Source organism: Vidua macroura, chromosome 1, assembly GCF_024509145.1.
Source record: "Vidua macroura isolate BioBank_ID:100142 chromosome 1, ASM2450914v1, whole genome shotgun sequence".
NCBI lineage: Eukaryota > Metazoa > Chordata > Aves > Passeriformes > Viduidae > Vidua > Vidua macroura.
The window spans coordinates 120,904,123-121,048,301 of NC_071571.1; the positions used below are offsets into that span (position 1 = coordinate 120,904,123).

Sequence of the window (144,179 nt, forward strand, 5' to 3'; positions counted from 1 at the left end):
TAGGTTTCATTAAATCATGGGTTATATAACTTTAAAATTACTCTAAGCTCTGATGAGAAATAAATATAAATTTAAAAAAAAAAAAAAAAAAAAAAAAAAAAAGAAAAAACCAGAAACATACAGGAGCCTAAAGTATTCAAAAATACCCAGCATAAACCAATTCTCTTTTTACGACAGCACAGCACCCACACACTCATACCATCAGACATACTCTACAAATTTCCTTAATACTCTACACAGTTGCTTAATAATGAGTTTTTTAAAAACTAAACAGTTACAGGCAGTATGCCCACTCCATGCTCCTACAACACAACCAGACTGTTGCTGTTCTGCACAAATTATTTGGTAGAGGTATGCACAGCAGCCAGGAGCCAAACTCCCATGTGCTCAGCTGGTGAAAAGCCTCCACTCAACTGTGGATCTCACTGACAGAAAATTTTCTTATTTTTTTTACTGAAACTCAGCTTTCAATCATTTTGTACTTTTTTTTTTTTGTTTGTTTTGTTTTGTTTGGAAATTTCCCTCCAGGTTTTCAAATATGGAGTTTGCTACAGAGGCAAATTTTCTGGCCTGTCAGTCAGAAGTGTGATTAGTGCTATTAGTGCTTTCAGTGCTATTTGGAATACAGACACCTGCCCTGCATGAGCAGCCCAGGCACAATAAGACAAAAAAATTATGGTTCAGAATTCAAAAGGGAAATTTTGTCTCCAAGATTTTAAAACCAAACACCCCTTTTGTAAACCACAGCTCACTTTAAAGTCAACCAGATTTGGCCTTTTTCCATTTCTAGAGATAGAATTTGCTCTTATTCTACCCCTCTCTTTCTGGTATTCCATGAAAGAACATTCATATTTCAGACTTCAATCCTCATTTTAATTCAAACGCTTGCTAATATTGCTTGGTTAAGTGGTTCCAGAATTTAGCCCAGTGTTTTTTACCATTACTACAGAATTTATTTTTAGCCCCTGCTTAAGCAAAGCAACTAAATAAAGTAACATGCTACAGCAGGCTGAATACATTCTACACACACGAGACTTCTGTGGTCTATGTAGCTTTTACTTTACCTAATAGTGCTGGGCCAAATCCTACACAGACTCCTGAAATTACTCACCCACAGGACAGCTAGGTAGGAATTGGCCCACCAGGAATTACAAACACTGTCTTTGTCGGAGCAGTCCAGACTTTAGGAACAGAAATACATGCAGTTGCATCATTGACATACCTTGAATATGTTATTTAAGTCATAGTGAATATATCATAAAATACTTCTGTACCTATTAGCACCACAGTGTTGTATAGTCTATTGTCCAGAGATTATCAAGCTGTCTCACCCTTCCTCAAGGTGAACAACATTTGGATGCTTTTTGTAGCCCTTCATTAATTCCACAGCTTTTCAACAATTCTATATAATGAACAAAACACTGTTACAGGATAACATTGTGACAACTGGTTTGAGATTGAAATAAAAAATTTAAAATACAATACACACAATGGATAATGCAGTAATTAGAAGAGTAGAATGGAACCTGGATGAATAAGCATCTATTCTGTAACACTTGAAGTCAAGAAAACTTCGGAGCTACTTTGAAATTGCAAAGCTACCTCTGTGTTTAACATGCTGTATGTATTAACAAAAAAGATAGCTGAGCTGAAGGACTGGAGGGGCAACTGCTAAAATTATTAACTGCAGTTTAATGCAATGAATATGGCCACAGGACATGGGTAGTGCTAACTTTCCTCCTTAATTTACACAATAAATTATGAGGAAAATATAGGAAAAATTTCCTTCCTGAGGATCAGGTAGGCTTTCAAACCTTTGTCCACGAAGTAGCATGTATTAGTGATATTCAGTATAAAGAAGACTAATCATATGAACCAGGCCATCTCCTGTCCTCACACTGAAGGCTCCACATCTCTACTCTGTGACAATGCTTACATGTGGTCTTTTTGAATTGTTATTTGTCAAACAAGATGTTAAAAGAAAAAAGAAGAAAGCCATAATTCCCTACCAAAGAATAAATCTGTCACTGTGATGTTGACTGCCTATTTTCTAAGCACTCTGAAGTGATGAAAATGTCCAAAGAATCAAGTCCAGTATGTGAAGAACCTGAAATGTGTTGATTACAGGTTTAATCTATAAGTAGCCAACACTCTCCACAGCAATGATGATGCAGGTTGCAGTCCTGGTAAATCTCTATTACCAGGTGTTTTAAGCCCCTGGAAAGCAAGCACAGCTGGATGGCTTCAGCTGGGGGAACCCAGATTCTGAAGCATGTAGCATGGCATCTCCTAAGCCATTTTAAAAGATACATTATTGAGAAAACAGAAAAAGATAAACTTGTTTAGGAAGTTTTTTTGTCTTCAATCTCCAAAAATAGTAGTATTAACAAGTGAATAGAGTATAGAAACTAAACAAGCTTGATATTCCCTACTTCACACACACTTGCTAAAGCACCAGCTTGTTAACTTCCAACACAAGGTATTGTCTAGTTCTTCAGCCTCAACATTGGACTAGTGAGGCCAAGAATCTGGCTCCAAAATAGCAGCAAGACACTTTGGACCTATTTATCATCAATTTTATGTCAATATAACACCATGAAGAGTTGTGGTATCACATGCACAGAAAAGTGTAGTAAGGCAGCAATCATTCAGGCATTTTGAGGGAAAACCTGCAAGAACAGTGCAGAAGGTGCTGACCCCTGTCCCAAACATGCTCTCTGAAGTTCCACTGAGCAGGCAATGCTCTGCTCTGTTTGTGCAGGATACTGACAGTTTGTCAGCTGAACTTCTAGGTTCAAATTCTGTGAAAGGGCATAATTTGAGTCTGCAGCATTACTTGAGCAATTTCATTGGCTCCAAGGTCAGAAGGATGCCTTTATTTAATCTATCTCCCCATGTAACACATAGGTTTTCAGACAGAAATTCATAAAATAAGTGAATGGCAGGAAGAGTGAGAATTAATCTTAGCCCATTCCCACAAAATATTTTGAATTTGAATTCTATTTGAAAATAACAGCTTTCCTCCATTGCTGGATATGTAAGTAGCCATACCTGAATGCCACAGGAGAGTACTCAAGTGCTACTTTGTGCTATTCTGGTTACAATTATCATTGAATCCATGGGGAAATGCATAGAAATATTCTTTGGATAAAGGAATTTCTTTTTGAATGCAGACAGGATTCAGTCCCATAGTGTGCATTATTTTAAAGTTCATTACTTAAATATATAAATTTACCCACATATTTAAGTGTTCTGCTGGATCAGAGCCATAATGAATGAATAGCTAATACTACAAATTAATAATCAATACTAAAAAATCCCATATTTTTGAAAACACTATATTAATTTAGGACCTTTCAAATGTACATTTCTAATACTTAGTAGGAGATTTGTACCTCCACTTACATAACAGTAAGTTCTGAAGAACTGCATGTTACTATATGTACTTTTAAAGATATACAGGCTGGCCAAAGAACTGAAAGTTTCCGAATAAATACAAATTGCACCATAATATTCAAAGGTTCTTGCAGCTGCTCACACTGTACTGAAAGGCTATAAAATGTCATTGGTTCTGAATTATACTCTATTTTATCCAGTATGCTCAAGGGGAAGAAGGGGAACGAAAACCAGGGGGCTGCTTTTGACTAAAACTGGAAACATGGATAGTCCCACTCTCCAGATTACTCCAGGCCTGTGAAGATCTACAAACTATCTCCTGAGGGTGCTGAATTCATAAGCACCTAAGGCCATAGCTGATGTTTTCTCCTTTTTGAGGAAACAAGGGTGAATGGGAGGCTAAGTAGGGACAATTAATCTGTTCACTCAAATCCATATATTGGGTTACTCCACCTCTCATGTTCCTCACTCTAAACCAGGACTAAGTGGTGGAAGAGGGATTTAGTCTGTCCCAAGATGGCATGGTGGCACTTTGAGCATCACCAGATGTTGCTCCATATTATCACTGGCTGGTAAGCTGCAGGCAGGTGACTTGGGTTTGCTACCAATAGCAGCCTGTGGTGAGCAGGACACCTGCCTCACCTTTTCTTGTATTCACCGCCAGCAAACCTTTTGTGTTCAGGGACAGAGAGGGAAGGTGGTAAAAATTACAACTTCATGGATTTTTATGTTCTATGGTGAGAAGATCTCACAGTAGGAAGACAGCATGGGCCCCTTCACCAGATGACAGGCAAAGTTCTTTGTTAGTTCCTGTGAAGTCGGTTTAGCACCATGTGTCGACCACAACTACTGCTTGGAGTGTTCTCAATGTCTGGAGATGCTGCTTCCTCCAGCAGTGACAGCCTCAGAACACAGGGTTTGGTCAGCAGGTCTCAGTCCATATACTGGTAAATGACAATGCTGGAATTGACATTTCAATAAAGCCTGCATACCTTTATTGGCTTTGTTTAGATTGTTATATATTACTCATGAGAAGCCCTCCTTCAGGAATCAATCAAAACTAGCCAGTGTTTGGGTTTTCTTTCTTTCAGAGGATACTGACTTAACTGATTTTATAGAAATTTATTTGCATTGCCAAAATTATCTATACCCAAAACCAGGGAAAAATTGTTTGAAAAGTAAGGAATTACATTTTGTTTTGCATGTAATACTTAAAGAAAAATTAAAATTTATTTTCCAATTAAAAATTAAAATTGAAAGTATGCAAAAAAGGCTTTTTCAGTATTTCCAAAGTTAACATCTTTCTTTCTACGGTCAGGATATCCTAAAAAATAGATGGTTTCCATTGCAACAAGCTCTGAAATCCCTTCAATGCTCAGAAACAGCAGCAGCTGCAGAAGTGTCACTTTTATCACTTTCATTCTTTGGCATCAGTGCCATTAGTTCCTGACAATCCTAATCTCTTCCTTGGTTTTTGTATGGAACTGAAGCACACAAGGCATGAAATATAAGAGATCAGGACAGATGATTAATCTTCAGTCTTTTAAAATTCCCTAAATGCTCTGTTCCTGAGGTATTTGAAAAGAATGTCACTCTTCACTTCTCCCTGTGATGATTAAAATGGGGAAGTGATAAAAATGGACGAGGGCTGGGCTGCAATTACACTTTGTCATACTACTTTGCCAATTTTCGCCAGGTAGAAAATTCTTGGTGCAACAAGCATTTGAAACTGAAGCAAAAGGAAACATTTTTATCATCTATTCTATCTCCTATAGCAAATATATACACACACACCACACACACACACACCCATATATATATATATATATATATATATATATATACACCAAACACCTTTGAGCCAAGGAAATTTATTTCTCAGGACAGGAAGTGTAGAAGCCAATTATCTCAGGAAGTGGGTGCTAACTGAGGACACGCTGTATCTGGTGGCTGCATAAAAGGAAAAGACATTCTCGGGCTTAACCCAAAAAATAAAAAGGCTGTTAATATGGACAGAATAGTAGGAAGAGGTCAAAACAATATTCCTCTATGTTTGGGGTAGAAGAATTGGAGTTTTCAGACAGGAAGAGTAAGAATTGTTACAAACTACATAAATGGACTGACACATTCTGAAATAAGCAGCCCCATGGGTAGTCCCATGTGCTGGTCAAGAAGATCCAGGTGATGACAAAAGGCAGTTGGCAAAGGCAGAGAGGGAAATCTACTCTTCCCTGGACAATTCAATGGATACCAAGGAGAGTACTGCCTTTATTTTCAAGGACTTGGTTCCATACAGTGTTTGATCAATATACATGTTCTAAATTGAAAAATTAAATCAGGAATAACTGTTTAAAATATGTAGAAGCTCTGCTCTTTCCTATTTATTTTCACACAAGTTCTCTACTCAGCAAAATCCAAACCTGAGTCCTCTTAAAAGACTGCTTTTTCATTTCCTACACTTCTAAGGCTTCCCCTGCAGGGCACAATACAGCCTTGACTTCCCAGTGTCCAACTGACAGAATTTTCTGCCCTTTGAGACATTATTAGTACCTGATGAGCATGGCACTACAAAGCCTCCAGAGCAAGAAATGAAATGCCAAGCACATTTGATTAGAAAGTTTCAGCATCTCCCAGGCAGAGAACACACTACAGTAATTTGGATAAACAAAGGCCACATCACATCCTGTGAGTCCACTCTTGCTGATAATTTCTATTCTTAGCTCTCTACCCAGAGGGCCAAAGGAGAGAGAAACTCACTCTCTGCCTTCACAGGAGCTTTCAGTGAAGCTGAGAAAAGGAAAGGCAAATATGTGTGGGACACACCACACAACCAGGACCTGCAGGTCTGTCCCACCAGCCTGCCCATCACTGCGTAGCTGGAGAGGCAGAAGTGTGGCAGAAACCAGAGCGGCTGCGCCAGCCCCTGGGTGTCAGGGTGCTCAGTGCCTCGGCAGTGCCAGGAGTGCAGGGAGAGCCTCTGAGCTGGCACCATGGTGGGCAGGTTGCTTGCAGCCCCTAGAGGTGCCCCTCTGCTCACTCCTGCAGCCTGAACTCTGCTGCCACTGCCTGTGAGGGACCTGCCAGGTCTCAGACACCAGACGAGGCCATTACCTCTCCCTCGGGACTTTCCCACTGAAGCTGAGCTACACTGGCATGCAATTCTGAAGGACAGCCAAACTTCCTATCAAGCCATAACCAGCTGTTTTCTTCTTCAGGAAAATATGGATTTGGTGCTAGTAACAGCCACCCAAATAACATTGCAGAAATGTGCACATATCTGCTCTGGTATGTGTGTATGATTCCTACATCTTCATGTTACTATAAACCAATAGTGAAGTTTTTTACTTCAAGCATTACAGTATCCTACCTACTTTGTGAAGAATGACTACATCCCATCAGGTGAAAATTAATGCACATTTTGACAGGATAAAGATGTTACAACTCAACATTTGCAAACATTACCTGATGCGCAACTTTTGTATGGCTTGACATGTTATTAACAGTACTTTGAACCTTATGTTATTTTTTAATTTAATGATTACACCTGAAAATAGCCCCTTTCAAATTCAGTTGCAGTAATGTCTTTAAAAGCAAGCTTTAAACTTAATTTGCTGCACATACAATTATCCAAATAAGTTGCATAGTTTAAATAAGTTCAGTTGTGCTTTGTAGCAGAACTCACAGTAATTACTCATCTCTTAAAAATACAATTTGTGGATATGAAGTTGACAATACATTTAAGCATTTTTTTGAGTCTAGACATCAACAATATGAGTTTTTGTCACTCTTCCACTGACTTCTGCTGTTCATAACACCTCAACTTTACAATGATATTAGATCAGAGCATGGACATTTAATGGACACATCTGAAATAATTACAAACACAATTTTTAAAACTCCATTGTTGGGAGGGGAGAAATAAGAACTCAGGTTGGTTTGAGGTATCCAGCCCTCAGGAACATATTATGGTTGTTTGCATCAAGCTTTGTTGGTTTTATCACATTACATTTAGATTAAAAATAGAAGGCACAGGTGTTTTACAAGGCGCCGTAACTAAGTCAACCAACAAAACTAAATATTACATTACCAAGCCACGGGTCTATAGCTCAACAGTGACTTCTTGCAATGCATTTTTATTTGAGGAATTTATTGCTTCTGAAAAAGGGCCGGGGTATGTCTGTGCTAAGCAGTTCATTCCTTGTGCCACACTGATGTCTCCTTGGGAACTGAAGGTAGGGCAGGATCTAGTTCGTGCATAGTTTTGTTGGGGTCCAGCTTGTCCAATCATCTCACTCACAGTGTTCACCGGCGAAGCCCTCCAACTCTGTCTCTGCAGTTGTTCTTCTTTACACTTTATGGAATACCAGGCCAGGAAAATAAAAAAGAATCCCACGAACTTGAGAGCAGCTGCCAACCCAAAGTAGACAAAACGAAACGAGGTGACATCGTATTCCCAGCAAGATCCTTGTACGCCACAATCCTGTTGCCAAAGCATGCACGTGGTGTCAATAACAGCCCCAAAATAAATTGGAGTGGGAATGTAAGCTGAAACAAAAATAGCAAGAGAAATAGTATGTGTTAGCATATTGTGGAAAACTTCTAAAGAAACTATATGCCCCAGCCAATGAGTGTAGGTTGAATATTTTTGAGATTTCTACACTGCTGTTCTCACAAGAAATGTAAAACATGGAAAGCTGGCCAGTCAATCTTCCCACCAATACTATTTACCCCACACATGAAACCTACCACAAATGGGAGAGAATTGAAAGAAGCCAATGCAGCAGCACCTTACAACAGATACTACAATCTGCTTTCCCCAAACAGCTCTTCTTGAACTACATGTCCCCCACAAAAAAATGCAATTTTGTTCTCAGGTAGTTAGAAGGTGAAATACATTATCTCCATAGCATTACCTGCTGAACATCCTTTGCCCATGAGCTGGGAAAGGTGCTGTTTTTAGATTAAGATGAAAAAGCACTGAAGATAACAAAATATTTTTGAACATAGATGTAAGGGGTAAGACCAGTAAGATTATACATTTCCTTTTGAATAGATCTTCCCAAGAAACAGACTTTAACTTCTAAGGCAGCTAAAAACGCAGCCAGTCCAATGAATGCTCCTGCTTTCTCCAGAAATACAACATCTTTAACATGAGACTGAAACATCCTTCCTCAAACAAAACTTGAAGATGCAGCTTTATGGGCTTCTCTTGTTCGATTAGAATAGACCTTGCTTGCTCTAGTCATGTATTTCATAGTAGCTGAACACCTGGAGTGTTCTTTATGGGCAGGATTTTAGAAATTCAAGAGCTTGAAAGAGAATGCTTTGAAAAATAAAGACTTTAAATATCTATCCATTTTTGTTTTGAAACACTTGAAAGACATTAAATAATATTAGAAGACATTCAGACATTAAGTAACAAATGCTTATATTAAAAATTAGAAAAACTTTGTTATTGCTGAAAGCAACAGAATTCTGTTTTTTGAAAGCTAAAAAAATCCTTCTAAAATAATATTTAGTAACTATTAATTTACTATTAACTATTAACAACTTGCAGGTGTAAAAATTTATCTTTTTGTGAAACAATGTTGTTCTAGAAAGTCAGTAACCTAAAAAAGTAAATTAACTACATTTTCAGATGCAATCTTTTCAGAAGTTATTAATTTTAGGTTCCTAATACAGTTAGCCAAGGAATTAGTTGCATATTTATGGCATTTTAATACTTTTATGGTGCATTTAAGCTGAACATGACCTTTATGGAAATGCTGAGCTACTGTAAGACTTACCAAGAGTTCTTAATAAAACAAACTGCATTCCTAGTGCAAAGGGTCTCTCCCCATCTTCCACAGACCTAGCAGGTGAACAGAAAACTCCGGTGAAGGAACAGTCATAACCCATAATCATCCTGGTATGTTCTGGCTCTACCTCATGGCTTTTTTTCACAGCTATAGAAAATCTTTGTCTAAATTTCCTGTCTTTAGCTTCTACTATCGTTAACTCCTACTGCTAGGAAAAAATACAGCCAGCCCCTCCTGGACCTGTTTAATCAAAATCTCAGTCATGCCTTTTGAACCTTTCTTTACCTGTATAAGGCCTGAGAATTTGATCCAAACAAATTAAAGCAATTTAGAGAATCCACACCAAATGTTTATGGCTTCTCATGATACCTTTTATTTTTCTTAATATTTTTGAGGTAAATTAGAATTAATAATCAGAATTATTAGATAACTGAATTGTTGAAGGCTGGACTCAATTTCTGAATTTAACAAATCTTTGTGTAGCATAAGCACTTTGGAATTACTTTAAAAAAAATACCAGTACAAACATCCAAACAGTCTCTTTAAATACCTTTTCAATTCAATTAATACAAGATTCCTTCCAGCGGTTTCAAAGGAAAAATGTCAAGCTTACAAAGACTAAATACAAAGTAACAAAATTCCACACTGCAACTACAATTTTCATAAACGACAAATTATCTACTGATTTTTAAATATTTTTAATTCTTAATCTAAAGGTCTTAAGATAGCCTCTAATTACATTAATGACCATAAAAACACACAAAAAGTCTGCAGTCAAAGGGATGCAGTTGTAAAATCCAGTTTTGAAGTCAAGAAATTGAGAAATTGGAGAACCAACTTGTGCCACAGACCTTTGACCAATGCACAAAGCACAATATGTGGTCTGGGACAGCAGGTGTCACTGTCCATGTGTGTGGGCCCCCATTTTATGTACTGAGCATTACAAAATCCTGTTGGAGATGTCCCTAACGTACCTCACTGTTGTGAAGTTCACTGCAATATTCATCTTCATTTGCCTTTGCTAATTGCAATGCAAAGGCAATTATTTTTTATTATTACTATTATTTTACATGTGGGAAATCCAGACACAGAAGGAATAAAGTCAGAAGTCTCTGAATTATGAAGGTGCTGTGCACACAATAGTTGAGGTAATGCTGAGCAGCTGGAATTCTGATGTGCCCAGCCCCGAGTGCCTGGCTTCAATGTCCCAACAGTGACCCTTACACCCATTCTGTGGGTTTTTTGAAAACCAAACTGGAAGGCAAAATTCCTCAGTGTGACACAGCACAATCCTCCCTGTGCCAGCAGCGGGCTCCTGCAGAAACCTTAGCCACTTGAGCTGAGAAAATGACAGCAAAAGAGTGTCTTGTCCTTGGAGGGTGTGAGACAAAGATTCCTGCCAGAGGGTTTCTCAGCTGTGCTCACAACTGAGCCTAAGGATACCAAAGCTAAGTCCCAACCTGTCTCATGTTTTCCAAAGTTCCATGACCTATTTCAAAGATTTGCCATTATTATTATTTTTAGAGGGGCCTAAATTTGTCCAGAATATCAGAGTAAAGTTGTAAAGACAGCACTACCAGAAGGAAATCCTACTTGGTTGGGACGACCCTTTCCACAGAAATAAAAAGCATAAGATTGATGTTAAAAAAAAAAAACTTGAAGACAGATTTTACACAAAACCAGGACAAAAGGTGTCTCTATGTTAGCAATTAATGCAGCTAAACAGCTAGTGTTGAGATCAGACATGAACACCACAAGCATTTCAAGCATTTGTAGGGATTTACTTCAGTTTAGCTCTAACCTGGTCTCATGGACAGGATGCCCATTTGCATGTGGATCATTTTGGGTGTGTTTCTCAAAAGTACCTCACACACTGGAAGAGGCTTCCTAGAGAGGTGGTTGATGCCTCCTGCCTGTCAGTGTTTGGACAATGCCCTCACTAACAGGTTTTCATTTCTGCTCAGTCCTGCAGTGGTCAGGCAGTTGGACTGGATGATTAGCAAGAGTATTTACCAGAGCATGTAGGGACAGGACAAGGGGCAGTGGCTTCAAACTGAAAGAGAGTAGGTTTAGATTAGATATTAGGAGAAAATTTTTCACTATGAGGGCAGTGAGGCACTGGAACAGATTGCCCAGAGAAGTGGTGGATGCCCCATCCCTGGAAGAGGTCAAGTTCAGGCTGGACGGAGCTCTGAGCAACCTGGTCTAGGAAAGGTGTCCCTGTCCATGACAGCAGGTTGGAGCTAGGAAATTTTTTATGTCCCTTCAAACCCCTTCAGGTTCCATGATTCTGTGCTCATTGTAGATCCCTTCCAACTGAACTCTTTTGTTCTATTTTTTATTTTCCAACTCATCTTCACCTGAAAAGAACTTACTTCTTCAACTCTGAGCTCTTCAGCTTCAGATCCCAAACCAAACAGACATCTTTAAACCATTCTTTGTCCTCCTGTTACCAGCAGAACCAATGCTTATGGGTATGCTTTGTAAATTCTAGTAAATAATTATATAATTTTCCTCTAATTCCTTCTTCTCTTGAAACAGCAGCAACATAGATTAAACAAATACAAACTTATTTTATCAGTAGACCATATTATTTTTTTTCAGCTCACTTTTCTTTAAAAAAATCAGCAAAATTTCTCTTACAGGAACTATGTTTTAAATGGACAAAAATGTTACAGGGAATGATTATGTTTATCAAACTAGATGGCAGAGATGGGAAAAGCCAATCCAAAAATACAAATTATATTTTCAAATTGACAAATAAATGCTACTGCCTTTTTCCCACAAAGGCTCTGTTGTTCTCTATTCTTAGAGTAGTGGCAATAACACCACTGTTACAGTACGAGTTCAAAGTTCTTGTGAAGATAAAAAAGGAAGACTCAAAACCAGGCTTGTGGCAGGAATGATCAATTTTAAGAATGAGAAAAGGATAATTTTAAATACTTAATTTTTTCATTTGCATTTGAAAATCCAAATCATTGCACTAAGAAGGTTGAAAATTTTCCAAGAGTAATCATTTTCTTCCATGATGCTTTGCTTGTTTTCTCCTTATAGCACCTGGAATTTACTGCACACTCCATGTTTCTTAAAGTGGATTTAGAATATTACATATTCTAAATACAAACAGATTTCACCCTATCCCTGTCAGCTCTTTCCCTTTTTAAGGCTACACAAGGATTCTATTCACTTTTTAAGGATACACAAGCTTCACACGCACTGGTGATAGCGGGCATGGCAAAAATACTTTTTTTTTTCAGAGTTCTCACCTGAGTGTCACTATGACTGCTGATGGCTGGGCACACGCTGTTATAAGGGTTACAATGAAGAGAAATATGAGGAATGGGATGAGCGTGTTGCAGGTTCGATCGCACTTCCCAGACACAGCGTAGCCGTTCTCATTCAGGTAGGTTTTGACAATCACCAGCCGGAGCTGACTGCGCTGGCCCACTGTTGGCGGAGTGATCACCTGGCGACTCTGCACACAGGCACATTCTGTGTAATTTCTGACCTGGGAGAGCAAAAAAGAACATTTCCATGTGAAAAAATATGTGTAAGAAAGACATTGCAAAGAGACATCATACAACAGTCCTGTGGTACTTCTCAGAGAATCTTCTGCCTTGAGCATCATTACCCCAAGCACAAGCAAAGTTACATCTCCAAGTAATTTTGAAGTTGGCCAGGACTCTCTGTGATGAGGTTGCCTTTCCATTGCTTTATTTAGTCTGAGTTTATTTTTAAAAATCTGGAATATATTTGGGAAATATTGATAAAACAATTCAATCACTTCTGACAGGGAGGCTGGAGAAAAATATTGTTTCTATTGTACTACAAAAAATGTGAGGAAACGCTCTTCAGGCAGCAGTGAAAATGCCCTATTCTGAAATTGAGCAAGCTGCTGACTTTCATATTCAGGCAGTGTCTTCTGCCATGTTAATGGAAGGCTGCCCAGATCTGGCCACAGCGCAACAAGCTGCACTTCATGCTTGAAGCTCAAGACCTTGCACCTGGATGTGGGTGTAGATCTAGCCAGGAGCAAAAACAAGAGAATAAAGGGAAAGCAGAGACTAAAAGAGTGGGACTGGAGGACTCACTGAGAGATTCCTGAATGGACAAAGAGAATGAAATTAAGATGAGGAGACTGAATAAAGAAGTAGCATTTCACAGGCAAACAGGACTGTGATTTGAACAAGGGGAGGAAGAGCTAGATCAGAAATAGCCTTCTTTCAACTTCATGCCACTTCTGATGTTTGGCAAAGGGGTGTGCAGCAGATCAGTATATTCCAGTGTTACAGAAGAAACTGGCCAGGACATATGTGATGTTACAGGAACAAGCTTTCTGTTTCAATTTTTGCATTCATCAAACCTTGGACCACACAGGCACAGAAGTTAAGAAATCATCTTAAGATAATGAATTTAAGCACTTAGACATCAAGACATATCCAATTCATGGCAGTTTGTCAATTTTAATGTGTACCTTTATATGCCATCATGTAGCCTCACACTTTTTTCCCCATGGGATTTAGTTGAATAGTGTATCTATTTATCCAATAGTGTATCTATGTATCCAATAATTTATCTCTTATTTTCAAAATGTGACTTCAGGTATTTTTTTTTTTCCTCAGACTAAGAATATTCCACTACAAAGATGGAAGGACTCATATTTCATTTGGATTTTCTGTAACTCACTATTTTAGCTTAACTCTTTCAAAAAGGAGTCATTCATTTATCTTCAAAACAGTTATGAGATATTGATGTTATCTCTATTTTGTAATTAAGTAACTGAAATGGATCAAAGATTTCACTAACATGGGTGACTCATTTGAGACAACTGGAATCGTTTTTTCAGAACATTTTCCATTATACCAAACTAAATACATTCTAAAAGTAAATTTTCACACCTTCAAATACGGATTTAGGCAGCTCATCTACAAGTGACACTTCTGTTTGTTGCTCATGTTCACCATCCAGAATATGAAGAATGCAAAACTAATGATCAACAGGGACAAGTTCTGTTTAACTGACTTGCCCAACATCACTTAGATACAAAGCCAATGACAGATTCTGGTTTTCCAAGGCAGCCTTCCACTCTAACATCACATGAGTACCTGATTTCTTTCTACAGTACCTCACCCTATACTCTTTACTGCTTCCAAATGCAAATGCCAAATAGGAATCCTACAGAAATTAGACCTCTTTACCACACAGTCTTTATTCATCCCTAGTGAAATTAAGTCTGTGTATTAAATGAGACAGACATAGTATGACAGAAATATTAAGACTATAGGAATATATATATATATATATATATATATATATATATATAAAACAGGTATGAACTGTACACTGGTATCCTTTCCTCTTAATTTGAACTTTTAAATGGTTAATTTTGAAAACACTCTACGTTAAATCCAAATATTATATGTTAGCAACATTTTGTGTGTTATACAGTGGCACTAACTTACATTTTTTCTGTTTTTAAAAGCACCAGACAAAAAGGATTATTTAATCCAAAAAAGTTCCTTTTCCAAGCAATGTCAGCCCTGTTATATTCACCACTAGCTACTGAGTTAAAACTTCAGGCCATGAAGCATCTTTTCTTAAACCATAAGGTGCAATAGGATGTTTCAAAATCTGTAGAGCATATACTCCCAGAGTATTTCCCTACTAAATAAATTAATAGTGCCAGTTCAATATCAGATGAAATGCAACAGACCAAGCCTGTCTCAGTCCAGAAAAGCACAAATTAGATTATATAGACACTGAAATTTAACCACAGGCTCATACTGCAGGCTTTTCCAATCAATCAAAACAATTTTCTACTAAAAACCAGCAAGATAATCTAAAAAATACAAAAAAATAAAAACGGGAAACTAATCTGTTCTCAGTGGCATCTATGTATGAACATGCTTTTTCAGACATTATCCAGGTGACCTGAGAAAACACAGTGCTGGACCTAACATCCTCCTGTTTCACAGGCTGGCTCACGACTGCAAATTAGACTGATACTTTTTAAGTAAGTTTTCTGGAAAGCACAATCAAGCCCTAAGAAAATCAATGTTTACATTACTTCTTTTCTTTCTTAATTATCCTTTTTTAAAGGACAGTTCTGTAACAGAAGAATTTAAGAGTTCATTTTTTAAAGAAACTAATATGACCATCATGCTGTGTTGATACTTAAGTCAGATTCTACTTTTCAACTGTCTTCTTGTGCCCATTCCTGGAAACTGCCAAATTTCCATGCTTTGGTTTTACCAGCAGGATGTCCTTCTCCAGTTCAGCATAACTAGAATGCTGGGTTGTATTTCCAAGAAAGAAACTGGATTATTAACATCTTTTAAGTTCTTGTTACTTGAGTTTGATGATAACCTTGATTTAACATGGAAGAGGTTTAGAAAAAGGCCATGGGACTGGTCAAACTGTTTTACAAGAGCAGAATACATGGGCAGTCTTTACCTAGCCAGGCAAACCACAGAACTATCAGTGTACTGGTATGTGTGCAAGAGCTCCTTGGGCAAAATGATGAGGCTGACACAAGCACCAATGACTTTAAACAAAGGATAACTAAATTTAAACATGAATTTAAAACAGTTCTAACTACCGGAAGAGTTAAGTTCTTCCTTCAATTCAGAGAGGGAGTAATGAAAAAACCCGAATTTCTCTAAAAGATAAGACTGAACTTGAAGAAAGAAAGTCTTTCAAATCATGGAAAGGCTCAGAGATGGACAAGTCACCTGCAGAAAACTTCTCTGAAGCTCAGAGGAGGGATGCTTGAGCAAGGAACAGAGAAGTCTCCGATCTGCACCAGTCCCAAGGGGCTACTCAGAGGTTGTGTGTGGACAGTGGGTGAAGCACTTACCCCTGTGCTGTGGTTTCCACCACTGATGCAGCCAGCTAGGCAAGGATTAAAGTATGTTATTCCATCTGATCCACAGACAGGCTCGTACTCATGAATCTTACATCCACAGTTAACATTACAGCTTCCGGTCAGATTCCTGTGGGCCATGGCAAGAGTGGGACTGAAAAAAAGAAAAAGAACATGCTAGTAGAGCACACACAGATATCCATATTCTCCTGTACAGAGGGAGCAAACATCCTACTCATTAACTCTGGAATTGAGAGTTGATTATTAGACAAAGATTGTGTTACCTCTAGGTTATACATATGACTTAAACATATAGAAGAAAAATATAGAAGAACACCCAGGTCATCCTTGCCATCAACTAAAAACACAAAAAAAGAAATAATAACAAAGTTTAAAATTTGTATTATATTTGGCTAGGTGTATTTTTCCCCTGTTTTTTGTTGGTCTTTTTTTATCTATGAAGTAAGACACCACTATTTTATACGTTTATTCTAAGCTCCAGTAATTTCTTGTTGATTACTAATGAAAGATTCAGCGACAAGATGTGAGGATTCTGTGCATTAATGTGAACTAACAGGCATCTTCTCCTACATACCAACAGCTGCTCAGAAAACAATGCTTGTATGACTTATGTATTACAAATATGTGAAATTTACAGGAAGCTCTCTACATCTGAAAGACTGCTGTGCTTTTACTAAATGTCTGTAAATGAATCACCACTCTGCTTCCCTAGACAATTCCCCAAAATATGGCCAAAGACTAAATCCTTTATGGATTTGGACATATTTCAAATTATTCTTGCCCATCTTTGAATGAAGATAGCTTCAACACCTGCACCTACATGGCTCCCTAAAACTGCACAAATCTATGCTTGGTCTTTGAGTGCTCTGGCCAAAATGCAAACAGTAGCTTACTTCAGTTCAGTAATCCTTGAGAATTGGTAACCATACTACTGTCTGAGAATTACACTGGAATGCACAACCGCTCCACACTGGGCACTACAGTGTAATACTGAATTAACTGCTCTGTCTTGTTTGTTCTTTCTCTCAGTATTGCTCAATGGCTACTGCTGTTTAAAACTACCTCAAGTACCTCTACTCTTGAGCAGATCAGTAGATATCCAGGGAATTTCAGCACCTCCACAGCCAGGCAGGAGTTGAACAGAATCTGGATTGAGCTTGTGGCTGCATCCTCAAGATCGTGTACACTTGCTCACAGACTGCCATGGCTGCAGAGCCTCACAGGGGCTGCTGTTGCCTTGTCTTCATGTGTGGGCAAAGGCCAGTGTGAAGATAAACTAGGAGCAGACTGACTGCACCCCAGCTACCCCAGGGACCACAAGTAATGTTCTCCTGTTCCCATCTTCTACCCCTGACTAGACCAGAGGCTTGGCTCAGGAGCCTTTCTGCACACAGCAACTATCAGCTGTGCGTCACCTCACTTCCTGTCGTTAGTGGCACTCAGAGCATGACTGCTGCTCAGAGTCATGACTCAATTTGACTGGTTTTCTTGTATTTATACACCACTATTTGTTTTTGCTGAATATGCTTGTCTTCCCAGCTGTACAGTTCTGCAGACAATTAAATATTACTAAGTAGCTTGCAAATATTTATTGACTGTCTACTGATCACACAAATCAGATTCACAAATTTAGCTCTTGGATATATTTTACACTTTATGGTCTAGTTGGATGCCTTTCTGAGAGTTTTGTTTCTTGCTCCATAAACAAACAAGGCACACTTTTAGAAACAAGTTGCAGCTTGAGCAGGAAGTAAAATATCCAGGACTGGTAGTGGTTCTATCACCTTCTCAGCTATCAGCTGAAATTTGTCATATTATATCCTGCTGGATTTCAGTAAGCAGTATCCAGCAACACATCATATAGCAACAGGCAGATTGTTCCAGTAATTTCTCCAATGGAAAAAAATACCAATCATCAAAACATTCCTCAGGAACATGCAAATTTCAGCAGCACAGTGACAAAAGCTTTTCACACCAACAGAAGAGGCAGCATTTTTGGAGTTTTACGAAATCCTAGTTAGCCTGCTGAGCTGGATGTCCCAGATGGGACAATACTTGGCATAAGAAGAGACTCCACAATCTGCCTGGGAGACCCTTTTACCATGTTCCTGTTGACAACAGGGCTTTGCCACACTGCACAGGACCAGGTCCAGGGACAGCCCAGACTGCTGGGAAAAGCACAGCTCTGGTTCCACTCTCCAACCTCTCTCACCCTGCAGCACAAATTCTTCTGATCTCTTAACCCCCCACCACCTAAAACCCTTCTCAGGAACAGAAAGGTAGGGTTCCACAGGCAGAACAACCCATTCCCCATCTTACTCTGCTTACATAGCTAACTTCAGCTATGTAAGCTTCAGCTGCACTGCTAAACATTACCATGACACAGAGGTTAGGAATCAGATTAAAAAAAAATAAAAAAAGGTGAATGAAATCAGGCATGCGAGAAATGAGAAACATGAAACTGGAAACTGAACTGAGACCACTGTGATAATTTAATCTCAGGCACATTTTTTTTTTGTTTGTTCTGGAAGATGACTTAAGTTTAGAGATACACAAAACAGATACGCTCAAATTAATAACAAGTTACTGCCAGCTCTGTCTCTCTAGCTTTCACCATCTTTTGTCCTCAGCATATCACTGTAAGGCTTATTTGGGGAATTTCTTTTTGTTGCTTAGAGCAAATACCATGCACACAGAGAGATTTGGGTTTTTTTATCCTTTCAAGAACATGTAATACACAAAATCATCTATTAATTGCATTCCCAAAAGTTCATTATCAGACAGTTGTAAGAGGCTCATGCTTTCATCTCCATTACCTTCACTCTTCCCTCCTCTTTCAGTGGTGGGAAACAAATGAAGGATGAAGGAGTTTCAGATGCTGGGGACATGAAATCTCTACTAACATGTGTCTGTGTAATCCCATTTTCATCACTGTAGTATGTTGTAGTATGTGCTGTATGGGATCAACCATACAGCACATACTACAACAGATTTCTTGAACACTTCTTTCAGGAAGGAATAATTTTTTCCTGAAGGTATGCATTTTTCTGAAAGTAAGCTGAACCAAAACATTCTACTAATCCTGACTTCTGGCACTGGAAGGCTGCCTACTCTCCACAAAGGAAAACAAAGCATTTATCCCTGAATTACAGCACAGCACATCATAGATTTACCTGCACCAGCCATTAAGAGCAGGTTCTTAGGGAAATTGCACCAAAGCTAGTACATCCTGTCCATGAGCTGATCTGTGGGAAAAGCAGACTAGTCTCAATGCAGCAGCTGCTGTAGAAACATGGGATGTCTGAGAAAGAGCTGCTCTGCTTGCTTCAGCAGGTGCAGATACTGCCAACATGCAACACTGCTGCACCTGAGCTGCCAAGGACACCAGTCATGCACAAGGCACACAAACAGAAACCAGCCCCAAATGACAGCACTTCCTGAACTATTCTTTTAATTACAAACAATGATGCTGCTCCTTCCATTAATAAGATTCAACTGCAAGTTCACTAAACATGTGCTAGGACAAAATCCAGAATCCCATCTGCCAAACTGCATTTCTTCACTTCTCAGGGAGACTGTTCTGTGTCTCCATGACACAATGCTTGTAAAGATGATTAAGAGAAGACCTTTATTAGATGTGACTAACAATGTAAAGGACTCTAGTTTCTAACATTTTTTTCTATGTCATGTTTTTCTCTCCAACTTTTACTCCAGGGAAGGTTTGTGGTACAGGAGTAAAGTGATTAAAGGGAAAATATAAAATGAGATTTATTGCCTGAATTTTTTGAGCTGTGACCTGTTATTTCACATACTCAGGCTTGGACTGAAACATCACTGTACTGGCAGTCAATGAACATATATTGGGTAAAAAAAAGTGGACCCTCTTCCCACAAGGTTACAGTTTAAATGAAATGCAATTTTAAAAAAAAGGAAGCCAAACTATATTTTAGTAACATCTAAACAAATGATTAATTTCACATATGGTTTTTTATTGATATCACTGTAGTAACCTACAGGACCGAGAAAATACAAAGGGAAGGAGATAACCTCACCACATAGTTTCTATACTATTAATATTGGGCTATATGATAAAAAGTATTATCTTAAATTGATAGCAGTATTTTTGGTTTGGTATTGAAGGACATTCTGGATGGCAGAGATCTGCAGTCTCCTTGTTGGCAAGCAGCTGAAATTGCAGCAATGATGCAATTTTTGCGTAGCTGTCAAACAAGGGACCCTCTCACTGTCCTGAGCTGGATTCCTTCTTTGTTGTTATTGTTCTGATCCAATTAGTCATTGCTTTCAAGTTAAGGGACACCACTGGCTGATTGCACTGAAATAGATACAAGACTAACAGAAACATACATTGGTGATACAAGAGGAAAAATGTAAATATTTTTTTGTGAAATACCTGAGTAAGCCAATTGCACACTATAACTAAACTTTACTTGCACCAAAACACCACAAAGCAATCAAAAAGGGTCTGTGTTGATTCATTACATATCAGAAATCTGAGAGATGGAACTAAACTAATCCAGGAATCTGTCACTATAAGCTCACCATGGAGGCTGTTTTAGCTGCCTTATATGACAATACATGCAAGAGACAGGTCTGAAAAAAAAAACAAATCAGCTGATCTCTGCTATTTCCCTTTTGTTCAGTACTGGTGAGGCCACACCTGCAGTGCTGGGCTCAGTTCTGGGCTCCTCAATAAAAGACAGACATGGATGTACCACAGAGAGACCAGTGAAAGTCCACTAAGATGATGGAAGGACTGGAGCATCTGTTGTCTAAGGAAAAGCTGAGAGAGCTGAGACTGTTCAGCCTGGAAAAGGCTCAGGGGGATTTCATCAATGCCTGAAATTTTGTGAAGGGATGATGCAAAGGAGACAGAGCCAGGCTCTTTTCGGTGCTGCCCAGTGCCAGGATCAGAGGCAATGGGCACACACTGTAACTAACACAAGAGGTTCTCTACAAACACCAGGAAACAGTTTTCACTGTGAAGGTGACTGGGTCGTGACACAAGTTGCCCAGGGAGGCTGTGGAGCTTCCATCCTTAGAAATACTCGAAAGTCATCTGGACTCTTGTCCAGACCATTCACTCATTCAGGACTTCCCCCCTGGATGCTGTTATGGTGCAAGAGAAGGGATGCCATATTGTGGTTTGACCTAAGGTTCCTTACACTGCAATTCAAACATCAAACACACCCTCAGAACAAGGCTGGGGCACAGAGCAATAGGTTCTAAAATGCTGAGAGGTATAATACAGAGGTGCCCTTGACCTTCCTGAGAACAGAAATGCTGATGACATGCCAGCAACAGCAAAACTGCTTGTGCCCAACACAAAACAGCGGAAAATCCTTTCTAATATATTCTAATCTGTGCAGGCCTCGAGGTCCTATTCACTTCTTTGCAGCTGGTACAGTTAGAAAAATACTGAGTTACAAAACATACTGAATTATGAAATGTCACTGCCTACTTTTCTGAGTACTGGTATGCACATAACTTCTATGTTAATTGAAACCTACTTCACCCCTCTCCTTTGTAGTGGTTTAGGGCTCAGTTCACTAAAGAAAAAACTGCATGCTTAAATGTTTAAAAAATAAACAGTAGAAATGAACATATTTGTCCAGAAATTATCCTGCAGGGTAAGTCTACACTGCCCAATGCATCTGAGATGTCTGGGTTGGTGCCAGTGCAGGTAGGTCAGATATCTGACCTGGCATTGCTATGTGAGGGTAGAGCATCATGCAATACATTTATCCCAAACCAGGCAGCTCTGCTGCTTTCCCTATCCAGTCTTGCCCATTGAAATGGCTTTGACATCCCTATGCTGCACTATAGTTGAAGTAGGGAATAAATTATGTGGTTTATTAAACTCAAAAAATAAGCATGCTTTTTTAATTCCATGGCCAGCAACATTTTTTGATGGCTGAGTTAAAGAATTGCCTACTAAGTAAATGATTCGAAATGAAATTTATGTGTAGTGCTGCTTTTTTACTATCATTTTGATAATAAATGTGGATTTTATCTCTGCGTTAAAAAAATCTAGTTGAACCATGCTTTGTAACACGCTGGTAATTCTCAATTTCTGATGACGTTACAGTCAATATGATTTTTATACTGATTTCAAAGTTTATATACATCAGCAAGTTGTGAGAATTTTGCAATCACTATTTCTCACCTCTTTTCTCAATAAGAACAATTACATGAACGTGGAAGGAAGTAATGTGCTGCAGATTTGCACAGCAGCTGTGAATTGACACCTATTTCAATCAATGCCACGTATTTACTGCAAATGTTATTACTTACTAAAAAAAACATTAGATACTCTAACAAATCCAGCATGAAGGCTGTGAGTTACATGACAATAGTACACCTTGTCTTCAGGTTAGAAAAGGATTTAAATCAAATGGGACTTCTTCAAACAGAAAAGTACAGGCTTCTCATTAGTCAGGCAGGGACATTCTGATTTGCCACACAGATTGATTAATTCCTCTCTGAACTTTATGTTTTCATTCCTATTAATTTTCATCCTCTACACCCACAGACTGTTACAAACATTAAGAGCAGGTGGACAATCAAAGCATTCCACCCCCCCTTCCCATCCCTCTTTTCTCCTTCTTCACCCCACTAAGCTCAGATGAGGGTATATCACCATGCCACTTCCTTCTACTGACAGCCCCTCAGCAGCAAGCTTTAACTCTAGGTCTCAGGAATACAAAGAAGCAACAGCTTTTCATCAGCTCTTGATTTTTCAGCTGCTGGTTTTCTTTGCTCTGGCATTAAGGTTTGACAGCAGTGTAGTAACACCCAGCAACAAGCAATGCAAAACATTCTCTGTGTAAACAGTGCCTATTTTCTTCCTCCCTTGCTTCCCATTTTACCTCTTTGTTTTTCACTTGCTATCCCTCTGCCCCACTGTATTTTTTCTCATTTCATCATATCTTTTCCTGCTCCATACTCTACATTCTCTTCAAAATATTAGGAGTCCAGAGCTGAGCCCTAAAAGCAAATATGGATCTGATACCCAGTATCTGGTCATAATTAAAAGGCAGACATGCCTCAGATGTAAAAGCAAAGGGAAAAACATTGCTTTAGATAGGTTCACTCTCTTCAAACACTTACTCTGTTCCTGTGTTTAACCTACATGAAGAATGCAATTTTGAGGAAAATCTCATGCAAAAAGAAAGAAAATAAAAGCTCATGATTAGGCTTCTATGGAATCCCTTTCCAGTGAAAATGTCTCAAGTTTTACCACACTGTCTTCCCTCCAAATATACTTTTTCTTTTTTTCATGCCCTTCCATGCATTTCTTAACACCACAACCTAAATTCCTCACTCCCAAGTCCTTCCTACATCCACACCTTCTTCCTCATTGCAGTCCTCTTCAGTCTCTATAAAACTTTAGGGAACATGGTCTAGTTGATGATGATATGGTCTTGATGACGATCCAGCAAGCACTGGAGAGCATTCACGTAGCTAGTAAGAGGTTCAGAAGCAGTGCACACCACTAATGTCAATAGCACATGCCCAAGTGATTCCTCTCAAACAGGGACTGTAGACCTAAAATACTATTAAGGTGATAATAAAAAAACCCATTTAGAAATAATCTTCATAATCCACTTAGTTTTTTCACAACTGTCATGAGCAGAAAACATTTTGAAACACTAAGTAACCTACAGAGGACATTATTCTTATTCTGCTGCATCACTGAAGGCCATTCTAATGCATTTTCTCACCCCTCAAGAAGGTGAGTTACTACATAAACTGCATTATAAACCAGATGTAAAAAAACAAGGGCCACAAACTGACAGCATGTGTTTATATCACAATACTCACAAAATTCTCATTTGAACATGTGGCTTCCTCAGTACATCAGCTATCAGTATTTTTGTACATTTCTAGATCAGGCTTATTGGAAAAAGCTGGTTTTGCCAGAGATAATCACCCCAAATACTTACCCAGTTGTGTAAGGTATATTTATTCCCCCTAGATTAATGCTTTCACATCCAACAATGAAGAGTGTTGAAAAGCACAGCAGAGACACACCACTGCAGATCATAGCCAACTTTGCAGACTCTCTTGCACCGAGTTTCAGCTTTTTTATAATGTAGCCACCTAGGACAATACCAACACCAGCACTTGGGACAATAATCACACCTGCCAGGAAGAAGTTCAAACAGCATTAAAACAGGACCTACAGAAATGGCATAAAACATAAATATTGGTTTCATTCTGCAATTAGATGACTGCAAATGCTGCACTAAGATCTCCATTGTCTGATTCTCCACTAGCAAATTGAGTCAGACTTTTCAAACCCCTGGAGTGTTGTCAAAGAATTTATAAAAGCCTCCTTATCATATTAGCAGCCAAAGCACCATAAGAGAACTATTGTACTTACAAGCAGAAACATTGTTTGGTATTTATTTTAGAAGGGGGAGATGGGCTTCATATAGGTCCAGTTCATGCAGTGAAATTGGAAGAAATCCAGCTTTGGACACAAATCTTGCTCCTCACATTCTCATGATTAATTCCAGCAAAGCACAAGTGCTAACTTCAAGCAGGACCCCAGAACCCTGCCCACCTGGGAGTGCACACCCAAGCAACTTGCATCAGGACAAGAGGAAATGGCCTCAAGCTGGGCCAGGGGAGGTTCAGGTTGGACATTAGAAAGAGTGGTTAACCATTGCATCGGCTGCTCAGGGAGGTGGTGGAGTCACCATCCCTGGAGGTGCTCAAGAAATGACCAGAAGCGGCACTTGGAGCTATGATTTATTGACATGATGGTGTTTGGTCAAAGGTTGGACTTGATGATCTTGGAGGTCTTTTCCAGCCTTGAGTCTATGATTCCACGACTCCTACCTCAGCATTCCAATTCATCTCTCCACAGAAATGTGGAGTGCAAACTGATCAAACACAATTTAAAAAAATTAAGGTAATAGAATTAGGGTAAGTGTAAGACACAAAGACGTGCCTATGAAACTTCTGCTGCTGCAGTTCAGTAACATATCACCAGGACTTGTCAGGTCCTGAGGTAGCGGTAAAGTCAGCAAATGTCTTGCACTGTTGTTCCCTTGTTTTTGCTTCTTACTGACATGTGAGAAGGTCTTTAATTAAAGACCTTGCCAATAAAGATGCATTCCACATAAACGTGGATTTTGAATTGCTTTTGGCAGCTGCATCTACAGAGATGCTGAACTTTATAATCCAAATTGTTAGAGATGTTGGTCTCTTACAAGAATCCAGTAAGATTATCACTGGCAAATACCTTTACACTATTGCAAAGCATACTTATTCTCTGCTAATATGCCTAAAGGTGAAAGGGACATTATATTTATCAAAATGTTGAGACTGGAAAAGCAAAAAAGAGGGGAAAACAGCTGGCACCTTAATTATCCTGCCATCACCAATGACATTATAGAATAAAATGTCATTTCAGGAGGAAGATTCTAAACAATAAGTCTTCACAGAATCAAAACCAGTCTTTCTTCCAAGAGCAGAAATTAAATGTAGAAGCTGCACCAGTTCAAGACAAGAAATTTGGCACACAGTGTTTTTTGAGGATGATAAATGCCAGGGTTGTTTTAAAACTGAAAGAAATTGAGACTTAATTAAAGAATTGCTGCTCAGAAGACAAAAAATTGCCAGTAAAATCTTTACATGAAAAGATTCAGGAAGCACATGTACTCAGCTGGCAATGTGCATATTAAGCATAGATGTATAATGTAAATAACATAAATTCTCCTTTTACTAACCAGAAAATCTGTGAACTTGACATGTCTTACTTTATTAGCCAGTAGCAATCAAATACAGAATTTCCAAGTTTCCCTTTCCCATCCTTCCTACAAAAAATATTTACAAAATTAACAACTGTTGACTTCAGTGCTAAGTTTAAGAGCTGGGATTATAGAAGCAGCATTCACTTGTCCTTGTGGCACATCCACCTGATATATTTAATCTTCTTCTTCTGGTTCATTTTAATAGTCATTATCAAGTAATTTACAACAGGGGAAACAACAGATGTTAATAACTTCACACTTTAGGCAAGGTCACACTAGTTTTACCTCTGTTAAACTCAACTGCCTGTTGAGTCTTTTCTGGCAAGAATGTTTCTGGTTTATCTTGAGAATGAAGTAAGTTATGGTGCAGCCATCCCATCAAGACTCATTACAGTAAAACCCCTGCATGTGTAAGCTTCAGAAAGCATCACAGTCCCATGAATCACTGTTTCCTCCTTATATGCAGAACACAGGGATTTCATGCCCTGAAGAAAATCTCATCCCAGAAACTCTCAAACAGAAAGCACCACATGGTGCTTCTCTGACTTTTCCCCTCCTCACTCTAGAAATTCCTTGCATTTCTTCCAGCCACTGCAAGTGACAAATTCTTCCTGTGTGAGGTCTATGTGCCTTCCTTCTTCCTTCTGCTACTTTTTGTCCTTTTTTGACAGATGCTCCTGGGCAGCTTCATCCCACACTTCACCTGTGTCCCCACAATTCACTCCACTCCATCATTCCTAGGACACAGTGTCTTGGTAGTATGAGGGAACAAAGAACCTGCCCAGCAACTAGCAGTTATTCTATATGAGAAGCACTATGGAGAATTGTAAAATATTATTATGAAGACAAATGTCTTTGACACAGCTAGAAGAGAAGGAAATTCATCTGCATGACACAGGCCGATTCTGCACAGTATTTTGGCCTCCATTAGTAGCCAAGTTCTCATCTCTCTCAGTCACAGTGTGAAGTTTAAAATTTTGTGGCCTGTAGCTCTGTTAAAAGTTGGACATGGCTGTACATTGGTACAGCAGGGGTCTCCTGAAATGACAAGTAGGAGAGAATTTGGGGAGTTCTGACTAGACTAGATTGTTGTTTCAATGTAAATAAGGAGAAAACCACTACCCTGGAGGAGAGAGATAACTGAAGGATGGGACAGATAAACAACTTTTCACTAAGGAGAAAAAAAAGATAAAGATATTTTAAAGATCAAAGAGGAAGTAAAATTCACAGAATGTAAGAACAGTGAACAGACCTTTTAAAGCACACAAACTGCAGTCATGTCTATGGTTTTTCTAGCTTGCTTTTGTTGGTATTTTTCCTCCTTGGAGACTCTCAACAAATGAGAAAACATCTGTCTAGGACTATGCAAAAAAATAATCTCCAGCCCTTTAACAATATAAAGGGGTTCACATCTTACTAAATACATATAACAAATATCAAAAAATAGTCTGAATATCTAACCAAATGCAGAAAGCTGGATCCAATCACCTGTTTGAATGAACACGTTTTTGGTTCATTCCTAATTGACTCATTTCATTAGCCAAAGCCAACCTTGCAAGGTAACACTACGTGGCAATGCCTTACCAGTGTAGATGCTGGCATTGGAAGCTGGGATGCCAAACTGTGACTCGATGAACTTGGGAATGAAGGTAATAAAAGCTGTGACAATGGCACTCTCAGCTGTGTATGACAAACTCACAAAAAGGAATGTCATGTTGCTTAAGATCCTGACAGCTGCTCTTGGAAGCTCTAAAAAATGACAAAAATGACAAAAAAATGTTATAAACAATGAGTGAGAAACAAAAGCAAACTGAAACAGAACCAACTGATTTTCTTTGAGACAGACTGGCAATAATGGCTTGCTAGCAGCTGGTACATTTGCTAGACAGAAGGGAGAATGCATACTTGGGATTGCAGCCCTTGCTCCCTGCTCTGACCCCATCTCACCGCCTCGCTCAGGGCCACAGTCCCACTTGGCACAAACACAACTGAGGTGTGTATTAAAAAACCACCATGAAAGAACAGATAGTAACACCACAACAGAAAGAAAAACAGCAATAAAATGTAGAGATTCTGGAATTATTCATTAGTTTTGGAATTATTCATTATTCTGATATCTTGAGATTTTTTGTGAGATAAAACATACCACACTGCTGAACTGACAGTACTGAGATTTGCACTCCATAGGAGGAAAAAAGATCCTATACTCCCCCTGTTACTGTCTGCTTCAAAGACCATGCTTGGAAAGCTGGGGTAGTAATAGTACTCTAATTTGAAAGGGGAACCAAAATATTTTTACCTAAATATTTTTCTACATGATTTAAAAGCATTTACAATTATGCAGACAAAAGCATAATGAAAAAATCACATCAATGATATAAAGGAATCTCAACATACATTACATACAACTCAATATTCTCAGAAGGGATAAAGCGATCAATTAAAAACGAGAGTACATCATTAACTTAAATTGAAAAAGTATTCATAGATGTTGCAATTATTCTCAAATCAAATATCAAACCCCCGTGAAATTCATCACTGTAGTTAAGTTAAACATTTACATACTTTTAATTTAGTCCTGCAGTGATGTCAAATTATCATCACCCTATTCAGCACTTAATATTTTTTTTTTATTAGATGCCGTGATTTTAAACACGTCTTCTTTTCCTTGGGGCTTTTTTTACCCCAGATCAAATTTTTTTCAAGTGTTATATCTAACCTACTATAGTTCAGATTTTTTTCACTTGCTTTTCACTTGTTACAGAAATAGAATAGTGCTTGAATCCAAGCCAGTTGAATTCAATGACAAGAGCAACCATTAGAAATACATGTTGAGCAAGAACAACTGAGAATTGTATTGATGTTAAAAGTTGTCAAGACAAAAATCTGTCTCACTTTCTCCACTGACTCCAGTAGGTTATCTGTATAAAACCAAGCAGAATTTCACTTGTCATGTCAAAACTTGTCAAGCTGCAAATTAGCACTTAAGTTGTCTGACTGCATCCAGTATCAGCTTATGCCAGTTGTCAAAATTTATACTGAATTCATTATGACTACTAGGTTTATAATTTTAATGCAGTCAAATGCTCTCCTGCTACATCAATGAAGAAACATATTAAATATTAAATACAAAGATTGGTGGAAATAACTAATAAATAAATCATATTAAGAAGCAATTACATATTTTAAGCTTGATGTTTTTTTACAGATTTTTTTTAATCTGTTTCCTACAGATTTAAAAAATAAAAAAAAAGGTGGTACTGTTTGCAATAGAAACAGCAGGAGCAGTTATGACCATGCTGATGCTGCTGTGAGAAAGGAGTCAAGAAGCACAAAGAAGGATTGGTGCTGCTGGATGGAAACTGAGCTACTTAGTAGCAGCTGCTCATCTGAGTTTAAAATGTGGGAGAAAATAAGGTATCATCACAGAGAGAAAGATAATTTTATTAGGATGAAGAACTGAGTGCTCTTTGTAGAAATGAATTGGTAGTTCTTGGCCGAGAGCTGAACTCAAAGTCTTTGCTAAATTGATTATTTTAAAGAGTCTTGTCCAGACATCATAATACGTGGCAAAGTTTGTCCTTCCTGGTAAAAACTGAGCTTCAGGAAAATGTCTGCTTTAGAATTTTCAGTCAACTAGAGAATTAATTTGGCAAAGAACTGCAAAGCTAATGAACATTTTGCTCCGGCATTTGTATGTAGAGCTGTACTTCTGTTGACTCCTACTTACATCTCATCTGAGCACTCAGGCTAAAGGTCATTATTCATTTCAAAACTAATTAGTATTTTGAAATGGGATTTTTCCTGTTAAGTAGATAAAACTTAATGTCTTAGAATAAGCACAAGTTCCCTTAAACCCATGTGAGGGGCTCTTCAGAGAATAGCTTTGCTGATTACTATAAATTTTGGCATGAAATAAAGAGCTTATTTCTGCATGCCACACTAATGCACACCACCTGGAGCACTTAAAAGTTGATCTTCGTGGTGTATAAACAGCAATTATCTGGCATACAAGGGAAAGTTGCTATATTGTAAGAAACTTGGAAATAAGAACACACATTCAGAGTTAGACTTTCCCTGATTTCCTCCCATGATCACCATCAAACCTGGAGTGACAGCATCTATACTACACTTCTGAATTTAAAAACCTATACTAAAAAAGTACTATTAAGTAACTCATTATCTTTCAACCACAGTAACTGTAGTAAAAAGCAAGAATGCTAAAAACTTTAAGGATCCTTTACACTACATAATCAATCATGCTCTTAAAACATTTCTATGTCAAATTATTTTTGTGTGGCTAGCCATAGGCCTAGGTTTTGATTTCAAAGCCATTATTAAACCTGTCAGGTTTGATTTTTTGGAACGACATCTTCAAAAGACATTGCATGTTTTTGCAAAATTACATCAGAAACAAACCTACAGAAATTGCAATTTCCCTCATTCTGTCATCTAAACTAATAAACCTCTATCAATGACACTCCTAGAACTAAAACAGTATTTTAGCACGGCTGCAAACATGCTTATATTTCTGTGCAGTAACTCAAATTTTAACATACCATCTTTTTTTTCCTTTTTCCTTCAATAACCTAGTAGAGAGCTAAGAGTAAATTGAAACCTGCCTTGCTGAACTGGTTTGCTATACTACTGGCAATTTTCTTCCTTTCATGATCTTTGACAGTATTTTTTCTTGGGTCAGTATTCATTTCTTTCACTCATATGCTGGACCATAGCTTGATTCATGGTAAGGGAAAAGCATAAGAAAAATATGCAAGTAATACAAATATTCATAAATATTTCTCTAAGCAAAGCACTGTAAACAGAATTTCAATAAAAACTCAATTCTGACTTCACCTCCTTTTTCAACATTTAATATAGTTTCTTTTATCCCTGTTCCTGCACACCCAGCCCAGGGCAATGCAATGAATACAATCAGGTAAATAAATCATTCCAGTCTAGAGCACTGTCCTTCTGCAGTCCATCAAAAAAGTCTCTTGTAAGGCTGAGGCAAACACTGGCCAAAGACCTCCCCTCTGCTAGTGCTCCCAGTCTGGACAGCACTACCCAAGCCTGCAGCTTTGGAGAGGGATGGCTCCACACCCAGGTCTCAGGGGCAGCTTCCACTCTTGTGCAGTACAAAGCAGGGCCAAGATTTGAGACAGAATCTCTGGTTTGTTTATCAGAATGGAAACTAGCAAAGTGACACACAACTATGTCAAATACATCCTGCATGGAGCTAATCACTAATCTCCAGAACAGTATTTTGCCATTTCGTTATCTACTCACACACCATTTAAACAACCTCATTCAATTCTCAGGACAGTCCTTAAGCACCTGGGTGGTGGCTGGATCATTGAACAGCCCCTAATATCCCATCAAGAGAGGAGGGGTTCAGAGCCAGTTTGATATGATTATTATTTATTTTAATTTGATTTAGAGCAGGTCCTCGAGACTCCAGTTAGTACTGCTCATCACTGCACGGAGCTATGCCAATCTTTTCTATTCTGAGCTCTCCAGGACAGCCTAAGAAAGGACAAGAGGGAATTGCCTTGCCTTGCTCAAGTGGCACTGCAGGATGTCCTGCATGTCATGGTCTGCTGAACCCTCTGACATACACAGTGCCCACCAAGTGACCCCACACACAGCCCACTGTCTCCTCCTCCTCTTCTGATGCCTGTCAACTGATCTTCAGGTAGCACAGAAACTCCAATCCAGTTCTTTGGCAAAGCACTTCAGTGGGCTTATCCTGCAACCACAAGCCTCTCAGGAGTTTCTTTTATCTCTGCTGATGCCCTGACAATCATTATTATCCTGTCTCTGCCCCTCACAGGAACTCACCCAGAAAGGCATAGGAAAGCTGGTAGATGTGACAAGCCAGACAGGAATATTCTACATTAAAGAAAGGGCTGTACATAGGGCCAAAACAAAAAAACTCCAAAGGCTACAAAATACATGTAATTAATTACATTAATTATTTGATTCAGATTAGATCAGCCTTTTATAAGTAATATATACATTTGCTTTCTTTACACTGCTCCTGTATTCAATTGCACAGTAAGTTTCATTACAGTGGTAAGTGAAAGGGACTGCAGATACAATTTCCATGGTACAAAACCCTCAGGGTATCTAGGTAATAAATGAAAACAGTAGTTTTGTCTGCTCAGATTCATGTGTTATCTGCACATATGGGATTGAACCATGGTTTATTCATTATAAAACTCCTCTAGCTCATTTACACTACCTCTATTTTTCCCAATAAACTACATCCAATTTTCTTCCTCCTGTGACCTACTTACTCTTTTATTTAGTACTTTTGATACCTGACTCAGAAGCATTCTTCAGCTCACATTTTCTACTTGAAACATAAGCAAGCAAAGACTGAATTCCAAGCCCTTGCAACTTGAAACAAATGAAAAAGCAAAGTTCTATCTGTATTTTTATCTGATTTCAGTTCTACCATGGGCCAAAATAAAGGTCAGCTCACTGAATTTTGAGGCTACTTGTGGATGGAACCAGTTTTGGTTTATTTCTTCAGCTTTTACTGGCAGTCAGTGAAGAAAAAGAGATTCATGACTTTCTGATATCTTTTCATTCACCTAGAGAATTAATTAGGAAATTAGGACAAGTTACAACAAGACAAAAATCATTTTGCCAGGCTTCCCAGGTAAGATGATCTCATATTGGAAGAAGAAAACAATTACTTTCCTCACCAAAGCTGCATAGATTTCAGAGATTTGATGGCACTGACCTCTGTCATGGCAGACTATGACATCATTGGTATTTATTAGTATAGAACAGAAGATATGACCTACTAAATCAACAGTCTCCTGTCTACTGCCTAAGTGGAGTTTCTGCCCACAGTGCTATAAAAAGATGAAGCACTGAAATTCAATGGAAAGTATAAAATGTTCACTGCATCTCAGAAGAAGCAATGCTAAATGATTTAGACACATATGATGCCTTTTTTCTTCCCATTATAAACAAAATTACCTCAGCTGAGAAGCTTGAGGCATGATCTTATTCCATAAAGCCCACCTAAACTGGAAAAATAATTAAATGATAGTGCATTCCTGCTGCAGGCCTTCTTTGCTAGAGTAACTGACACTGAATGGGAAAGCTATTATCAGCTTACAGAAAAATACTTTTTCTGCTTATCTCAACTAGCCTGCTATCTTTCTGGCATATTTCTTTTCACTGTTCCACATGGTGAAGTTTCTCCTCTAAAGAAAACTAAAAGTTTTGTGTAGTAAAAGTTCTAATTTGGTAGCTCCATTAATACATTAATATAGAATTTTACAGAATGTATGTTATACATCTAGGCAGATACATACCAAAGAAACACATGCCAAAATGAGACATACAGAAGTTTTTATTTTTTGGAAAAAACAAAACATTCTCCCAAGCAAATACTTGTTTTATCTGTACCTGCTGTGCCTGTAGGGACAGCATGGCCTGGAAGGTGAAACGATGTATCAGAGACCCTGTATCAGCAAACCCACCCAGATGCAGTTCATCTGTACACCTGTATCTTCACCAGGCACACCTAAGGGTGAAGCAGTCCCTCTGCTGTGACATTGCCTGCAATCATTAGGAAGGAGTCCAGCAAAGACTAGACTGCCCCAATTCCCTGTGTTACTGGGAAAATCTTGACAGGGCTAACCCTGAACTACTTCCACTAATCAGAGGCCAGTAGAATTGAAGGCAGATAAAATCCACAACTAGATGTGTGGATTGATGAGAAAATGGACTCACAAATATGGAGACTAGAGTCTTTAAAGGAGGAAGGAACACATTTTTTTGCTTCTCCATCACATTTTCAACCACTTTGCCAACAAAGGGAAAACATGATCTGAAAGATCTGATATTTGAGGTTCACTTTGCTTGCCTTGTACCTTAAAAAGCTGATTTGTAAGCTAATATAATCACACCAAGAAAGTTCTGGTATCCTCTTTTTTCTTTACTTCTGTAGAAATTAACAGTAACTTTAGGTACCCTGAGAGAAACAGTATAAATGTAATACAGAGCAAATCATTATGTAGGTGCACAAACATAACTTTAAATTACACTGGGTTTAGTCTAAAAAAACAGCTGGTTTTGCTAAGCCTTGTCTACTCAGCATAAAGAGTGATCATAAATGTTTCATTTAAAAGTCTGTCAATCATTATAGCCTGAACTTATATCCAAGTAAAGAGTAATACTAATGTCTATTCCAACAAACACTTTAAAGTGTTGAGTTCAAATTATGTCTGATGGTACAATAGATATTTCATGGTTTCTCCCAGTTCCAGCTGCATTTATCAGGCTACCATGAAATGGCACAACCAGCATTTGCATCATAGAATCCAAGGAGGAGACAATAGCACTAACAACACAATGGCAATGAGGCACATTCACTCTCGTCCTATACTATTCAATTTTATGACACTGTTAAATCTCTATTGTCTATTTGAATTCTAGATGCTTCACATTAATCAATTTGCAGCAACACTGCCCTTCTTCCCCAGGCAACTTGTCAATGACTATTACTTACTGTTAAGATTTTACAGTAATGGTTACTCCTTGAAAAAAATTAAAATCTCTACTACTTGTCAATCTTTTGATCTCTTCACATTTCAAAATTAGCACAGATTTTGTCTTAGCCTTCAGAAAATAGTTTACGGTACAAATCAGACAGGAAAGGAATATGAAACAAATCATCTTCCTTTATGAACTTACCCAAATACATGAATGTATTTGAACTCACATACCAGAATTCCTTCTACTTATTTTACTTACACTGTGGAAGAGCACTTTATTCCATGAAGTTAAGCTTATAAAGCAAGTGTGACAATTACAAACTCTAAGATGCATAAATACATGTGGAAGGGGTCCAGTAACTATAGGAAATAGTCTACCTGTTTGTTACAGGTACACAAACACTGACAATTCAAGAAAAAGAATGTCTTACAATCATTGCTGCACCCTGTCATTTTAGAGGATGAGCATCTATTAAAATCTCAATAGCAAAATATAATAGCAAATATAGGATGCCAAAACTGCCTTCAATTGCACCCATACAATCCTGGATGACCCTGCACACAAAATCTAAAGCATTTATAAATTAAAAACAAACTTTACCTTTAACATTTTCTCCAAATCCCATAGAGGCAGAAACTGAACTGTCTGTTTCTGTTTTGCTACTTGTTTTCTCTTTCATCACGTCATCATCACTTGAAACATCATCAGAATTCATCTTCTTTTTCTTTTTTTTATGTCGAGGAGGGAGCTTTTTCGGAAAGGTAAACATGGGAAATATCACAAGGAGCATAGCAATGGCACAAAGGAGAAATCCACTCCACCTAATGCCAGGAAAACAGGAATGGAAACAAAAGCAAATACATTACATGTAACAAAAAAAAAAAAAAAAAAAAAGTTACTGTTAGAGGGTGCACTGGCTGCAAAGGCACATTTGCAAAATATGAAAAACTGACACTAAGAGTAAAGAATTGGAGTGGGGGACAACCTTCACTGCATTAAATACCTTAATCAGAAGATGTTTCTGTTGGCTTATTTACTGGAAGGTATTTATCCAGAACCCACCAAATTTTATTAAATAGTGTCAGCTTTAAGTTACCACAGATTTTCAATTTTGGTAATTTTTCAGTACTGACTGCTGAGAATTAGATATTCTCTTTGACTTAGCCTTTCACAGATAATTCCCTGTAAAGCAATATAATATTTCTCTGGAGAACACAGAAAAAGCTATCCATGTCAGGAGAAGATAAAATGTCCTGATAGATACATCAGGGCTAAATCTCTTCTGCTTTCCAGTGCCTACCTTTCACTGCCCTGACTGTCCAATCCTCTCCTCTCGCAACTGAAGAGTTCCCAAAGCCTAAATGTAAACAACTGATGTGCTACAATTCATGCCAGGGTTTATGCCCAAAACTCTGGGCATAAACCAGTTCTGCGACTGCAACCTGAAATAGCCTTCACAAAGAATTTCTTCTTCTCGCCCTCCGTCTTTTAAATATGGGATATAAAAACAACCCTGAAACGATCCCTTGTCTCTGATGGAATGACCTGGGACATACCCACAGAGGGGACAATGTGTGGGATAAAGAGCAGAGCTCTTCAGCTGCATACAGTTGTCCTCCCTGCAGCCAAAAAAGCTTCATGGACTTCACCACAGCACCACAGATGGGCAAAAGGGCTGCACTAAAAGTTCTGTAGAGTTACCTCAAGTCAGCAGCCAGAACACGGATAGCAGAGTGTCAGATAACATCATTTCTCCTCTAATAGTGAAAGACTAAGGGAAACATAACCTCACATAGCTGGTTCCATAAAGAAGGACAACCTCAGAATCCATCCACAAACTTCTTACATACTGGAAGCACAGTTTTTACTACAGACTCATCTCATTGTACCAGGTTTACATGGCAAGGTTTTGGTAGCACGGTGGAGACTGCAGGGGTGCTTCTGTGAGAAGATGCCATGAGCTGTCCCATGCTGGACAGAGACAGCTCCAGCCAGTTTTAAAACAGATCCACCACTACCCAGTGCTGAGCCTATCAGAATGCTTGTGGCACCTTGGTGTTCACTTACTTAAGAAAGTGAAAAAAAACACTGCACAGCAACTGTGTGAAGTGAAACACTCCTGCAGACCCAAGGTGAGAGAAGAAGGGGAGAAGGGGCTCCTAGCACAGAGATTCACCTGCAGGACAAGACCATGGTATCCACCTCCAGACTGTAGGGAATCCACACTGGAGCAGGCTCGAGCAGGAATTGTGGCCTATGGAGAAGAGCCCCCACTGGAGCTGGTTTTCAGGCAGGACATGTCACCCACAGGGGATGCTGCAGGCTGGAATATTCTGTTCCTGGAGGACTGCACCCCACAGAAAGGACCTGTGCTGGACCAATTAATAAAAGACGGTCTGAAGCAGAGAAGGGGCAACAGAGACAAGGTGTTACAAACTGACCACAACACCTTTTCCACAGCCCACAGCATCACTCCAGTGGAGGATGCAGAAGAGTCAGGAGCAAAGCTGAGCTTTGGCAGAAGGAAGGAGTGGGTCAGAAGTGCTTGTAGGTTTCTCTTTAATTCCTTCTATCCTACTCTGTTATTAATTGGTGATAAATTAATTTCCCTATGTCAAGTCTACTTGGCCATGATAGTAACTAGTGAGGGTTTTCCCTGTCCTCATCTCAATCTATGAGCTTTCCATTGTATTTTTTCCCTGTTCTGCTGAGGAAGGGGAGTGAGATAGCTTGGTGGGCACCTGGCAGCCAGCCAAAGCCAACCCACCACACAAATCTACGCTGGTATTTGGAAGTTCCAGTGAAGTCAATCATGTTACTACAATAGCCAACCACAAGCTATTATGGTTGCCATAATGACAGCTTTTTCATTTCAAATCAAATTTCCAGAATCACAGTGAGTTGACCCTGGCTGGATGCCAGGTGCCCACCAAAGCCATTCTCATCACTCCCCATCCTCAGCAGGACAGGGGAGAGAAATGTAATGAAAGGCTCCCATTAGCTGCAAGGGAATCTCTGCTCTGGCACCAAGAGCATCTCCACCTTCTCCTCCTCCTTCTTCAAAGACATTGGAGTCTGCAGAGCTGTTTCTACCACATATTCTCATTCCACTCTCTCCTGACTGCTGCTGGTGTTGCACATGTCTTTTTGTCTCCCTCTTCTTAAATCTGTTATCCCAAAGGTGCTACCACCACAACTGATGGTGTCAAGCCATCAGTGCCAGCCTCCTCTTGGAGCCAGCTGACATTGCCTCTCTCAGGCAGAGGTGAAGCTTCTGGCAGCTTCTCACAGAAGCCACCCCTGTAGCCCTTCCACTACCAAAACCTTGCCATGCAAATCCAATAAAAGAACAATTTTTACATATTTTTGTACCATCTTTACACTATTAATTATATATTTGTTCAAATTTTAAAACGTTTTAAATTCTGAGCAGATAGGATTTCTTAAACAAGAAACAAAAAGCATTTGGTCTCATATTTGTAATGCAAAGATATTGCAAACTTTATTTTTCAATGAAGACAAATTCATACACAATGCTTTGCATGGTAAATGATTACACACAGGCAAACAACAAATAAACAGCCATGTGTAACACTATTTTTATTAGAAGCTTACAGGAAGCTTTTGCAAGGCAAATATAAGTGACTGAAAGTTTTGACTAATTTTGATATTATGTAAACAGAAAATCCTCTATTCATTCATTTTAGCTGATAACATACATGGATTAGAAAGCAGACTTTTAGGAGGATTAGTCAGCACTGTCAGACAGAATAAATCCGTAGTCTGTATAAAAATGTAGCAACAACCCTTTCAAGATCTCAAAGGCAGAAGCTGCAAAGGCACTGATCAAAGAAACAATCTGTGGCAATAATATGCAGAAATCTGCAGCCACCCACTCAGGAGGAGACAGCAAAGGAGACAGGGCCTGTAATGTAGTACGATATGAAATTCACATCTAAAGGGACCGTTAGGACAGCATACCAAATGCTGGAGGTGTCACATGCAGCACTGGATCTACACTTCACAACTTCCTGCAGAAATATCAAAGAATTGGAAAACAGACAAAAGACTGTATCAAAAATAATAAGGACACCTACAACAGGATATTGGGAGGTCAGAACAAGAGCTTAATTCATTTAAGTAATTTAATTAATTTAAGAAACCCTTGATTTTCTGTCTTCTGAAGTCAAAGAAAATATGCAGAAGAATACCTCAAAGGCATCCGCACAAGCCCTAGGACCTCAAATAAAGCAATTAAAGCTAAGGAAAGACCAGACAATGCTGAAGGAATTCCTTTAAACTTCTTGTGTGGAATGTTGATGAAAGACTATATAGCAAGATCCACGTATTAAACAGATTTTGAACTAGGAAAACACTCAGAAAAGCATCAGCAAAAGAAAATTTGTTTCAAAGCACCTGACAGACCACCAAGGGCTACTCCACAACTAATGAGGTCCCTATACAGCACATTAACAGTTCTCAAAGACAACAACATGATGAATGATTTCTAACAGATACCCCTACAGTTACCACATTTGAATAAAAAACAGTTTCAAACATTTGATGGGCTGGCATAGACAGCTGGCTTGTAATTTGCCCAGAGCACCTACAGAAACCCCAGGTGTGCAAAGCCCAGGAGCAGAAATCCAAGTCCTGTGAAACTCACAGAATAATCAGATCAGACATAACCCTGAAAAATAACCATTTTACTTTACCATGTTGCACGAGAGATAAACCAAATTACATGTCCTGCAACATACCCCCTAGAAAAGAACAGCTTAAGGAAAAAATAGGCTATACTGCTTTTATTTTAGCCATATATCATAGCTGCTATACTCACTATTTTGTCTGCAAGCAATGCCTCCTCTAACAATGGAAATTGTTAAATTGGGTCACACGATAAATTACATTAGGAACCTTACAGCTATAATAAAGAAAAGATAGGAATCAAAGACACTAATTCACTTCAAAGGAAACAAGACTCAGAAATCTCGTATATGACTTCCCATTAAGTTATCTCAATTGAACCATACTTTTAAAGTGTGTCAGCTAAAGTAAGTGTTGGGCTACTTTTACATTTCAAATTGTTAGATTGCATAAATAAAAATAAACTTGACTACGCAGCACTTCCCTGCAAGGACAAAATGTCACAATCCCAGAAAATACATTTCAGTGGAATGAAAGTCAACACTTCCAGAATTCTCTGCAACCAGGCAATTAGTGAGTAGCAAGGAACAAAGGTTTAACCCTCACACCACAGGAGTCTTGCTTTTTTTAAATGGGTAGACATAGCTTCAGAAAGAGAAAAGAGAATGAGACACAAATGCTATGAACGGCAATAAACTTTTATGAGAGGCCACCACAGATTGTGCAACAAATAATCAGAGACCTGATAGCAATTGATACTCCTCAGAAATTTAAGAGAGAAAGAACTGACATGGTCAAAAATGAAAGAAATAAAAAGACCCGGAATACCCTTCAAGGAAAGCCAGACCCTATAGATTAAATCAACAAGATAAAAAAAGAAAACTTTGAATGACTTTTACTGACTTTCTTGGCTATTTTACTTTTGCTGAAGCTGCTTGAGCTAAAACTCAGTTATATCAGTGGCTATATTACAGATGAAGTCAAAAGTTTATCCTACATTCATACAGCCCCCATATTCATACAGCCTCACTGATTTCAATTAATAAATATATTTATGGGTCTGTTTGCAGTTTCTGTCAAAAAGTACTGATCAGATGTTGATTACCAGTTCTGACGTGTCATTAAAAACACATGAAGTGTAATAATTTTAGAAAGAATGTATAATGTTTTGCTTTGATTCCGAATCTTTTATACTAGAATAGTCTGAATTCTGACATTGCTGCACACTCACAGAACAGATCTTTCAGTGAGATAAGTCAGTAGATAAATCAGAGCACAGGGTTTTTAACCCCAAGGCCACACTCAGCACTCAGATTTGCCTTTCTCTTGCTTAAAATTCAACAAAACAGTGCAGCAATGCTCTTGGACTCAGCAAGACCAATAAAGCAGGACTAAATCTTTAAAGGTTTAAGAAGACTCCAAAGACAGAATTTTTCATATCAAACTGTCAGGGAAGATCACTGTAGAATAAACAGAAACAGATACAGACTGACTGCAATGGCACAGTGACAAACACTAACCCAGGGCATGAGAACTGACACTGCACCTCACACCTACAAAGCAAAGGTCTCTTCCTGGGATAACAAACTTCAGGTTTTTTCTGGGATTGCATGAAAACTTCAAGGCAGATTTATGATTTATGTGAGAAAAGGCAGTTAAAGCCTCCTCAAGACCTGATTCCTCAGAGACACATTTCCAAGCAGGCCACATCTCAAAGGCTGCCTGAAGACATCAGCTAACTATTACAGCTGCTACATCTCAATGCTGCTGAAAGCCTACTCCTTACTAGAGAATAATGTGATGGCTTACAGCATCTGCTGCCTAAACACAAGCCATCACCCTGAGAAACAAAGACTGGAAAGGGCATGTTCTGACCCCATCCTATCTCCTTCACCAGGAATCAGATCAGCAAAGTCTAGTGTTTCTCATCTGGGCAGCAGAGTTCAGTGTTTCATGCTGCCTCCTCTGGAAAACCAAAGAGATTAATCCAAGTTCCAGTAGGAAGGGGTCGGCTCTGAGCAGCAGAGATCCTCCACGGCCTCCTGCAAGACCAATATCCTGCCCTGACATCCAATGTGCCAGTCAGTGCCCGCTGTGGTCAGGGACAGTCCTGAACAGCCAAACATAGGGGATTTTCCATGCACTGTTCCTGTGCATTCCTGTGGCAAACTTTTCCTCTCTGTCAGAGGCTAGTGTGTAGTAATCAACAGAAACATCATCTTCCTCGGCCTCCTTCTGCAACCTTAAACAAGTCCTCAAGGGATAAAATCTTCCAACCTGACTTAATTTCCTACAGGCAACTGAGAGAATAGTTTTGAAAAATGCTTGATCCTTACCAGTTTCCAATGAATCGGGGATCGCTCTGGTCAATATACACAGTTGTCCTAGGATCAACATAGAAACCTATAAGAAGTCCTCCTAATAAATATCCAGCTGCAGGTCCAAGTGCTCCCATTACGTACATGATGGCTGAGGAAATAAAAGGTCAGAGACACAGATCAATAAAAATAATGTTTCATTATTTATTTACACATGAAATCACAAAATAAATGACGTTTCTTTAAACAAGAAGTTCTGCACCCTAAAACTTGAAGGAACCTTTTCTGCAACCAAGGCAGCAACTTCTGCCGAAGTCACATATTAGTAAGAAGATTACTGCTTTCTGTACATTTTCAGTCAAATTATGCAAGTATACACTATTTTGGTATTCTGGATGGAAAGCATACGTGACTTGCACAAAATTTTCCTGTTTGGTAACACTTCCTTTAAATCAAATCAAAATTATTTAACACATAAATTTTTAAAAGAGTCTAATTAATGGTAGGGAAATAGAAAAGCAAAGAATAAAACTTGTAATCAAGTGATGTACATTCTAGAGAATGTACATTCTAAATTAGAATGTACAACATTCTAATTTAGTTACCATCAGTCTAATACTGTGCATAAAAGAATGGTCTATTTTAAAAAATCAAATATTCCTATTTCAGAGATTGACAAACCCGGGTTCACAAAAGGAAAGTGCTATTTAACTAACTTGATAGCTTTCTATGGTAAGGTCACCCACCCAGTGGATGAAGGGAAGTTGGTGGACATGGCTTTGCTGGATTTGAGTAATGCTTTTGATACTGTCCCTCACAGCATCCTTCAGGACAACTTGTCCAGCTGTGGGATGAGTGGCTGCAGGCTGTGCTGGGTGAAGAACTGGCTGAAGGGCAGAGCTCAAAGGGGGCCACTGGTCACCAATGGTGTTGCCCAGGGGTCAATTCTAGGGCCAGCTCTGGTCAATACATTTACCAACAACCTGCAGGCAGGAGTTGAATCCACCACTAGCACATTTGCTGATGATCCCAAACTGGGAGGTGCTGCTAACTCTTTAGAGAGACAAGAGGCTCTGCAGAGGGATCTACACAGACTGGATCACTGGACAGTGATTGATGGCATGAAGTTTAACAAATCAAAATACCAGATTCTGCAGCTGGGACAGACTAACATAAAGCAGAAGTATAAACTGGGAGAGGAGTGGCTGGAAAGCCTCTCTGCAGAAATGGATCTGGGGCTGCTGGTTGGCAGCAGGCACAGCAAGAATCAGCAGCGTGTCCTGGAAGCCAACAGGACAAACCCCATCCTGGGGTGCATCAAATACAGAATCACCAGCTGCTCAAGAAAGGTGATTATCCTACTGTGTAGAGCACTGGTGCAGCCTCACCTGGAGCACTTGGGCAGTGCTGGGCATCACAAGTTAAGAAGGACGTGAGGGTCCTTGAATGGATCCATATAAGGGCAACAAAGCTGATGAGAGGGCTGGAAGGAATGACCTGTGAGGGGCAGCCAAGGAATTGAGGCTTCTCTCGTTTGGAGAAAAGGAGGCCTAGGGGCAACCTCATTGCTCTACAGCTTCCTGAGGAGGGGATCGTTACTCGCTGGATCTTTTCTCTCTGGTATCCAGTGACAGGACACATGGCAGTGGTTCAAAGCTTCACCAGAGGAGGTTTACATTAGATCTTAGGAAACATTTCCTTATGGAGAGGGAGGTCAAACACCCATTAAGGTTTCCTAGGGAGGTGCCAGACTTATCAGTGTGTTTAAGAGGCATTTGGACAATGCCCTTAGTAACAGGGTTGTTTCTGATCAGCCCTGAAGCAGTCAGGCATTTGGATGAAATGATCATTGCAGCTCCCTTCCAACTGAAATGTTCTGTTCTATTCCACTCAATTCCATTCCCCTACATTATCTCTTTCCTTCCTTAATACACCCTGCAGTACCCATTCCTTTTTAAGATGCTTCTGCCCTGCTTCCCATATGGTCTGGCTGTCAGTATAAAAGACAAGGGGGTGGAAGGGTTGGTCTCTGCTGTCTGCCCACATATCTTGTACCACCAAAACCCAGGCTCCAGCACAGCAACACCTGATCAGCTGCTGCAGATCCTCTAGCAGCACATGAAAGAACTGATTATCTAATTCTCTGTAATCCTCTCTCTAGGTCCAGATGGTTGCTGGACCAGTCCCTGTCTACAACAGGAATATGCAGACTCCATTATTTTTGGTCCCATCCTCAATCAGACATGCTGAATCCTAGACTGCAGCAGCTGAAGAAGCATAACTGAGTTGTTACAGCTTGAGTCTCCATGTTACCTGTTGCAGTAAATTGTATCTCACAGATAAAATAAGCAAAAAAGGGATCACTAAATCTGCCTGATTAAACCAAAATAACTTGCACATTTTCATCTTATGCTTTGAAGTAAGAGAATGAAGAAAAACAGCATTCTCACAAGTAAAAATAGAACCTTATTGCAGCGAACAAAAACATCACAGAAGCCACCACAAAAGGTAAAACTGCCTACATTAAAACATACTGCCAGACCACAAATTGATTAGTTTTATCACTTTTAAGTCTTTTTTTTTTTTTTTGTAAACACATTTTGGTTTTTATGAAACTGCAATTTTGAATAAATAGATTTTGCTGAAGTCCTTTTCATATAATGGTTTTCAGAACTCTGTTCACTATTTAAATTTATTCCAGCCATGTTCCCTACTGATTGATTGGAAACAATTCTCTCTATGTCTAAAATGCTCCATCAGGCATTGAAACTCTGCTCCTTAGCAGCAAGTGGCTAGACAAATCCCACAGTAACTGTTATTTGCAAAAATTCACATCATGAGGAGGAAAAAAAAAAAAAAAAACAAACCAACAAACAAAAACCTATCTCCACATTCCCACAACCAATAGTATATTTTGTTCTACAAATGTTTGCTTGGAAAATTGTTTCAGACAACTACAGCAAACTCAGATCTCTAAAATCTTTAGAGAGGAAACACAAAGGGAGTAGAAGACTGACCTAACCCATTCACTTCAGTATTCAGAAAAAATACTTATACTGCATTAATTCAGCTTTAGTCCCACCACTGAAAGCAGCAAAATGCAGCAACTGCTTATGTTTCAAATCACTACCCAAACAGTGTATTTTGTACACCTGGAAACTTCAGAAGATTTTCCTTGTAAGCACAAACATTGCACAATAAAGATAAAAGTAACATTGTACACTGTTCTCCTTTAGAGGAAGAAATCCTGTTGACAATTTCAGGAGTATTTTAAAATTACTATATGCTGTTCAGGCTTCAAAATGTATTTGTTTTTAATATAACTTACAAGCAAAATGTCACTTTCTGAGTCTTTCAGAAAACACAGAGTCTCCATGCTCCAGGTCAATGGCAGCAGGTAAGTTCATAAAATTGCCATTTTAAGATACATTGCAGCATCTTTTTCAACATCCAATAATGGTCACTATCAGAAATTGGACACCAAGTGCAAGAAAGTAATTTAGACTTATAAATGGGACTAAACAGAGCATGGCAAGCATAACATTTCAGCATTTCAAAATCAGGTACTTGAAAGAATATGCCCCAAATTTTCAAACCTTGCTGTGGAAGTGAAGGGCAAACCAGCTCCATAAGTTACCCTGGCAGGCTACTCAAGGGTCCTGGACCCTTAAAATTCTGGTCACAGCCCTCACAGCTATATTCAGGAATAAAGAAGTTTTTGATTCCCAAGTAGGCCACCAGAATTACTAGATGATATAGAAAGGAAACTAAACTGGAAACAGATTCAATAACGGTGTCATCAAAATTTTACCTGCTTCACAAATAAAAAATCCTATGGAGAAGAGTTTCAGAACATTTTCCTCTCAGAACACTAGAAGGTCTCCAGCTTTTGGATGAAAAAGGCTCAAAAACATATAGATGATGTATAAGCACCTTCCTTTCAGCCTTCTGCCAAGGATTTCAACTAACTCTTTTTGGTCCTCCCTCTTTAGGCCATGATCAGGGATCTTGATCTAGGGAGTTGCACAGATGTGACAGCCAAGACCTTTCAAATGGAAGTAACATTTTTATCACGGGACATGCTGGAATACTGTGATGTTGAGGCAGAGCACACAGTATCCAGATAATTTTTTTAATTGCACCTAAGGAAATCCAGCATCTGTCTTATAACCTCATAGCCATAAGCTTGCCTGGTGCTTAAATTTGCAAGCTGCCTTACTATTTCTCACAAAAAGCTATGCTGTAAAATAGCAGTAGTATGTCCTTTCCCATGATAAAACAGAGGTGATGTACATTTCATGAGTTAAAAGCTCTATTCCAAACCATAAATCATCCTCAACAGACAAAAGAAGGAAACTATTGTTAATATAGACATATCGGCTGCAACATCAATCTGAATCTCTTCTGGAATGCACTGGAATGCAGGATTGCACCCCTCTGAGCTCCTGCATTAGCCACACATGTTCAATGCTGACAAGTCATATTACAATTCTGTGGGAACATTGGTCTCTCTAGGAAAGCACATCTGCAGGTCACTCACTCCTACCGACTTCACAGAACCACAGAATATTCTGAGCTGGAGGCCACCCACGTTCCCAAGGGAATGACCTGCACAGGGATCAAATCCACAACCTTGGCATTAACAGTACCATGCTCTAACCAACTGAGCTGACCTCAGAGTGACTTAGAACCATCTGAGAACTACTCATGACATTCAACACAACCAGCTTAGACTGGACCTGGCAAAAGCTTTTCCCCAGAAGTCTGTTGTAGCTTACTGCTGCTGTTGCTGTCATATAGGATCCTAAGTCTTCATAGGAAAGCACAAGTTGGTTTACTAAAATTACATGGCCTTTAAACACCACTATTTCAAAGACCAAAGACCTTGTGGATTTTTTAAAGTCCCCCTCTTCTCCAAAGATCTTAGTGTTGTGGTTAAGAGTTTCCATTACCAAGCATATCTCTTCCTCTCGGTGTATTTTCTCTTCAGCCATGAGGGATAGCCTTTCCCAGCCCTCCCAAGCCTGGTCTTTCAGATCATAGCTCTATCTCTGACACAGACTGTAGATAAGTAAAAATAGCCTGATTCAGAGAGAGTTAGTTAAGTGTCCATTTTCACCCAAGATATCTAGCCATGGCAATTTTAACTCCTTGAAGCTTTGTACTGGAAGAACTTCACTGCCTCACTGAGTATATCCTCAGCATGGCATATCTCGGGCTCTACACCATACTAGCAAGGTGGTCTAGTTTCAAAACTGCAGCTGACTGTGGCTAGCCAGGCTGAGCCATAAACTGCCATCACAGCTATGATGCTGGATGGGAGAGAAAAGGGGAGTCAGAGAATGAGTAACCTACTTACAAAAGGAATTTACCTATCCATGTGAAGTAAGATTAAAAAGTGTCATTCTTCACCACAGAAAAGTTATGAATGCTGCCATTCTGACAGCGTTTGACAAAACTGTAATATTGTCTATTGCTTTCTTCATAGAGATTCTTCTTCAACGGGAGAAGCTTTACATACTGCATATTGCATATTGCAGCAGTCTTTGTGACTACAGTAAGATGAGCTGAATCCTCTACAGGTCTGAAAAAACTTTGTTGCCAAAGAATTTAAAAATCTACCTACACTACCAAATTTAATGAGACAGAGGTTATTTTGTGTTGTGAATGTCCTTTTCCTCTTTTAATCACACCAAAAGACATCTTCAGTAGGCTCTGTATAAGGGAGTATATAACATATGCCTCTGTGGCACTCTCAAATGCTTATGTGAACCCCCTGACTGTGCCTCTTTATATGAGTCATGCTAGCATCAATTAAAGTCTCAAGTCACATTTTGTGCCCAGATGAACAGAAACAACACATTAGTGAGCTACAACAGGTTAGCTTCTGGGTTCTAAAAACACACTTGGCTTAAAAAAGTAAAAACAAAGGCATATATTGCTCAGTCCCTGTCATCTCCTCTGTGTGCACACACATGTCACCACACAGAGTTTACCACTGGAGGAGGAGGAACATTTCTGAAAGACCCCATTGTCCAAATCTTGGCAGCACATCACCATAGTACAGCTATTCATTTCATACATGTGTAAGACAAGCAGAATTTGACCTTTATTCTTTTTTCAAAGGAAGTTTAGAATTTGCAAAATCCTGCAAAAGCTACAGGGTGCATTCTGAAGATATATTTTATATATGCATACAAGTATGTGTATGAATGTTTGCTACTGTCAGAATAGTAGAGCAATTTTAATATATTTTGTATGATACTTTTTAGGGATATAGAATCATAATCCTTTTATATCTGTAGATTTCAAGTTTTTACTCCAAAATCTTAACTGTCATTACCATGAGGGTATTGACTGGAAGACAGAAAGACAAAAGATAACATCAATCCCCTAGAGTTGTGAAGTAGACTAATAAGTCCAGAAGTGTAATTTACTTAATTGATGCAATAATTCAGTGTCCTACTGGCTGAACAATACTCTCGTTAAAGAACAGCACAAAGAAGAATAAAAACAACACCAAAAGAAAACATTCATGTGAATTTGCAAGGAAAGCCATGTGTTTACAGATTACTTGTTTACAATCTGAGGACAGAGCTTTAACCAAAATGCATGATGAACTTTACATAATCTTGAATATTTATGTGCCAAGGAATTTAAAGGGCTACAGGTTAAAAAAAAATAGTCGCAGGGTTACCACCTGGAATTTTGCAAGCAAGAGAAGCACCACCATGCTATAGTACCATAGCATCCTCTCCAGCGCTACCAGCAGACATTTCCTTGGACAGCTGTGCTGTGCTGTCACTGGAGAATGAGCAGCACTGTTATTTCTCTGGGGTATAGGGCAGATTTTGATTTCTACACAGAGCAAAGCTGATAGACAGAGGTTTCAAAGGGGAACAGGTCCCAGCTCTCCACTGTTCCTCTCATGTCACAGCATTGTGATGGGACAGCAAGGAGCAAGCATAAAGGAGCTTTCAAAGAAACATTGCTCCCGTTCATAAAGGCGTATTTACCTCATTCTGTCTAATCTCACCACACAGAAGCTACCCCAAAAAACATAAGGTTTAACCACTCTTTTAAGCCTGAGGACACAAAACTGAGTTGTAAGCAGAAGCCAGGCAGACTTCTCAAAAGCTTTTAAGTCAGGAAACTGGTTCACTTCCTTCTTTTCATCACAAGCACACAATCAAACGTATCTATACATGCTTTAGGATTTTTTCTTTAATGTGGTTATTTGCTCAGGAAAAAACAATGCTTTGAGCACTACTGCAGTTCAGATAATAATGTCCAGTTCACATCTTTAAATCACTTCCTTTCAAAATGTATTAGTGTTACATGACTTTAATAGTCTCTCAGATCCAGTGTTCCACTCAAAACAATAAACAGAGCAACAAAACTACTTCAGTAGCCTCTCTTGATCTTTGTATAGAATATATTTGTCACTATTTTAACAAGCAGATTCCACAGACCTGGAAGACAAATTTATAGAGAAACATAATTAAAGCATAATTTTACATGCCTGCCAAGGAAAATAAAATTAATGGTCCAGCTTATCTCTCTATTAAAAAATGCTGGAAGTTAAATTAAATAAAATATGTTTTAAATAAAATATGATGATGATGGTATTCCAAAAGCACATACAACTAACTTCAAGCATATGGATAGTCCCATGTGAATTGTTTGCATGACCAAAGATATACACATCTATACTTGCATGATCAGAACCTAAACTGAAAACAAAGATGTTCTGATATTCTTCCCATGAAGTCAAAGGCATTGGTAACCTAAATAGGTGTTTGGGATTTTTTTAAAATAGAAGTGTCAACAACTGCTTAAATGCATGAGTAACAGTGATCTTTCTTAAAATTTCCAATTTTTTTTTTCCATATGTAGGAAATTTTGATATGGAAAAGTACTATTATTGAATTTTTGGTCTCAGACAGATACACACACTACTTGTGCTGAACAGAGTCAGAATGTCAGAGAGATGCAACAGAAGGCACAGCTCTGCTCTTGGCTGGAACTGTCTGGAAATCAGCTCTCAAAAACGCTCCACATCTTCAAGAAGTTTATGTTGGTATCTTGAGTTATTAACACAAGGTAACATATCACAAGAAGTTGACTAGGCATGAATTCCCAAAGTGTGAGTTTTCAAAACAGCATGCTTCTTAAAAATGTTTCCTTTTGTGAATAGTAAGGCAACTAGACAGAGACATTGACCATTTGTGTTAATGCCTACTTCTTGGTCCTTTCCGAATTCTTGGTCTGTCAGCATCCCAAAGTTCTGATTACTCCAAAGAATGAAACAATGAAATGTCATAGAAGTAGTGTCCATTTCCATACAGCAAATTATCTACTGAATATAACTATTATTAACTAAATCACAAGCAAGCTACTACTCCAAATAATTTTTAAAACCTTTAACTACTAATTGGTTAGATAATTTCACTGTATTATTTCCCAAATACAGTTAATTCAAACACTGGGAGCTAAATCCACAGTTGTGAATTTAACATTCACATTAAGAGTATTCTTGAAGCCACTGTGACTTCTCTCTTGAAGCAGGCAGGATTTGGCACTTCTGCAGTAATACTCAGGGGTGCTCCTACTCAAAGGACACTGAAGCTGTTGGCTATCTTTAAGATACTAAAGCAGCCTCTTGACTCATTGGCATTCTTTCCATAAGGTCATGTCAAATGGGAATATCTGATCTCTGCCTTTTTAATTGCTTGGCTTTGGGAGGTTTTAATGGTTTGACAGTTGAGGTTACATACACACATTTAATTTTCTCTAGGGATTATCCCCAGGCACATGCTTATAGACTCTGTTGATCTCAGCTTCTTAAAACATATTTTCATGTCTTTAGTATTACTTCTAACTGCACTCGAGTGGGCAGGGTTGTTCACTTGCTTGTCATCCCCTTTTCTTCAAATATCAAACAGTGAAAAATATCAAAATACAAAAGCTGAGATTTGGCCTTCAAGTGGACCTCAACAGGCAATTCCCAAAGAAAATGGAAAAAAAGAGATCAAATTTAAAATCACAGCTGGAAAGGTCCATAGCTACAAGACCACCAGAACCTAGCCCAGAAGAGTATTTCAAAGTTTTTGTATTATGATTTATTTTTACTTTGTTTTACATAATGTTCAGGTAGTCTAAGAGCACAAGCCAACAGGAATATATTACTCAAGTTTTCTCATCTCTCTGAGCTGGGAGAATGCACCCAACTCCCAGAGGAAAAGCAAAGAAGAACCCAGTGAAATTTATCAGGCACGGAACCAGATGTTAAGAGTGTGTCATCACAAACCATCAGAAGAACCAGTAATAAGTACCAATTCCTTAGCAAAATCTATATACACTAAATACCCAATGTCTATGGATGTGGGCTTTTATTGTGCACAAACCAGCCAATGGCACACAAATACCTGTTTTTCAGAGGCAGATTTGACATGCATTCTTTTATACTTCATCATAATTCAAAGCCAGGTCCTTTGTGCCTAGAAAAGAAAATGTGAGGAAGGAGTGGAAATAGACCAAATATCTACTGAAAGGACAGGTGAGGTGCTGATAGTAAGCACACATGTATTTCTATATATTCATTTTTGCTTTGTCCCGCCAGCAAGACAACAGAACAAAGAAGTAAAGGGGTAAATTACTTCAATCATATTCCCTCAGACTTAATTTCCTTTCAAAAATTGGTTTCTGCCTGGGAGGCATAGGTTAATTATTGAAAATGTTGGTGATCATTTTTCCCTTCACTACCTCTCGCTAACAGACTGTAAAGAAGGGCAAGCCACACAGCATTTCTTCTTATTTTCTTTGTAAATTGCACTTACATTTTCATCTTTCAACCGAAACAACAGTAATTACACTTCATTACTCATATCTGACGCAAAATCTGCCTGTAAGCAAAAGCCCATTATTCCAGCAATTTGCAGATGACCCTGTGAGTTTTAACATCTCTTGTATTGCTAAAAAATTATTTTGCTACATTCAGAAAGGCTGAAAGTTGCAACAGCTTCAATAAAAATATATTAAACAACAATTGGAAAAGTGAATTGTAGAGCTGTATAGTCATATTTGAAACAATAGTGAAAATATTATTACAGGTCAAAGAGTCTGAAAAACATTTCCATCCATGTGTAACAGTTATAAATAGAGGAGACCATTTATTTTAGCTAAAGGACAACACCACTATTTTATGAAAACCTCCAAAGCTTCAAAATACGATCTTTATCTTCATAGGAACAACAATGTTTGGGCACTTTCATGAAGCTGAAATTATGGTGAAATGTTTGATTCTGGAAATAAAACTTGAGCTTTGGGTTCTGGGTAAGGATCTCTCCTCTGTTTTCCACAGAGGGATTGTAAGATAGACACGAGAGCTCATTCAACTCCATGTTCTGCTTGGGGACAAAAGAGTTTCTTGCTGTAGCACCAAACAGAATCTCTTCATCCCAGCTATGGAAAAATGTCATCAAGCAGTGCCCCAGCAAATCCTTCCTTCCCCATGGTAAAGGAGCTAATGGGTGCCCCACCAGGGAGAAACAAATTGTCCTCAACAACCCTAACGCTCCTGACACAGCCCCATGAAATAGGATACAGAAGCACCAAGCTGCTGCTGCAGATCCCTGAAAAGATACTCCCAAATCTGATAAAGGGACATGAATTGTTAGAGATATTCAAGAAAATCAGAGAAAATGGAGATCACAGAGTCACGGAAAAAAGAGGTGAATACTGTTTTGTAAGAAACCAAAAGGCAGGAAATTAATTTATATTTTTGTTTTGGTTTTTTGTTTTTGTACAGAACATCACCACAGACACCATTTGTTAGTAACAAACTGATTCTATAAATAAATATAATTCTGTATTTCCTTAGACCATTTTAGTCAAGTCCTGAAAGAAACAAACGTATGCCTCATGAGGAAAGGTAGATACTGACATGCAAAACCAATAATAAAATAAAAATTGTAAAAATATTTTAGTTTGACATTTTAAGTAATGTGTTTTACATGGCTTGCTTTGATTTGGTTTTGTCTCTAAGTCAAGCAAAAAAGATTATTTTTTAAATGTTAATCTGTAGTCCTTCATAAAGATCAAAATAATTCAATGTAAGTTAAATATTTCAACATGACCAAAACCAAATAATTTTCTCTATATAAAAAACTTTAAATCACTATACCTCTATAATAGAGATTTAATTGTATCATAATTTGTCAGAGCAAGACCATCACAATATTTTATCAGTGTTATTAAAATGAATAATTTAAACACCATGTGTAGCTTTAAAAAATCACTCTAACAAAAGGTTCTCCTATTACAAATGGTAATATCATAGCTACATTTGTCTTTCTTTTTAAGATATAAATTATCATTGTGATTTACAGTTCCATTTGCAGCTCATTCCCAGTTCCAATAAGATATGTTAATAAAATACAGAAGTATTACTAACTTGCAGTTTTGGCATTTCCAAGAGATAACTATTTATATTACAGGGATCTTTCCAAGATTATTTCAAAACACCATATATGGCTGACTTACGAAATCTGAAAAATTTCTAATCAGCTAAACTTACTTTCACTAATTAGGTAATCTAATTATTCAGCTGACATATTTTAGAGAAAAATGCCAATATCCTTTCATTTAGTCTGCAATTAAAAAAAATATTGTTCATTCTGGCTTTTTCTTTCTTCTGTGAGTAGAATTAGACATGACAGCTTTGTTTTTCAACTACTTAGATTAACAGATTATTAAGCATATTTTTATTCTTCAATAGTAAAAGATGCTTTCACAGACATAAAAAATGTGGTGGCTAGAGGCTACATAGAAATTACTTTCTGCCAACTTTAGACACATTTTAATGGCAGTAATGTTTTAAACAAAATAGTTAACTCTATTATATTCCTAGGGACATGGCAGATTCTAACTGAGTGCTTTGTTTTAAGCTATATGGTTTTATATAAATAGAGCTTTGGATAGGGATAACACTGTAATTAAATCTGATTGAACACAGATGTCAGAGTAAATGAATATAACAGTCCTTTCTGGTCCAATAAAGCATGAAATTATCCCACCAATTCTCTTTTTGTCTCTAACACAGTAGATTATGCAGCCCCCATCCTTTGCAAAGAAGGATGCCAAAAGACAAGAAGCCTCTTCACCTTCCCTCCTGGCTATGCTGCCTTGAGACATCTCCAAAGGCCTTACATTGGCAAGGGAAGGGCCAGAGCTGGGTCTGCACTTTGCCATTTCACAGATGTATCAGCTGAGCATTTAGCAGAGACTGTCCCAGCATGGGTGGTGGCATCAGTACTGGCTGCAGCAGCCAAGGAACCTCGACGCTGTCCTGAGCCACCCCTGGGCATCCTTCTCTGCCATGGTGATTTTGAAAGCACCAAAGAGCAAGGACATACCAGAAAAACTGACCTGGAGCTGGTACTGAACACACAGACACTGCTCAGGCAGGCTCAGGAAACAACCTATGAAGTACCAATGAAAATCAAATGTATTTCCTGATGTAGATTTTTCTCACTCAAGCAACTCAGTGACCTTTCTTTCTAGTATCTTTGTCCATTTGCATCCATTCTCACAGAGAACATGTGTTCAGTTATTTACACTAAGAAGATTTAATTGGAAGATTACATTTATGCACACAATCTGCAAACTATCACAGCTTTCAATCAATTTATCACAAAAAAGCAATTTGTTGAAACTCTTATCTTATGTTTCCAAAGAAAATTCAATTTGAGCCCTAAATCCCACTGAAATTCACTGAAAGTTAGGTCCCTTGACTTCCTTAATCTCCTTGGGAAATTTTAACCTCAGTTATTAAATTATTCTGAGAGAGAGACAGGAGAGATTGACAGGAAGATCCTCAAGGAATGATACTGGAGTTGCTTGGAATAACCATGATTGCAAGTGTTACCAGTGGTCTCTGCTGCTGTCAGAGCTTTTCCAAGTCTAATGAAAATTGATCTGGCATCTTCCCACTCTTTGGGAGTTTTCTACAATGTGTGACAGAAGAGACATGCCTTCACACACTGTTGGATCCTTAACTACAGTTCAGATTCATACTGATGAATTTGCCAACATAACATGTGGAAGCCCACAGCTCATAGACAAAGAATAAAAGCGTCCATCAGTAAAACCTGAAACACCTAGTACTCTTCCAAAGAGCAAATATAAAGCATGTACTACATTTCTGTACTGCATGTTGTACCTAACTGCAATTGTTATCCACTGCAGTGACCATTTTAAGAAACTATATTGTCATGAGATTAATTTATGCCAGTGCAGATGGAGTTTCAACAGAGCACTCACAAATATTTATTACACATATTCATTTGAAGGTGCAGCACAAGCCTTCGTTTGTCTCTCATAAAGTGACTGCTTGTCATTGTAGAAGAGACACAATGTGAAAGTTAAAAGAATCAAATGCAACACTAGCAAGAAGGCTCTTAAATTTACAATCACACTTGCTTTCTAACAAACTCTGTAAATAAAAACATGAGCTACAATAAAAAATTGCCTCAAGAACAAACATCTATCACATTGCCTTAAACTAAAACTGTTGTATAAACTATTTATATATGCTAACAGAACATACTTGGATCTATATGATCCATATCCATACACAGATAATTGTATCTGACACATGCCTATCTCTAATAAATTTTAAAAAACATCCCAAGATTACAAGTTTACTTCTGACATCAGTGTTGACACTACATTCAGACCACAAATGGCTCAAACAAAACAAAACAAGTTAAAAAAGGGTCTTAGCAGAACTTTTGACAAACACAGACCTTCATCACCTGTAGCCTCTCATGCAGGTGAAATTCTTCAGCTGCTTTTATGAAGTATATCATGGTAACACTCATACACAGAATACAGGGCTCAAAACACTGAAAACATGGCACAGTAAATTCAGCTTTGAGATCTCTCAGGTTCCTTTTCCACCAAGCTGCATGCCTAAGGTCACCCCATGTTACACCAGAGTAACATGTCCTTGCCTGGAGGCCAATTCTAACCCCCAAAACTGTGTAAACCCTTCTCAAACACATCATGGCTGCTCCATTTGTGCTCCCAAACACCATAGCTACTTTGCTCATCTCTTTGTGAGTGCTTTGTGGAGATTTTCTGAACCAGAGACATGCTTACAGAACCAAGGCTCTTGCTGGTTCAAGCGCATTTAAATCACCATCTGCTAACTCATAAAATAAACCACTCAGGCAAATGTTTCTTTCAGAACACACAAATGATGGTAACACAGCATTATGCTTTTCAAACACTAAAACTGTTGGGAAAAGATTAGCAACTGAAACATCAAAACATGCAGTGACAACACCAGCAGAGATGCAGCAGCAGAATCAGACACTTGTTTCTAGCTAAAACAGCTGAATAATCAAACTGAAATGCTACTTCTCAGTTTCATACCTGTGAAACTGTGTAGGTATAACAGCATGTATCTCCTTTTCCAGTGGAGGAACAATTCAGAGGTACCACCCCACACTTTTCTCTTCAGGATATTTAGCACACAGCTGATGGACACTGCCTTTCCTAGCCATTTTTTGTGAATACATCCATTCATTTCTGTTGTACCTTTACAAATGTCCATAGAGAAAATATTTTGACACAGTAATTTTGTTTGTTTCCATAAAATCACAGAAAATATGTAATATTTCAATTATAGAACTGACTCAGAAGATGCAATAAAAAAAAACTATTTGCATAGTTTTAAGAGAAAAGTAAAAAGCTTAGTTCACACCATGTTCTCTTTTACAGTGATGTGATACAGGAAAAAAAACCCACAGAAACCAATGAAATGTCTTCAGATTGTCACAGGAAGAAACAAAATTAGAAAACAGCCTTCTCCTCCTTATTTCCCAGTTTCAGGAATATCCTGAAGGCTCTCAGATGGAAAATAGGAACACTGATTAGTGGAATAGTAATTAGCTATTTAGCACTTTGCTTTTCAGTAAGCTCACCTGAGTCACACGTCTTATGTACTTTTTACTGTTGCTACTTTATTTGACTCAAAAGAAAAAGAAAAACTAGGCAGAAAAAGAAAAGAAAAAATAGGCAGCTTTCATTTCTGTAGAAATCTTCTCCTAGGGAAAAAAAAACATTTGCAACAATTCTAAATTATTTTAGCTATTACTATTGACTGGTTTGTCTAATTTTCTTTCCAAAGTCTTCCACTGGCATGGCACCACTGCACAGCTTCCCAGAGGTCCTCAGGCCAAGGATGTCATCACTCAGATAATACAACCTCAGGTATCTGTGGCCAGGGAGGAGCTAAAGGAAGGCCAAACAATCAAGTCTTAAAGAATTGAGCTATTCCCCCTCCTGCAATTTTAATATATAAAATAAAACCCATCTAAAAGGTAGCCCCGTGACAGTGGAGATATGATTTCTGCAGAGACTCATCAGCTTTATTTCTCAGCGGAAGGAAAAGCCAGGCTTGAAAACAAGCCCTTCCCCACTGGTGGGGTTCAACAGTGGTTTCCCTTAGCACTGATATGTGGTGGTATTCTGCCCTGTGCCTTCACAGAGCTTTTTCAGCTAACATTTCTGCATCTCTTCCATTTATTGCCATTTCTAAAAAATAGAATGCATTACTCTGTCTTCCTATTCTATTCATCTCTAAATTAAAATTCTTTGACCTTTCATTATAAGAATAATGTATTTGGAGTCAGAAAAAATACCTTATTGGATTGAAACATCCATCTCCCAATGTGCTACTCAGTGAAACAACAGCACTTAATCTCAAAGGCTATTCTACAATATTTTTTTTAAGATCAGATTCATCATTGCAGTACCCAAAAGCAGATTACAAACAATTTAGCATGAATATAATTTCTCCTGGTTTTAAGAAAAGAAAATGTAATGTTTGAGGCAAGGAAGAACAAGGTGAGTTCGGCAGCATCCTAGGGAGATCTGTTCAAAATGCAGGGAGAGAAACTTCTGCAAAGGAAAGAAAGGGAGCATGTCTATTATCAGGGGTGACCAATTCCTATTACATTTTCTTAATTTATCACTTTATCATTCATTTTCAATACTTAACACTGTGTAAGACCAAATGGCTTTTATATTTGGCTTCTATTCTACACAAGCACCACATTTATGAATAATGTATTACAATTCATTACAACATAACCCTGAAAATTTGTATTTACAAGTGTGTAAGAAGCTTATCAATGCATAATGTAACTGTTAGCTACAGTGTGGGAGTTTCAAACAGACACAATAATAGAGAGGGAAAAAAACTCTAGAGAAAATATTCCACTGAAAAATGTGCAATGAGGAAGTCATTGTTCCAAATATGAACATTGAAGAAAAAGCCTCTCTTCCAAAATACTAAAAATACATGAGCTGAATTCAGCTAAACACCTCTCATTTCAAGAAAGTGTCTGACTAAAGGAATGAAAGTGTCAGGCCGATGTTAACAATCCAGATGTTCGGGGCAGCTGCCTCTTCTGTGGCTCAGATGCTGGGAGGGATCTGACCCCCACGTGTGCAGGCTGCTGCCCCGGGTGGTTCCAAGAGCCACCCGCTCCCCGGCCTGGCTGTCCCAGTCCATCCCATGAACGCCGGCACACACAGACGAGCTGCAGACCTGGCACAAACCTGCCCTGGCAGCCGTGTCAGAGCAGCTGGAGGTGTGCTCGGTGCCAGTCACAAAACCCTCGAAGCCAGCAGCAGGGAAGGGCAGCAGCAGGCACCCACAGCACAGGGAAAGGGGCGGTGTGGTCAGAGACCGCCCTCCAGGCAGCACATCACACCAAAACACATCTGGGCTGACAAAGGCTAAGGGACAGCCCTCAGGAAAAACAGCCTCCAATTCAAGTTAACGCCGAACTAGCACTGCTAGCAATGCTCACTTAAGGTTGGACTCAATGATCTTAAAGGTCTTTCTTTTCCAATCTAAATGATTCTACGTACCATGTAAACTATTACCTCAGCAGTAACAATGTTCAGCTGGAGAGTCCCAGAAGACTAAGGAGACAAAACGCTATGCACTTAAAAATCCCTCAAAATGGGAAAATCCAAGCATTTCTGTTCAGCTTTCTTCTTGTAACATACATAATTATCAGAGGCTGTGACCCTCATCCAGTACTTTTATTTATTCCTTGGAGATAGTATAGATTAATTATCTTGTTATGCAAGTCTTGGGCGATACAGTAATGTACAATAAGAATACCTTAATCACACAAAAACTGCACTAACAGGCAATTAGTGTGATAAAACACTATATTAACTGCAATGTGATATGGAAGTTTGCTCCCAAAATGGAATAATAAAGCTGTTTAAACAGAAGAGCTGACACAGGGATATTTAAACACAGGCAACATCTAACTAAAACTAAAGTGTGTCGATTACAACTCAAACTGGATTATATTGGTGCTCCTGCACAAAGAATAAATCATCATAGAGATCATCCTTTCATTAACACACACTGCTGAAACCCATCAGGGAAACATTTATAAATATAAAAACACGTAAGCCTGAAGCCACAGTGCTGGTATTCTCATGAGGAGCAAACGGAAAAAGTAATCCTCTCCAGCATACTGGAATCTAGGTATGTCTTGAACGATGTACTAGAAGAAAACAGAAGCAAGAGTTACATAGAAAGTGACCTTCAACCAAATGGGATTTTACTTGTATTTTCCACCCAAGAATGAATGGAAGTTAAAATTATTAGAAATTGAGAATTAAATAGCAAATTGCATCTCAAAATGTCAAACTATGCAAATAAGTATACACTGGTGTCTAAACACTTTTCCATCAAAAGTAGTTTTGCCATCAAACTCAAATTAATAAAAATGATACTTGCCCAAAACTGCTTTCACAATGGGAAAAAAAAAAGGTTTGTTGCTCTCTCTACTTGGTTTGGTGACTTGAAAAATATTTAATAAATGACATGCTTTTCCATTATTTCAGATTACTTTAAAAAGTGTAGTACAAAAATCCCAAAAGCCTTGTTATCTGTTTAAAAATGAAAAAGCTTTACATATCACACCCTGCTCCCATTCAGTATCAGGTGTACCTCATTACCTTCAGGGGGAATGTCTCACAGTTAGCTGTAATTTATTAACTTTTCTGGAAAGCTTTACTAAATCTGATGTTCATTAGATACCAGGTTTGAGAACCACAAGAGGCAGCAGTAAGCTGCTGGTCCTTGTAAGCACAAAAGCATTAGTATTAATTTAACGCCTCTAGACCTCCCTTTCTGCTCTGACTGTGCTTGCTGTCGAGCTAATTGCTTCTCTCCTCCAGCACAACTTATCGTGTCTGCCCTGCTGCAGAGCAGCCAACTTCATGTTTTCTAAATGGGATGAACAGCCTGCAGACAGTAACTCTGATTGCTTCATATCTTTTCAGAGCTCCTCATAAGACAATTGAAATGTTTTATGCAGACAAAATGATCTTCACATTTTTCTTCATCTGAGGTTTTCACATTAGGTAATGAGTTGAATTATAAAACTCAAAATCTCTGTGGCCTTTTTAAAGCAAGAGCATCAATTAGAAAGATGAATAGGAAAGTCTTGATAGCGGCTGACATCACTATTGTAAAACATAACATTTGCAGGACTTAGAAGAAGGACTTAATATAAAGATTAAGAAGTACTAAAGAATCTAGGAGATATGAATAACAACTTTGTTTATAAAAAAAAAAATCTCGGAACTGGTGGCACTGACTTGTGCTCTATTATTACTTGCTTGACAATCCCACATAAGAGGATTACTGTCTATTTTGGCACGATGTATAACAAGAGTATACAGCACATCACCAAGGGGTTTTATCACACCCACACATATTCTTCAAGTCAAATCTCCCACATCAGAAAACCACCAGCTGTCAGTTCCCTCAGCTCCACACCATTTTGTTACGCAAGAAAATCAGGGGAAAAAACTAAAAAGTAAGCATTTTTAACAGGTGTGCAACACAGACTAAATTAAGGGCAGAATTCTTGTATCATTCTTTGGCCCCCTGCACATAAAAACAACCATGTTGCTCCTCACACTCTCTATCCTGATTCAACAGAAAAGCAGCAGAGAACAGTCCTAAAAGCATCCAGCGACCCTCTGACACAATCACAAGGGTTATATCAACCCTTCTTTTCTAATGCTATGCTACTAATTCTCTTAGTATCTTCAAAAACACCATGAAAACGGCAACAAATCCAGCACTAGAAGAGTTGCTTAGCCCTACAATTGTATTTTGGAGAAATCCTACTGCTCAGACCACAAAATAATTGATCTGAGCATCCTGTTAAACTAGACAAGGGAAATGTACTACATTCCTGAAATACTGCACCATTTTTTCCTGTCAGGCACAATCCAAACAAAAAGCAGTTGGCTCATAGTATAGGATGCCTACCTGCTAATATAAACCTTATGGCTATCAAACTCTTCTACCACAAGCACTCATCAGTCCTCCCACTGTCTCTAGAAGTTAAATCTACTCTTCCTAGAGGAACATGGTCAACCTTGGCCCAGCAGTTAGCAAAAGATTTCAGTATGCCAACTTGGGCAAACCATGTTATTTCTCACATATCCTGAAACTGCAACACATGATAGATCCCTTCCTCAGTCTCTGTAACACTCAAGGTATTTATAAAACCACAATATAAATCTGACAATAATAACATGGAGTTTTCTTGAAAGCATGGCACTGCATCAGACACATGATAAGCTCTTCTTTCAGTAGGATTTAAATTTGGAATGTGGGGATGCAGGGGATGATGAAGAGGGGAATAAGCATGAAAGGAAGTTAATTATAGATCTATCTGATGATACACAGTTCTCTTTCACCTTATCCAAATACTTAAAATTTATTATTAGTTACAGAAAGGAGCAATAGCTGCTCTAATGACAGTGTAGGAACTCTTAAAATGATGTTAGTTCATACATTACTCTATTTTTCTCTGGTTAATTGAATCTCTTCTCCTTAAAGAAGATGAGAAGGCATATGTCTACCCAAGGCTTCTGACTCACCAGGCTTAAAAGCTCTTTTCAAGTTCTTCCCCATTAGCTGGCCTGGCCAATATTAGTCCATCAGTTTTACCTCATTTCTCATAGAAGGCTGATCTTCTTTTAATTATCACAAATGCATGGGGGCAGTAGCCCTAACCACTCTTTTTATTTTACTTTTCAAGGCCACATGCATCCCCTAATGTTGTCTGTCCTACCTACTTGTGAGTGTCCAAAGCTAGTGCAATTAACCACAAACTCAGTAAGAACAACAAATTACCCCATCTAAGCAAAAATCAGTTGCTAACAAAATCAAGACAAGAAGCAAAAGCTAATGAGGAGAGGTCTTTTTTTGTACTTCTCCATAGGGTGAGTCACAGAGGTACTCCTAAATGCACAGGACATTCTGAGTATTGCTCATCTTCCTCCTCCCAGAGGCTCTGGGGAAGCCATGGATAGGAATAAACACACGGATACTATTGCCTACTTTGCTTCTGCAGTCAAAGAAATTCAGACCAGTCAGCTCTATCCTTGACATTATAATCACAATGTCATTAAACTATTCAGTCACTGAGGTCAATGACTATATACAACTTCTATGTATCAAAATAGTGCAATAGCTACTTAGGGACTATAATTTAGAATACAGCTCTTCCTTCAAGCATCACTTCAGTCCCCAGCTATGCTTTTAAAAAATTTTTCACAGTATGACATTTTATTACGACAATGCAGTGCTGAGTTCAGAGTTTTTTTACTCTCATTGTGTAACAATACTAATAGTCCTCCAGTAACACATTGCAGGTGTGGTAACAAACTAACAGTGACTTGTTTCAGATGACCCCAAAATCCCACTTCTTTCCCTAGGTCATGGTATTAGCAGAAGAAACAGGTTTTTTTAAATTCTTATTTTAGGCCAATTATATAACTTATCAGATAAATGCCTACATTGATGTGCATCAGCACTACTATTCTGCAGACTCAAAAAGCTCAGGTGCTATTTTCTCCTATGACTGTAAAAATTCCCTAGGGATATACCTTCACTATTTCTGTCACGAGACAGCTGTATTAAATCAAGTTGATACACACTGCCCATCATATTTACAACAATTACAGACTCTATTATTATGTAACTTTTTTTTTTACATTTTTTTAAAGAGGAGGATTATTACTGAAGCTATTTGCACCCTAGAAGGTTACGCTCATCATTAAATCTCTTTTTCCCCTCACTGGGATGAATTAAAAAGCAGAAACATAAATTTAGATTAAGAACTCACAAAATGAAAAACTATTTTGGTACTACTTTTTAAACTCCAGCTACTGAAATGCCAGGCACCAATGGCATGGAGAGGCACTTTGAGCAAAAGTGGAAAATGCTGTTCTGTGAGAAAGAAAAGCACAGCAGAAACAGAAGCAATGCTTCTCTGTTCTCTGCATTGCCAAAACTTACCAGCCTGGTCAGGGATTTTCCTGTACTCCACAGACACAGCAGCATCTTCAGTCCTTCCCATGGGCTCCAGGTACTGTCCCTGGCAGGTGCCTCCTGACCAGAGTCCAATCTGGCTTGCAACACACAAAAGAGGCACTAACATCCCATGCTGCTAACACTCAACCTCCTCTTCTCCTTCACTTTTCCTGGGGCTTTTTCAGCTGAAAGTTCCCACCTAACCAGCATACACAGGTTATTCTGCTCATAAATTTCACATGGATTTGACCTCTGAGCCTATCAGTTGATTCCTTTGGAACCTTTGATGGAAAAGATAGTGTTTTCAGTTGTTACATAAAGCAAAATCTACTGAGTTAACAGCTCAGCTGAATACAGCAATTTCTCTTCAAGTACAAGGAGAGTTTAACACACAGCAATGTCAGGTAACATCTTCCAGAGTATTTCCTTTAGATATTTGTAGATGCAAGTGAGGCTTGCTTGACACATTCTGTTTAAGTAATCACAGGTTAGCAGCCACCACAGCAGAGCTCACAGCTATTTCCCTGTCTACTTTGGATTATCTACAAAAATGGATTACTTGAAATTACTTCTGGGGAGGTCGAGTATTCAGATTTTAATCTAATCAGAGAATGAAAAAAGGAGAAGCAGGAACCAAGGTGTGATTGAAAGCACTTGTCTTCAGAAGCACACCAGCACCTTTCAGTGCCTACATGACACCTTAAGTCAATAGCTGTGAAGAAACCCAGGACAAACACTGGAGTAAACTACAACTTAAGTATAAAATAGCAAATCACAAGGTATCAGAAGATATACTCAGCTAATATATGCATTACCTGAAATATTCTGACTCTAGAGGATAGCTTAATTAATATAGAAAGAAAATGGTACTATCACAGGGGAACCCTGCCAGGATTTCATCTTTGTCACTTCAAAGAAGTCGACTGAAAACAGGTAAATATGGAAAGGCACCCCTAATTTAGAAACACTTGCTAAATTCAAAAAATGGAAGAGCTGGTAGCTGATTTCAGAGCAGTGGATTTTAAGAAAATCACTGCTGAGACACTCTTGAGGATTTCATTCTAATCCAGTAAACATCAAAGATAAAAGGTGCAGAGGGCAACCACCAGATTGAAGTCCTACTGTGCATGGTGCAATGTAAGCAAAGTGTTAATGTCAATATAAGTAAGGAAAGAAGTGGAAGCACTAAAAAAATATCCTGGGAAGCTGATGAACAGGAAGCAAGCCGCTGAAAAGAAACCTGTACTAAAAATGGGGGAAAAAATCAAAGATGAACAGCACAGGAGTATGCAATTAGTGGACCTGCAGTACTGCTTTGCAAGCACTTCATGTAACACAATTCATCTACCTGCTTGTTCAAATTACAAGGAAAAATATAATTTTTTTTTCTGACTGCATCTCCTTCAAACTCACCACAAAATATAATTCATACCGCAGTATGATGTTTTTCACTGGTGTAATTTGTCTTTGCTGCCAAGTAAACTGTTTACTTACATAAGAGTTAATATTTTCTGATTAGATTATCAGGTCTAATGGCAGCATAAAATAACACTTGAATTTCTGTGTCTGCACTTCCTGATTTCTCAGGTAAGAACAAATTCCTTGTGGCAGAAAACAAGAGCAGTTATAAGTCCCAGGTTCGTTAGCTCTCTCGTTAATGCTGGCAGTGTCTAAATTTCTGGCCTTGTGACAGCACAACAGATGCCCAAACAGCTCAGCAGCAGAGCAGGACAGAGCCCATACATCTCCACTGCTCACAGCCGAGCCATGATGTATTTGTTCCCATCACAGGAAATGTCCTATTTTTTTCTGGGCACTTGGAAGGATTTGGCTGACTCAGGTGAAATCAACCTGCATGCACACTGCAGAGCTGTCTCTGTCATAAATTTGCTAGCTCCAGCCCATGTGCCCAGATTGTCCAACTGAGTTGAGGCAAAAGGACCATGGTGCTTGAATAAAAGCATGGACACCAGCAATCAGAACGTCAACAGTTTGCTCCCTCTTCCCACTGTGCCATTTCAGAGCTTTCCCATTACAGCCCTAGTACATCCCAGCATCCCTGTAGCTGCTGAGGGGGTTGCAGAGACACCCTTGGACTTGTGAGCTGAAATTCTGACAGCTCTGGTGACAATTCACAGGAAGACAGGTGACCAGGTTGCCCTGCCCTCAGAGTTCATGTGGCACTGCCCCATCCATCAGCAGCCAAGTCAGAGCTAGTGCTTACTTTGACCTTTCAGTCAAGAGTAGCAAAAACTGCCAGAGGGAACCAGCTGAAATACGAGCCATTTTTGCATGGTGGCTTCTCAACTGTTTTCAAAATAAATGCGAAAGGTGAGTAAAAACAACAAAAAAGGAAATCTGAGGTCATTCTTCACAAGAAACAATGGGTTTTAAAAGTGCTATCAGGGTAAAAAAGACTTCATAGGATTAAAATGAGAGCATGAAAGTTTAACTGATTTAGTTTTCTGTTCTTTTAAAAACCATGGAAAAATTCCATTCATCTACTTTAAAAACCTCAATTTTTAGATGCTGGCCTTCAGGATGAAACAGAAGGCTGAGACTCATTTATAAAATTGCCTGTATTTCCTACACAACCAAGACAGAAATCCATATGTCTCTGAATGACAGTACAGAGAAATCCAGCCTCCTCTCTTTTGACTGCATCGGCACTTTCACAGCAATTAAGTCCTCCCTGGTGAGGCGGCCACTGAATGAGAGTTAAGGGAAAATGGATGAAACACAAAGCATCTCTAATCCACTTGCAACAGGAGTAGTTACACTGACCTTTTAGAAAACAGTGGGGGTATCCAGCAGACAGCTAAAGTTTCCAGACCCCAGGTAATCAGACACTAGATCCCAAGCCTTCAGTTCCTGGCAAAAGCTACAAACAAGCTGTTACTTAAAGGCCACTTTCATGTCTAGGTTTCCAAGCTGCTCTGGGACCACGGCAGGTGGAGACACTTGTCTGCACAAACCAGCCCTGCAGCAGAGCTTGACAGAGAAGGGAGCCGCTCTCCAAGAAAACACTATTCCCAAGCTCAAGAGGGTGAAAAGGGCACTGTCAACCTCAGAAACAAAATGCTAACCATTTAGACAAATGCTAAGCAAGGGAAACAACTGGGCCTGGGAATTCAGTGAGTTTCAGAACCCTGGATCCAACCCAGTTTTTGTCCTTTAATACAAAGAGAATCAGGGAAGCATGTGCCTAAGCCTCTTCTTGCTCCTAAGAAGGACAAAGTGCATTTTGCCAGTTACTGGAAGTGATGCTTTGTCAATACAGCTGCTTGTGAACAATGCCATAGCTCATGGCAAGGACACAACTGGAGAGATGCAAACAGCATCCCTAAGGGACACAACACTGGCACAGCAAGTGAAGATATATCACCCACGACATTAAATCCTGCAGGCAGAAAACTTCAGAGCAAAGGCTGCCCCCACTCTTTACTGAACTCACTGTTATGTACACATTGCTTAGAAGGACAAAAAAAAATCAGCTTCATTAAATGCTTAAGAAAATTATATCTAGGATATGAAGTATGAAAAAGAATTATCAGGCTACCTATGAAATACAAGACTAAAGTGAAGAAGAAAAGTAAAATCTATTTCCTCAGTTCTAGGAAAGGACAATAAAACTGCACAGTACTACTGTAAGCAATTATTAGGAACTGTGCCAGCTGCCTGATCAGCATTTTAACAAAAAAAAAAAAAAAAAAAAAAAGGGATGTTACAGTGTGCCAGAGAAGCATAATACTGCATCCTCTGAGTGTTAAATCAACTGTGGGAGAAAGCAGTATAATCCATATACACAAAAAGAGCTGCAGTCACTTCACCTGCATCCCAAAATGCTCCCTACTCCCAGCCAAGAGCACAGTGAGTTCAGTCTTCTTCTAGTGCTGCCCAGCTGAGTGTGCAAACAAAACAAGCGTGTGTTTCACACACGCATTTCATGGAATCACAGAATACACTGAGTTGGAAGGGACCCACAAGGGTCATCAAGTCCAGCTCGTAGCCCTGCACAGGACCATCCCCAAGAGTCACACCATGTGCCCAAGAGCACTGTCCAAACACTTCTTGAACTCTTTCAGGCTGGAGCTGTGACCACTTCCCTGGGGAGCCTGTTCCACTGCCCAACCACACTCTGGGAGAAGACCTTTTTTTGTTTAATATCCAACCTAAACCTCCCCTGACACAGTAGCAGGCCATCTCCTCAGGTCCTGTCACTGGTCACCACTGAGAAAAGATCAGTGCCTGCTCCTTCTCTTCCCCTCACAAGGAAGTTGTAGACTGCAATGTCTCCCCTCAGCCTCTCCTTCTCCAGGCTTAACAGACACACTGACTTCATCCACTTCTCATACAGCTTCCCCTCAAGGCCCTTCACCATTTTCATCACCCTCCTTTGGATGCTCTCTAATAGTTTAATGTCTTTTTTATATTGTGGTACCCAACACTGCACACAGTGTTGAAGGTGAGTCCGCCCCACTGCAGAGCAGAGGGGGACAAATACTCTCCCTTGCCTGGCTGTGCCTGATGGTTTGCACAAAAACACACTGCTGATGGATCAAGTCTTAGTGCTTGCCTCTGCATAAAATAAGATGTGGCCTTCTCTCAGTTAAAATAAAATCATGTATTTGAGAAATAAGCTCTGCACACCTCCCCTTTACAAGGAAAACAGAGCAAGCAATAAAAAGAACTGGTGAACACACCCTTTTGCCTCAGTTTTTGATTCAAAAAAATCTTCCTTCTCACAGGCATGCTGTAAAAATAAATGCACTATTTCTGTAGGGTTTATCAACTATAGGGATCAATGCTGAGAAAACCCTGTAGGAAACTATCCTTTTTGGATATCAGAGGCATATTCCAAAAGTAAACCAAAAGTGGTCATAAGCTGAATGATGAGAATAAAATTAAATGCTGGTCAGCTGTTCCCCTACTTCTAGATGGTCCCTGCTGCTCAGCTAGAAAGTTGATACTGTCTCAGAAAACCTCAATGACCTTGTAGCATCCACATAAAGGACTTGATGCCCCTAGTGGGCTCCAGTTCCTGTCTCCCAGGGACATCCATAAGCCGAGAAGCAGCCAGACCAAAATGGATCAAAGTGGCACAAAAATCCAGTGCTTCCTGTGCCTACATCCAAGCAATGGCATGCTACAGAGATCTAGCTTGTTTGGCAGCTGGGCTATGTCCTGCAACCCAGCAGGCAGAGGTGGTGGGTTTCTGATGTGAAGCTACCCCTCCTGCCCTCTCCTTTCAAGTGGGATGCGGATATAGGTGTATATTTATACTTATATCTATATATTTTTATATATCTATATATCTATATAGATATTTAACTAAAAATATAATAAATAAAATTATCATACATACATATATAAAGATTTTGGGGAAGTCTTTCTTTGGGGAAGTAACAAAGACATGAAGGGTACGTATACAGAACATCCATTGGTAAAACACTGGTAAGGAGGTATTTTCCAGACAGAATACAGTCACAGTGAAATGGTTTACCTAATGCTAGAAACAGCAACCCACAAACAATCCTCATGAAAACAAATCATGATTCCAAAATATTTTTGCAACTTGTCTAAATTTTTTTCCAGGTTATGAAATGACTTTACTTCCCTAGCTTTCAGCCATTATCTGTACCAAGCCCATTTGCACAGGTTTATCCAATTTCTCAGCCATTATCCCCTAAAACCTTTATCTTTGCATTTTGTAATTAGAGTTTGTTCCAAAACCTAGGGACGGTCTGCATGAAATTAAACTGAGACACTTTCCTCATATCATATCCTAGCCAGCCTACAGTATTCTGGAAACTGAAATAAAACATCCTTAGCATAATGACCAATTTGTTCACAAGTCATTCTGGGGGGTACTGGTAAAAGCTACTCCTGAATACTAGAATGTTTTCATTAGTGCAATATTTCTGTAAAACCTAATACTGCCTCTCTATGTGTGAATTTTTAGGGTAAATTCATTTTTTATAACAATATCCACTTGAAAAAGAAGAAAATATTTTAAAGTTTTCAGCCACTATTAAAACTTCTAAGTGCCACACTTAATTTTAAAGAACTGCTTTTTAAAATCCTGATAAAATACAAGGGAAACTCACATTCAAGACAAACTGTTGGATCCCTACAAAAAAAAAACCCCACAGTGTTTTTTAAAAAAAATCACAGTGCTTTAAGTGCTAGAATTTGACAAGTAGCAGAAACACCATCAAGAGTACAAAACAAGACTCAGGAAGTCCAATTCAACTTCAAATTGAATTGCAATTAATTTAATTGGATAAATACTTAAAAGAAGAACCTGCACACATCAGGCAGCTGACAACAGACACATCACAGTACAGCTGAGCACAGAAGGGAGAGACTTTGGAGAAGATAAAGACCACTTAGTGACTGCCCAGTTTTAACACAGTGTGCAACTTCCCTTTTGGATTATCTGTGATTAAGGGAACCAGTTCTTACATTTCCTAGGCACCTGTTACAATCATTACTTGTTTTGAAGCCTGATGTCACACAATTCTCAAAGTTAGCATCAGGGCACCAAAGTATCGTCAAGTTTAAGGGCGGAGGACCCGGAGGTGACACTGCTTCACAAGGAAGAAACATCCCACACAAGAGCTCACACGCTGCATTGCGGGCAGCCCAAATACACATCCCTGCTTGGCACCTTTGTCCTACTAAAAACGACATAGCACCTTGTAAACTGGCACTGTGCCATTCTGACAGATGGACTTAAGTGTGGGCAGCCAAGAGACTATGTATAAGCATCAAATATGTTTTTTGCGAGGAGGACTTCCAGCCAGGAATGTTAAAACAGCTGTCCACATTGAGCTTGCATGCCTACACTTAAGAGGATATGCTATCGCCACTCGAGCCCTGAGCTGGATTAACTTGGAAAATAAATAAGATAGCTTCCACAGCCACATAAGGTGAGTTTTTGCAGAATCAGGATTAGTGATATTCAAGGGGGGCTTTACTGACCTACTATTAGTGGGCACATTTGCAGGGTCAAGAAGCTAATCAGTTCTGAAGCTCAGTGAACCTTTTATCGGGTGCACACATATATATTTATCTTCCTTTGGAAGAAAAACATAGAATGTAATGCCAGCATGATTATGAACAAACATGTTAGTGACCTTCCAATCTGTGTTGGAGGATACTTTTTTATGAATTAGCTGTCCTCACTCAAACACATGTATCTGTGTGACTGGGACGTGTTTCCCTGGGCTTTCATGTATTTTTAAAACTTCAACTGCCACAGCCTACTCCAAGACTTTTTGTTAGCTCATGCGTACACACAGACATACATTCTACATTTTGACATCACTTGCATAGTTTTCCCCAGTAATAGAATCACACCACCTGGAGAACCAGGCATTGCATAACACAGGATATGAGGTGGCAGGCCTGTAGAGCCATGCCCAAGCCACTTCTATCCCATCCCTGCACCTGGCTGGACTGTCTGCTGCCTCTCCTCAAGGACATGCAACATTCCAAACCACTGAGAAGATCCAACAAAAACATGTTTGCTCACATCAATGTGCCAAGCAGTGCTCTTTTTCTTTCTCCCCTAAAAACTCAAATTTTACTCCTGCCCCTCAAAAAGGCACTGGCCTATATCTGAAGTGAGGCAAATATTTAAATGTTAAAAGTTTCCTCAGAACTCCACACTATTTAAAAAAGATAATACCAAGATTTCCAACAGCAGACAGCATTGCTTCTAGCCCTGAGTGGCTTCAAGACTGAATGGAGGTGATAGTACATTTTATTCAATATTTAAACACACTCTGTGTTCATTTTAATTCTCCCTGTGGTCACAATCAAATCACAGGCATAAATTTTTCACATACACTGTAGCTGGGTGTACTCATCTTTGTTCTCTTGAATCACTAAAAATGAACTTCGACTCTACAAGGGTCCTCCCAGTATAGATCAAAGCTGCCTTAAGTGTCTGGCAGGCACAGAGTCACATGGAGTCTACCCAGCTGCCGGTGCCTTTTACCTTTGTTAACTTCGCTGCAATTAAAGTTACCCGAGTCATTTCATTACTATTTCCTGTGCTAGAAGCGCATCAGAGGTAGGCATAATTTCTCCTGCACAGTGAGGATTTCCCCCCATTGACCTTGCCTTCCCCTTTGCTGAAGAAAGATTTCCGCCTCTCTCATCGTTCACCTCTTTTACCCTTCATTCCTCACCTACAGTATTTCCTTTTCTTTTTCCGTTTTTGAGGACTGTGTGAGATCACCTACTTGCAAAAGTTCCAAACTACAATTTAGCAACCTCAGTAACGAGATGCTTTGTTTTTTCATGCTGCCAATAAAGTCAATGCTAGGTTAGTCTTCATTTCCATACCACTTAACCTTTCTCAGACAGGAGAAGAGAGGGGAAAAAACACTTTGTCAAATACTTCATCATGCAGATTAGCAGTGCAGTGAATACCTCTCCCTCCTTCCAAAAACCTGCAGTGCCCCCGGCTTTTTCAAGACACTGCACACAGACTGTGCATGGCGTTAAAACAGTTCAGGGAACAGTCAAATTGCCAAGAACAGGTCAAAAGGAATAAAAACACTGATCCAGATCACTACTTTTGCTCGGTAAAGTAGTTACACACACACTCCACAAGTGTATAATTTCCATAAATGTGTGTTTTACACGCAATTATTATCTCCGTGGCTATTGTAAAGCCAAAGAAAATTGAACTGCTAGTGGTAATGCTAAGTATCCAAAACCCTTTCACAGCTCTCTCAGCCCACTAAGTGCCTCTCCTTATTTGAAAAGAATTTGAAGGGGTACATGAGGTTCATTTCTTACAGAAGCATGTACGGTGCTAATGCAAAGCCAGGGAGCAGTTAACCTTCTTACACATTACACAAACTATCACGATCAAACTCCAATAAAGTTTAGTACCCAGTTATCTGAGATACCCCTTCTTCCCACCATCGCACAACTATCAAGAAGGCTTGTCTGTACCTGCTGAAAAACGTATGCCAGATCGGACTCTCATTTTGTTGTGCTCCTTGAACTGCCCTAACCAAACACGACTCTGAAGGTTTTACATGCTGGTTTATCAATGGATTTTTAACTCTGAGATGCCAGCTGATGTATCAATGCCAGTCAAAATTCATTGCTAGTTCAAGGCAAATGAATGATGGAAAAGTAAAACGAAGCATGCCAAAAATCTCTCGAAGTGCTTATCAAGCATTAACATTATAGAGGCTTTAGGCTAAAGGTACAGCAACCAGAATTTAGAAATACAAAGCTTCTGTGTTAGCAAAAAGAAACTTGAAAGAGTGCAGCAAATTTTAACGCTGCTTTCTGAAAAAGTCACCGGCTACTGCCAAGTGCTGAAACGCATTAGAGAAGACAACTTTCTCTGCTGTTCTATGAACTGTGCAAGAGGGTGTGAGTACAACTGGTTTTAGGCACGCTGCGTTAGCTTCACCCATTACTACTGTTCACCATGCTACAGAACATTTTAAAACAGGAGAGAATGGCAATTTTACTTCACAAGGTCATTTGAAAAGGAAAACTTAGCACAGATGTTGTTCAGCAGGACTAAGGCAGAAGTACCTGTAACTGGTCCCTCAGAGAGATCTGGGGTTTAGCAAAGTACCCAGGTACTTAAGTTGCCTTACCTAGGTAAAGCGAGGCGTTTTCTTTCTTGACATTGTCATCTAAGTAGGTTGGTCCCAAGGTATAGATGGGTGTCGAGCCTATGCCAATGAGGATTTGGGCACAAATGAATAAAGCTACATAGAGAGAGTGATCGTTTCCACCGGTGTCCTTGATGCAGGCCGACGAGTCCCACTGCTCTTTGGCAGTGCCATTGCCAGCCACGCACAAGCCCTCGTTACTGACGGAGGAGTTCAGTTCCTGGATCTGGTACGGCGGAGAGATGAAGTGAGGTAAGGAGAAGATCGCAGCGCCCAGGGCTATGAAAAGCCCCCCTACGGCCAGCCAGAGCGGCCTCCGCCCGCGACCCCCGAAGTAGCTGATGAAGACCACCACCACCAGGCTCCCGATGTCGAAGCAGCTGACCAGCAGCCCCGACTCCGAGCTCTTGAGGCTGTATCTCCGCTCGATGGTGGTGATGACGCTGCTCAAGTAGCCGGAGACCATGAGGGACTGGATGAAGGTCAGGAAGCACATGCACACCAGGAAGAAGCGCGAGTCCGCCAGCACTGCCCGCAGGCACGCTCTGCCCGGGGGTCCCGCCAGCAGCAGCGCCGGCGGCGGCGGCGGCAACAGCAGCGGGGGGCCCAGGGATACCCCTCGGCCGCGCGCCGCCGGCTGGCCGCCCTCCGTCTTCCAGGGGAAGCTCCCGCTGGCGCTGGCGGCAGCGGGGGGCCGGCCAGCCTCGGCGACGGCAGAGGCGCCCTGGCCCCGCTCGGCCGCGGGAGCCGGTCTTGCTGCGGGGCTCGGCGGGCCGCCGCCGCCCCCCCCGGCCGCCAGGGGGGAGCCGAGCGCGGGCAGACTGCGGCACCGCGGCGCCTCCGCCCGGCCCCCCGCCGCCGCCGCCGGCCGCTCCGCCCCGGGGAGCCGCTGCTCCGGGGTCCCCGCCGAGGCCATGCTGGGTCCTTCGGCGGCCTCAGAGGAGCCCGGCCGGCTCCATCGCTGCCGTGCGTCGAGCGCGCTCAGGGGCCCGGCGAGAGCGCAGCATAGCGAGGAGGGGAGGAGGGAGGGGAGGGGGGTGGCCCTAGCCGCGGCCGCCGGCCGCCCCGCCGCACGTGTCAGCCAAACTCCTTTGTGGCTCCATCCACCCTCAGCCTCGCTCGAGGGGCCGCCCGCCCGCCGGGGCGCCCGCGCTGCCGGCGGCTCCCGCTCCCCGTCGCCGCATGCCCGCGGCGCGGCGATCAGCAGCCGCCCGCCGGGGGCCCGCGGACAGCCTGCCCGCCGCGGGGCAGCGCCGCCCGCTCCGCCGCCCGCATTCTCCTCTGTCCTCGCCGCCGACGCCGCTGACGGAGCTCCGGGGGGTTGCTGCCGATCTGCGGGGCGGAGAGCAAGCACGGGAGGTCAGCCGCGCCGGCCCCAGCGGCCCCGTCCCTCCCCGCCGCCCCGGCCTCTGCCCGCCCGACCCCGCGGTGTGCGCTGAGCTCCGCGGAGCGCCGCTATTCCCGTCCCCGCGAGGGCTGGATCACGGCAGCGCCCCGGGGACCGCGCGTCCTTGGGGACGGCACATGAATTTACATAAGAGCTGGGGCGGCCTCGGCCAGAGCGCGACCCTTTTATTTGGCGCCGGATGCGACAGCCAAAGGTCGCCGTGCCAAGCCTTTTATTTTCCAGCCTAAAAATAAATGCGCTGAAATAAATACACCGCTACAACTCAGCGGCCCGGGGAGCGGCGGCAGGCGGAGGGAAGGGGAACAAAGCAGGAGCCGGGCAGCGGCGGCGGGCACCCCGGGACCCGGCAACCTGGGGCCGACCTCGACGCCCCAGCTCGCTCGGGTGCCCCCCGGGACCGCCGGGTGCAGAGCGGTGCCCAGACATCCCTACCCCGGCAGCAGAACACGCCTTTTGCCTCCTTTGTCCGCTTTTGTCTCCCCGCCGCCTCCTGCTCGCTGCGGCCCCGCGGAGGGCTGGGCGGGGGAGACAACGGCACCCGGGCAACCGCGCCCCGGCAGCGGATCTCCCCCACCCCCAGAGGGTGGCCAGCGGGCAGGGCGGCGGAGCCGGCGGGGCGCACCGGGCTCTCCTCCCGGCCGCTGCGAAGCAAAACGACGGGGTTACTCACCGAGCGTGCGGCGCCGGGGGCGGCCGGCCCGGGCCCTGCGCCCCCGCCCCGCCTGTCACCCAGCGCCGGGTCCCCCTCGGCCGCCTCCGCCTCCCCGGGCGCCGGAGCGCAGGCGCGCCCGCCGCAGCCGCCGGGCCGGGCGATGCCGCCAGGCACTCGCGTGCCCTCCGAGCTGCCCTACCGGGCCGCGGTTACCCGGCTACACCCCCTCGCCAGAGAGGCCGGAGCCCCCGCGGGACGGTGAGCACGGCGGCGGGGCACGCCTTGGCGTCTGCCCGGTCCGTGCCCTTGCTCACCCGTGGAACTGCTGAGGGCTGCAACTCCAACTCGGCGCTCGTGGCTGAGAAAGTCCGCGGAGTGCCACGGCTGGCAGCCCCGGGCGGCGTTTAGGATGCTTAGGATGGTGTTGCATCGCCTTGTGTAAAAGGCGGAAGTATTCAGAAGACGGGACCGAATCGTCTGCTGAAAAGCGAGAAGAACCAAGGAATGATTTTAAAAATTTTTATGTTAAGGAAAATAGATCACCTGATGATCCTTTTTTTCCCAGATTTTATCTCCAATGCAAACCATCTCCAAAACTGGGAAGCACATGCAAAATATGGGAAAGGTAGTTTGGACATTAGTCCTCATAGAGTTTTCTCCTAATCTCCTTTTTTCGTTTTGTGTAGTGTCTTGAATTGCGCTGGTTTGTTTTGCTCTCAAGTCCCTGTATTTAAAGCCCTAGTAGCAGGATAAGGCTAAATAGTCCTGCAAATTATTATATTTGTTGTGGTGTGATAGAGTGTGAACTATTGAGATATTTGTCTTTTCTTTTCCATAAAGTAATGTGAAGGAATGCACCAAAGAAGCATAATGGCATACACATTTCTGAATAGTTAGTGCTTTTCTGACAGGATGGAAGATTTACGATTGATTTGTTTCTCCTCCTTTAAAAAAAATATTTAAGACTGACTCACCACTTTTTTTTTTTTACTTATTTATCGTCTGGATCAATAAGATCATTTCATGTCATATTCACGAAAGATACCGTCTTCAAGTTTTATGAAGATGCTATCCAGAGATATTTTGATACCTCTTTGTACTCACTTAACACTCCAACTGCTCAAACTCAACACAGACAAAACAATATCTTCTTTTTTGTTTGGTTGGTTTTCAACCACATTTTTCCTGTTGAGAAGGTGTCCCCAGTTTAGTGCTTGTTTAGGCCTTAGTTTTATTATTGCCTTTGATTCAGTTAGGTTTTCAAGGATTCTTTAAAAACTCATACTAATGATTATTTATTGATGCATAAGGTCCTTACAACAATTTGTTTTATTTCATTATCTCACAGCTAGTTGCTATCACTGCAGCTTCTCTCTCCTGCCTCTTCCACTTCAGCTTCCCATGGCCACAGTTTCTGTCACTGCAGCTCTGGCACTCACTTCAGTGCACAGTAAGATGAATAAACTCACTGAGGCAGCAGAAAACCAATCCAAGGGAAAAAAAAAGTGTTTTGCTGGTTTTATGAGCTGAATCACTTCACCAAGGATGGGAGCACAAGAACTTGAAAAAAAAGTATAAACAGGAAAAAAAAGTCCATGAAGATAGAGGAAAGAGGATAACCTATTTCAACAAGAACAAGCTCTTAATTCAACTCCATCTTCTAACTCAGCCATCCCTGAGGGCATACATGTAATTCACCTGCTAGGCAGTATCCCTTCAGTCACTCCTTTGCACTTGAACTAGTACATGAACCAGTAACTGCAGTTTGTGAGTCTGATGGATCATATATATGGCACATCAGTGCTGGGTTCTGTCCTTGGTTCATAACAACCCCATGCGGCACCACAGGCTGGGGGAAGAGTGGCTGGAAAGCTGCCTGGAAGAAAAGGACCTGGGGGTGCTGGTCAACAGCCTGTTGAACATGAGCCAGTGTGTGCCCAGATGGCCAAGCAGGCCAATGGCATCCTGGCTTGTATCAGCAATAGTGTGGCCAGCAGGACCAGGGCAGTGACTGTCCCCCTGTACTCGCCCTGGTGAGGCTGCACCTTGACTTCTGTGTTCAGTTTTGGGCCTTTCACTGCAAGAATGACATTGAGGTGCTGGAGAGTGTCCAGAGAAGGGCAAGAGAGCTGGGGAAGGGTCTGGAGCACAGGTCTCATGAGGAGCAGCTGAGACAGTTGTGATTGTTCAGCCTGAAGAAAAGGAGGCTGAGGGGAGACCTTATCATTCTCTACAACTACATGAAAGAAGGTTGTATCCAGGTGGGGGTCAGTCTCTTCTCCCAAGTAACAAGTGATAGGATGAGAGAAAATGGTGTAAAGTTGCATCAGGGGAGGTTTAGATTGGATATTACAAAAAATTCTTCACCAAAAGGATTGTGAGGTATTGAAAAAGACTGCTTAGGGAAGTAGTGGAGTCACCATTCTTGGAGGTATTTAAAAGACATGTAGATATGGCACTTTGGAACATGTTTTCATGGTGGACTTGGCAGTGCTGAGTAACAGTTAGACTCAATGATCTTAAAAGTCTTTTCCAACCTAAACAATCCCATGATTTTTACATCAGCTTTGGGATCTTGTTCTATGACTAGGATTCCTAGCCACTGTTGTGTAAAATCAACAATAACTTTTGTGAGATTGCAGAAGAACAATAAATACACAAAAGTGTTCTCCGATCCCGTGGGAAAATAAAAGGCACAGCATTCCCAGTTTCACAGCATTTGCAAACATTTTCAGGTACAATTCTTTCCACAGTGGCAAACCTGTCAGGAGAGAAACTTGTTCATAGGACTATGTGAAGATGTTTGTTTTGGGAAGTTATTCCACCAGACTACAGGTTCTAAAATGTTTGACTTCCCTGCTTACTTTAGGGCCTGAATACTTAAATAACGAGTTGGCAGTTGGGTATGAGCATCCAGCACCAAGTGATGAATGGGAAATCAGTATTACTCTCTTCACTTAACAGGTTAATTACAGAAGGTGCAACAGTGGTACCCAAATTCACAATAAAATACTACTGTATAAAACTTATCATGCAAAATTTCTCCTTTTTAAGTTTTACCATAGTGAATTTAAAATACACAATGTCTCTCAAGCACAAAGCAATCAATTGGTATTGCAGACCAGCCTTTTTACGTCTAGTTCCCATAGTTCCCATATGTTCCTCAACATAATTCCCATTTTGCTAGATTAAGGACATGGGCTGACATCCTATTTTGATTTATCTGTGTTAACGAAAGACATAAAGTCAGGACTAGTGAAAGGCAGGCCAAGCATCCTAAGAGTTTCTAAGTTCCCAGCTGACAACCTCCTTTCGTTGTGGGCTGCCCTGCTGTGGTGGCAAGCGCTCACACAGTGCTCTCAGCTGCTGTTCTTTGAGGGACAGGACCTTAAATCCCAGCTTGGTCTCATGAGCTGATGAGTTCCAAAAGAGGGGGTACCAGAGCTACCAAGGCACCATCTTTTTATGGTCACACTTTAGTTGCTGTCAGTTTTGAGGCTTTACATGTCCTTGATGTTTCAGGAAGCTGGTGATGCCCAAGAGTTACCTCAGCCTAGTCTATTTCAGGCCACAAAGAGGGAAAAACTCAGCTGAAGGGTGGCGTGAGTTGATGGCTCTGCTTCTCCTTCAGTGTTTCAGATTTCCAGGCAGGTTTTCTATTCGATGAAATGTCACAAATATAATAAATGAACACACTTGCCTTTCTTCTCCTTTTCCTTCACACTGCTACCACTTTTGGGCAACATCTTCTCTTCATTCCCAGCCCAGTATTAGTAAAAGAATAAGCAAAACAGCAGGTGCATTAGGAGGCTAAAGGACTTTAGATTGTCCTGGAGCATGAGCATTGGGAAGCATAAAGCAAAAGGACAAGAAGTGTCACTCCTCGGGGACACTCACCAAGCTAGTGTCCTAATGAACTCCCGAGGGCAGCTCACTGCTGGGAGAGAACAGCTCATTATTTTTATTTCAGATGTTAGAGAGAGCACTTGTAACAGCAGATCCTGTACTAAAGAGCTCATTTAGTACAAGAAATGAGCTTAACCACAGTCAGATACTGTTGGGAGACATCTACATTAATGTTTGTTGGTCTCCAGAGAAGAACTAGCTGCAGTCTCATGAATGAAATAAAGAAACTATGAATGACAAGGAGGTGCAAAGTGATAGGGGAAAGGGAAAGTAAGAAAATCTCAGAAATAATGGTTGAACTTAGAGGTGACAGCCATCAGTATTAACATTGTACATGTCACAGAAGAAAGTACTATGTTTTCTTATAGTCTGCCTCTGCCATGCACTCCCATCCAGGCAGCAGCCCCAAGAAGCACAGTGGGGCCAGAGCAGTGGGAACAATGGATTCAGTTGGCCATCCAGGGATCATCAGGCATGGAGAGGTGTTGAAGTGGTTTACATCAGGGTGGGGCCCAGTCAGAAGCAGCAGGTGATAAGGACACCTGCGAAGGGAAGGCTCTGGCATGCCTTGCTGTTGCAGGGCTGAATCCAGCACCATGCCAATAACATGGGCTCTCCTTTGAGGGCCTAGCAGCAAGGTAGCTCATGCCACCTATATTAGTCATAATGATGGTTTTATAATGCTTACTGTTTTATTTTAGAAGATGTCCAGTCTCAAAAAGTTACAGTGAATCTGCTTGAGATAATTTTAATAGCTGTGTTCAAAATTAGACTTTCCTTCTCAAGCGAAAGCCCAATGTGTGTGTCTAAAAAAGCTAGGCAAGCATCTTAAAAGTGAGACTGACTCAGTTATTTATGTCTGTCTCCTATGCAAACATACAGAGAAAACCTCTTCTTTTGAAAAATAAACTGAAATGTAATAGGTGTCAGGCTTTATTCGTAAGGAGTGTAAAAAATATAATAAAATTTTAAAATTATAAAGCATAAAAGACATGAGAAGAAGCTGAAACATACTTTCTTTTTATACTTATACCATTAACTTGAGATCATATTGATAAATGCTAAGTAACAAAATAGGAGGCAGGGGCAAGAAAAGACTCTAAGTTCCAGTCTTGCAACATGTCAGACTGTGCTAGGAATTTATCTGGTGGGTCAGAGGTAAGGCGGGTGATGCAGTAAGGTTTCAGAGTCAGCACAGAACCTTAATCTGGGTAGTATCTTAGGTCTGAGGAAAGCAACGAGGACTTCATCCATTGAAGGAGAGGAGCCAGCCTTTTCCTCCCCTCTGGAGCCAGCCAGGCTGGAACCCCTCACTCAAGCACCACAGGCTCTGGGCAGCTTTGAGCCACCACTCATTCTGCAGCACAGTGCTGCACTCTAGCCCCAAGCAAGATAATCCAGCAGCTAATCATCAAAGATATCTTTTTTTCCAAGTTATTTACAAGCAAGACACACCAGGTCATTGAACACATGCTTTGTTAGGAATGTATACAGGGCCATGGTAGCCTAGCAGCAATAAGATGAGAGATGATATATGCAAAGACACATTTGATGCCTGTAATTGTTTCCTAAGCCCTATACCTCTGGTTTTAAGCCCTTTTTTTTTTCCTACTGCCTTACTTACTTTCCTACTTGTAAAATCAGGCATTAAGGAGACATGAGATACTCAGACAATTTACATGGGAGAGGAAGAAGGGAGCTGTACTGTGCCTTTCGATGTGATGTCACTCTTTGTGTTCACACCTTTTCCCTGAACGTCCCAGTCTCTCTACTACATCCTGCTTTGAAAATGATATAAACATTCATCTGAAACTGTGAAAGCATTGTTTGAACCCAGGATCAAAGCCATGAGCAAAGACTAAACCAGACTTCCCTCTCACTCATTCACAAAGATCTCATTTCTCAGCATCTGCCGCTTTATTCCAATGTCACCTTTCAGCGGCCCTTTGGCAAGAGTTCTGTATTTATTTATAAGCTAGTGCACTTATGTTTGGCTAATATATGCTTATGACATTAACCAACTTTAAACATTATTCTTCTCTCTAAACTTACATGTTTTTACATGTGCTGGTTTTAAATGTTAAGTTACAAAATCAAAATACTTGGAATCAAACTGCTTGAATTCTTTGCGCATATGCACATTCAAAATTCCATATTAGAATAGAACATTTGCTCATTGTTTTTCCCCCCCCACCTGATCATTAGTTTCTCTCAGGGGAAACACACTGGCAACATCACAAAATAGCAGTGCCACAATAGAAGAAACATGGAAGAATGCCAGTGAGTAAAAATATCCTCCCCAAAAGCTCGTACACAGAACATAAATATATCTGGGAGCTCCTGGGTCATCATCCCCCAAGGCCAGTCACCAGGACAGGCTTTTAGTGGGGCACAGTGTAGCCTGACCACAAACATCAGTAACTTCAAAATGTAGGGGGTTTAGTACAAAGTACCAAAAAAACTCACAAAATCTATATTGCACCATTAAACAGCAAACAAGAAAAAAACCTGTTTCATTGCCAGCTTCTTAGTAAATCTACTGTGTGTCTAGAGGTAGACACATCAAAAACATTTTCTTGGCCCCTGCCAGTGTCCGAATTGGTGCTCCAAGGTGTCACCCAGCAAGTCACCTTGAATGGGAATCAGCAATGTGCCACTTAGAATCAGCACTTCTGCCTTCACACAAAGAGAAAGAGCATTTGTCCAGATAAAGTACATGCCATTCAGAATCAATATCTTTAAATAAAATCGTGAGCAAGTTTAATTAGAGAGTAGCAATAAAGTAATTGAACATTGATGAATATAGAGCAAGGCAGCACAAAATAAGAGTAACACAAGATGGAGTGATGAGGATAGACTCTCATGAAACACTGGCATCTAAAATGTGATTTAATATAATCAGTTCAATAAATCTGAGAATATTAAAAATATTCTTCAATGGTATGTACAGAAGCTAGCTCCTTCTTCTTTCAGTAGACCTGAAAAGGGAGAAAACTGCCGAAATGAAGGTAATTATACTCTGAGATATAAGACTTCTCCTACCTACCTCTGGAATGGTAAAGTCATTTCAAAGCCCTTAGGCCCTTAGTGCACCCCCACACTTAAACCAAATTCTCTACCTAGACTATGAAAACCAGAATGGAGTGTAGCAAGCTCTTTACAATTACCTGGTCTGAAGCAATACAGTGTAAAAGGAGTTACAAAAAGCTAGCCAGGAAAGCAGCTGGTAAATAGGTACCAATGTTCAAAACAAATTCAGGCCAGATATGAGAGCAGAGTTTTGTTGGGTTATAGGAAAAATAATTTGCCCAGTAAGGCATATTTTATAGCCTTAGGGTCCCTATACAAATAAAACAAGCAGATCTCTTAGAGGAATGCAAGCAAAATTATTCTGAAGTTATTTGTTTATTATTATAAGAATGAAAAAAGAACTGAAGGAAATGCTTTAAGAGGAACCATATGCTGAAGCATTATTCACCTTTTATCCTCAAAAACATGTTTTTAATGTGGACACACTGCAGGCTCATTTCAACAAGCAGTAGTCACTGAAGCTGCTGACCGAAGAAAGCTTTTAGGCATGGCAGTCATGGAGGCTTATTTATGAAATCCAGCAGTAAATTTAAACTATTGCAGCCTCCCATTCCATGTTAAAGACTACCCTACTATTGTCCTGAGCTCTGATCTCTGTAGCCTGAATTGTCTTCTGAGTTAAAGGAAAAAATTATTCCCTGTGGCTCAGGAAAATACTCTCTCTCATTGCTGTCAAGAAGAGGAAAGTGATTGTTCCAGTGCTTCTTTAAATGATAATTACCTTTAAATGCTAACCTAAGTCACCAGCCTGTGCAGTTCTTCAGCTTAGGATCACAGACACTTGTAAAATATTTATTGTCGTGACATTTTGGGGAAGACCTATTCTAATTTTAGCTTTAGCTAGCAAGTTAAATCCTATCAGGAAAGTGGGAAATACTGTCTGGAGTAGTGAGGCATTGCCAGACCTCAGCACTTCTGCAAATACAGTTTCCATGCAGTTGTGAAGGGAGGAGGCTTTATCTGCTCCCTTTCTCCACTCACCCCAGCTGGCAATATAGTCCTGGCCTGGATACTAAGTACATGATATTTTTTTCTCTGTTATATCTGTGGCCAATAATACAACTTGCAAAAAAGTTAGGGACCAAGCAGTATATGAAGGATTTTGACCCAAGTTTGCTTCTGAGCATGAATCCTCTCAGCCAAATCAAGATACTACAGCCTTGCTTTCACCCAGATGGCAATCTTTCATTTTCTTAGTTGCAAAGAAGTGTTTTGTCTGACTTTTTATGTTATTATGAGATGTCTGTAGGGACCGTTAAGACCTGGGTGTTGTGCAGTGCTCAAGGACACACTGCAGAGTGTGACCTCACTGCAGAGTGAGGCTCTCATGCTAGGCTTGATGTCATATAGGACATCTCTGGGACTGCTGCTGCCACTGTCAGCAGGAGAAAACATTGAGTTTTTGTCTTTACTAGTCCTCAGAAACCCTTTGGTGCCACAAGGACAGAGCTTGTGTTTGTACAAGAAATGCTGAAGTGTGTTCACTTTCAATATGCAACATTACCCGTTGTGAATGAAATTAAATTATTTTGCATATAAAATGGCTATGTAAAATTAATCATAAATAGTTTTAAAATAAAATCCTGCCTATAATGTAGCTCATAGACCAGATTTTCACTCTGATGTTTTTCGTTTGTCATGGTTGCCCCTGCAGCTATTATTGCTGGATTTGAAATGTCAGAAAATGGGCTTCATATCCATCACCTAAAGGAACAGTTGCTCCCAGCATAAGGACAAGAGAGAATAAGTAAAGCTTCAAAGGCAGTTTTAGCACGTTTCTTTAGGTATTAAAAATATTGACAGGAAATAATACTCCACGAAATGAAAGAGAATACTAGTAAAAACTATTATTATTTACATCCATATGCATCTACACAGGCATACAGACTACTCTCATACTAGTAACAAATAAAAGGAAAGAGTTAGACTGAAAAAAACTGCAAGAAAGGGTGTGGATTCAATGAACCTTTATGAAATAAAGTGCTAGCTCTTGTACTTGCACTGTGCAAGCAGAAATTCCCACTGATGTGTTGATTTGTGTTCTGTGAATTAGATGTGGGCAGTGGTGAATTCAACAAGGGCTATTTTTAGGTGTTAGCTACACCCTAGAGTGTGACATGCTGTCTAAAGTCAAATGGTCCCACAAGATTCAGTGGTAAAATTTCCTTTGCCATACACCTATTGTCCAGGTTATTGCTGCCTTTAACCCATTATATTGTCTTTTGAGAAACAAAGACCTGGTGTGCATCTGAAACCTCTTTATGTAGTGTCTTTGACTCTCATCTATGTGTTCCTGTAGAACCCTGTTAGGAGGGGTCCTCTTCTCAGAAGTTTGACCATTCTTTCCTTCGCCTTGCATCAGCAGTTACATTTCAGCAACAAGCATTTCATCCAAACAGGAAGAGAAACATGGCTCCTAGAGGGATGATTTGATAGCAAAAATCAAAAATAATGTTTGCAATTTTCAATTGTTGAAAGATGGTAGCAGTTTGAAAGTTATGCAGGAGTTGTAGACTAAGAAATCACATCGTCCAGCAATCCTTGAGAAGATTAAATCTGTAAATTCAGCAGTATTTTAAAATGTTTAGCATTGTTTAGGCATGCAAGATAGAAAAATTCTGTCTCGACACATAGCTATTTACACTCAGCTGCCTCAGGGGAGACATTTTCCCTGTTGTGCCTTCAGAGAATTAAAACTGCAGTCCTCAGGAGCAAATGATTTCCTCAGAGTGCTGCCCTCTCAAGCTCATTTACAATTTGTCTTGTGTTTCTGCATATTTCTGACTTTTCTACCTAGTCTCCATAAAAAAATGCCCATAAAAGAGGTGTTGAGGAAACATCCTTGTCTGACTATCCAGGAGCCACGCTGGCACCACCTAAGCTGGGACTATGGCCCCTTCATAGCTACACATCCCCCCAACATCCCACACTCACGGAGCCAGACCGGGTTTCCTCACCATCTCTACCCCAGGTTTCCTACAGCAGAGTTTCAGACATCTCCATCCTTAAAAGAATGTAATTGTGGTGAAATAACAAAATAACAGCTCAAAATGGGTGCCTCCAAGGAGGGACCTGGAACAAGGGAAACCCTGGGCTTTTATTCCAGCACAGTCTAAGTGCTCAGTAGTCTGGAGGTCATCTGGAGGTCATAAGGAGGTCACTCCTGCTGTGTCTCTGAGTGTCCCTCACCTGGCTGAACCACAGGTCCATGAGCCCTTTGTTTTGCAAAGGGTGAGAAGTTCATGGGTTCTTTTCTGGGCTTCCATCAACCAGAGCTCAACCTGCAGCTGCACACTGAGCTACCTGCACCAAACGTCTTCCTCAACACAGGGGACCTCTTGCACCCATGCAAGAGGAGTCCCCAGCTTTCAGATGCTCTTTCTTGGAATACCAATAACAATTTTGGAACAGAGGACATGATAATATGCCCATTGTTCACAATCTAAATAACAATGCACAGCATCAGCTTCCAAATGTCAAGGTCATTTGTGATTATTTCTATTTTGAGTAAAATGGTTCCTTACAGTTTCCATGGTTTCACCTGAAATTCATACTGAGCCTCATTGTTAAGAACCTTGAAACCCAACCATTCTAATAAGAAAAAAGAGATCCTCTTCTGTAGGTAGTCAGTTTGACTTTTAAATGTAAAGCAGTCTGTATTTATCCTGGATAGGTTTATGGATCTTTACACCTCATTTGTGAACAAAACCAGATGTTTGAATTTTCCAGTTTGCCCTTCTTTTGGCATATTGCACAGTAATGCATTTAATTATTTCTACAGCATAGATTTTTTTTTCTACAGGCAAAAGATTGGCTTTATTGTTTACTTCGCATAGGAAATATCAGCTTTATTAATAGAAACTATTGAGAAAACATTGTAGGTCACAGTCAATCAAAATGCAAAAGAAACACAAAATGCTTTAGAGATATATTTTAACAGTGTAGCATTGCTTCAGATTGTATTCCTTATGTCACATTCATCTGTAGAAATAGTAACAGCTATTAGAAATGCCAAGTTTTACAGGATAAGATAGTAGTTTTTCTATTATTGTTGTTACTTAGTAAGTATTAATCAGAAACAGAATGCTGGAAGGAGATTGAAGAATGACTCAGATAAACAAGGCGAGGAAGTTTAATGAATTTTAAAACCTCAAAATGCAAAATTAAAACTGTGGATACTAAAAGACAGAAGATTTCCATATTAAGTCCTCCAGTACTGTTCTTGTTGAGTTGCCAGGTTCAGAATAATCTTCATTGCAATATTACTGGCATAAACATTGTGTTCTGTCACCAAAGTGGGGTGATGCATTACAGAGATGTAGCTCCACTGGTAGAGATAGGATTGGAGCAGACACTGCGTAGCAAGGAAGTCCATTATCTTATTAAATGTACACATTTGCAGCCCAATTTTAAGCAGAATATGGAACCAGGTCATTATTTAAATCTGTCCTTTCTTCTTTTCTTTCTTTCTTTCTTCTGAAGCCTATCTAGTAGTAGACTGTCATCAGCTGAAGCTCTCATAATTCACATGACATCAGTCTGTGGTATTTTTCTCATTTGCTAGTTACTCTTTTTACAGCTGTAGAAGACACAGAAAATGTAAGAACGTAAAGGAAAATTGCCATTTTATCTCTGATAAATTGCAGTTTCATGTTGTTAAAAGTCTGTTCATTTTCCCCTTATCAGGCCAAGAAATTTTTAAAAGCAGTAAATGAGATCCAACTCACTCAACTGTAGTTGTCTTAGATGTGGCCATTCATGTTGAGATCATGGACTAGACTCTATATTCAGCAATGCAGAGAGAATTCAGTGGTTGATCTCTAGATATCTTTTGTTCTTTACTTTATATATATACAACAAATAGTCTGTGGAAATGCTTAGAATATCTGTACACTGACATAGCTCTGAACAGTTTTGCTTAGTGTCAATTTTATACAAAATTATAGAATTTTATACAGAATTAGATGTCAGAATTTCATAAAAACTAAAATGTGTGAGGACTTAAGACTCCAGCTACCTATTTTGTATTATTTAAAGAGTTTACATATATTTCTGTATCCTTTGGTGTTATTTCTCAGTTGATACATTTCTCATATGTGGGATTTTATACTCCTTATGGTTTTAGTTATTAGAGAGGAAGAAAAAAAAGAAAATAAAAACATACCCTGTATGTTTTCCTACTCTTATTTCATTTGAAATTCTAAAGAAATCTGTAAAAAACTAGAATAATTAGCGTCCAGTTTGCTTGCATCCTCCATTCTTCCTATCCATTCCTAGGTCTGTCCCACTGTTCTGCCAGCTATGCCAGAAGTCACCTCATAGGTGTGCAGAAGGACATCCAGCTCCTAGAGCGTGTGGTCTCTGCACCACAAGGGAGTGGGTGCAGACCACAGAAGGATGAATTGTTCCTGTCAGCCTCACTTCAGTATGATGGCATAGTTCTGTACTCCCCTCATCTTGTTCAGCCAAACCAGCTGGCCTGAATCTGGCTTTTATAGCAAAACTAAATTGGTCAAGCAGAGCTTGAGGCATCATGATGTAACAAAGTGTTGCATCTGATACAACAAATGTGTTAATAAACAGTTTTGTTTTGTTTTGTTTTTTAAATACAGAGTGAACTTATAAATATGCAAGATCTGTTATATCCTTTTTATACCTCAAAACACAAGAGAAATGCACGTGTTAGAAAGCATTCCCAGCACTGAGACACTTCAAATTCCTTCATGGCTTTAATACCTAGGGGATTAACAGGTGAAAAACACTGTCTACAAGGCTCTAAAGGAACAGAAATTACTGCAGGCTGAAACATCCTAGCACATCCAAATAAAAGCATAAGATGTTACAACCAGTAAAGACTATGAGAACAATATGAATGTTTCACAGACTGATCTATCTTAGGCAAGCTTACACTTGGGGCAAGGTGCTTTGAAAACTTTACCTTTTCTGGTTTTTTCCCCAGCTTTCTTTTTTCCTTCACTTGCAAAAAACCTCCTTCAGCTCTTTCTTAAAGCTCAGAATATGCATGGTACATCAGTGTTGGAACTGCATAGCTTTTGCTAGTTTTGCAAAAGGCCACATGTTGGGTTCTTTTGAGTAGAATTGCCAGCCCTGGGAGAAAGAAATTTTCTACAGTCACTTGGCTATCTTGACTGCAAAATAAAATCTGTGCATTCAATAGTTTCAGTCAAGAATTTATAGGGAAAGCTTCAAAGCACTGTAGACAGAGAAGAATTTCAAGTATCTCTTAGCTGTATAGAGCCCTTACTCTTCCCTGGAAGACCATACGGTTGGTGCTGTGCTGCCAATTCAGTGAGTGATAAGAAAGCACAGATTTTTAATCAACTGTGTTAAAACCCAAGCAATGTTCTGTTTCTGCTTTTAGCATTAAAGAACGTAAATATTTTTGAATGGGTTTTGCATGAATAACATGAAAATACTTTTTTTAAAAGCTGATGCATTTTCGTGTCTAAAGCATAGAATCACAGAATTATTTGGGTTGGAAGGGACCTAAAAGATCATCTGGTTCTAATCCACAGTGACAGCATCTACATATTACCTAAGTTTAGAATTCCTTCTAGTCACTGAAGATGAACTTCTTGACTCACTTCCCAAATGTGGATACCGAGTGCCATTGGAGATGTCACAGGACACCTGGGAGCACTGCACAAAGGTGACAGATGTTGCACACATTACAGAGGAGACCCATGACTTCCCAAGCTTCAGCAGGACATCAGGCAGAACACTCAAAGGGCATTAGGCAAACTCAGTAGAGTTTGGAGTTCCTCATGCAGGCTGCTGTTGGAGGGTGACTTGAAGAGCTCAGAGCAGCGGGCAGTCTGTCAGCTGCCTCGGGTAGGTTTCCATTGAGTGTAACAAAGTTCAGACAGTTTGTCCCCACATAGTTAGCTGCATCTAGGTACCTAAATCTTAATGTCTGTGACCTGCTGCTGAGTCTCACCACGGATATGCAAGTAAGAACACAAAGTTGTTGGGATTTGCAGAGAGATCAAGTAAAATGTGCTGTGCATCAGGTAATACTGATATTCTAGGGAACAGCAATTTCCAGAATTAAACAATACCAGGAATAAGTTGATGGATAAGGTCCCTCTCCAGAAAAGCATTTACTATTAAACATGCAAGAAGCTTTGTCTTTATTCAATGAAGCATTGCAGCATACTCTGGGAATTAAGGATGTGCTTAACAGGTCTGCTAGTTCAGGACTCTAGCCCCACCTGCATACACATATTGTAGACTAAATCTTGTGCTTGTGCAGCAACAAGATTTAGTGTAGAATCTTTGCAATCCCTGCCCACTGTGCATAACCTTAGTGGAAATGGGGAAAAAATTAAAGTCAAATAAGTGGATTTCTGAGCACAGCCATAAGATAACTAGAAAATCACATCCTCATCATGTTCAAGCACTCATGGTAGCTGCCAGTTTGCTGACATACAGCAGCTGATGAAATTGCCTTTGCCTGAGCATCACAGGGGTTTGCCTTCAGTTGCATGGCCTTAGTTCTGCAGTACACATGCAATTCAGAAACATGCTTTTCAGTAAGGAGTATTTGAAGTAGAATTCAGTTTTAGGAAACTTGCAGGCTGCAATTGATCGGCAAAAGAGATAGGAAACTTCTCTTACCAAGAGATATTTTGTACGTTTTGGAGGCTATGAAATCAGCTTCTACAAAAATATATATTATGGATATAAAAAACATTTGACTGTGGGATGCTTCTATAGTCAATGGGAACTTTGTAACAAAAATGTTCATTTATTCTTAGTTCACCCAGGATTTCACTGATGTGAACTTAAATAGAACTCAGATCTCTTCACTCCCAGGACTGAACTGAAAGATTACAAAAATAAATGGTCATATTCACATAGAACAACCAGTTTCTAGTATAAAATATATGGTAAAGAAGAAAATACTAGTAATTTAACCTAATTTTATAAAATAAACTAGTCTTATAATCTAACTTACGTATGGCTCCTTATCAGAGCTGGAAAGATCCATGTCTTGAGTAGGTTCTCTAGACCTGTCTGAGCTCTTAGACCTGATTTACTTTTTCAGGATCTGTGTAATTGGCTTAAAATTGATAGAGGAAGAGGGAATGAGACACAAGGGAGGACACATGATAGATACACATGACACTGGAAAACTTCATGTAATATTATTTTATTTTATTTTATTTTATTTTATTTTATTTTATTTTATTTTATTTTATTTTGCTTTGCTTTGCTTTGTTTTGTTGTCCATTCCACAGCAAAACATCTTAACAAAAATATTCATCCTCCCAAACCAAAAACATGGTCTGTTTTTAAACTTGCTTTTTAAACCAAAGCCAAGCTTTGCCTTATTTGGTCTCCACCAATGTTCTTTCTACCTTGAACTGAACTGCCAAATGCATTTTCAATTAATAAATTATCCAGAAGCTTTGCTGATAATTCTGCTGAAATAACAGGAGGATGCTGAGCTGCTCACTTTGTCACTATACTCCACAGACAGCTTTTGCCCAACCTCTCTTTAAAAGACTGTTTCTTTAATTTACCTGTTACAGTGAAATATCTGGTTGCTTCTCAGATATTATTGTTATCTTAAGCTATGAACTCCATAAACATAAGAACAACCATCCATACAATTTCACATTACATAATTATGTTAAATCAGTAAAACACTGTTAATACAACTCCAAAATGCATTCTCAATTGAAGTGCAAAAGTCCAAAATCACCTGGTGAAAGGCAAAGCTAGAAGGACTCAAACACTGGTACTATCCACTAAGCTTCAAATACCTAAAGGCACATTGTTACTTGTGATGTGTGGTCTACTCTGTTTCATTAAATCCTGCTCCTGTAGCTGTGGCTCAGGCATTTTTAAGACAAATCTGTCATCAGTGTTATAAAATTGGGTTAAATTGGCAGACAGTCTGATCTGAACTAATCCTACAGAAACGTTAACGAGTCCCAAAAGCAGTTGCTATTAGTAGCTGATCTGTTTGAAGAAAGATGGACAAAGTATGTTCAACAACCTGCGTGCTTGGCCATGCAGATTTCTGTCTCTGTTATCTAACATGCTCACCTAGAAGAAATCTCTGATTTAATTAGAAGTACCAATCTGGGATTCATGAACTTACATAACAAATCACCTTGGGAAAGAATTTTTAAAAAGGACCTTTCCACCAGGAATACTATCCTCAAATATTAATTATTTATGCTTGTAATAATTACAGCATGGTACTGCACAACTAGCCAGCTCACAGTTTTGCATATGCTGAATTACAATAGTTGCAGATAATTAAGGCTAGAACTTGAGTGATAATGATCATAATGCAGAAATATTATGTGTTTCCTCTATCTTTCATTATTCACTGCTTTAATGAAACTCCTTCTGTTTTCTAAAATATATATTGCCCATTGTATTTTTATTCTTTTTTTCTCACTAGATGATCTGCCATCTAGCCAGAAATCTGAAACTGGTTTAGCTTTTATTTTTAAATCTCTGTATTTGAATTACGCTTTCTTGGTTTATTTGGTTGGTTGCTTTTTTTTTTTTTTTTTTAACTCACATCTGCCACTAAAAAAAAAAAAAAGAAGAAGAAGAAAAAAAAAAAAAAAAAAAAAAAAAAGAAAAGGCCACAGTTCAGTTCAGTTCTGTGGATTTATCTCAAATCCTGGCAGGTTAGCTTGACACATTTTTGCAGAACACACAGGACATTTGGGATTAAAGTTACTCCTTGTAACTGTGTCATTAGCATTGTAGCAGCGTGCAGGCACTGATTACGTTCTCTCTGCCTCGCCTCCACACCTCTAATCTCAGAGCTGACCTGATTTATATCACTAGCTTTGCACGGGCCTGTACATACTGAAATCCCGGAAAGGGAAAAGGGCTCAGACTCCCTGAAAATAAACTCAGCTGGCAAAGAGATTAACCCATTTATAAATGCATTTTTGCCTGTTGCTGAGTGTGCAGAGTTTCATCCATTTAAGGAGCATAGGCCTGAACCCAGATATTAACACTGCTTGGAAAGGGAGAAGAAAGAAATAGATGAAGTGGTATTTTAAATGGATCTGTTGCCAGCACACCAATTCAAATGATTTTGGGAATTTTGGGAGGGAGGGAAGGGAGGAGAACAGTGAATTTGGAGTCAACATCTCAGAGAAATCATGGGCAGTGGCTGGTGTAAGAAAATATTCTTTTCCTTTTTAAGTGCCACTCATCATTGGTATCTTTGGAAAACCTGATGTCCTCTTAAAAGCATTCCCATGTAGGTGCAATCAGTCATCAATGGCAGAGGTTTATGTAATCCCACATTTAGAGTGAGGAAAGCAATTTAGATGAGCATAAACATGAGACACAGTGGACCTCAGTCCTTTGTCAAAGGATTCCCAGAAAACTACTTAGCTGACACAGAAATTGCCAGTACACCTCACAAGTGTCCCCTTCTGAGCACAGAGTCTTCCCCATTTGAGGATCCCAGTTCTAAATCCAGGTTCTTTTCAGATTCAAAACACCAAACACCATTATTTTTATGAAGATCATTTTCCACCCTTCTATAAATGTCTTCTACTGAAGCATTAAATACACAGGACAAGGTTTAAAAACAGTGCTTTGAGAATTACATTCACACATAGTACCTGGAAACAGTGAGACATGCAAGGTATTCCCTGGGCAGTTTATGCCAGATGTGAGTGGATGAGATGTGCAAATGCCAGATGTGTGCATATGACCTCTTTGCACATGGGGAGACCTTAATGAGTGGGGATCCATGGCTGGACAGACAAAGCACCCATGGAGTTCAGCTGGGCTTCTGGAGTTCCAGCTCATTCACACCTCTGACACTGCGTCCCTCTTCTGATTGAAGGCAAGTCCAGAATATTTAAACAAGTCCAGAATATCTAAACTGTATTTTAGGCACTATATATCATCATCCCCAAGAGCACATGTGGCTGTGGAACTTCAACACTCTGCTTGATAAGCCAAGGTGCATCTTCCAAGACTGTGAGTGAGAGCAGGGATGAGAGCTTGTGGATGAGAGCAATTCTTTCTGTGGGCCCTGGGACCAAGGCAGCAGCTGTGCCTGGAGCAAGCACACTTATTTGGTGATTTCTTACAGTGACAGGGCAGTACAGGTCATTGCACCAAAAATACTGGGATTATTCTCATTTTTTACCTAAAAATATCTAGCAGTAAAATCTTAAATTCACAGTATTCCAAAGCAGGAGAAAGATTTTTCCAAGAGGCAATTCAGATAGACCCCTAACATAGGTACTTAGAATAATTTCCAGCACTTCTAAGTAAGATCAAAATCAGAATAAAATTAGTGTAGAGTTACGAAAAATTGAGTGTGACCAAAACTCTTATCAAAATCAACTATCCTGAGACTGTGGGAGGAGTTATCCTGCCCTTATCAGCCAGAAAAATGTAAGATTGTATTGCTGTCAAATCTTTCTCTAAGTTAAGAGTGTCAAGTTTATTTTTGTACCTGTTACTATTGCATGACTGGTGTGTTTTAAATATGTGCAAAATTCCATCTCAAGAGAAATTTTGATTTTGAAAGGAAGAAAAAGGTAAGATAAGTTTAAATGTGGTAAAAAGAATAAGCAAAAAAAGGAATTGAGTAGGAGACAAAGTAACAATCTCATTCAGATCCTTTGTCTTGTGTCCATAGCCAAGGGCTTTTTTCAGACACTTCCTTCATATAAAAACATAAATATTCAATAAATATAAATACTATATTGTCTCTGAAGGGTAATAGAAGAGACACACAAGACAGCATAATGATCAGTTCAGAAATCTATTCTACATTTAAGTGGATTTAAGGTTGAAAGTACTTGTCAATAATTCAAGGGTAAAATACATTAAGGGACTACTGTAATTATCCAAAGCTCAGGCAATATAAGCTGGGAAACTGAGAATCAGGGAAGTGATTATAGAACATCCAGCCATGCAATCATCAGGATTTTGTGGTTACTGTGTAGTATTATGACTGAGCAGAGTTAAGGATAGTTGCCTGCCTCTGTTGTGCTTCCTTTGTCTACGTGTACGTTGATTATTTTTGGTGTAAAGTAGGTATGTATTTAAATGTAGTTGTTTGCTACAGAGACCCTGGTGCCTCTACTAAGAAGCCGTCAGCACGTCCAGTGACTGTCAGAATACTAATAAGGTTATTCTCCTATCCATGTAAACATAAACAACATACTTCAGTGAATTAGAGCAAGAAAGATTAAATTAAAAGACAACCCCTGGTCTCTGACAGCTGTGTCTCCTCTCCCTCACAAAGCCCAGAACATAACCTAGAAGAAAGTGTTCTGTGTGTAAAATCACAGAAAACAGGCTGAAAGGGATCTAGGGAGTCCTGCCTAACATGTTGCTACACCCTAACCCCATGCAATGACTCTTCAGTAGGTCACTGTCATAGATAGCAGCAAAATGAAATTACCCTTTCTTAATGCTTTGCCTTCTTAGCTATGGCTATTTAGGAAAAAAATACCCGTTAAATATAAACAAGCAAAGTTCTCTTGGGAAAGTGCTGAAACTACAAATGACATAATCAAATTAAATAAAGTCTGTGTTATGGGCATTAGTCATCCATTCTGCAAGTGTCCAGTTTGTTCAAAATGACAGCGAATGCCTTTGGCTCGCTTTGGCATTAGAAAAGAATTATGATTCCACTTGTTTTCTTAATCAGATGGTCAGATGGTCTACATACGCTCAAACAAATTAAAGCAGCTGAAAAAAAAAAGGCAAAATAATAAGCATCTTTTTGCTTTCTTCACCACCACTCACAGTGCATCTCAAATCGAGGCTAATTAATTCTTACAATTCGTGTTTTCTTCCTGGAGATTGTGCTGCCAGATCAGATCAAAACAAAGAAACAAAAAACCTCCACCTGGAATGCAGCCTCATTCAAACAACACCGACACAGATTGTCCCTGCTCAGTGCCACAACAGCTGTGCTCCTTATGCAGAGCACACAGCTGATGGCTAAACAGAAACAGGAGTGGCACGAACAGGAAACCATCCACTCTGTTTAGTCTGTGGCTATGTGGTTATCAGTGGCAGAAGAATATTCTGGATGATTCCCTCCCTGCTCTCTTCACCCAGGACCTTTCAATGACTGCTCTGAAGCAGATTGTCACAATAATGAGCTGTCAGCTCTATCTGCCTTCCAGCTGCTGGCTGCTTACTGCAGAGCTTGTCCCTGACATTTGCCAAGGGAAGGTTCCCCTCCATTCTACTGGCAGTGAGTACCTGACCTCACCAGTCTCCAAGTCATCCTAGAAGCCTGACAAAGAGTGTTTCCACTTTGTCCTTCTCTCTGCCCCAGGCTAGGTGGTAGGAAGTTTAGGACAGGCCAGCTCAGCTGTAGATTTGTTATTCCTATGATGTTTGTTGCATAACTTTGAGAACACCTTTATTGCTAGATGTTCTACAAACAGACTAAATCAAACTTACTCTATTAAAGTACTGGGCTAAGGGCTGGGCTACAAAACTAAATGATGAGTTATAAAGAGATCAAGTGATCAAATGGATTATTAATTTCTTATAATCCATTGGCTTCATCTCTCACCCTTGACAAGGCACAGACACAACAGTGAACAAGTCCCTGGCCAGCATTTCCTTGATTTTGGTAATTTATTTTGTACTCCTCCTAACTTAGGAACACAATGAATTCAAAGAAGCATGAAAATAAATCTCGTCATTCTCCTGGTCCTTAGGGGGTAACTTCATATGTGTCTTCTTCTGTTCTTGCTATTCTGTTCACAGAGTTTGTTGTGTGTTAATAGGAATGGAAATGGAGCAATTTTTTTCTCCTAGATCAGCCAGTCTGAGTAATGATTTACTTCTAATTTAAGTGCTGGGAATGGATTCTTGATACTTCATTCTGCTTAAATTAGTTCATTAGCCAGACTTCTTTATTTTGTTATAGAACACCAAAAAACATATAAGGTTTTCCTGAGCTTCACCCACTGGGCTTTAACATCCCAGTGGCATTCCACTTTGAGTCTCAGAAAAATGCCAAGCAGGATAGTGGAAACTATGTCTATCATAAAACCTCTTAAACAAAAACAAAAGTTGAACCATTTTTGTAAGTAATTAGGCTGGGCAGAAAGGAGTCATTGTACCCCCTTCTATTACAACTGTGTAGCATGATATATGCAAAGTTCTGGGCAGACTACCACAGCTGAGCACCTCCACAGTCACTACTGAGGCTGAATCCTGTCCTATCTGTACGTACGTTACACACTTGTACCGATAGCATCAATATAGAAACCTTCTATCTAAGGCTGACCAAAATATTCTGTTCAAAGACCCATGTGCAAGCGCTCATGAATTTACATAAAACATATTTGTATGGGACTTCACACTTCATTCAGAACAAAAAAAAAAAAAAAAAAAAAAATCCAGTGTCATTGGCAATGCAGAAAAATATTCAAACAGTGACTGAATATATGGAACAAGATGTAAGTTACCTCAAGGATAAACTTGGGTGGTTGGCTTCAAAGATGGGTTCATTTGATTGAAAGAATGGTATTGCTGATTTGGACAATATCCAGCAAAGCTGCCTGCCAATTTAACCTCCCAGAGAAGACAGCTTGATGAACATTACAGGCAGGAAGTGAGGAGAGTGGTACAGCTTTGCTCCTGAGCACCTATTACAGCTGCAGTCACAGTGCAGGGCAGCCTGAGGCTGTTCCTCCCCCCAAAACAGGAGTTCAGGGACTAGGCAGGAATAGTAGAATTGGGGCTGAGTCTGACTGCTGCCCCTCAGGTGTAACAATGTCACTGAGAGACACAGCAGAATTTACTCTATGCTCAAAGCAGTAACAATCTTCCCATTAAGTTTAGTGTATTGATTGCAGGTGGTGATCAAAATTATACCTCAAATATATTCCTTAGAGTTTGACTCTCTGGCAGTACAAACTTGACTGATATTATAGGAGTTCTGTCAATCAATGAAGCTATAAATCTGGCCTTTCAACTATCAGTGCCCAAATATTGAGTAAACTGAGAAACTCTATTAATACACAGTAATAACATTCAGAAACACCTGATGAGTCCAGCTGCAGCCAGTTTTGTCCTCTGTAACCTCTCTTCAGTTCTGCCACACATCATTTTCAAAGTTGACCCCGTGCCCCTGGCTCTTGCTCCACTTGTTTAATCCTACAGTTTTATCTCCAGAAACAAAGAAAAAGAGTTAAGAAGAGATCCCCTCTAATGTAACTATGAAGGGTGTTAGCCATACATTGTTTGTTGGGCAATACATTTTACCAATGCCACAGATATGCTGCTAGAAAATCAACAGAGCTGTTCTCCTTTCCAAGAACAGCATTTGAGATAAGCTGTTCCTTCAGCAGCCAGAAAGTGTTCAGTAGCTGTGAATACTCTTTGTGCTTGGCTGCAAGTATATTACAAGAGCTCACAAGACTGATTCAGTGAGTGATATCCTCAGGGATGATGCCTTCCAGAAGATATTCACTTAAGCTGTGATAATAAAGGACACAAATAAACCATAACTCTGAACCTGCTCTAAAGACACAGAGGAACAAAGTAGAAAGGAATTCACAGCTGAAAATAAGACATACAACTGGGAAGTTTCAAATTGGGAATTTTCTCTGTAACTGTTTGTCCTGATAATAGATCAGGCCAGATAGTCCACTGGCCAGAAGCTACACAGGTAAAGTCAAACCACCTAGAGCTCTGAGACAGGTTTGATTGATTAAATCTGCCCTCTTTTCTGTCTATGATTAAACCCTGAGAAAATGGGATTTACCTGCTGTGGCCACAAGACTTCATGCACTGCGAGGCCCATGTTTGCCTCCCTTGCTTACTGTTTTGCATCCCTGCTCTGCCAGTTACTCATTTAGCTTTTCTCCATGCAGATTCCAGTTTCATATCTGCAGATACACAGCCAGTGCTCCTCTCTAACACACCCTGGGCTCAGGGACTCACAGATGCTTTTATGGGGGAGATGGGGACTTTTTCTGCATTTTTTTTATCCCCTTTATCTCCACTGGAAGAAAGTAACAGTTCTGCATTTTTAACTCACTGCTAATATAGGAATCTACCAGTTCTATGCCAGTGAAAGTTGCTCCTCGGGCATCTGAGCAGAGTTAGTCCTAATGTTTACCCCAGGTCATGAAGCAGCCTGTTGTGGTGCTCTGTCGTGTTTCATCAGCCATACAACACAGGTTGTCTAACCATAATGGATAGAGCAGGCTGAAATGTGGCACATTAATAGATCTGCTACAAGCCCAAAATTCATAAGTCTGTCCTGTGTGATATGATGCTGCCTGGAGGCGCTCAAACAAGATTTGGTATCAAATGTCATCTAGATCTGTAGCAAGACTTTTTACCTGTACTTTTCTATCCTAGTTCCCAGATGACAAACAGTACCCAAATTCCTTCCCAAATACATGAGGAGGAAACAGATTCCGAATGTATTTGTTGAAGCTTCAGGAGGCCAGCATGGTACAATACTTACACAGTCGATGCTCCTAGCACAGACTCCCTAAGGATCACCTGTACGAAATAAGATGGTGAAGGATCCAGACCTTTGGGCCAGATCCAGCATTACCAGTTCTAACAGAAAACTCCTACTCATCTCAATGGATTCTAAATTAAGCCCTCAAGCCCTGAAAGGCAGCTGTTCAGAAAATTATGCTAGGTCATGGCTAGAGACCAGGCGCTGCAGTCCCAGGGATTACTGAATATTTTATCATTCAGTTATTAAAAAACATGTGTATCAGACATCTATCAAGTTGGGCATCCATAACCCTGGCTGCTTCTGGGGAATTGAGGGAGGATATTAGCAGAAGAGCTATTTCAGGACTGCAGGAGCCTGCCTCCAATAAGCCAATACTTTCGTGCAACGAGGGACTTTGGTGGATATTCTTGTCTCTTCAGTAGGTGTGGGGCTGACTCACTCTCTGCTGCATTAAATAGCCATAGCAGATAATTCAGGGGTGAGCTGCCCTGTGCACGTCCCTGGCCTCCTGGAGACAGATCAGGGCAAGGCCAGACACCTGAGAATAACCACCTCCCCCCAGTTTGTGTGCACATGGTGTCAAAGCCTTCTGGGTCTGAAGCAGAAGGAAAAAGCTTCTGGAAGGAGAATGGCTGCAGGGAGCCGTGCACAGAGAGGGCAGGTTTTAACAGGCATCTCAGGGTGCAGCTGTGATTTCAGCAGTCAGTTCATCCAAACTGAATCAAGCTGTTCCCAGCATAACCTTAGAGGCATTGCCATTGAAGAACAGCTGGATAACAATCTACTTGAAAAGTGGCATCAGCAATAGCACAGTTACATAGGTTTTCTTCAATGCAATATGTAAACAAGATAAACTGTTAGTTACTTTTTAATGATTGCTAAATCCTGCTATGATATGAAATGCCAGTCACTTTTCTGTTTCTTAGATTCTTGAGGAGAATAGCAATGCTTAATTGATTAATTCTAGTTCTAACCTAGCTGATCCAAGATGAATAGCAAAGGAGATGTGAGAAATGAAGTCTGTATTTTAAAAAAAAGCACTGTTTTAGTCCTTGTGCCTCATATCAATGTTTTCTAAGACAATGAAAGATTTTACAAGTAGATGCATGTATTCAAAGAAAGAACTGAAAGTACACCAGAGCAGTAAAGCATCTCTGATTTCTTTCTCAGTCTGACTCACTGAAAATAAAAATTTTTGGGATAAATCTCACAAGAGCTACTACGAACTCCACCTTGAGGCAGTCTGTAGGGAAACCCCATGTTCCTGAGAAAAGTGATTTAGATTGTAATATGCCAATCTGCAATGTTCACTATACCAAAAGTGGCAGTGACAGTGTTAAACAGACTTTAATATCTGGTAACATTTGTCTGTCCTCTGATTTTCACTTCTGCACTTCTGTTTGCAGTTACTGCAAACACTGATACTTTGGAAATTGTGGCTAGAATGAGTGGATCAGACTGAAGAGCACCATACCAAGAGAAGCAGACATCATTTTCTTCAAGTAGTGCTACAAAAGAAAGGAACATGGCCCAGTATCTTTATTATAAGTAGTAGTAATGCTATGTACTCTGGTTCAAATGTATCACCACAGCATTGCAGGCATCCTTACAACAGCATTGTACTTTCTGCCTGAAAGACAAAGGGCAGAGAAAGCAAATGGGGTAGGATACTCCTGCCAAGTGCTCTACTTTGAAACATGCTTTGGTTCGTGACATTTATTCAGCTCCAGACCTGTGAGGGATGGGTGCTGTTATCAACAAAAGAAAGTGTTCAGACAAGCTGTATGGTGCCACTGCAGTTAGTGGCCCTGTTGCCCTCCCATGTCACAGGGCAAAATAACCTGAACAGAAGCAGTGGCACTTGTGATAAATTGAGGCGAATAATTTGATTCAGCCTTTTTAAGGTCAATTAGAATTTTATTAATTACAGCAAGCAGTAGCAAGCAAAACAGCGCTGGGTGGGTAGGGGTCTCCTAACCGCCCCTCCTGCAGTGTCCCACACTGCAGTGCCCCACGCCCCACCCCCCTTACTCAGTCTCTTTTATAGTTTCTTGGAGGTTTCTTCATTCGCGTCTCTTGCGATAGCGGTGGGCATAGCTTGAGCATCTCTCTGCATCGTGTCTGCATTGTGTCGAGGCAGGTGATTGCTGATTTCACAATCGGCTCCGGACAGTGATGGGCGTACCCGGAGCACTCCTATGTTGTCTAGTCCGGTGGCCGTTGCCTGGTGGTCGCTGATTTCATAATCAGCTCCGGCCATCCCCCAACATCCTTAGCCTGTGTCTGCGAGAGAAGCTAAGAAAGGCTCCCTAAATGGTGATTAATCATACTTGTGGTCTTGCGTTTTGCAATATGTCTATAGCCTTGCAATATGCCTGTAGCCTTGCGATTTGTAGCAGTTGCTTCCTGTTTCCCAACTTCACAGATGCTTCCCCTATCTCCTAACAAGCAAGCTAGTCCCTCATACTTTAATTTTATATTTCCTCCTTTAATATTCCAATTCTTTTGATGAACAAACAAGTTACTACAGTTTATCACAGCACTCACCTCTCTCTAGGCACCAGTGTGTATGTGGAAGGGGAAAAAAAATGTACTGATGTGGGAATACAGGGCATCCCTGTGGCTGCCCTGGAAGGTCTGGGATCCTGGCAGGGGGTCAGGAACCCCCCTGTACAGAGCCCCGAGAGACACTGTCTCTGATCTCTATCCATGGAAAAGAGTTTTCAATCTTACAGGATGAATTACAAGCTCTGAGTGTTTGATATAAGTAGTAATTAGTGTGGCACAGGTGCAAAAGTAGAATTTTAGGATTCTAGATAAGGGGTTCAAAGGAGGCAAGATGGAGGAAACTGGGTGTGCCTTGAACTTTTTCTTCTTCTTCATGCCCTCCATGTTTCACTGTGGTGTTGGCATTTTTCTGTTGGTTTAGGCTGGGGACACACTGTTCAACATGGGTGATGGATATTGGCACGTTATTGTAAATGTAGCACATGTAGTTTCTAGTATATAATGTTTGTAACATCCCATTGAGGGGCAGAGCCCTGCACACTGTCCTGTGAGACAGACCTGCTGCAGGTCAGAGAGAAAATATTTTAGATAAGAAGAAATAAACAACTTTGAAAACCAGCACAGATGAATTACGACTCCTTCTTTGGCAGCAGGGCTGAGAAACAGAGACTTTCTACAATCGGGAGCATTTAAATATCACAGATCCCGACATGCTTCCTGTGCACTGATGAAACAAAACTGTCCTGCACTGCCACCAGACTCCATGCCACCTTCAGATAAGGGACACCCTGGATATGCTGCCCAATATGGCTAGAGCACACTCAGGACAGTGGTCCTCTGCCACACAGCACAGAGGGAGCTGAGAGCCTCTCTAAGAGCCACCCAACACACAAGAAGAGGCCTGTCCCACCCCAGCAAGGGCAGGCAAACCAAAGCCAGGATTCTGTGACCCCCAGAGGAGAGAGTGCTGTGGGTACCCAAGGGCTGGCTTCACCCCACTGAAGCAGGGTGAGATGTGATACAGCCAGGGTTGGATGGTGCTGTGTCACAGTAACTAAACCTCTGGACACAAGAGTGTTCATCTTAACTAAACTGTTTTAAAGTCAGACACTCCAGTTCCTATGTGCAACGCCTGGATGTCAGAGCTCCTCCTGTAGCAATCAATCCCTTAATGACCTCCCTGAGCACCGGCGCTGCCCTCACGCAAGTTGCCTGGCTGCTCAGGCTGGCTGGGATGCGACAGACAGCTCATCCATCTGGACACCATCTGCCTCTCAGGGACACCGAGTCATGCTGCTGAGGGCTGAGGCCACCCCTCGCAAGCTGTGGTGTGGAGAACGCACACAGGCAAAGAAAATCTTTCTGCAATCCCTGCTAGGACACCACAGATTTTGTCCTAAATCTCTGCTGTAACAGGTGGTTATGCTGACCCAGGACATACACAGAGTCTTGCCTCCTGTTTGCAATGATAGAAGGAGCTCTGCATTTTTTGTGTGGCTCAGTGTGTGCATCTCTTCTGGATGAGAGGCTGGTGTCTGCCTCACAGCTGACAGACAGAAAGGAGATTTGATTATCTGTCAGATGGAAAAAGCACCGGTGATCCTCTCTTGCAGTCTCTGGAGAGGTGAAGAGGGAATGTCTGCTCTTAATTATAGCCTTCAGACTGGATCATGTCCTGAGAAGCTGAGAGGAGGATGATACATATACATATACATATACATATACATATACATATACTTGTAAGTCACTCTACAAGTGACTCTGTGCTGGCATTTGTGGAGACTAAAAAAAAAAAACTCAACTGAAAAAAAAACAAAACAAAAAAAACAAAACAAAACAAAAAAAAAAAAAAAAAAAAAAAAAAAAAAAAAAAAAAAAAAAAAAACCCTAACATGGCAACACTACTTTATTCACTGTAGCCTATATTATTCCACTGTGCATCAAATGTGCAGGAACATTGTAGGAAGGATTTCCAGAAAAACACCTCTCTCTCAACTGGCATTTTGTATCTCATTGCTGCAATGCCTCTCAGCATGTCTTACACAGGTAGAGAATCCTGACCACCCTGCACAACACAAGTGTCAACCTGATCCAGAGAAGCCAAGAGAAGAAAATCAGAAAGCAATGCATTTAGGAAGTCTGGATATTTTCAGATGGTTGCATTAAGGAAAATGAAATGTTTTCAAAGGATATTTTTAAAGCTTGTTTTCATTAAAAATAAAAACCTCTGTGATCTTTTAAAGGGCAGTGGTAGTGTGATAGACATAACTGGTCAATAATTGCAATGGCAAAGCAAAGTCTTTCTAAATGCTATGAATCATTTAAATCATCATTTAAAACAAGCATTATAACCACACTTGCTACTTCTGGAAATATTAATGAGGAAGGAACTTAAAGTGCAGTTAACTGTTTGCTGGATTATAGTCAGGAACCTGGTTCTCCTGACACAGGAACTGATCAAACTTCTGTCTATATTTTCTGCAAGCTTTGCAATCCCTGCAAGAAGGGTCTGTGCCCCAGAGTCACTCCCTGACTTTCTTGGACAATCTAAAAGAGGATCCAGCTCAGCTAATTCAATCAGTTTATAAGCCAGGGCTGCAGTCTAAGACAGCTTTGTGAGCTTCTTTGTCAGTCAGAGAAAGAAACAGACATTTGGGGAAGGCAGTTCATCTTACTGTAGGCACTCTGTTTAAGGTAGGATGACACTTCTTGTGGGGATGTTTACCTGCTGCTGACAGTGGGACCTAGACACTCCTAGTCACTTTTAAGGGAAGAGGTGAACTAACTAAGATGAGAACCTTCCCTTCATAACCTTGCAAAATGGAAGGAATCACAGGCACAAATAGCAGCAGTGCCCAGCTGGACAAGTCATACTTCAGTACCTTCTGCCTTGCTCTGGTTTCTCCTGCCAGCCCTGGGGTAAGCCCAAAAACTGAGTCACCAATGGAGTTATTCCATGCTGCCTGCAGAGCCTGCTCTCCTATGGTTCTGGTTGTCTAGTCTGACCTCTGAGCTTTGTGTAAGGGCAATTGTTTTGACAGTCCCACACTGAAATACAGTACCTTGCACAAGGAGCACTGAGCACAGCTGATTTACTAGTTCCCTTGCCTAAGTCAGAATTTAAATTATTTTTTTGATGTTAAAAAATTTTTGGTATCTTTTTCTTAGTGAATTGATTTTCTTAGAATTTGGATCTTACATGTGAAAAACTTTAAATATCAAAAGTATGGGTGCTGAGGGTTCTCATCTTCAACTGTCCCTTGTTTTTTTTCTCTTATGGGTTCCTCATGTGAGTGAAGAGTACAGCCTTCTTATGTTCAGACTTCCCTAGACAGCACCTGTCTTCATAACATCTGAGATTACTACCTGGTCAAAAGTTTCTAGGGAAGCTTGAGGGAAACATGAATACAAACTTTCATATGATTATATCATTGCTAAAGCTTTGTTTGGTCTATTGTAGAACAGGGGGAAGGTAATTTCATGAGGAATAAATGAAATTTTGTCTCAACAGAAAAAATCTGAAATGTTGCTCTGTAAACATGCAGTTCTATTTCTTTATGAGACCTTTGCCCAATGTAAATGTAAATCAAAAATGTAAATCATCTGACATGATTTTGTGAATTAAAATACTTGTTTTCCAGAATGAAAGGAAAGGGAAACATCTGAGTAGTCCAACTACAGCTCTACTTTATATCCTAGTTTTTTGTCTGAATTACTTTTTTAGATTGAATGCACAAGCAAATCCACTGCAAGTAAAAAGGCTATATTCTACACAACCATCTCTACAATTATTCTATATTTGGTCTTAGTCAAATGCCAGCATGGCACAACAGTGACACAGAAACACCTAGAATTTGATATCCAGATTTACAGCAGAGCAGATTTATGTTCATGACCAGAGACAGCAAGTCAGAAAAGAGATCTTGAACATGCCCCAAGGAGTTATGTCTCTTGACAGTGTATTGATTGCTTATATACTCTATCTGATCTCAGAACTGAACATACAGATCTTCTTCACAATTCTCATTCTTTGCCTGCTCATAAATATGTCCAGAACCCATCTATATTTTTATTTTGCATATATTACATAAGACTGATCAAATTATTCAGTATAATTGTTGTTTATGCATAAAGTTTACAGCTAAATTGGAAAAATATTTTATTCATCATAAAACTTTCCCCTCCCTGTACTTAATTGGTGGGTGATTTTCATTATTCTGATCTATAACCAAGTCTTAATTACTTTGACAGCTCTTTTCTATCAACATGTTATATTATTGTGCCATTATTTCATTTGTTTGAAATCTTTACTTTGCTGGGCTCCAGAAACATGAACACTTCTGCATGTTTGAATGTGCACTGTTGATCAGAGCAGAATAAGAAGAGAACAATGCCAATTTTCTGCTCTATTTTAGAAAGAGCTGGTGTCCTTTCATCCCCTCTTCCTGTTGACTGATAAGAAAAAATTATGACTGATAAGAAAAAATTATGACCCTCTTTAAAAGGATTGGAAAGTTGATTGCATTGCATTAAATACACCTTTCCTACCCCAGCTGCAGTTGTACCTGCAGCTAAATACTTGAACAATCTGTCCTGCTTTGACTAAGAAACTGAAGACATGAAAAGACATGTTGACAAAAATCAGCAGCTGTTCTAATTGGGACTGTTTCTCTGCAGTTACTGATTTCCTTGAAAGATGTGTAAATCACGGTGTTTTCACTAACACCATTCAGGAATGTATGAGACACAACTATAATATTTTTCCATTTATTAGATCTAGAGTGTTGGGCATCTGGTGCAGAAGTCTGAAATGTGGGGGTGTGAGCTGCTAAGTGTTATCTTCACAGCCTTCCACACAGTAGTTACAGTGCTCTCAGCAAACCATTTAGACAGCAGATTTCCTCTCTGTTACCTGGAATGCTGGAATGTTTGTTGTATACAATTCACCTGGAAGGACTGCACTCAGAACATGGTATTTGCAGGGAGGATGTCACAAATACCAGCAAACAGAAATAGTTACTTGAGAAATTGCTTCCAAAATAATTTCTCTGATTTACCAAAAAAAAAAAAGCATCTTCTTTAGGAGAGATGCTGGAAATAATTCATCAAGGGAGATTTTAGAGTAACAATTCATAATCATAATAGCTACATTTTGCTCTGGTCTTTGAAGAATATGAACATTTTTTTCTCTAGATCTGCTGTCCTCTGTTACACATGCCAGTGGGTCAACCCAAGTTCCTGTTGAAATCATGCAAAGTTATCCTTGGAATCACACCATGTTGATCAGCTGGAGAGAAAAAAATCTTCACTGTTTCTGGGAAGAGAGGGGGTTAGACCCCTAATGTTCACCAAGAGAAAAAAAAGATTATATAGAGATATGCAGTGACCCTATTTCACCTGCATAGAAAGTAGACCATCTGTGAATAATGAATTCCACATTCAGCAATAGTTACTTGGAAGCACTCAGATTTTGGGACTTTATTGAAACAGATACTGCAAGTAAAACACTTTACATTAGACTAAACAGGCCAGCTAAAGCTGAAATATTTTTTAAAGATGAAAATTCCAAGAGTGTGGTATGTTCAGTTCCTTACTTAGAGACTGTACACCCTTTACAATAAATTGCCATATAACCAGTTCAAACAGAGCTGCCAGGCTCACATCCATCTCAAAAACAGTAGGGTTACAACAAATGTGCCATGGTGTCAGGATAAAATGAAACTTTTGAAGAATCAAGGTATTACATATACAGAAGCCTTTTGGCTATGAGAGGAAAGCTCACACAATAAGAGAATAGCTGAGGTGGGAAGGGATCTCTGGAGACAATCTGGTCCAAACCACCTGCTCAAGCAGAACCATCTACAGTGAATTGCTCAGGATCATCTCCAGATGGCCTTTGAGTTTCTCCAAGGATGGAGACTCCACAACCTCTCTGGGCAGTCTGGGCCAGTTCTTGCTCATCTTGACACTGAAAAGTGTTTCCTTGATGTTCAGAGGGAACCTCCTATGTTTTAGTGTGTGCCCATTGTCTCTGATCCCTGGGTACCAGTAAAAACAGCCTGGCTCTCTCTTCTTTGCTCCTTCCCTTCAGGTATTTATATACATTGATGAGATCCCCTGAGCCTTCTCTTCCCCAGACTGGACAGGTCCCAGCTATCTCAGTATTTCTTACAGCTCCAGTCCTTAAATCTCTTTAGCTGTCCTTCACTGGACTCTCTTCAGTATGTCCATGCCTCTCTTGTGCTGAGAAAGGCCTTGGTAACAGCAGGGCAATAGCCCACTCTGAGTCAGAAACCTCAGCAGCTCCTTCAGCATCTTGCTGGCACTGCCTGTCTGACTGCAGTACTGGAAGAAATCCTAGTCCCTCACTAGGAGAGGACTTCCTTCTTCAGCTCATTGCAGAATGGCTCCAGTCCAAAAGAAACTTTCATTGCACCTGAGTTCCGTTTCTTGCTGCTGTAGGGGTAAAAAGTAGCCTTTTGTAGCCAAACATTTGAATTATGCTATATATTCCAAAAGTGAGACACATACCAGAAATTCATCTTCATTCATCCAGGCTGGCATGTTCTGCAGCATGCAATTCTATTTCCATATAATATTTCCCCATAAAATTAAAAAAAAAAAAAAAACAAAACAAAAAAACAAAAAAAAACAACAAACAAACAAACAAAAAAAAAAACCAAAAACAAAAACAAAAACAAAAAAAAAAAAAAAAAAAAAAAAAAAAAAAACCACCCCAAAACCCACAACAAACCCAAAGAAATTAGGGGGAATTTGTTTACAACTATAATGGACTTCACTGCATTTCAGGAATAACCTCTGTGTAGGTTGTGCATGTTAAATGTAATCATAGTCTTGAAAAAGGAGCGTGCATTCAGCATTCAGCAGTCCAAGAATAGAGGACAGGCAAGGGACAGGGACAAACTGAACTCAAGTGTAAATTACTTGCCTGGGAATTTTAATAATGTAGATGATACTGTTTATTTTCCCAGGTTTAATGCAAGTCTCAAGATTTAATTTTATTCATAAAGACTCCTCTTGAAAAAAAGCAAATATGCAGCATTCTGACCTTTTTTTCTTCTTTTGAAAGTACAAGACCTTTTTTCCATTTAAAGTTTAAGATTTTTTTAAATTATTACTAATAGGATAGTACCTTTGAAAATTAACTTAAAGAGCAGAAGACAGAGGAAGGAAAAAACCTTCTCAGTTTGTGTCACTGCGCTGATTTTTTGGCTCTTAACTTAAGACTTCCCAGCAGTTGCCGTATGTCCAGCAACATTAATTTGTGGTTATTTGCAACGCGTGCTTGCATTCGTGCCTAGGAAAAGCCCCTCGTGACCTAATCCCTGGATTGGCGAGGCTGAGGAAAATCAGTGCCCCAGCTGAAGAGGCACCAGCGCTTGGTGCTTCCAGCCGCGGGAGATGGATGGGGAAGCGCCCGCAGTGGTGCACGCACGCAGCGCTGCGACACGGGGGACGCGGAGCCGTGGCTGCTGCTGCCGGCGCCGTGCGGCTGTGCCGGAGCTCTCCCCGGGCTGAGTGACCGTGACTGGCGCTCGGCAGCTGCTCCCGGCCCAGCCATCCCCGCGCTTGCCCGCCCGGGCCGGGCTCGGCTGCGCTCCTGCAGCGGAACCAGAAGAAGCCATTTCCATCCGTGGCCAGCAGAGGGCAATATGACGTCACTAAAGCGCCCAGAGGCCGCGCTGCCGCCGCGGAGAGCGGAGATCCTTGGTGCCGGTGATAGATAGCGAGGGAGAGCGAGCCGCAGAATCACAGAGTGCAGAATCCTAGAGTGGTCTCTGTTGCAAGGGACCTCTAAAGACCAACTAGTCCAACCCCCCTGCAATGAGCAGGGATGTTCTCAGCTCAGTCAGGGTGCTGAGAGCCCTATCCAAGCCGGCCTCGAATGCTTCCAGGGATGGAGCATCTCCAGGCAACCTGTGCCAGTGTTTCAGCACCCTCATTGTAAAGAATTTCTTCCTTCTATCTAGTAAAAATCTACCCTCTTTCAGTTTAAAACGTTTACCCATTGTCCTATTCCAACCGGCTCTGCTAAAATGTCTGTCTTCATCTTTCTCACAAGTCCCTTTAGATATAGAAAAGTCGCAATGAGGTCTCCCTGGAGTCTTCTCTTCTCTAGCTAGGCTGAGCAACCCCAACTGTCTCAGCCTAGGTGCTCCATAACCTTTTATACCAATATAATACAGCTTTTCTACTCCTCTTTGCAACTCTGTTGTATTTCACTGCTTTATAAGGTTCAGGAGCAGGTCCCCTGAGACCCCCACTCATCATAAGACCCTTCAGCCTCCCAACCCCAAGCTACCTGAGGGTGTGAAGCTCAGTGATTTATCTTCAGAGAACAGAGGATATTGTAAAGCATATGTGCAAATACACTTGAAGAAAGGCAAAAACAAGCAAAAAAATATTTCGAAGTTCAGAAAAGGGAGAGCAGTGGTCTCTGTAGAGGAGTTCAGCTCTCACACTGCTGTACTGGCAGTGCAGACCTACATGTGTGTGAGAGGCAGTGATCACAGACGTGAACACAGCCGGCTCATCAATCCCTTCATCCCCCATCTCTGTTTTCTGCCTCTGGCTTTCTCCTCCATTTCCAACGTAGGTGTCCTGCTGGTCTTCCTGTCACAGACTTGTGCACGCTCTGGGTGCCCCTGTGTTCCCCTCTGCATCCAGTTTAAGCACTTTCAGCAGTGTCACTTCCTGCTTCAGCACTCTCCCTGTGAACTTGAAACCTGTGGACATCGGGGGAGTGTGCTGCTTCCTGACGCTTCTTCTGCTTCCCTGCTTCAAAATTTTAGGGCAAATATCTCTCCTACTGACCCTGAGGAACAGTCTCTGAGCCATAAAACCACTGCGGGGGGGGGGGGGGGGGGGGAATCCTCTTAAAGGTTTTTTTCAAACCCTTTGGGTGTTATTAATGCACCATTTTGTGAGAACTTTAGTAGCTCAGAAAATCTTCAACCACTGGAATTAAGGAAGTGAGTTAAGTAATTTCAATTCATGTTCTCAGTGCTTTTCTACTGCAATGAGGGCCAAGGGGGTCTGCTTTGTGGATCCAGTGGTCAGGAAAGCAGACAAACGGCACAGATGAGCACACACACTTCACAACTAAATGTTTCTTTGGAAGCACCTCATAGTCAAACAATTTTTACCAAATCTGGGGTAAGTTTCCTGGCAGACTGTGCCAGCGCTTAGATCTAGCACTCACTCACCGCAGATGATCTTTATCAAGATTAGCCCAGGGCAGAGCAGACAGAATCCTCTGAACAATTTACTGGTTTCCATCTAATATTTTTTCATATCAAAAAGTCAAATCTCACACAATTTCCTACAGAAATGTTGCTTGCTGACTAACTGTAAGCAAAACACCATGCCTAGATTCTTTTAACATTTTTTCATGTGACCTTTACTTGTTCGGAATAACAAGAAACCAACTAACCTACTCCTGTAGAAACACTGTACACCATTAACAGCTGTGGCTTGAGTGATTTGCATCTTGTGTGCTTCAAAGAGTTGACAAGAGTTTTATAAACACTAAGTAATGAAGTACATCAGCTCTACTTGTTAATATAACCAAGGAAAAAGAAGGCTCAGCTGACATACCACAGAAATCCATCTCCCCCTTAAAAATTAAAAGGGATTTTACTTAGTCCAAATACATGTAGCTTGACCTAGATGCTTCTATGAATAGCTCCCTAGTCTTTCAACTACAGTAAACCAAGAACCTATTCACTTTCATCCATCAGAGTGATCAAAGAAGCCATTGTGGGATAGTAGCTTACACGGAGGAGAGCTGCCTGTTGTGTCACCAGCTGCCCCAGCATCTCAGCAAACACACGGAGTCTAACTAGGATCAGCTTGGCTAATCCAAGTGCTCTCATGAGGTCACAGCACAGGCAATAAGGCTGCTGTCCAGAACCTGGGAGAGTGAAGATATCAGCAAACGGTACCTTGACCATGGTACTCATCAGGAAACAATGCAACAGAGTTTAAACTGCAAGCAAAGTCAGGTCACACCGTGACCAGCTGCTCCACTGTCCCTTCAGCAAAAAAAAACAGCAAAATTGCTTTATTGGTGCATAAAGAAGACTCAGCCAGTGTGAGCTAGTTATGGACCACACTAATAGAAACCATGGCATATCCTTGGCAAGGTCTGCACTACCCAAAAATTCAAAGTCATCTCAACAAAGCCTAGTCTTGCCACCTACATATGAGGAGGGCATGAAATCTCTCCATAGGAGCTTGACACCATTCTCATGACAGCACATCTGGAGCAAACAGTCCTAGAAGGAGAGAACTTCTAGAAATGGTGCTGTCAGCAGCAACAATGCTGTGTCCTGGGCTGGAGATAGCTATGGAAGGTTGAAGAGTCTGCTGGTCATTCTGGCAGACCACCCTACACATCTTACATGTTTAATCATTTTCCATGTACCAAGAGCTGCAGTTTCCTGAATTTGTGCTGTCGTTACACAGACGTATAAGAAGGTTCAGTCTGTTGGTGGGAACAAAAACATGCTCCCTAGTCAGAGCTAGCAAGTTGTTCTCTTATTTATATTTCCATTTTTCTTAAAAGCAGGAGGTATAATACAGCTGCAGTGTCTTTCCTTCTGATAGTCCTCTCACTTCTAGTAATGTCTGAACTTCTTGATCAATTGTCCTCATAGACTGAAAGAAATAAAGGCCTCAAAGACCTTATGTTGATGCAGTTTGCCCAATAACTGCAGTGTGGCTGGAGAGGAAAGAGCCCAAAGCTTCCCACAGAGGCAAGGCAGCACCCAGCAGCTCCTGCCCAGGCAAAGGCCCTGCTCTCACCCAGCAATCATGGCCTCAGTGCAGCAACAGCGTGGCAGCTGGACAGTACTGGATGTGGAAGATTGGACAACCCACACCCTTCCACTGGAAAGCAAGCTTAGAGTTATTTATAAAATTCACTATCCTTGGATACACTGTCCTTTTTGCCTTGGACTGACACAATTTACACATTTTTATTGGTTTCTTGCATTTTGCTATCCTTATCCTGACATCCAGCACCTGAAATCTACTTAACTGTGTTTTTTATCTCCTAGCGCAATAAACCTCTATTAAATTTACTGAAATCATGAAAGTTAAGTTTGCCTAAAATATCTCAACTCCATTTTTTACTACTTTGAGGCTGGTTTGTGCCTTTATATGTATAATGAGCTAGCCAGCTATATAACTTGGACTTGTACGATTCAGTGTGTATTTTCAGGGCTCTGAAAGACAAAGCTAACATTTTGTATACAGTGCAAATGATTCCTTAGCACTGCAGTTGCTCTTCTTGTTGGAGACACCTACATGTTCCTATCTATAAATTTAGAAGCAGAAAATAATTAGTTTTCCTCAAATAGTTCAATGATTTTGGGTCACCCAAACCAAACAACATAAAAACCAGTATCCTGGCCATGGCTCACTGGAATGCATAGGACCTTGTCTGCAGTTTATTGCCATGAAATGTGTGGCAATAGGGAGCTCATGTGACTCCCTGTTCTGTACGTCATGATTGCTCCTAAAGACTGTGCAGTGAACACTTGAGGGACCTGCTAAAGATAAAATTATAACTTCTTTGCACCTGAGAGAGGGAAGATATCATTGGCATCTCCATGTGGGGTGTAGTTGGAAGCAAAGTGGTTGACTAATAGCAGAATTATACTATAAAACATAAAGGACAAAAAAAAAGGCAAGAAAAAAAATTTAAGTAGTCCTCTGCAAAGCTGAGATAATATTGCAACTTGTGTAATTATAGGATGAAATCTTCAAATCCAACTGGATAAAATCAATTAAAGTTAAATCATTGGGTTTTTCCTTTTTTTAAATTTTTTGCTTATGTATCAATACAAGTTGCTGGTTTATCATGGCATTGCTTATGTATCAATACAAGTTGCTGGTTTATCTAAGCCATGTCAGCTTATAAATTATTTCACAGAGTGAAAAAAAATTATTTATAAGAGGTACTGGTGTAGTGGTTTGTGGGAGCCAGGAAAGTGTTACTTCTGATCACACAGAGCCATTGACCAATGTCTGTGGTCAGATAACTTGACTTCTTCCCTCAGTCATCCCAGCTAGAAAGTGTGTTAAATGCATTGCCCCTGGAAAATGAGTGTGCATTCATGCTTTAATGTGTGTAAAGGGACCTGCATATAGGATGCTGCACTTCTCCTTCCCCTTCAGCTTGTAGTTTCTGGTTTCCTTAAGTGTTATGCAGAATCCTGTGCAAGTGATGTTTTACATTTCCTAAACCTTTTATATCCTTGAAGTTTAAGAAATTAGATAGCACTAGCTTTCCTCTCTTGGATTTCTAAAGACATTTCAGGCTTGTCCTTTATCTAAATCATTTTATGGCCCATTAATTGAATAGATAATGTTTCTCAGCAAAGTCTGAAGAGTCATTTAGCATTTTCAGCATGACACAGTATATTTTCAGCCAGGGATGAATTTTTTTTTTTTTTTATAGTTTCAACACCAACAAGTGAGCCAGCCTTTGATATCAACTGTTCTTTGTACATGTAAATCTTTGCGCTGAAATTTAAGCAGAAGAAATAGTATTTTGGTTGAAATGTCATGTCATCTAATGCCATAATTGAAAATCTGAAAAGGCAAGGGAGACATTAACTACTGCTTGTAACAAGGCAGGATAAAATCCCCCAGAGGTCTAGCCTTAAGTTCTCATAGAATTCAGAGAAAGCTGTTAGGTAGTAAAATAGGTGTTTTCAAAGAAAAATCTAGTTATACTACACATGTCAACTCCAAGTCAGTTTTGTAAACCAGTTTAATCTCTGTTACAGACCTGTGCTAATCATCCAGTTTGAAGTGCTGCCGGCAGTGGCCTGGTGGCACGAGAAGCCCTGCTGCCCTATGGCACAGTCATAGAAAGTCAAAACAGAAAAGTCCAACTTCTTACAGTTATTGACATTATTCTGAACATTGGGCAGTATCCAAAACAGACAGCCCAAGCTATATTTAGGCTACTGGGCCATTAAGTTGTTGTACATAGCAAGAAAATGGGAATGTGCATCCTCCTTGGTGTTCTTTTGCCACTGCCAAGTGGGACCCAGTCCTGTAATGTGGTGCTTTGTTGTTTTATAATTGTTTTTTTGTAAATCAGCTTGTAATGGTTTGTTCCATGTACCCCGTTCTGTTCCCCTAATGGTTTAGCCCTAATTTTTTTCCTTCACTATTTTCCCACCAAGTGCCTGTCAGTCCCTATGTCAGTCTCCCCAGTTCCTGCCTTGTACCTCCCTTGCTTCCAGATAAATCCCTGTCAATCCCCAGTTCACTGCCCCTACCCTGCCTGTCAAGTTAGACACACCCAGTTTGTTCTGGAAAGTTCCCTGCCTGTTGCCCTTTCCCCAGCACGCCATTGGGCTGTTTAGCCTGCTCCCTCCCCCGTGCTGCCCTCATTGGATTACGCCACCTGTGTTCTCCTCCCCCAGTGCTTCCCCAGTGGATGTGAGTTGCTTCCACCCTCTCTTTAAAATGTGCTGCTCCCCTCATTCCTGCGCTTACTTGTCCCTTACCCTTCTTGGTGAGTAAAGAACCTTGGCATTCGTACAAGTGGTCCCTTCCTGTTTCTTCGCCTCAGTCCTTGGTTCTGCTTCGGAGCTGTGCTGCCCACGCCACAGCCAGCCAGAGGGAGCAGCGACTCCCTGTGAGCGCTGCCGCCCGGGAGGTCTCGGGAGAGATCTGGGGCAGCCCCTCCTGTTGTGCCCTCCGGCCGCAGGGAGCGTGCTAGCCGGGAGAGCTCCGTGCTGTGGCCGCAACCGGACAGCAACACTGTAAGGCCTTGCAGACATGTTAAGCTGCACACACCTTTTCCAGACAGACACGGACAGGAATATAAAATTCCAGTGATCAACTAGTTGGACATTTTATGTTTGGAGTCTGTAAGACTTCTTGGTTTTTGGGAAAATAAAAGGAAACCACTAATCTTAGTGGTTCAAAAAGGTGTGCAAGTCTGTATCGTACCTTTGGTTAATAATAGAATTCTCCTTATGGTACAGTTGCTCCAGGGACAACTTACGAATCCACATTCAGTGTTTATTAAGGGGATCACTCAGAGCTTGCAATTTCTGTTTCAGTTCCTGCCATATCACAAAGTAACAACAGGGCAAAAGAGGGAAGAAGCGTCATAACACCTAATGTCATTTTCTCTTTCCTGACTGAGGTGCTAAGGTAGGGCTGAGATTCTCTGAAATGAGAACAATAGATCACAAAGTTGTGCCAAGAGGTGTCAGGGGCGCCAAAAGAAAATTCTGTACGCTTATGATCTTGTAGAGAGAACGAGTGCACTCAGAACTAATCAGCTTTTAAAGTAATCTCTGATCTCCAAATTACTGCAGGCCCTGAATTATTTTTAAAAGGGTGTCCCCTGCACATGTCTTTCTGATGAACACCAATGCAAAAAGAGAGCCTCAAAGGAGCATTTGCCCCGCATGGTCAGAAATCCTTAAGGTAGTAAAAGTACCCAGAGGGCTCATGTGAATAAGGCCTTAGTGTGTGTGGTACCTTTTATTCTGAAAATATTACTTGCCTCTCAAGGGACAGGAAAGACTCATATTTTTTCAATGCTAGTGATATGACTGCATGCTCAAGTTGGAAGATGAGCAGTCCATTCTCAAACCATGAGCCCACCAAAATAGGCATCAATATCACCTCCAATCATGACAGACAAGAAATAAGAAGTTATAGAAGGACAATTTGGGTTGTTGTAGCCAACAACTGCCTGAGCACAACATGGGGCAGATTCTTTAGGAATTAGTGTTTCTGCTTCCATATGAATGAATGACGTCTGATTTCATGTAGGATTTAATGCCCAGGCAATAAAGGAACTTGGCCTCTGACACAAATAAGTTAGTATCTATGCTAGTCCTTCTAGAAATGTGATTACAGCAATGTAACTATTGAAAGAAAGGAAAGACTGAATATGTTTTAGTTTTGTAAATCTACCAAGTAATACATTTTTAATGTTTTTAACAAAAAACTTCATATATAATACAGCTTAATAGAAAAAGAAGCAATAGTAACAAAGGTATTACGCAGACTACACGAAGTGCTGCCATGTGAGCAGGCATGACTTCCTGAACAAGGGCTGTGGCCTAATACCAACAGATTGATACTTCCTGGGGAGAACATAAATAGTCAAAGAAAGGGCTAATGGGCGAAGGAGGGTAAAAAAGAGCATGCATGAACTCATACACCCATTTTACAAGCAGTAGAAAATAAGATGCATTTTACTCATATTGCATGATTCAGGCAGCAGAAGGAATCACAAAAGCAGCCAAAGCATGGGTCACTAAGCATCCAGAGACATATGGATGTGCATATTTTCAACAGTGTGCCTATTTTTACCTCATTGAGCTCATTGGCTCTTTGTTCTAATCCTCTTTCTTTCACTCCCTCATTTGCTTTCCCACTGCTTTGCTCCCTCCAAGCCACTGTACCTAACAATGTTTGCTGTCATCCTGCAGCTAACTATGCTGTCTCATGATTTCCTTTTTCTCCCTGTGCACTTATCTCATCCATTTGCATTGAAAGATCTCTGGGACAGGAGACACTCAAGCATTGTGTTTTCCCAATACCTTTAGGCCAACTCTGGTTCCTGTACTGATTTATAAGGTGCTAATCTACTCACTATAAGAAGACACACAGAGTATCTTAACTGATAGCACATTTAAAATAGATTATTGCCAATCACTGCTGAGTTTGAGACCAAAACAACACAGTATACCTTCTTCTCTGTGTTGTTGTTGTTGTTGTTTTGGTTGGTTGGTTGGTTTTTTTTTTTTTTTTTTTTTTGCAATGTGCATAGAGGACTGAAGTCCTTTAAGGGAAACATTTCTACTGTGAAATGAAACTCTTCTCTGTTTTTGATCAGGTGTATTAGTAATGTGTCCATGTGCATTTTTTCAAAAATCAAGATGATTTCTTGGTGGTGGGGTAAAGGCTTGCAACCCCACATTAAATGTTTTGATGGGAAAAAGGCTATAAGACAAGTCAGACTGAAACTCCTCAGAACTTGGAGGGAGCTTGTGGCCTCCTGGTGAGCACCCAGTGAGGTCCTGCTCTCAGTGGAAGCAGGAAGATCTTAGAGTAGGTAGAATTAAATTAGAGATGAGCAGTAGATAAATTAGATGGGAGCGACACAATCTGAGATAAATGATTAAAGAAGCAAACCCATTCATTAAAAATGCAAAACTAAAAAATACGAGCTCAAATACACTTCCTTTCTAAGGATAAGTCTGTACTTCAGTCAGAATTGTGGCTTCAACTGCATGCATAGACCTTCACCTTTGAACTAGCCAGTGCAGATAGCCATGGAATCCAGCAGGAGCCACCAAATACCCAGGACAACCTTGAGTTTACCATCTGTTGATTACACAGTGGTCTAAGCTAACACAACACTGAGTTCTCATTCATTTGTTACAAGAGTGTTCTAAGCTAAGGCTGTTATCTATAGCTCAGGGATTTGACAAACCATGGTGTTGTCCTGGAGATTTTTCAGGTTCTTCCACATTGGAACTCCTGCGCCTGAAGGCGAAGGATGACAGCAGAAGGAATGGATACCGAGAGCAGTTGCACAATTTATATGAAACTGTGAATGCAGTTATACTGCCATTTTCTCCAGAAGCAAAAGGGTCTTGAAAGGTTCTGGTTCTCATTTTTTTACCCCTCTTGACTTCACACGATTTGCTTCCAGTGCTGCAGGTTAGAGCCTGCCATAGAGTATCACAGCAGCTGGGTGGGGCAATGCTGTGAACAAAATCACCATGAGGAGGAATTCCAAAATCATACAAGGCAGAAACCTCCAAAACTGGCTTTGTCAGCGAGTTCCTATACAAAGAAAGCAGAGTATCTATAACCTGTGTATAATTTCTCCTACCAGAATTGTTGCATTCATATGAGTGGATTTTAAATCAGCTTTTGTCTTATTGTAGGAGCCAGGGTAGGAAAACTTGATCCCTAAATTAGACCACTGCTGTAGATGAACTTGAAGTTTCTGTGGTCTTATATCTGGAGTAAGCCTGCAAGTTCAGGCTTGCCTGTCTTTGTTTCCCAAATTTGAGGATGGTAATGCAAGCATTCACCAGAGAGCAGGGCATCAGATAACTTGAATTAAGACCTTGTGAAGTGCAGCATTCTACCGCAGGACTTAGCATCTTTTGATTCATCAGAAAAATTTTAAATAAACAAGATTTCTGTATGTACTCGTCCCTCCTCTATATTTATAATATAGTCCTGTCATTTATAATTGTATTTCTGTATTATTGTTCGACGATTATTATTGTGTTCGAATAATATCATTGTTATATCTTCCATATCTTAGAAGCGATAGCTTGTAAAAGCCTGTGGGACCAAAAATTTGTCTCACTAATATTTATATTAAAATACCGGATAAATTTGGGCTGTACACAATCTTTATGATGAAATGATTTCTGTCGTGTCCTTATTTGAATTTCCGTATTTACTTAACAAAAGGTTTCACTGAGGCTTTTCAGTCCTTATTTACATAGATCCATCAAAGATGGCATAGTTAGACACAGGATGTAGTTGAAAATAGACAATAGCACAGCAGGGTTAAGGTATTGGGCTGCAGCTAAAGTGTTTTGTTAGGAAGATCTGATAAGTGCTTAGACTTTTTGCTAAAATAAAGACCCTAACAACAGTGGGAATTCAACAGGGTAATCACACTTAATGCAGACTGTTTAGAGCAATTAGAGGTGATTGGCAGTGTCTTAAAGCCCTTAAAGAGAAACAACATAAAAAAAGAACTGACCTCCATTGGATTTCAGCTTCGTTGCCAGTTTCAGACTACTGCATTATATCTATCGTTAATGCATATAAGGGTAAAGAATATTTTATTGATACTGTGAAGTATCGGTACTGAGACTTCCTCTGCCATGGAAATACTAAAACGCTGCACGTGGTATGCAGCTCGATCAGTAGACAGTGTAAATAAAGGGTTCATACTTGCCAAGGGATAAATCTCTCTTCCCTGATGTCCATGGGCTGTTTATCAATGAACGGATCAGGAATGCCGCGGGGAAGGCAGGCAGACAGTGACAGATGATCCAAAGGCAGAATGGACTGCAAAGTGTGTTTTTAATGCAAAACCAAACTTTGCAAAGACTCATTTACAAACAACAGTGTATTTGTGCTTATAAATAACACACAGATATTTAATCTGAAGTGGGTGCTATACTCTGGTTTAAATCTCTGCAGACATAATGAAGTCACTGAAATTAGGCTGACTTTTCATTTCCCAATGATTTAGTTCATAACTCTTAAGTGGAACTAGCTCATATAATTAGTCACCAAAGCCGTTACATCTTGGGAGCCTTAGCAGGATTTCTGTGACTGCATCTTTAGGAAAAAACTTGCTAAGGCATAGCACCACTGACATTGCCAAATGTTGAATACTAGGCTGGCCTTGGTAGAAGACATGTTTGAAATTAAAAAGTCACACTTATCCAGAGAGAGGGTGTGGCCAGAAAGACAAAACATCTGTCTGGGGCAATTTAAATTATGTCGGCCTAGGTGAGAATTGTCATGTTTTCAGTTGAAATACACAGCTAGAATAGTCATGTGCTCCTATGTTGTAGTGCAGAAGTTTGGTATCTTAAAAATTAAAACCTTCATTTAGGAGGCAGCAGCTTTTTAAAACATGCTGTCCTGATAACTTTTGAATGTCTAATACCACCCAAGTTTTTCATATGTTTTTTATATTTTTATTATTTATAGTCATAGAGTGATTGTGTGCATAAGATCTCTTATGTTCATCTAACCTAATCTGTTCTGAAAATATATGTATTACTATATTGCCACCATTGTAACAATATATCTGTGATTAGGACGTTGGACTGGCTGTGGAGTGATGTGCTGAGGGAACAACCATTCAGTCATGACAGTCACCCCAGCCAGTACTTTTTGGTCTCTAAGGGGAAGGGCCAATGCTGAAATCCACAGCTGGGTACACTGCTTTAGCAACAGAATTTATGCAATGTAATTTGTGTATTTTCACAAGTGCAAAATAATGACCCAAGGGAGCAGTAATCCTCTGCCAGTTCGAATGAACAGTGAGATGAGTATAGATCAAGAGCCTTTCTCTGGACAAAATCTACAGAGAATGAAGATTTGTCTCACATACTTTGCATTATGACAGACAGCAAAGAAAGCTGCTGGTTTCTCTTTCTTAATCAGAGCCTTAGGTTTAATCAATAGTCCCAGTAATCCCATCTACACAAGGCTGGGAATTGCCTTGGTCTAGCCACCCTAGAGATAAGCCTTCCTTTAAGTCTGACCCACTCACCTGGGCTCCCTCCACAGCCAGTGGAGACAGAATAGGCACCTTCATCGAGATATTCCTCCCACTCCAAGAAGGTGTACAAACCAGGTGGGACAAGAGGATGTGCACAGTGCCTACCTGCAGGAAGGACATACACAATTAACTCATTGCAGGTACTTAGCTTGCAGTGATTAAAGTTTAGGTGAATGTTTGCACAGGGTGTCTAGCACAGTCAGATACAGAGACAGATCGCTCATCCTGCACCTAGAGATAATAAAAAGCTTTTCCTCTGCTTTCTGATCCAGTTGGAGCAGAGTTTTCTCTTGCAGTCATACCCAAAGCTACCTGCAACCGTGTGTATTTCCTGAGCCATTTGCTTGTTTCACTTTGTTCCTTACTGGTTATAAGCCAGATGTCTGAAATTTCTGCTTGTGTACACATTTTACTCATAACAGAACAGGTAATAAACTTTTCATATGGTTTCTACATTAGGATAAATAATGTCCCATTATTTTATTACATAAAAGGGGGGGGGGAAGTGAACTTAAAATAATCACCCAAAGGCAAGCTCTCAAATATAGAGAAACATCATAATTTTATTGCTTGGCTAGTAGCATAATTTTTAAGTTTTTTCTTTATGAACAACTTCAAGTTTTGTTTTCATTTTAATACATTAACTGGAGGCACAAGCTTATGGCTACTTAGAATGTTAGTTAATTAAAACAACGTTAAATTACCATCCTTTCCCTTGCCATGGGGAGCAAACAGCCAGAGGATAATGAGTTTTATTAACTCCCATAATGTCAGCGTTGATTGCATCCAAATATTGGATCCATTATTTGTCAGTCCCCAAAGAACCACCTAGAGAAGCAAATGGGTCAAGGATTAATTGATTGGTGCAAGGTTCTCTCTTTCCAGTACAGTTTTGCTACTGTGCAAAGGAGAAGAAAGTCAAGGTGTTTTGAGGCTGGGCTATCTCTACTCGGCACCAATTACCCTCCTTTTGCCTGGCGCCGCCAGTTGATGCAGCTGTCAAATATCTTTACAAAATATACTGGTCTCAACTGGCAACCACTGGGGAATTTTCTAGCCAAACTTTTGGATTTCTTGTTTTGCTTTGTTTCTTAAACCTCATGCTAATTTGTGGAGTTGGAGTCATTACCTGGGAATGTACCCCCCTCCAGGAAATTCTCACCAGGAAAGGACTCTCTAGCACAGAAATTTGGAGAGACATCTGCAGCCCAGACTAAGGAATAGATCAGTGATTAGGACACTTGAGTGGGATGTTGAAGACCTATTCTTCCTCTGTCCCAGCTTTGCACTTGCCTTGGGCTACTGTAAGAGGAAGGGAATAGTCTTAATCTCCTCCAAGGGCTTTCCCCTTTGAATAAATAAACCGTTTATTGCTGGGTGATACAAACTGTGTTATTTCATAATACAAATAGATTTGTCAAACATCTGGTTGCTATTCATGTAGGTTCTGAGCAGATTTTTTCACAAAATTCTCTCTTATCTGCTCCATCAGGGACATTTTCTTGGCTCCATGTTTATGGATGAATAAGTCTACAAAAATTTCTGCTCTCTAAATTTTTTCTGTAAGGAATCCAAGAATTATCAGTACCAGCACAAAGAAAGCAGAGAATGACCAGGAATGAAGGGGCAAAACTGTTTTTGTTTTTTTTGTTTTTTTTTTGGTAGCAAGTAACCCTTAAGTTCAGTTAATGTGCATTAAATGATCATATCATCTTGTCATCTCTCTTGACTGTATTTGCTTCTTTTTTGAGGGGAAGAAAATTGGATTTTAATTTCTTTTGTTCTTTTAAAAATACTTGGTTTCACCTCATTGAGGAAAAGAAGTCTGGGAAGAAACATTGCTTAGCAATTTTCCATAGTACATATTTTTTGGGAATTTATCCAGCCTTTATTACAGATATCCCTGATCTGGAAAGCCAAGTGACATATCCCCATGAAGATCACATTGTTTTGGTGTCAGAGATATTTTCTAACCTATAAAGAGCAAGTAACCCTGCAAAGTCCAAAACTTCCACAAATTTAGAAGAAGCAGGTAAAAGCAATTGATTCCACTGTGCATTTTTGTTCAATGTGGGTGAATTTTCAGAAATTTTCTTCATTCCCCATACTGGGTCCAACCATTTTTGTTATTTACATCCTGACTTACCCTCTGACTCAACTCTTGTGAGCCAGCCAGCTCACAAGGCATGTAAGTTCGAGGAGGGCCTGTCTCATCCTTCTGAAATTAAACAGAAATGCGGTATTTTCTACCCTTTAAACTGTCCATAAAGTGGATTTCAGATCATATTTAAAGGAAACTTGAGAAGCAAAGTACATCATGATACTAAAAATAAGCAGTGAAACATATGAATATAAGTATATATAGATATACATATATATATTTAAATTATGCACAAAATCCTTCAGAATATGTTAAAATGGGAAACACTGGAAAACACTTTGCACTATGTTTCAACAAAATTAAAGTTCCAGTTCCTGCAACCTCTGGTTTTCAAGAAAGATGTCTTTTAGTGGTACATCCTCCCATGATACTAAGAACTGAACAAAAAATTTATGAAGTTCCCAAGGTATCCTCAACACAACCTTTTAGGAACTCATTTCCAAATATCATTGCTGCCATTTCCACAAACAGCTGTAGCTGAACGTTGGCAATGTGAATGGAATGTGCTCTGTGCTAGCTTTGAAATCCAGCTTGTTCAGTTCCTAGGTCTGATAAAGAAAATCCCCAGCAGCAATGGTAAAGTGGGACCCAGTAAGAACTGGCGCAAGCACCCACGGCTCCACATCACTGGAAGGGAAGTGATGTGACCATATAAGATATCCCCCTCTTCTCCACTCATTCCTGTTCCTACTCAGTGTTACACTGCTCCCTCAGCTGATCTAATGTGGACACATCCATCTGCATGGCACTGAAGAACTGACCAGAATTTTTAAGCATTAAGCAAATTAAAAATTGCTTTAAAAACCAATGAAAAAGCACCCATAAGCTAGCATGTGACTTATATCAGCAGCAGGAATACTGTAGAAGGAAAGACAAAGGGGTTTAATGCAGTCAGTGTTATGCTTGCCTATCCTCAAGAGGGTCAGCAAAACTTCCACTTAATACAAACCAGCCTCTCTCAGAAATAGGAGATACTGCTGGATATTAACACTCAAAGCCATCTTCTGCAACTTGGAAAGTTGCATGTATTTTAGACCAAGAAAATCCTCCAGAGTGGCCTTGGTTTTTTTTTTGGTTTTTTGTTTTTTTTTTTTTTTTTTTTTTTTTGTTTGTTTTTTTTTAATGGATAGAGAAGCAGGTTAAAGGGTCTGAAGATAAATAATAAATGAGTGACAGCTTAAGATCACAATTAGGCCAACATGAATAAGCATCAATTCCAAAAGATAAAGGATTTACCTTCAGAAGTGACCACCACGTTATATATGTCCTACTACATCTTAATGGATAAACTCAGTTAGTATTATAATTGAATACAAAACAGGAAAAAGGTTATGCAGAGGAAAAGTCTAAACACTTTTTCTCTCTTTATTTTTCCCTTCTATTGCCTTGGCAACAGCCTTAGTCATTCCCACAGGGGAAAAAGATCTCTGAGTGTAATGTCCATCCTCTGTTACACAATACTAACCTTCAAGAAGGGATCTTTCAGACATAGCTAGCTTTGCCCTGCACAACATTCTCAACCCTGAGGGGATCCCCTTTCCATGGCACTTTAAAATTTGCTAACTCTTAAGACCTGTTCCAAATACTAAATGTTCCAGACAGACTGGTAGGTCTTCTCAATGCAGTTGAAACAACCTGTAGCAAATGACATTCCAAAGGAAAAATGGTGAGTTAAATTAAATCTTTTTTGTTTATTTGTTGGCTTGTTTCCCTTCCTCTCTTCTATTCTTACTGTTTATTTGATCAAAATACACTGAATGGCAAAACATCCCTCTGATAAGTCTGGCTCCTGCTGAGCATATTAGCTTATCTGTCCCTTCATCCATCTTTTACAAAATTGAATGTTGTGACAAATCACAGCATTTCAAACTGTTCTAAGTTTCTCAGCTTGAAGTGATTTACTGTTAACCTTTGTTAAAAAACACAGTTCTTAGAGATGAGATATTGACAATGTGCAAGTTTATTACATGATATCAACATGCAATAAATAATGACTGGTAGGAAACAGAATTTTAATACCTGATAATAATGATGAAGATATAAATCCCATAGTTAGTCAGGATCGACTTTATGCCTTGTCCAGCCAACAGCAGTGAAAGTTTAACTTCTAACTTGGAGCACGTGAGCCTAGTACAAGTTTTCATTGTACTTACTCCAAAAAAGGCAGTTCCATGGTCCTGCCACAACCCTGGTTTACTGCAAGGCAGTGGAGTGATCCTTCAAACCTACACTCTGAGTCTAGGAGACATGAGCTCAATTTTTTAACGTGAAGCATTGGTGTTGGGAAGAACGACCCATGACCAGTAAGGTACAACATTACAACATTTACCCGGGCATCTAGGAGCACAAGGACCTTCTTTTACTGATGGACAATAGCACTGCTTAAGTAATACGGATCTTCTTCTACCTAACAGATAGCCAGGAAGGGAGTTGCTCTCTAGTCACTAAGGTATGTTTGCCTAAAGAGACCAAATAAGAGACAATATCATTGTTCCCTTAAGGAAAAGTAATGCGAGTGTGATTAGATGCTTTAACAAAATTATATTCTCCAACTTTCAAGAATTTGGGAGATGAAAATTTTTCTTATTAAAAAAAATGAAGTTTCTGTATGAGACTGCAAAGTCCATATCAGCTCTGGAATATAATACTAACAGTAATACTAATACTTCTATTAAAATGAAAAATAGCTACTCTCCTGAAGGTCATTCAAGCAACCACTGTTACTGCAGTCATTGTTTCTGTTGCTTGAAGCAATGGAAGAGACAGTAGAGGAGCTAATACACTTCTTTAAGTGAAAACCTTCTTGTCAAGGACCCAGCATAAAGCTGTTATGCTACTGGCACCTCCAGAGAAATATCAGGTGGTATCAGATCAGATAACTGAAATATCTCAGACAAAAGATTAAATTGATTATGTCCTCATTTCACAAACAAGAGGATTATTTACCCAACTCTCAGTGACTCAGTGAAAGATTTCAGTTCCCACTCTGTTAGAAGCCCAGTGATTCTAAAAAGAAAATTAACACTGATGATAACAGACCTATTTTCTTCCATATTTAAGTATAAAAGTCTTTCCAAACAATAAATTATTACTTCATTTGCAACTTCTCTATTAAAACTGGGTATGGTCTTTCACAAACCACTTAGACAATAGCTCTCTCTATGAAGGAAACTGGGAGGAAGAAGCAAATACCATCATTAAACTAGGCATGAGCAGGAAAAAAAAAATAGACCATTAACCCCATGCTATGAGCACTGGATATTTCCAAAGGAACAAAGAAATAAGTAACTAGTTATAATTTTGAAAGGCTAACTCTCAAACTACTTTTGTAATGAATGATTAACATGGTCTAATGTCCCTGCTCATTGCAGGGGGATTGGAACTAGATGACCTTTAAAGGTCCCTTCCAACACAAACCATTCTGTGATTCTATTGTTCTGTGATTCTATGATCCTACTAGAAGCTAGAAAGTCTGCTTGATGTCAAATATCTCTACTTCTCACTGCTGCAAGTTTCCCATTCTTTTAGCTCACACCACTGAGCCCTGTCTGCCTGAGACAGAAGGCTGCAGCAATTATTGGTGTTACTGTGATAAACTCAGCATTAATGATGTACAATGGTGTCAGCGCTTGTGTTCGTGCATCAGCTGCCTATAGACCCTGCACACTTCCAACAATAGCAATCATGTTCCTGATTGATGCATTTGCTTTGTATGCCTTTAGATCAATTCAAACTGCAAATGCCTATTGGTCATCTTTACTGTAAACCTGGATAATGCAAATCTTGCAGGTGTTCTCAGAATTTAATGTTTCCTCATATTCTGGTTTTCTTTTCTCCAAGTCCCTGAGCAATGGTTTTGCATTAGGACATATGTCTCTCATACCAGGTAGAATGAACATATGGGCATTACTCTCTCTATAATGAAATTGATTGAAATTGGTTGAATTGGTTGAAATTCAAAACACCTTCACTCTGCCTCTAGTCTTTGTACTGCTGAAATTCTCATTAAATTGGTTGGAATTTTCCCTCAGATGAGCACGTGAAAGTGCATGCAGAGGGAGTTCTACAGTACTTGAGAGGTTGTTTGGGTGAGGATTATGTACGTTTGGGTTGCCCACCAACTGGTGAAATAACTGGATTATTCAGAGACTGCTAATGTTTGTTGAGGTTTTCAGTTCTGTATTACTGCTGTCTGGAATATAACTCACGGTGGCACCAGGTGCCAGCTGTTCAGTGACCCAGGAAAGATGGGCAAGTAGTAGGTGTCAAGTCCTTGGGAACCTGACATCCAAGCAGGACAGGTGAGTGGTTATGTGGCCAAACCCATCAGAGTCCTGATGAATTAATCCTGAGTGTGAACTCGCGCAGTTATGGCTTTGTAAAACCAGGAGGGCGCAAAGGAATTACCGTACTTGCAATTGCAACATTTTATTTCCCAGTGCTGGTGGAAACCTGTGCTGTTAATTGCTCTCTCATTTACAGCTGATAAACAGCTACTTTGTTGCTGTGGAGACACAGATATGGGGACACTGTCCCTTGGTGATGTGAAATATGATGAAGTGAAATTTGGTTAAGTTTAAAGCCAGTCACATAAACCTTGGGATTACCTCCCTGTAGCACCTGTGGTCTGAAGTATATTATTCTGTTTATTTTAAAATTAAATTGTTAAGGAGCAACTTTAAAAAGCAGTAAAAAGAACCCTGCCCACATTTATTGCTACGGTGGGCTTTTTGGGGCAGTAGTAAAAGTTGCTCCAAAAACGACTTGATAAACTGACACTAGAAATATTCCTTCAAGGAGTGTGTTAACAAAAAAGCTGAATGCAAACTCACCTCATGAAATCCTTAAAATGCAGGTGGCAGGAAACTTGAAGAAGTTTCAGAAGAAGTAGTTTTCTATGTCTGCTTTCATATTTTTCACTAATGATCATCCAGAGATATAATTTCTTTTACCTTAGATCTCAATCAGTACTACTATTAATTTATTAGTTCCCAAAAAAGACGAAAATGATCTTATGGCCTTGTTCTGCTTATATGTGAAGGAAACATCAAATTTTTCTGGACATCACCTTTGTTTGAACTTATAAAAATACAGGCTTTTCTTCCTTTTTTTGTACCATTGAAGCTTGTCAAGGATGCTGCATGAAAGATGTAGCATTTCATATGAAATAGATATTAATATATTTCCTATATTCCCACCAAAATGTTATCCAGTAGACTTTATAAATTTCTTACAGCCTTTTTTCAAAATATTGACCAGCAGAGATGATGCTATTTTCTACAGACTTTCTCCAAAGTGTTAGTCAGCAATGTATATTAAGATGTCTTCATTTATAGTCATATTTTCAAATATGCATCTCTCTAAAACCACTGTTTCTCTGTGGTTCTTACTTTGGTTTTCCAAGGCAAATAGGATTAGAAATGCTATCACATCTGTACATCTGTAGAACAGAAGGAAGTCTTTAAAAGCAGTATCTTCTACAGACAGACATTAAAGATAACTGGATTTTCTTTTTTGGTTTCAGTATAATTTTATTCCTAGTATGTGATTTTACATTAACAGGTTCATTTTATTTTAAAGGCCTGTGCTCCTGACTGTCAACTGCTTATTAAAACACAGCTTAAATCCAAAACTTGACACATGCACCACAGCTCTGGCATTTTCCCCTTTCAATTCCATCTAAAAACATAGGAAAATTACCTGAATTCTTTTCCTTAATACACAAAATACTGCAGTCTGAATTTATAAATCAGTATTATTTAAACATATGGATTTATTCCCCTACTACAGAAGAAGGTTCAGTCTGATTTCATCTCTCTCTAAAGCTGAAAATAAAATAGACAAAAAAACTTAACATCTGAATCCCATATGTCAGGCCCTAATTATTAAACATCTATGTATATAGAGCTACACAAAAGAACTTAATTTATTAAACTGTTCTATTCCAAAATACATATTTAAAGGTCATTACTTCATTATTGAAGCATACTTAGTCTATCTGTAGTTTCTATCTCACTAATCTTAATTATTTTTCTATGTTATAAATGGTTTACTACAGTGTTTTGAGGGTTTCTGGTTTTTGTTTCTTTGGTGGTTTTTTGCTAGGCACTTGTAAATCAAAGTCCCCTCAGGTAAGAACATAGGATAAGAATGTCAGCTCATGAAAATTCATCTATTCCTTTTTAACATTCAATTCTTTAGTGTCAGTTTCTTTAAATACTTATCTGAATCTTCCTCCAAAATGTTATTTTATTTATTTTTATATCAAAAACTTTAAAATGTGAGGTATTTTAGTTTTGAAAAGAGAATGAAACTAATCATAAGTTACAGAAACATTTTTTTCTGAAATTTCCAGTAAAATAACACATAAATTGTCACTGGATGTTAGTGACCTGCTACTTCATCTCACTGTGACAAGTTGTCACAAAACATTAGACCATCAGTGACTATAAATGTGCTATTTTTAGGCCATTAGTAGTTATTTCTTGTATGGCCTTTAAAAAAACCCCAAACCTTTGCCTGAATTATTGTTAATGTGAGATGAGCTGCAAAATACAACCAGAAAGGCTATAAAACCTGCTTCTTTATGAAATCACTAAGGTTTTTGGTGGTGCTTAAATTACTTTCAGCAAAGCAATTCAGTAAAGAAAGTTTGAGATCTGGCCTTCTATAGTAAGCACTCAATAGATCACAAAATAATGCTTTTACAATAATCGATTTTGCCTTAACAGATTTTTTTTTTTAATAGGTTTATAAACTATGTTGCTTCATTCCACATCCAGCAACCTTGAGATAACAGTGCCAGGCAGTAAGAGATTTTGAGGTAGGCCTTGATATTGTAAAAAGCCCCAGTTTCTACAAGGAAACATAGTTTTCTTGGCAATTGGACTAGCTGGACTAAATTTCTCTCTGACATGATTTATAAATTCATCCAACTTAATTTGCTGATAGGAAGCTGAGCACTGTACCCAGGTCATTTGGTCTGATTTATATCAGAAAAGTGCACAAAAGAAAATGGAGCTTCTCTATCTTGCTCTCGTCCTCTCCTAGATTCCTGTTACTATATAACAGGCATTCTTTTCCTTTAATTACCTTCTTCACGGCTTGAGAGCTTTGATGACTTGATTAAGCCTTGCAGTGCAGTTCCAGTCCCTACCCATCTGATTAATTAGACCAAACCTTATTAACTTCCTAATTCCAATCAATAATGCACTGATGCTGAACTGTGGAAGGGCAAAGTAAGGATAGCAATTTTGTCTGAAGACATAGAGCCATGTACAGTCTGTTCTTTTACTTCTTCATAGTTGCAAAATTAAAACTACCCATCAAGTATGCATTTGCTCAGGGAGGCATTTTGTCACCACCTGTCTTACCTGAACCATGTCAGCACTAAAACTTACACTGATGGAAGTCCATTGGTGGCACCTTTGTGCTGGGCTGCCTTCTTCCAAGTATTTAGCTGTTTCTTGTGGAAAATGGTACCCACTGTCTTGGAGTTACAGCTTCCTGCACAAAATGCTAATGGCACTGGAAGGGCATGGCTGACCCATGCTCTCTCCTGTACAGCTTTCCCTGAACCTGTCCAGAAGTGAGGAGAGCCAGCAGGGACTTTCACTGTATTTTGAGGATGCCAGTGGATATATTTCAGTGCTGAAGGATTATCTCAGCAGCTGCCAGCACGGTCAAACAGCACACAGATAAGGCTGAGCAAGTGTAACTATGGGTGGCTAAAACACAGCCGGGACGTGGTGATAGCACTTGTGTGTCTCAGCTCCTCTGTCCTGAACTCTTGTCACTGGTGCTGGAGATCTAAACACTTACAAAGGCTTGGCAAAAGGAAGTCAGGCTTTTTATTTTTTCTTCTCAGAATGATCTGAATGTGCAAGCAGAGAATTTTGCATGGTTGGAGCAGGCAACTCCATTTCTCAGGCTGCCACTTTTCCACTCAGTGATTGACCAATGCCACTATTTCACATAATTTTATTACAACTATATGTTAGACCTAATTTGTACAGTCCGTAGCTGTTGTGTGTTTTTAAAAAAATATTATTATTTTCTTGCAGCAGCATTGACAGTGAAAATGGGATCCAAAAGTCTCCAAAAGTCTGTTCAGCTAAGATTTCACATTAAAGTAGCTCTGATCGTTATTATGAAAAGTACTGCTCTTGTCTGTGTTATTTGGCTTGGTCTAGCTTTCTTCAACTATTGGGTTGGGTGTGGGGGTGGAAATTATAGAATCAGAGGATATCCTGAGTTGGAAGGGACCCACAGCAATCACTGAGTCCAATTCCTGTCTCTACACAGGACAATCCAAAAAACACACCTTGGTTTTGAGAGCAAAGTACAAGAAAAAGTAGGGGGAAAGTATGACAAAAAGACCTCTCTAATATTCTTTCATCAGTAGTAGATAGTCCTGGCAATAGCAAAGATAGTAAAAGGTATAGCTCACATAACACTTCTCAGCAATGCACAACTGGTTTGCATTCAGGATAAGAATGAGTGATTGATGGTGGATGCTAACTATCCACCATTTATTCTCCAGATAGAAACACGCGGTTTCCAGACCAAACACATCTGAATAACAAACGTTTAAAGCACTGTATTGTGCTAAGAATGTCTGCAAGAGGGGAGCTGGACAGGTAGGATGTGTGGGAGGACCCAAGGGCTTCTCATTAAATGCCATTGTTATTCTTGTTTTCACGGGGTTTTCATTTTCTGATCACATAAGCAGCTCTTTTGTTCTCATTAATGTTTGCCTTTCTAAACAATCCATAGTAACAAGTACCTCCATTATGCTTTCCACAGGCCACTGACAACAAACCACAATTCTCTGTACAATACATTTTCTTGGAGGTAGTGGGTATCAAGGACTCTTAATAGTGCTATGTCGAGGATCAATTGTTCATCTCTATAGTGCAGGAGTGTCTCCTGAGCCTCTCAGTGCCTGCTTTTGTGTACAGTATCACTGATGGGGAGTGACATTTCTTTCTTAGGGAACCTTTCCATTAGAGAGGCTGCTTACAGGCAAATCCAGTTTTGGAGCATTTGAAAATCAAAACATGGTAGAAGTGGGCTTTTATCACATTTGTGTGTGATTGGTAAGAAATTAGACAATTTTCCTGCTACTCAGTAGGAAACTCTAGAAAAGCACTTTCATTCCTGAACTGTTCTTTTTTCTCTGAACTTTTAAGTATAAATACATGGCATCTCACTATCAGGGTAAATTTCCTAAAGCAGAATTTAAGAAAAAAAAATTAAATTCCTTCATCTCTGTATTGCCTAGGTTTACATGAGCCACTAGTTTTTGGGGACAATGGCTTCAAACCTTCAGTTTCTTAAAGATATGAAATCACATTTTTCATGTGTCTGTGCTGAGTTCAGCCAGAGGAGTAATTATGCAAGGGTTATAGTGAAGCAAAGCTGTACATGAGTTTCTATCCCATGAAAACAATAGGTACGCTGCAGGTAGATCTGGCTTTGAACAACTCCAGTCATAACTATGTAAAATCCTTCTGCATGTGTGCTAGTGAGTTTTGAGCCCAGCATCATGCTGGGAGTGCCAAGTAAGTCATGAAGGTTTCATTTTTACTGATTGTGTCCTTTACTAAAGAAGCAGAATTGGTGTTTTTCCTTGCATTAACAGCCCTCCAAATCGAATCCTACAAACCCCTGATTCCTAGCTTCTCCTGAGATATTAGGAGAAATCAAGCTGTAGCTGAGGTCAGCAATTGATAGATATGGGACTGCTTATTTGTTAGAATTTGGAGTCACATTGCCCCAGAAGAAATTTATGAGGAGCTTAACATCCTAGCCTCCATGGCTAAACACCAGGAGTCAGGAAGATGCATTTGCATGAAAGAGGCTGTACAGCCCCACTATGCCTCAGCTTCCTCCTACCTGCAAGCCAGAAAGGAGCAGCGTGATGATAAATCCCAACAGAGTTTGAGAACTCCAAGAAAGAGGTGAGCAACATAATGTGGCTTCACTAGCAGGTGGTTCTGCACAGCTAGAGAAGGTGTGAGGTACTTACACTGTGGCAGAATTAAGGTGCAAGTAGAATTCCACATTAGCCCAAACCAAGAACACTTCCTCCAAGCTGCTAAATTTTCCTGAACATGTGAGTCAAAGCAGGACAATTTTAAGCCAATTTTGTTACTGGCAACTGAGCTTTGCAGAGGAATCTCATGCCCAGCCACTGCCAGCAGAAGATCCCAAGGGTCTGCCAGGCTGGATGCACTACCCAACCTGGCTGCTGTCCCAGGGCTGGCACAGGACCGGGGCAGGCATACATCACTGGTCAAGATAAACATTTAAGCAGCTTCCAATAATCCTTTCATTCATTAACTACACTAAGCAGATTTGCTTGGTCTTCAAAACGAAATCAAACACGTGAAGAAAGGAAAGTGCACCTAAACTGATCGTACAAAGTCAGCATGGGCATTTGGCACCAGGGGCCACCTGCCTGGGACAACACGAGGCTGGCTGCGGCAGTCAGTGCATGCGTGCTAGAACAGGTCACATAGGCTTAATGAACATCCACTCTTCCCTGTCACCAGGGGTGTTGGGAAGCAGTGTGATTGCAGGGGTCTTGGCACTCACAGCTTATAGAGAAGTGCACAGGTCTCCAGACACTTTTGGCTTGTGTTTCTCAGGACCAGTCAAGAAATTCAGGCAGCTAAGGCTGAACACCTGTCAAGATTCTAATTCACCTTGCCCAATTATTCCCACCACCCCAACTCCCTTCTGTTCCCTGAAACTTCTCTCCTCTCCTCTCCTCTCCTCTCCTCTCCTCTCCTCTCCTCTCCTCTCCTCTCCTCTCCTCTCCTCTCCTCTCCTCTCCTCTCCTCTCCTCTCCTCTCCTCTCCTCTCCTCTCCTCTCCTCTCCTCTCCTCTCCTCTCCTCTCCTCTCCTCTCCTCTCCTCTCCTCTCCTCTCCTCTCCTCTCCTCTCCTCTCCTCTCCTCTCCTCTCCTCTCCTCTCCTCTCCTCTCCTCTCCTCTCCTCTCCTCTCCTCTCCTCTCCTCTCCTCTCCTGTCCTTTCCTACCCTCCATTATCTCCTTGACATTTACTAAGGACGTAATACTCGGATAAGATCCCTAAAAAAATCCAGCCTTGTTTTTACAAATATTCAGATAGCAACTGACACCTGCTGCTTGTCCTTGTTTACCATTACCTGTTCTCCCCTTGTTCCAGCTGCCCCTCACCCCACTCATAAACATGCAAGCCAGATAACTATCACAGGACACAGACAGCAATCCTGAAGGCAGACAGCATTGAAAGAACAATCAGCTCCTGCTGCCAAGCCCTTACATACATCACCAGCACAACTGGCCACAGCTAGAGGAAACACAGGTTTGGTAAGGCACACAGAGACTGATTTTCCCTCCCCAGAGTCACTCAGTGAGAAGCTGTTTCATCATTTCCTTCCCTTCTGTGCAGACACCAATTCGCAGGGATGGCCAGATACTGCCACCTGCCTGGTGACCTCCACTTCTGACATGGGGACATATCTTATGGGATCCATGCCCTCAGGGATCCATGCCCCCAGGGACAGTAGGGTGAGGGTCTTTCTCAACATTGTCTGGACAAATGCTCTTGACACCAGGAATAGCATTTTCTGATCTTCTGTGCATTTCCCTGCAATGCAACCGGACCTGCGGGGTCTGGTAGAAAAGTCTTAGTTAGGTCATGTGGAACACGTCCATCTAATGTACAAGGAACAGCCCGGGACAGGGCTTCAAGGGCAGCCCACTGTGTGCATGGTACAAACCACAGCCCACACCTGACTTTGCTGGCACTCCTAGACTGTACAACAGTCTAAGTAATACCAGTAGTAATTACTTAGAAGACATTCAGTAAAATTACATTCATTTTCACAATACTATTATCACAAACTATATATCCCATTCCAATCCATGTCACCCCCGTTTCAATAGTAACTACTGAATATTCTTTCCTTGTGTTCCTTGGGATTGCAACAACAGGCTAGTTAAAATCTGCAGATCTATAATACTAAAGCTCCTCCTCAAATTATGCACTTTCATATTTGGTAGTTAGATACCTGCCAAAGCATTCCTAGCTTAAAGGGAGTAAATCTGCTCATCAAGTGTGGGAGCTCCATGTTTTAGTAAAATGTTTTTCATTCTTCAGGTGTGCCTAGGAGAGAAAAAACAGGAACACAACAAAGTGAAAAAAACTAGGGAAATATCTGATTTTATATAAAAGAAAGAGGGGAAATATTTTATTATTTTTCCCTATAGTCTTTCTCTCAAACAAGTGGAAATGTTATTCTAAAACACATTTAATGAATGAGATTAAAAAAAGCAACAGGAAGGAAAGAAGGAAAGATCTGATGAGCATAGTATCACCCCAAAAACAAATCAAATATTTCAGGTTGGATCCATCTCACTCAGCATATATTTTAACAAATGGATTGCAGTGTAGAAAGCATAGTGAAATTCATCCCAGGAGTCTGAGCTATAGCTTTCATTGTAGGACATTAATGGAAGATTTTTAACCAGGCTGAGTTTAGTGAAACAAAAACATCTCAAGGTCACACTTCTTAGGATGAGATATGTTCAATAAAATCACTGAAAAGGGCACATGTGTTCCATGCAGATATACTTACAGATGTCACTCATATATGTTCTCTACTTTTTGAAACCTGAGGTGTAATGGGAGTATATTTATGTTAAAAGACATTTTAAAAAAATCAAGAAATCAATTTCTGGTAAGAAGCCTCCATATGAGGAAATGTTTTTTCCACATCTTTGGGTTCCTTTTTTCTCTTTTTTTCTTTTTTTTTTTTTTTTTTTCTGTCTTACAGACATTGTGGCAAAGTACAGCAGGGGCTTTGTAACAGTTTATTGATGAGGAGTGGCCAAGGACATCTGTGGTCTAGAAAACCCACTACAAATGCAAAACAAAACCCTCAACCTCCAAACCATGAAGTGAATTTTAAAAAGACCACAAAAAGCTCCAGCTCTCTCCTCCTGGGATTCCCCATGGGTATTCTTTGAAAAACAGCTTTTTTTTTTTTTTTTTTTCTGTTGTGATTTCCTATATCAGTGAGAAATCAGTTGATCTTCTGGAGCCTGGAAGTATTCATCTTGTTCCCTTAGATCAAAGATGCCATGACCAGAGAGAGGAAGGAAAATTGCTTAAGTGCCATACCTGGAGCACTATACTTCTTCAAAAGAAGCAGAGTAAAATTTTTCAGATGTGGAGATGATGATCTCTTGGTTCTGTGCTGATTCATGAAAATTCCAAAGCGAATTTCATAGACATTGGGAAGTCCTGACATGGAGAACCAATTATAAGATTTAACCCTCAAAGTTGTGTTTATATCCAAAAGAAATCCTCACTGTCTGACAAATGTTGGACATAAAGAGACAGTTTCCTTGATTTGCTGATAGAAAAAAGTCATGAACTGAAACGGTCAGTTAAGCTGATAAAAATTAATTAAAGTCAGGATGGCAGTATGAACTCTGGCTACAACAGCTTAAAAGGCACTGGTATCACAGTTTTATTCGACTTTAATCTATATTTCATTAGAAATACAAAATGACTGAAAATTAATGTGTTCACTTTACCTTTAGTGCTGTCAATTCACATATATCAAACTATTTATTAAAAGTTATCAATATACTATTTAACAAAGTAAATCCTGTGTACCGCAAAACATGAAGGAAACTGCGATGGCTCATTTCATTTCAGGTTTCACTTCAGACTTCAGGCATGTGATTTATTGCCCTGTTATTGCAAGTTTAGGCTTTTAAATCAAGTAACACAAAATCTTGTGTATTTTGTGCAGCTCTGGTGAACTGCAAACCTGAAAAATATAACATTCTTGTTATGGCTCATGCATTTTGACTGTCTTAACTTCAACGTGCCTTTCTAAATACACACACACACACACGTGTTTACACAGAGCTAAATTCTGCAATATGATACATCCTGCTTTCTGTGGCTGAAGTGGAGAAAACACTTTTAATTCAAGAAAGTGATTTTGCACTGGAAGTTGTTCAATTATCTCTCCATCAGGGCCTTGAGAGTCAGGTCATAAGCAGAGCAACTGCTGAATATTATTGGGAAAATAAAAGGTGCAACAGACAATAAGAATTTCAACACAAATATTAGGGCTTGGTGTTGTTTTGAGATTTTTTTTTTCTTTTTTAAGGACTTGCTAAAAAAGGAGCAAATTCTAAGCATCATAATTGACACAACAGAGAGCAGGGTTTTAATCAAGCAATCCATACATCTGACTTTCTTTAAAAACTGTGTCTGTCTTGGTTCCTTTCCCATATATGTGCTAATTATAATCTTGAAAGTTTAAGTAGCTACAAAGTTGTGTCAATTTGTTCGCTCTTTAAAATAACAAAAGGGCTTCATCTCCAAGGAGAAAGTCTGTGCAAAATAAAATTCAGCAATGCAGGAGAAGGAAATTCCAAGTATACCTAAAATCCTATAAAAAATAACTTCATCAAAGAGGAGCAGACATGCAATTGAAAGCAAGCTGATTGGGATATTCAGAGCATCCACTAGAGCACCAGCTGCAGTGGGGTTAGATGCCCTACGCTGATGAATTCCATTTGAAGGAGACGTATTAGCTAAGCAATTATTAGATAGGTTTCTGAACATGGTTACAGAGAAATAGATACAGTGTTACAGCAAAGGGCATCATCAGGCATGTAAGTGCCTGCTCTGCCCATGGAAAGTCAAAAGGAATGGAATAAATGGGATTAAGAAGGTATTTGCAGCAGGACAAAGACAAGGACCTGTTAAACACTAACACACCAAAATGTTCAAGAGGAACACTTTAATTGCTTTGGACTGAGCCAGTGAAGAAATAGTAAACAGTGGCTACAAATGTGTTAATCTGCTTTTTAAGATGCGGTTAAGAATAGCTCACTTGCACTGGTGACATTGTTCCTTTATTGCTCTTTCCCCACACACCTCCATACGCCGCGACAGTAACGTGTAGAAGAGCACATAAAGCAGAGGCTGGTCCCCAGCAGGCTGTGGAGATGACACGTGCTGCTGCGGCTCCCTTCGAGGCCATGCCCTGGGGCTGTTTCCCTTGGAGGATATGTCAAGATGGGAGAGGGAAACAAAGCTGGCTGTGGGAAGTACATGTTTGTATCTCCCTTCTGTACAGCAATTATTTTTGAGGTCCATTAACATGGATTTGGGCTCTACTTTGAGCATCAGTCTCTGCAGTGCAAAGAAAATAATTTAACTGATCCGCCCATTTTACCCCGCCATTTGGAAAATAAGAACTGTTATCCTCATCTCTCTTTACACAAGCCTTTGAAGACCTAAGGACAACAAGTGTGAATTGGCATCACATTGGCACATTAAAATACAACTACGCCAGTTTTCCCGAGTTTCTGTCAGGGACAATCAGCCCTGCTCCCACTTTGTGTCTTGAGAAAGCCCTCTTTCAGCAGAGAAACCACTGAGTAACAGAAGGTCATCAAAACAGCTCCAATACTTTCCTCTGCTGCAGGCTTCCACTTTGTCCTGGCTGCTGTAACAGTGCCTTGGACAAAGTGGCACTCAGAAATCAGCAGGGAAGAGGCTTGGAAGAGACCAGCCTGGACCAGAGCCTGCTCTACACAGCTGGTGCAGCCTAGACCAGCTCAGCTGACCCAAAAACTCCAGGGCTGGTGTCATTGTGTTGCAAAGGAGCCATTGTAGTGCAATCAATAGGGGCGTTTTAAAATACTCCTACATGACAATTCCAGTGTCAGAACGGAGCAAGTCAAAGAAGGTGGTTCCTCATAGCAGGTTAAACTCCTGAGGGTGGAGATAATCTCACAGCAGGAAGAGAGGAAAGTGCTGTGCCTGCCTGGGCCAAGATGCTTTCACACTCCTCATTGCCAGCTTTAGGCTACAGAGCAGGGCCATTATCAGAATCATTGTCATTATTATCCTAAAATCTGCTGCCCGACATTCAGGCATCTATCAGGAAAAGACCCAAGGCCCTATTAGTGCAGGCAATAAGCCCCCAGGAGGAGGGGAGGAAACTCATTCCTAGAGAAATTAACGTTGCTGCTGGCTACATTCCTATCAGCTTTGTTAATTCTGAAGTGACATTCATTGGTAAATCTGATTTTACCACGCTCTCCCATCAATCAGCAGGACAAGTCTCCTAACAGAGGGTTTTTTTATTGTCACACACAATAATTTGCCTCACAGACACATGATGTAATGGCCCTGGGGGAAGCAGATCATCAATACTCTGTATCTATATGAAAACCATGTGCCCACCACCATCACTGTGTCCTGACTGTGTCTGTGATATCTGCCTTTCTGCTCCCAAGCTGCAGGTGAGGAAGACAGCATTTTCCTATAAAACATATTAATCGATTGTGAAAGAATGCCGCTCCCTCCCCAAATGATGCTTCCAAAGAACATGATTGTAAATCCTTTACCCGGAGATGCTTCCATTGCAAATGCACTCTAGAGATTTGAAAACAGTGTCCAACAAAGCCTGGCGTTTTCCTGATACAAAAGAAAGTGTTAGAAAAATAGTGAGTTTTCATCCCACACCTCAACAAGTCAAGTCCCGCTGAGATTCCAGTTCTTCAAGCTGATTCAGAAATGTTTTGTCCTGTTTTAGATGGCTGGTCACAAAAGACACTATCTGACAGATTCTGATAGATCTGCAATTCTAAGTTAACTGAATATTTTACCACCAACTGCATAAAATACAAAATGAAATAACAAATAGACTGCATACACATGCTATTTCTTTTGGGAAATTAAATATTTGATTGTGATAGAGTCTTTAAAGATCTGAGTATTAAAAACCCTATAAACTTCTTGATATACTTCCATCTAAGTGAATGGAAACAGGTAAAAGCTTGCAATAGTCTTTTAGCTGTTTGGGGGGTGGGGTAGGGGGGAAGGAACCTCTTAATTTCTTGCAGACTTATGTAAAATAGTCCAAACTCATGAAACTGTGTGTGAAGATCACAGTCTTTAAGGTGATGAATAGTACTAAAGGATCTCCCTACCACTCTGAAGGTAGTTACCTGAGCTGAGTGCCTCGAGCGTTGACACCTTTAAACGGCATGTTTATCAGGGGAAAGATGGGTTGAATTTTGGGCAAAATCCCATCTGGGATGGTTAAAATATTTGTCCTCCTTCTGGGGCCATACAGGAACCCACTAAACCGTGTAATTGCTTAATTTTTTTTTGCTCCATACCCTGCAAGAGATGACAATCAGCGTAGAGAAAAGAAACCCTGATGCTGAAGGAAAGTAAGTTTTAACTGTCTGATGGGCAGGGGGCTGCTGCGTGCCTCCCTGCCATGGGAATAGTTATAACAGCGGGTTAAAAGCTCTTCCTCACAGCCTCCCGGGGCCTGCTGTGTGTACAGCAACACATAATGCAGCTGAGTCCCTCTGGGCCGCTGCCTGGGGAAGGGATGTGCCCAAAAGCAAGAAGAGATGGGCAAGTGGCCATGTGGGACTGTGCATGCAGAAGGGTTGAGAAGAGGCAGAGCTGCTGGTCTGTTCTCAGCAATGCCTGCTGAGCCCACCACAGTGCCCGGGCTCTCCCAGGGACCCCTCAGCCACCACAGAACCAGAAATAAGGCAAGGCACCTCTGATTAAACTACGGCAGGTTAAACTTCTGCTGAGCTTCTAATGACTGTAAAAAACTCCCCTTTGGCCTTGGGTGCTATAACTATTTATGAGGTTGACCTTTAATTACTCTCTCATGTAGAAATCTTTGATAATATGTCTTTGAAAGCTTGACAAATACGGACCTACACAGCACAGATCAATACCAATATAGTAACATAGCAAAGCAGCTTCCACAAAAGCAGATGCTGAAAGGTATTACCAGCAAAGTTGCTTCAAAGGACTTCTCACTTCAGCTGGGCACTGTCAGCTCTTTCCTATTACTGAAGAGATTAGGGAATGTAAAAAACAAACATGCAAGGGATGTCATATTAACATGACATAAAGACTGGAAAGGGTATGAAGCATTATCCCACTGGGCCCAAGGGAACCGCAGCTGTCAGCAGCAGCGGGACAAGAGTGACTGCCATCTGCCGTTGCTGTAAAGTTTTCTGCTCATCCGCCTTTCAGGGCTGGAAAGAAATTGATCATGTTGAGTACCTAGTTTGAATGTCACAGAGCTTCTTGAAAAGCAGCTCCTTAGCAAATCCACTATCTTCATGAATGCCATCCAAAGTAGTAATAAAACTGCGAGTGGATCGTTATTAATTCTATATTCACTTTACTTGAATATTCAGTATTAATTGACTTTTCAAGTTTTAACAGACATTGTACACATTCATGAGCATACCTAGGTACACATATGCACATTTGTGTGTATATGTATTTGTGTGTATATGTACACACGAATAAAAGTAAAGTCAGTAATATTCTGTTAAGAATGGTGAATACACTTGGAAAATGCCTATATAGTGTAGAGGGGGTTATCAGTACAATCATACAGTTATATAAAACAGAAACTCATAATCCAGAATACTTCATTTTTATTTTAACCCACCTAGTATAACTTATTATTATCATACAAATTTAATACTTCATGTCATAAGTACTATGGAAATAAGTGGGGGTTCTCCTACGACAATGATTAAAAGTACAGAATATGCATAATCTTTGACCATCACAATAAATTATAGGGAACTTGCCATTGTTCTCACCTAATGAAAGTTTGCTGCTGGATGATTCCCAAAGACATAGATTGAAGAAAATGCAAAGATAAAATTTTAAAAGTTTTATAATAGTTTTTATTTCCTCATCACTGCTAGAAAAATAATTAATCCATCTACTGGACAGATGTAGTTAAAGAAAAGCGTCACAGACCAAAAAGCTGTACAGATTTTGGGAGAGGTTTTAAATGCTAAGAACCACTTTAGTTTTCCTTCTCTTCTGAATTTCTGCAAAATTAAATTGTTTTCTCTCATTCAGAAGAACAACTGTTCTCCTTTAGCTCTCCCACAGAACTTTTTTTTGTCATAACAACATCCTGGCCAAAACAGCTCCCAGGAGACAAAAGCAATGAAAGCCATAAAGGAAGAAGGTTTTTATCATGCCAGGCCCTACTGTTCATGTGTTAGACGTACAAAACCATCAGCAACTAAACTGGGATAGATAGACCATCTGAATAGATTTGGCCAGTTACTCCAACTAGTTTAAAAAATCCAATATATAGAAACAAACTATGTTAACACTGTGATAGCAGCGTTACATCAGCATAGAAACAGAAAAGGAATTTAAAAGCCCTAAATTCAGGGACTTCCCCCACAAGGAAGTAAGATCAGACTGATTTTCTCTAAGCTTGCCTCCCTGCCTGCAGATCTGGCATTTGAGCTCTCTCTTTGATGGAAAGAAACTCAAAAAAGCAGTCTACCTGATGGAGTCCTTCTCCATCTCTCATTTCTCTAATCTCCAAAACATAAGGCTGAGGACACCCTTGGGAAGGGGCCTGGGGGTGGGGTGTGGGGGGATGAGTAAAGAACCCAGATGCTTGAGCAAATAACCAAATGTCACTTACCCAGGAATTTTCCCTTTTGATGGCACGTTTTTTCATGCTGGATTTTGTTTTGTGTGCAGTATATTAACTGTGTGTGTGATCTCTCCAGCTGTGAAACTAAGAGGAAGAAGCCTTAGAAGAAGAGGCATGGGTTAAATAGAAGCCTACTGAGGTAAATATAGTAATATCCATACAAGGTTTCATACTACTCTTGACTGGAGGTCCACCAAAGTTGAGAGAGAAAAACTCGTTTTTACTGGTAAACTTCTGAATCAGCCTTGTTACGTTGTGTGGAGCAAAGACTCCCAGCAGGGGCCTGTTAGGGCCCTGCTGCCTTCAGAGCCATGGTGTGAAGCCTTCTTTTGCTGCCAGAATAAGAAGCTTTCAAGAAGGCAGCTCCAGACACACCAGAAAAGTAAAATCCTGCCCTCCAGGGGCCGGACTGTCTCTCTTCCAGCACTGCATATGGCTTATGGAAGGGAAAGCCCCCAGTCACTCCAGCATCCTGCAGCACTGCCACCTCCAGCACTTGCTGCTCCTGTCTTGCCCATCCTCAGCAGGAGCAGGATGCTGCCAGCCCACATTCCCACTCTGCTTACTGATGGGTACAGCCATACATCAAGCTCTGGGTGGGGTGGGCTCAAGAAGAAGAGCAGATTCCCTTTGGGTTGTTTCATGGGGGTTTTCATATCCCTGACAAAAAAAAAAAATAAAATTGAAAACCAAATCCACTTTTCATTAAGAGTCTATTGGTGAAACTGATACTACAGAAATACACATTCCTGTGTGCTGCCTTCCTGCTCCATAATGGCTCTTGCATTAAGGAGTGGGAGCAGGGGGGCTGCTGTTATCCATTTACTTTAGTAAAGATTGCTATTGAATGAAACCTTTAATGGGGTGTTTATGCTCCCGCTCAGCTAAGAGCTCCAAGCTTGTGGCAGAGTAGTCTTTCCCTCCACCTTGACAGCTATCAGAGAATCAATACAGGTAATCCCTCAGCTAGCTCAGCACCGCTGCTGTGGGCCTGCCCTGGCCATTGCACTGGGGTCACTTGTGGGAAAGTGAAACTTCTCTGGGGAGTGACTTTTCACAACAACCCCACCACCTTTGCACTGACCCTCTGCAGCTCCAGAGGGAATGCCACTGACCCCACTTTGATTTAGACAGAGGATGGACTTACTCTTGCTCTCTAGGAAGCTTGATTTCACTTCAGGTGTTATCTCTGAATTGCACTTTTTGGCCAGTATGATCCAAGTAATCATCCCTTTCTCCTTCCTTCATTCCAGGTGGGTGTTTTCTCTGCTCCTGCATTTCTGACTAAGGTATCTCCTACTGGCTCTGCTCAAGTTCCGGCAGTCAAAGTGGAAGGATTGCATTTTCTCACTGCTGTTTTGCAGGCTGATAATGTTGCAGTTTGCAGGACTGTGTGGCATTTTCACAGTAAGGCATTCAAAAGTGCTCTCTATGCTACTAAATTGCTGGGCCAGCCAGAGGTTAGTCCTGTGACAAAGATCAGTCTTGTGAGTTTAAGTCTGGTTTGCCACTGCTGCAGTGGTGTAAAGCTGGGGTTTCAGGACAGCCCCTTCAGCAAGGCTGCTGCAGAGTGACTGGCTGGGGATGGAGACGGAATGGAGTCCCTCAAGCCCCACTGCAGGAGAGGCAGAGGTGCTGTCACTCTCCTCTGGTGCTGCTGCAGAGCCCCAGTTATCAACCAACCCCAGGAACCTTCCAGGGGATGGCTTTTCAGAAAAGGCATTCACTGGCAGAGATGAACCCTCTTTAAAGCTTGAGTCAAACACCATAAAAACACAGACTGGAAGTCTGGATATGTTTCACCTCAGGCTGAAAAAGAGCAAAAGAATAAAAGACGACGGCAAAGACAGAGCCTCACACCTCTCATGTGCCTTAGGCTCTGCACTAAGTGTGTTAAGGAGAGACAGAAGGGAGAAAGTGCAAGGGCATGTGTATCAGGAGAGAAGGAATGGTGATGGTGACTGTGTCTGTAGGGGTAAAACAAATACCAGCACTTGCTGCAAAGGCCTGTAGGAGACTGGGGACCCAAGGAATGGCTTTCTTAAGAAGGGGACAGCCAGTCAGGGCTCCTCTGGTGAACAATCTCTCTTGTTTAATGGCCAGTTTGGCACTGACCAATATTTGTTTGTGATATTATCTTCAATTCACTAAGCTCCTTGCTGCTTTTCACCTTCCTTCAGTGGTTAACCCTGTTCTTCCCAGTGAGCAGCAGGAGAGGGACTGGGACAGCAGGGGCTGGGGACCAGGTGTTTGAAGATGCTAGAGGCAGCAGATGTCTGTGGCCAGGCCTTTTGTTCTCTCACACTTGCAAGCCTGAGCTCTGGGACCACCTTTTTTTTTTTGTCTCCCCATTGTCATTTACTCAGGAGTTAGCCTCACACGATCTTTCTTCCTGCACCCCTCTGTTCCAACAAAACAGTTGATTGCCCTCATACTCTGGTTTCTATTTAGATCACTTTCTATTAACATTTAAAAAACTCTGACAGAGTTAATGCAGAACACTTAAAATCAGCTAGTGTCTTACAGGACTGATTAGTCCCAGGGACTTGTCTTGCTGGTCCCCTTGGGAGGACTGTTTTTAATCCTAGTTAAGGGAAGAAGAGCCAGGGTGCACACACATCCTTTGCCTT

General features: G+C 40.3%; 1 protein-coding gene across 1 annotated transcript; it reads right to left on the bottom strand.

Annotated features, from left to right (window-relative positions):
- Nucleotides 1-5,162: 5,162 nt before the first annotated feature.
- Nucleotides 5,163-73,355, bottom strand: SLCO5A1 (solute carrier organic anion transporter family member 5A1). Its single transcript, XM_053993207.1, has 9 exons — nucleotides 72,422-73,355; nucleotides 41,360-41,492; nucleotides 34,977-35,197; nucleotides 27,444-27,608; nucleotides 24,042-24,240; nucleotides 16,051-16,210; nucleotides 12,461-12,702; nucleotides 9,183-9,247; nucleotides 5,163-7,941 (listed from the first exon to the last, which is right to left on the bottom strand). Exons 1-9 carry the CDS (start codon nucleotides 73,353-73,355, stop codon nucleotides 7,496-7,498), a joined length of 2,565 nt encoding a protein of 854 aa, XP_053849182.1. The 3' UTR covers nucleotides 5,163-7,495.
- Between the last annotated feature and the right edge of the window lie 70,824 nt (nucleotides 73,356-144,179).

Bases quoted from the DNA above. Each gene is read 5' to 3' on its own strand.
- SLCO5A1 (XM_053993207.1), bottom strand. From the start codon at position 73,355: ATGGCCTCGGCGGGGACCCCGGAGCAGCGGCTCCCCGGGGCGGAGCGG. The intron at 41,493-72,421 runs GTAAGGCAACTT...TTATTTCCTCAG, and splicing joins AAACGCCTCGCTTTACCTAG to CCATCATGTACGTAATGGGA. The intron at 35,198-41,359 runs GTAAGGATCAAG...TCCTGGCATTAG, and splicing joins CCCCGATTCATTGGAAACTG to GTGGAGTGGATTTCTCCTTT.